This window comes from Brassica napus, chromosome A1 (assembly GCF_020379485.1).
Source record: "Brassica napus cultivar Da-Ae chromosome A1, Da-Ae, whole genome shotgun sequence".
NCBI classification, from domain to species: domain Eukaryota; kingdom Viridiplantae; phylum Streptophyta; class Magnoliopsida; order Brassicales; family Brassicaceae; genus Brassica; species Brassica napus.
The window spans coordinates 9,947,355-10,082,023 of record NC_063434.1 but is presented as its reverse complement, the minus strand read 5'-3'; the positions used below and the strand labels follow the sequence as shown (position 1 = coordinate 10,082,023).

At 35.0% G+C, this 134,669-nt stretch overlaps 30 protein-coding genes, 1 long non-coding RNA gene and 2 other non-coding genes across 40 annotated transcripts in view; 18 read left to right on the top strand and 15 right to left on the bottom strand.

Moving 5' to 3' along the window:
* The window catches only part of LOC106452783 (expansin-B3), a 1,885-nt gene extending 1,777 nt beyond the window's left edge, over positions 1-108 (top strand). Inside the window, exon 4 of the mRNA XM_013894960.3 lies at positions 1-108. This exon is cut by the window's left edge and continues 483 nt beyond it. The gene's annotated coding sequence lies outside the window, so the exon portion shown is untranslated.
* A 6,078-nt stretch (positions 109-6,186) lies between these two features.
* LOC125579449 lies at positions 6,187-6,293 on the top strand. The gene has a single exon (XR_007317489.1). It is a non-coding gene; the product is annotated as a small nucleolar RNA R71 (small nucleolar RNA).
* A 3,259-nt stretch (positions 6,294-9,552) lies between these two features.
* LOC106364193 (zinc finger MYM-type protein 1-like) lies at positions 9,553-10,590 on the bottom strand. The gene has a single exon (XM_048761400.1). It carries the CDS (start codon positions 10,588-10,590, stop codon positions 9,553-9,555), a length of 1,038 nt encoding a protein of 345 aa, XP_048617357.1.
* A 2,701-nt stretch (positions 10,591-13,291) lies between these two features.
* On the top strand, positions 13,292-14,223 carry LOC106452774. The gene has a single exon (XM_013894954.3). The coding sequence runs from the start codon at positions 13,747-13,749 to the stop codon at positions 14,005-14,007; it is 261 nt and encodes an 86-aa protein (XP_013750408.2). The 5' UTR covers positions 13,292-13,746; the 3' UTR covers positions 14,008-14,223.
* Positions 14,224-14,473: 250 nt separating this feature from the next.
* On the top strand, positions 14,474-16,055 carry LOC106452765. Its single transcript, XM_013894942.3, has one exon. The coding sequence runs from the start codon at positions 14,708-14,710 to the stop codon at positions 15,878-15,880; it is 1,173 nt and encodes a 390-aa protein (XP_013750396.2). The 5' UTR covers positions 14,474-14,707; the 3' UTR covers positions 15,881-16,055.
* A 1,182-nt stretch (positions 16,056-17,237) lies between these two features.
* On the bottom strand, positions 17,238-18,643 carry LOC106364173. Its single transcript, XM_013803803.3, has 2 exons — positions 18,213-18,643; positions 17,238-18,038 (listed from the first exon to the last, which is right to left on the bottom strand). Exons 1-2 carry the CDS (start codon positions 18,553-18,555, stop codon positions 17,350-17,352), a joined length of 1,032 nt encoding a protein of 343 aa, XP_013659257.2. The 5' UTR covers positions 18,556-18,643; the 3' UTR covers positions 17,238-17,349.
* Positions 18,644-19,714: 1,071 nt separating this feature from the next.
* Positions 19,715-21,813, bottom strand: LOC106378366 (protein ULTRAPETALA 1-like). The gene is made up of 3 exons (XM_048743117.1): positions 21,002-21,813; positions 20,135-20,459; positions 19,715-20,055 (listed from the first exon to the last, which is right to left on the bottom strand). The coding sequence occupies exons 1-3, from the start codon at positions 21,222-21,224 to the stop codon at positions 19,881-19,883; spliced, it is 723 nt and encodes a 240-aa protein (XP_048599074.1). The 5' UTR covers positions 21,225-21,813; the 3' UTR covers positions 19,715-19,880.
* Positions 21,814-23,246: 1,433 nt separating this feature from the next.
* LOC106378363 (translation initiation factor IF-2) lies at positions 23,247-24,164 on the top strand. The gene has a single exon (XM_013818504.3). It carries the CDS (start codon positions 23,287-23,289, stop codon positions 24,061-24,063), a length of 777 nt encoding a protein of 258 aa, XP_013673958.2. The 5' UTR covers positions 23,247-23,286; the 3' UTR covers positions 24,064-24,164.
* Positions 24,165-24,283: 119 nt separating this feature from the next.
* On the bottom strand, positions 24,284-25,391 carry LOC106378355. Its single transcript, XM_013818500.3, has 2 exons — positions 25,019-25,391; positions 24,284-24,512 (listed from the first exon to the last, which is right to left on the bottom strand). The coding sequence occupies exons 1-2, from the start codon at positions 25,250-25,252 to the stop codon at positions 24,411-24,413; spliced, it is 336 nt and encodes a 111-aa protein (XP_013673954.2). The 5' UTR covers positions 25,253-25,391; the 3' UTR covers positions 24,284-24,410.
* Positions 25,392-25,440: 49 nt separating this feature from the next.
* LOC106378345 (putative cell wall protein) lies at positions 25,441-27,471 on the bottom strand. The gene has a single exon (XM_013818492.3). The coding sequence runs from the start codon at positions 26,365-26,367 to the stop codon at positions 26,008-26,010; it is 360 nt and encodes a 119-aa protein (XP_013673946.2). The 5' UTR covers positions 26,368-27,471; the 3' UTR covers positions 25,441-26,007.
* A 232-nt stretch (positions 27,472-27,703) lies between these two features.
* Positions 27,704-29,034, top strand: LOC106378338 (ethylene-responsive transcription factor ERF054-like). The gene has a single exon (XM_013818487.3). The coding sequence runs from the start codon at positions 27,939-27,941 to the stop codon at positions 28,818-28,820; it is 882 nt and encodes a 293-aa protein (XP_013673941.2). The 5' UTR covers positions 27,704-27,938; the 3' UTR covers positions 28,821-29,034.
* Positions 29,035-31,464: 2,430 nt separating this feature from the next.
* LOC106378332 (transcription factor MYB41) lies at positions 31,465-33,108 on the top strand. The gene is made up of 3 exons (XM_013818480.3): positions 31,465-32,037; positions 32,127-32,256; positions 32,487-33,108. Exons 1-3 carry the CDS (start codon positions 31,905-31,907, stop codon positions 33,091-33,093), a joined length of 870 nt encoding a protein of 289 aa, XP_013673934.2. The 5' UTR covers positions 31,465-31,904; the 3' UTR covers positions 33,094-33,108.
* A 1,493-nt stretch (positions 33,109-34,601) lies between these two features.
* LOC106376153 (uncharacterized GPI-anchored protein At4g28100) lies at positions 34,602-36,264 on the top strand. The gene is made up of 2 exons (XM_013816216.3): positions 34,602-35,390; positions 35,812-36,264. The coding sequence occupies exons 1-2, from the start codon at positions 34,797-34,799 to the stop codon at positions 36,124-36,126; spliced, it is 909 nt and encodes a 302-aa protein (XP_013671670.2). The 5' UTR covers positions 34,602-34,796; the 3' UTR covers positions 36,127-36,264.
* A 1,325-nt stretch (positions 36,265-37,589) lies between these two features.
* LOC106378327 (UPF0057 membrane protein At2g24040-like) lies at positions 37,590-38,208 on the top strand. Its single transcript, XM_013818476.3, has 2 exons — positions 37,590-37,761; positions 37,858-38,208. The coding sequence occupies exons 1-2, from the start codon at positions 37,672-37,674 to the stop codon at positions 37,999-38,001; spliced, it is 234 nt and encodes a 77-aa protein (XP_013673930.1). The 5' UTR covers positions 37,590-37,671; the 3' UTR covers positions 38,002-38,208.
* Positions 38,209-38,458: 250 nt separating this feature from the next.
* LOC106378317 lies at positions 38,459-38,936 on the bottom strand. Its single transcript, XM_013818469.3, has one exon. It carries the CDS (start codon positions 38,879-38,881, stop codon positions 38,639-38,641), a length of 243 nt encoding a protein of 80 aa, XP_013673923.2. The 5' UTR covers positions 38,882-38,936; the 3' UTR covers positions 38,459-38,638.
* Positions 38,937-39,774: 838 nt separating this feature from the next.
* Positions 39,775-40,469, bottom strand: LOC106378311. The gene has a single exon (XM_013818465.3). It carries the CDS (start codon positions 40,131-40,133, stop codon positions 39,882-39,884), a length of 252 nt encoding a protein of 83 aa, XP_013673919.2. The 5' UTR covers positions 40,134-40,469; the 3' UTR covers positions 39,775-39,881.
* Positions 40,470-40,604: 135 nt separating this feature from the next.
* LOC106452756 (AFG1-like ATPase) lies at positions 40,605-43,274 on the bottom strand. Its single transcript, XM_013894930.3, has 13 exons — positions 42,886-43,274; positions 42,712-42,812; positions 42,513-42,638; positions 42,379-42,448; positions 42,212-42,298; positions 42,072-42,137; positions 41,883-41,975; positions 41,747-41,803; positions 41,531-41,659; positions 41,324-41,414; positions 41,150-41,238; positions 40,883-41,076; positions 40,605-40,805 (listed from the first exon to the last, which is right to left on the bottom strand). Exons 1-13 carry the CDS (start codon positions 43,129-43,131, stop codon positions 40,730-40,732), a joined length of 1,425 nt encoding a protein of 474 aa, XP_013750384.2. The 5' UTR covers positions 43,132-43,274; the 3' UTR covers positions 40,605-40,729.
* A 103-nt stretch (positions 43,275-43,377) lies between these two features.
* Positions 43,378-44,524, top strand: LOC106452735 (cytochrome c oxidase subunit 6b-3). The gene is made up of 4 exons (XM_013894908.3): positions 43,378-43,526; positions 43,983-44,071; positions 44,141-44,222; positions 44,299-44,524. The coding sequence occupies exons 1-4, from the start codon at positions 43,515-43,517 to the stop codon at positions 44,350-44,352; spliced, it is 237 nt and encodes a 78-aa protein (XP_013750362.2). The 5' UTR covers positions 43,378-43,514; the 3' UTR covers positions 44,353-44,524.
* A 141-nt stretch (positions 44,525-44,665) lies between these two features.
* Positions 44,666-46,097, top strand: LOC106452724 (tetraspanin-7-like). The gene is made up of 2 exons (XM_013894898.3): positions 44,666-45,296; positions 45,560-46,097. The coding sequence occupies exons 1-2, from the start codon at positions 44,790-44,792 to the stop codon at positions 45,845-45,847; spliced, it is 795 nt and encodes a 264-aa protein (XP_013750352.2). The 5' UTR covers positions 44,666-44,789; the 3' UTR covers positions 45,848-46,097.
* LOC106452746 (WAT1-related protein At4g28040-like) lies at positions 46,068-47,690 on the bottom strand. The gene is made up of 4 exons (XM_048743062.1): positions 47,400-47,690; positions 47,036-47,221; positions 46,430-46,951; positions 46,068-46,354 (listed from the first exon to the last, which is right to left on the bottom strand). The coding sequence occupies exons 1-4, from the start codon at positions 47,576-47,578 to the stop codon at positions 46,156-46,158; spliced, it is 1,086 nt and encodes a 361-aa protein (XP_048599019.1). The 5' UTR covers positions 47,579-47,690; the 3' UTR covers positions 46,068-46,155.
* Positions 47,691-50,793: 3,103 nt separating this feature from the next.
* On the top strand, positions 50,794-52,350 carry LOC106378300. Its single transcript, XM_013818454.3, has 4 exons — positions 50,794-51,001; positions 51,701-51,785; positions 51,904-52,128; positions 52,218-52,350. Exons 1-4 carry the CDS (start codon positions 50,874-50,876, stop codon positions 52,272-52,274), a joined length of 495 nt encoding a protein of 164 aa, XP_013673908.2. The 5' UTR covers positions 50,794-50,873; the 3' UTR covers positions 52,275-52,350.
* Positions 52,351-52,754: 404 nt separating this feature from the next.
* Positions 52,755-64,847, top strand: LOC125579220. The gene is made up of 3 exons (XR_007317217.1): positions 52,755-53,315; positions 53,439-60,148; positions 63,815-64,847. It is a non-coding gene; the product is annotated as an uncharacterized LOC125579220 (long non-coding RNA).
* On the bottom strand, positions 64,791-69,086 carry LOC106378286. Its single transcript, XM_022717766.2, has 14 exons — positions 68,703-69,086; positions 68,497-68,618; positions 68,312-68,400; positions 68,193-68,228; positions 68,005-68,098; positions 67,871-67,913; positions 67,643-67,743; positions 66,981-67,539; positions 66,475-66,559; positions 66,274-66,405; positions 65,628-66,196; positions 65,421-65,556; positions 65,150-65,350; positions 64,791-65,075 (listed from the first exon to the last, which is right to left on the bottom strand). Exons 1-14 carry the CDS (start codon positions 68,915-68,917, stop codon positions 64,962-64,964), a joined length of 2,496 nt encoding a protein of 831 aa, XP_022573487.1. The 5' UTR covers positions 68,918-69,086; the 3' UTR covers positions 64,791-64,961.
* Positions 69,087-73,746: 4,660 nt separating this feature from the next.
* Positions 73,747-76,475, top strand: LOC106452714 (S-type anion channel SLAH2). Of its 4 annotated transcripts, none has more exons than XM_022717774.2 (5): positions 73,747-73,910; positions 74,009-74,409; positions 74,710-75,480; positions 75,584-75,615; positions 75,702-76,475. In XM_022717774.2, exons 2-5 carry the CDS (start codon positions 74,038-74,040, stop codon positions 76,051-76,053), a joined length of 1,527 nt encoding a protein of 508 aa, XP_022573495.1. In that variant the 5' UTR covers positions 73,747-73,910; positions 74,009-74,037; the 3' UTR covers positions 76,054-76,475. The 4 variants fall into 4 exon arrangements, with proteins under 4 accessions (XP_022573495.1, XP_022573494.1, XP_013750341.1 ...); XM_022717773.2 differs by having other exon boundaries at positions 73,988-74,409; XM_013894887.3 differs by having other exon boundaries at positions 73,748-73,910; positions 74,014-74,409.
* Positions 76,476-77,169: 694 nt separating this feature from the next.
* Positions 77,170-78,788, top strand: LOC106452697 (SUMO-conjugating enzyme UBC9). Its single transcript, XM_013894870.3, has 5 exons — positions 77,170-77,410; positions 77,517-77,595; positions 77,957-78,084; positions 78,182-78,286; positions 78,410-78,788. Exons 2-5 carry the CDS (start codon positions 77,526-77,528, stop codon positions 78,551-78,553), a joined length of 447 nt encoding a protein of 148 aa, XP_013750324.1. The 5' UTR covers positions 77,170-77,410; positions 77,517-77,525; the 3' UTR covers positions 78,554-78,788.
* An 8,699-nt stretch (positions 78,789-87,487) lies between these two features.
* LOC111201240 (ethylene-responsive transcription factor CRF4-like) lies at positions 87,488-89,147 on the top strand. Its single transcript, XM_022692854.2, has one exon. It carries the CDS (start codon positions 87,919-87,921, stop codon positions 88,930-88,932), a length of 1,014 nt encoding a protein of 337 aa, XP_022548575.2. The 5' UTR covers positions 87,488-87,918; the 3' UTR covers positions 88,933-89,147.
* Positions 89,148-109,321: 20,174 nt separating this feature from the next.
* Positions 109,322-110,672, top strand: LOC106444610 (transcription factor TRY). The gene is made up of 3 exons (XM_013886067.3): positions 109,322-109,488; positions 109,883-109,970; positions 110,474-110,672. The coding sequence occupies exons 1-3, from the start codon at positions 109,449-109,451 to the stop codon at positions 110,580-110,582; spliced, it is 237 nt and encodes a 78-aa protein (XP_013741521.1). The 5' UTR covers positions 109,322-109,448; the 3' UTR covers positions 110,583-110,672.
* A 302-nt stretch (positions 110,673-110,974) lies between these two features.
* LOC106440821 (mitochondrial carrier protein MTM1-like) lies at positions 110,975-115,126 on the bottom strand. 4 transcript variants are annotated; one of them, XM_013882582.3, is made up of 10 exons: positions 114,338-114,782; positions 114,157-114,246; positions 113,917-114,045; positions 113,770-113,829; positions 113,517-113,687; positions 113,297-113,399; positions 111,819-111,910; positions 111,552-111,701; positions 111,397-111,455; positions 110,975-111,306 (listed from the first exon to the last, which is right to left on the bottom strand). In XM_013882582.3, the coding sequence occupies exons 1-10, from the start codon at positions 114,617-114,619 to the stop codon at positions 111,174-111,176; spliced, it is 1,269 nt and encodes a 422-aa protein (XP_013738036.2). In that variant the 5' UTR covers positions 114,620-114,782; the 3' UTR covers positions 110,975-111,173. The 4 variants fall into 4 exon arrangements, 3 of the variants coding, with proteins under 3 accessions (XP_013738036.2, XP_048598975.1, XP_048598972.1); XR_007317212.1 differs by lacking the exons at positions 110,975-111,306; positions 111,397-111,455; positions 111,552-111,701 and adding an exon at positions 112,706-113,025 and having other exon boundaries at positions 114,338-115,126; XM_048743018.1 differs by lacking the exons at positions 110,975-111,306; positions 111,397-111,455; positions 111,552-111,701 and adding an exon at positions 112,784-113,025 and having other exon boundaries at positions 114,338-115,126.
* Positions 115,127-119,000: 3,874 nt separating this feature from the next.
* LOC106444611 (abscisic acid receptor PYL10) lies at positions 119,001-122,670 on the bottom strand. The gene is made up of 3 exons (XM_013886068.3): positions 120,489-122,670; positions 120,137-120,355; positions 119,001-120,055 (listed from the first exon to the last, which is right to left on the bottom strand). Exons 1-3 carry the CDS (start codon positions 120,726-120,728, stop codon positions 119,846-119,848), a joined length of 669 nt encoding a protein of 222 aa, XP_013741522.2. The 5' UTR covers positions 120,729-122,670; the 3' UTR covers positions 119,001-119,845.
* Positions 122,671-124,203: 1,533 nt separating this feature from the next.
* On the bottom strand, positions 124,204-126,677 carry LOC106444612 (protein BOBBER 2-like). Its single transcript, XM_013886069.3, has 2 exons — positions 126,219-126,677; positions 124,204-126,098 (listed from the first exon to the last, which is right to left on the bottom strand). Exons 1-2 carry the CDS (start codon positions 126,574-126,576, stop codon positions 125,587-125,589), a joined length of 870 nt encoding a protein of 289 aa, XP_013741523.2. The 5' UTR covers positions 126,577-126,677; the 3' UTR covers positions 124,204-125,586.
* Positions 126,678-127,326: 649 nt separating this feature from the next.
* On the bottom strand, positions 127,327-129,050 carry LOC106440824 (E3 ubiquitin-protein ligase SINAT4). Its single transcript, XM_013882584.3, has 3 exons — positions 128,446-129,050; positions 127,929-128,315; positions 127,327-127,845 (listed from the first exon to the last, which is right to left on the bottom strand). Exons 1-3 carry the CDS (start codon positions 128,662-128,664, stop codon positions 127,483-127,485), a joined length of 969 nt encoding a protein of 322 aa, XP_013738038.1. The 5' UTR covers positions 128,665-129,050; the 3' UTR covers positions 127,327-127,482.
* A 153-nt stretch (positions 129,051-129,203) lies between these two features.
* Positions 129,204-129,275, top strand: TRNAQ-CUG. The gene has a single exon. It is a non-coding gene; the product is annotated as a tRNA-Gln (tRNA).
* Positions 129,276-129,318: 43 nt separating this feature from the next.
* On the bottom strand, positions 129,319-133,345 carry LOC106440825 (membrane protein of ER body-like protein). Of its 2 annotated transcripts, XM_013882585.3 has the most exons (10): positions 132,862-133,345; positions 132,534-132,602; positions 131,843-132,340; positions 131,613-131,756; positions 131,252-131,395; positions 131,040-131,102; positions 130,502-130,831; positions 130,186-130,422; positions 130,040-130,101; positions 129,319-129,969 (listed from the first exon to the last, which is right to left on the bottom strand). In XM_013882585.3, the coding sequence occupies exons 1-10, from the start codon at positions 133,196-133,198 to the stop codon at positions 129,481-129,483; spliced, it is 2,373 nt and encodes a 790-aa protein (XP_013738039.2). In that variant the 5' UTR covers positions 133,199-133,345; the 3' UTR covers positions 129,319-129,480. The 2 variants fall into 2 exon arrangements, with proteins under 2 accessions (XP_013738039.2, XP_013738041.2); XM_013882587.3 differs by lacking the exon at positions 132,534-132,602 and having other exon boundaries at positions 132,862-133,344.
* Positions 133,346-134,669: the final 1,324 nt, after the last annotated feature.

The following is a 134,669-nucleotide window of genomic DNA, read 5'->3' as shown; positions in this document are numbered from 1 at the left end:
CCTTCTATTGGGGGACATTGCATGCTATTTCATCATATGAATATTTGTCACTTTCTCTTTTTATTGTGGGGCATTATTACATAATATATCATATGACTATTAAGTATATTTCAAAGAAAAAAATGAAACTCTACCAGAACAGAGTATCTCCTTAATTCCCTTCTCAAAACCCAAGAAAAAATGAAAAATGCTACAAACATTCAGGTTTGTTCCAAGAACTGAATCTTGGGGATTGTATTTATCCTCAACTGCTTTTATCTCCTATTACAAAGTGCACAAACTACTTCACAGGAACCAATCTTTTCCAATTTCAAATCATGCATATAGATGGTCGTTAAGTTAATAAATATTGACAAACTTATAGCGTATATCATTCTACTTTCCAAATGATTTAAATATTAGTTTGGTTAAATGCATTTTTCTAACACAACTCGTTAAGTGTTTTGGTGTAAGTTTTAATTACTGAACTAAACCCCGGTTGATCTTATTACATGTTTTTTTTTTTTTTTTGTAACTATCTTATTACATGTTTGAACCCCATGGCATTGGGCTTTCTCGTCTAATACTATTAAAAGTGCCACGTGGGAAGGAGAACGGTTAATAGGTTCAAGGTCACAAGTTATCTATTGGGCCTGACCTAAGTGAGATCATGGACCCATAGTCGATGAAAATTGAGAAAAAGTCGATGCATGTAATGTAACGTGTTAACAACAGTCATGGACTCATAGTGATTATAGTATTTATCTGACTCAAATTTGAAATATACAGATCCAAATAATATATAGTCAAACTCAAACGCAATAAGGTAGCCCAAAACACGAAGTCGAAGAAGCAGACATGACTTATCTATCTACACATAAGATGAGAGAATGATCCTATATCCTCACGAATACGGGCGGATCTAGAAAATAAATATAATAAGGGCAAAATATAAATTACAATTAAATAATAATATCTTATAAAAAATCCAGCAAATAAAAAACATTTTTTACAAAACAATCCTACGTCCATTCATCATTTGTAATTTTTCAATCACTTTCTTATTTGAAATCGAGTCAAATAACTTTTTTTCAATAAAGTAAACCATACAATCACTTAGAAACTGCTTTCCAATTCGGTTACGTGCATCTATCTTCACTAGTTTCATTGTTGAAAAACATCTTTCAACACTTGCGGTGGCAACTGGCAAAGTTAGAACTAACTTTAAAAGTTTGTAAACCAAGAGATGTGCTAGATGCTTTTGAGTTTTCGCCATCAAACATGAAAAATCTCCAAGATTTTCTACACTCTTAAACCTTTCTGATGTTAGGAGTTTTCAAGGCTCCTAAGACAAATGTTATAGTATAGAAGATTGTCGAACCAGTTCTGAGGGATATCAAAGCACTGAGAATGCAAGTACTCACTTAATCTAAGTGCAACCAATGATTTAGATGAGTTTTAAACTACTACTAAACTAGAAAGCAATAAAAGAATGATACTTTCTTGACTAAGGGAAAAGAGAACTCATGGGCATAGGGATTAGACCTTGGGTGATCAAGTATCGAACTAAGGATGGCAAATGATCAATCAAACTATCAACCTTAAGCCTAGACACAATTCTAAGCAAGCTCTATGTCTAGATGAATGCTCATTTGCTAACATATCTCAAACATCAAATGTCTTTGGTTGAATAATATGAAAGCAATCATTACTAACAAGTCTATTAGCTATCTTAGCATCTTTAACAACAAATGTCTTTGGCAAAGTATACTAAAAGCCTAGGAGAGTTGTCTCAGGCATTTCATCAAACACCTTTTGGGTGGGAAATGTCTATTGATCAACTTTTGAGTGGCCAACTCAGAAGATGCATTATGAATACTCTACTAGCAAGGAACAAGAATGATCTACACTAAAACATCCTAGAACTAACCTAATCACCCTTAATCTCCCTAACCCATGAATTCAAAAGGTGATTACTCACTAATCTCCATGATTCCTCTTAAACCCATATTGGATTTCAGATTAATCATGTAGAGAAATAGATAAGAAATCAACACAAGAACACAACAATCAAAATCCAAGAGATGAACTTCTCAAGAGAGTTTTTGTGTATTTCTCAATAGATCCAAAAGATCAAAGATAATCTGCCTCTGGTGGCTACAAAAGATGTTTAAAACATAGGTTTTAGAAATGTAAAACGTGCATAATGAAATGACCAAAAGGCCCTTGAGAAATCATAAGTTCGAGTGAAATTGAGACGCGCAGCGACCTCGGCTCGTCGCTCCGACAAGTCGCTCCAGGCTTCGGGAGCGACCTCGCTGGGTCGCTGCGAGAGGTCGCTCCGAGAGCGATTTCTTGTCTCCGGGAACCAAGATGGCGAGCGACTTCTCCCTGTCGCTCTGGACAGGTCGCTCCAAGCTTCGGGAGCGACCTCGCTGGGTCGCTGCGAGAGGTCGCTCCGAGAGCGAGTTGTGTGTCTCCGGACGTGAAAACGCGAGCGACTTTGTGCAGTCGCTCCAACGGGTCGCTCTGGATCGGGAGCGACCTTGGTAGGTCGCTCTGAGAGGTCGCTCCAGGGTCATCTAAGACTGTTCGGAGTAATGAGAACGCGAGCGACTTCATGGCGTCGCTTTAGGAAGGTCGCTCTGAGAAGTGGGACACAGCGACTTCGTGATGTCGCTCCGGGAGGTCGCTCCCATGCTCGGTTCGTCCAATGGTCACCTTTTCACCTCTTTTGAGCTCCAAATAACCTCATGTGGTACTCCAGTACCTAATAGAGACTCATGTATGCAAAATGCAACCTAAACATGTCTAAATCCTAATCTATATGATGAAAATGTTTATGAATGAATGGATAAAACAATGTAAATATGCAAGATATCAACTCCCCCAAACTTGTTCTTTTACTTGTCCACAAGTGAACTTTCTAGAACTCATAGGGAGAGAGGTTGAAGGAGGGAGCACATAGCCAAAAGAAACACAACTAGCACACTCTCTTATTACACTCTAGCTTCTCTAGGCCTATCTTAACTCTTTTTGTTCTTACACTCATCATCAAGCATCCACACATTCAAATCAACCAACTCTCACATTCATTAAGCACAAAACATCAGGTGAATTCTTGCAAATGGTCAGTTGGTCCAAGTCATTTGGTTGGGTAAGGGAAGGCTTTTATTCAAGTGATTCAAGAGGTTCAAAACATATGATCTTTAAGGTGGTTTACTCTCAAAACAAGTAGCCTTGACATTGCACATAATATATCTAAGAAAGGGACCAACTCATGCATACAATGCTCAATCTCCATTGTTCTACCCTTTTCCCAAACATACAAATCACACAATCATTTCCCAATGTCAAACCCTACTCACATCTCTCACCAAAAGATCCTAAGAACTTTAACTCCTTCTCTTTGAAATCTACAAGGGATTTTTCACAACCTCAAAACATTTCTTAGCTCCTAACAACTTTGCTAGCCCCCTTTTTCTTTTCTTTTTTTTTTTTTTTTTTTTCTTTTTCTTTTTTTTTTTTTTCGTTTTTCTTTTTTCCTTTTTTTTTTTAGGCTGGGGGCCAAGACTTTTCAAAACTTGAGCTAGAGGCTTTTCTACTTATCCCAATAAAACAATTCACTTAAACACAAAGAGTCATTTCTTTTCCTTTTTCATTGCTCCCAAATCATAATCACAACACTCACCCCCACCTATAGCTAGACAATAGAGTGCCTAATCTAGCAAGAATGAAGATCAAGCATTGTCGTTCCCGATACTTTCAACATTATGCACATGTAAGACTTTCCGAAGAAGGCCTCACTCATCAAACAATGAAAGCTTAAAAGGAGGGAAAGGTTTTGGGAGTGGTCTACCACTAGAGTTTGTCAAAAAAGATTGGTATAAAAGATGTGACAACTCAAGTGTGTATAGCCATGACTCAGTACACAAGGGACCATGAGCAAGAAGCATTAAGTTCGTTCAGTTCAAATAAGGTTGTAGTTGGCTTCAAAGACTGAGTTTCAGCAATCAACAAGTTTCAGGAAGAGTTTTCAAGGCTCGAAACATACAAGTCTTTTTGAGAGGTGCAAAAGCTAGTCAAGTGCAACGTAGTGTTCTTTACAAGGCATTCAAATCATTGCTCCCAATGCAAGTGAATGCAACCTATATGCTCTAGACTCTCCTAAAAATGCAAATGATGCAAACTAAATGATTGATTTTTTTTTTTATCTATGCAAATAGGTATGCCATGCATGACTCAATGAAACAACATCAAAGCAAACATGATCAAATACTTGGTACCTCCCCCAAACTTGAGTGACACAGTCTCTGTGTCGTCAAGTAGAGAGAGAGATACCGAAAAGAAGACTAATATGCAAAAATGAAATGGTATATACAAGGGAGTGTGGTGGGTTACCTTCTATAGGGAATGAGTAGAGGGAGATGCTCCCTCCTCGTCGTCCTCAGGTGGTAACTCTTCAAGGTGCTCATCAGCAGGAGTGCCCATCTCTTCAATGTAGAAGGCTTGCCCGAACACAGTTGGTTTCCTCATTTTCCTCTTGATGTCAAAGTGGAGGATGTTCTCTTTACCCAAATGGAGATCAATCGTGCCCTCCTTCACATTAACAATAGCTCCTGCTGTAGCTAAGAATGGCCTTCCTAGAATCAATGGATCTTGAGCCTCCTCACCCATCTCAAGCACCACAAAATCTGTAGGTATCTCATACCTTCCAATCTTCACAGGGAGGTCCTCTAAGATGCCCACAGGATACTTCACTGAACGATCAGCTAACACCAGAGAGAGTCTACACTTCTTGTACTGAGTGAATCCAAGCTTCTTTGCAACAGACAAAGGCATCAAGCTGACACTAGCTCCCAAATCGCAGAGACTTTTCTCAAATACCATAGGTCCAAGAGCACAAGGTAGTGTGAAGCTTCCTGGATCCTCTAATTTCTCTGGAACATCAAGCCTCTGGATGATGGCATTGCACTCATGGGTAAGAATCATCATGCCTTCCATCTCCTTCTTCTTTGCAGCTACAACATCTTTCAGGAACTTGTTGTATTGAGGAATCAACATGAAAGCATCGATGATGGGCATTGCAACCTGAGCTTCACTCATTTGCTTCTCAAACAGAGCCTTGTACTTCTCTAGCAGCTGCTTCTTGAATCTACCAGGGAATGGAAGTTTGGGTTCATAGGGAGGAGGAACAAAAGAACTTTCACTTGCTGGAGTAACAACTTCACCATCCTTTACTGTCTTCTTCTCTTCCCCAACCTTTCCTTTACCTTTGGCTTCCACTATCTTTCCAAGATCTCGTCATTGATCTTCTCATCAACAATCACCACTTCATCATCTATGTTGATGGCAACCCCCTCACCTAGTTTCTCAGCATCCTTGGTGAGGGTTTTAGGAGGTAACTGCTTACCACTCCTAAGGGTGATAGCTTTGGCCTCCTTGGGGTTTTGGTCAGACTTTCCAGGTAGAGATCCTTGCTGGCGATTTTGGTGAGTGTTCATGGAAGCAAACTGATTCTCTAAATTCCTGACTGTAGAAACAAGGTGTGAGAATTTGTTGTTGAGCTCATTGTAGCTCCCATCAATCTTGGAATGAAGGTTCTTCAACTCATAACCAACTTGCTTCTCACTTCTAGTCTGAGACTCCAAGATTTGTTTCAGTAAGGTATCAGTGCTGCTCTCTTGAGGAGCAGAGGAACCAGACGAGGGGTTTTGCTGAGGCTGATAGCTGCCTTGCTGGTTGTTTCTAGGCGGATAACCACTCTGTTGGTTGTTGGGATAGGATTTCTGTTGGTAGTTGTTGTACTGAAAGTTGGGCTCCTTTTTGTACCAGCTACCATTGTTGTTGATGAAACACAACTCCTCTTGACCTTCCAAACCCTCAACCTCATTGACAGCAAGTGGATCTTCCTGCTTGGAGTTACCAACAAACTTCAGCTGCTCTTGGGTTGCTTTTTCAGCAATGAGTAGGTCGATCTTGTCTTCCAAAGCTTTGATCTCTTTCCTCGTCTGCTTATCATCTGTTCTACTGCCTCTGTCGTGGTCTCCACTGTAGACTGCATCACTCTTTACCATGTTGTCAACCAGCTCTTCTGCATCCTCCTCAGTTCTCCCCAAGAAGAACCCATTGCTAGCTGTATCCAGTCTGGCTCTGTACTTAGGAAGAGCACCACGGTAGAATGTGCTCAGCAAGCTCTCCTTAGAAAAGCCATGGTGTGGGCATTGAGCTTGGTAGCCCTTGAATCTCTCCCAGGCTTCACTGAAGCCTTCCAAGTTCTTCTGTTGAAAGCTGGAAATCTCGTTTCTCAGCTTAGCAGTTCTTGAAGTAGAGAAGAACTTCTCCAAGAATGCTTTCTTGCAGTCATCCCAAGTAGTGATGGAGTCACTGGGTAGAGACTTCTCCCACTGACGTGCCTTATCCCCCAAAGAGAAAGGGAATAGCTTGAGCTTTAAGGCATCTTCGGACACACCATTGGTTTTTGACAACCCACAGTAGCTGTCGAACCTGTCCAAGTGATCAAATGGATCCTCTAGAGCCAAGCCATGATACTTGTTGTTCTCGATCACGTTGAGGAGTCCTGATTTGATCTCAAAGTTGTTGGCTGCCACAGCGGGTGCTCGGATTCCCAATCTATGACCATGAATGTTGGGGCGGTCGTAAGTGCCAATGGGTCGAGCTGCTCGCTGTTGGTTTTGAGGTATGTCTCCCATATCAGTACTCAATCTCTGCAAGTGAGCCTGTTGCTCTTCTTCTCTTCTATTTCTAGCACACTCTCTCTCTAAAGCTCTGATGTCTGCAGCTATTGGAACTAGGTTTGATGGACCCCTGCTCCTCAAGTTCATACACCTGTAGATTAAAGGGAGGTGAAGAAAGAGAATCAGTAACAAAAGAAAATAAAAATGACTTAGTCTCAAGCAAGTGACTAAATCTCAATGTTCAAATCTACTCAGAATTTGGCAACGGCGCCAATTTGATGTTAGGAGTTTTCAAGGCTCCTAAGACAAATGTTGTAGTATAGAAGATTGTCGAACCAGTTCTGAGGGATATCAAAGCACTGAGAATGCAAGTACTCACTTAATCTAAGTGCAACCAATGATTTAGATGGGTTTTAAACTACTACTAAACTAGAAAGCAATAACAGAATGATACTTTCTTGACTAAGGGAAAAGAGAACTCATGGGCATAGGGATTAGACCTTGGGTGATCAAGTATCGAACTAAGGATGGCAAATGATCAATCAAACTATCAACCTTAAGCCTAGACACAATTCTAAGCAAGCTCTATGTCTAGATGAATGCTCATTTGCTAACATATCTCAAACATCAAATGTCTTTGGTTGAATAATATGAAAGCAATCATTACTAACAAGTCTATTAGCTATCTTAGCATCTTTAACAACAAATGTCTTTGGCAAAGTATACTAAAAGCCTAGGAGAGTTGTCTCAGGCATTTCATCAAACACCTTTTGGGTGGGAAATGTCTATTGATCAACTTTTGAGTGGCCAACTCAGAAGATGCATTATGAATACTCTACTAGCAAGGAACAAGAATGATCTACACTAAAACATCCTAGAACTAACCTAATCACCCTTAATCTCCCTAACCCATGAATTCAAAAGGTGATTACTCACTAATCTCCATGATTCCTCTTAAACCCATATTGGATTTCAGATTAATCATGTAGAGAAATAGATGAGAAATCAACACAAGAACACAACAATCAAAATCCAAGAGATGAACTTCTCAAGAGAGTTTTTGTGTATTTCTCAATAGATCAAAAGATCAAAGATAATCTGCCTCTGGTGGCTACAAAAGATGTTTAAAACATAGGTTTTAGAAATGTAAAACGTGCATAATGAAATGACCAAAAGGCCCTTGAAAAATCATAAGTTCGAGTGAAATTGAGACGCGCAGCGACCTCGGCTCGTCGCTCCGACAAGTCGCTCCAGGCTTCGGGAGCGACCTCGCTGGGTCGCTGCGAGAGGTCGCTCCGAGAGCGATTTCTTGTCTCCGGGAACCAAGATGGCGAGCGACTTCTCCCTGTCGCTCTGGACAGGTCGCTCCAAGCTTCGGGAGCGACCTCGCTGGGTCGCTGCGAGAGGTCGCTCCGAGAGCGAGTTGTGTGTCTCCGGACGTGAAAACGCGAGCGACTTTGTGCAGTCGCTCCAACGGGTCGCTCTGGATCGGGAGCGACCTTGGTAGGTCGCTCTGAGAGGTCGCTCCAGGGTCATCTAAGACTGTTCGGAGTAATGAGAACGCGAGCGACTTCATGGCGTCGCTTTAGGAAGGTCGCTCTGAGAAGTGGGACACAGCGACTTCGTGATGTCGCTCCGGGAGGTCGCTCCCATGCTCGGTTCGTCCAATGGTCACCTTTTCACCTCTTTTGAGCTCCAAATAACCTCATGTGGTACTCCAGTACCTAATAGAGACTCATGTATGCAAAATGCAACCTAAACATGTCTAAATCCTAATCTATATGATGAAAATGTTTATGAATGAATGGATAAAACAATGTAAATATGCAAGATATTACTTTCCTCTCTACGTATATTGTCGATGTAGATATCAAGTTGTTGCTCTAGAGATAAAAGCTCACCATAGCTAAAATCATCTGGATATAACTTAGCTAATCGCACCAGCTTCTCTTTGTTAAACCCATGGAATGAATCAATCGGGCTTAAAGCAGCCATACAGATAAGTAGATCAGTGGTTACCTCCGTAAAACGATCCTTGAACTCTTGAATTTGCAAATCTAGAACCGTGCAAAAGCAATTGACCTTATAATGATGCATATTGCTTATGTTGGTTCTCTTCCTTGGATTCCTAAGATCAACAAAATCTTCTTCCATGATAAGCATCTCAACATTATGTTTCTTACAGAAAGAAGCAACTTTAGCCATAAGCGAATCCCAACCATCATCTCTAAGCTTCTGCAACTCTCGTTTAGTGGATTCTACCAGTGACATAGCATTCAAAATATCTTGATCTTTCTGTTGCAAAGTCAATGACAAATTCGCAGTGAGCCCCAAAATGTGTAACATAAGATGCAAATAGAACACACAATCAAATGTGTGAAATTATTTGAGAAGACCACATGCTTGACGTTTCTGTAAGTCTTCCCAACCCTCATCTTGGATATACTCAAGAACTTTAATGGTAGTAGAAAACAACTCTTCCAACCTCAACAATGTTTTGTGATGAGTACCCCAGCGAGTAGTTGCAGGTCTTGATAAAGAACGTTCCTGATTTTGTCATGTCCCAGTCTTAACATCACCACTCTTGATTCTTTTTTCCAATTCTTCACGCTGAATTTCTTGAAACATATCTTGTCGTTTACAAGAAGGCCCAACAACATTCAACAATGTAGAAATCATATAAAAAAAAATCAGCAATGTCAAAGTGCTTTTTTGCAACAGCCACCACAACTAGCTGAAGCTGATGAGCGAAACAGTGAACATAATACGCTGAACTGCTTTCTCTAGCAACCAATGATCTCAACCCATTAAATTCACCCTTCATATTACTAGCTCCATCATAACCTTGCCCTTGCACATTTGTAATGCTCATCTCTTATCTAGCAAACAATTCATCTATAGCATATTTCAGAATTATTGAAGATGTTTCTTTTACATGAACAACTTCAATAAACCGTTCTTTGATTGCTCCACTTTTATCAACAAATCGAAAAACAACACCCATCTGCTCTTTATGAGAAACATCAGCAGACTCATCAACCAGCAAACCAAACACACCATGATCGATTTCTTCTAAAATAGCTTGTCGTACTTCTTCTGCAAAGGAATAGACAATATCTTTTTGAATCTTGGAAGAAATCATCTGGTTATTTCCTGGAGCATTTTTAAGAATAACCTTACTTATAGCCTCATTATGTTTTCCTGTGTATTTCAAAAGCTCCAAAAAATTTCCTTTGTTTGCATCCGCTTCTTTCTCACCATGGCCACGAAAAGGTAATCCTTGTCGTAACAAGAATCTTGAAGCATCAATCGAAGCATTTAAGCGAATATGATACTCATTTTCCGCCTTGTCATCTTGCTTAAACAGAGCATGTAATATAGATTGATGTTGATTCATCAAATCCTCACATTTCTGAGCCGCAATAATGTGGCAACTGCTGGGTGGTTTATCCATATGAGTAAGCAATCTCTCTGGCTTTTTCCAATTGTTAAATCCTTCTTTCATAAATGCATCACTTCCACCTTGCATTCGTACCTCATCTTTAAATAAGTAGCAATATAAGCAAAATGCACTTTCTTTAGATATGCTATACTCTAGCCAACTACCATACTGATCAAACCAAGCTCGATTGAATCTTCTTGTTCCACTTTCTTTTGATATTTGTTTAAAGTTATGACCATAAGGTTGACATGGATCCTTAGTTAGATATCTACGTCTAACCTCGTCTCTTTGATTTGCAGGATAATCCATTATGTCTTTCCTTTCACCAGGGTCAGATGGCAAATCATCGATATCAGTATCAAGTACTGGAGGAGATTTTCTTTTGTCTTTCCTTTCACTGGATTTAGGTGACAAATCATCGACACTAGTTTCAGGTGCTGAAGTAAATACTTTTGTGTAGTATTTTTCCATTGACGTTTTCTGGAAAAAAAAAGATGTATTAAACAACACAATCGAAAGATATGAACTTTAAAAATCCACTTTGTCAATGTTGACCGAGAATTTTATAGTATTTTATCATCATTATTATATCAGACTCAGGGAAATCAAACCAAGTCAGCTACTCTACTTTTAAAATTATTCAAAGGCACAGTTTAAAAAAAAAAATCAGTAGAATTGTAGAAAAGTTTAGATTTAATTATAAGAGGTAGCTTTTCTTTACATGATTAGAATAAATAAACTATCAACTATAAAACATTAATAAAAGAACAAATACAAATTAACAAAGAAAAAAATTACCACTTGTCGTCGTCGAACTTTGAAGGTGACGATGAACAAACACACGAGAAAGATATTTGATTAGGGTTTTTAGTTTGTTAATTATTTACGTAACTTTAATATAATTATGTCAATTTGGTAAAAAATAAATATGTTTCTAAAATGGGCTTTGGATTACTTGATTGAATGGGCTGTGGCCTGTGGGGGCAAAATAAAAAAAACTCACCATAGTTATAACTTTTTTTAACCAAAGAAAATTAATAATTTTTTTTTTGTGGGGGCCGCTGCCCCCTCCTTAGCCTACGTACATTCGCCCTTGGAAGTGATGCATAAACGTGGAAAGATCCCAATAGTGTTGTTTCCTCCACACTACACATCTCTTTAGATGGCAGACAACTTTCTTTACAAATCATTATTTTCCTCCACATTACACATCTCTTTAGAGGTAACATTACATACTCATCTTACTGTGATTGATTTACCTAGTCTGAGCACTATAGAGGATGAGTATGTTTGGGTAGCAAATGGGATCGAGTCAAGAGAGTTCAATTCTGCAAGGACTTGGGATATCATCAGACCGAGAGCCACTAAGAAAGATTGGTCATCTACGGTTTGGTTCAAGGGTTGCGTGCCAAAGCAAGCTTTCAACCTATGGACTGCATAGCTGGATAAATTGCCAACACGAACAAGACTTGCTAGCTGGGGTGTAACACAGCAGACTTCTTGTCTAGTCTGTCTGTTTGGGGAGGAAACAAGGGATCATATACAGGTATACTACGGTTATGCGGCAGAACTGTGGAGATGCGTGATAGCCAGACTGAAACAAATTCACACAGGCTTCACTGAATGGGCTGAGCTCCTTTCTTGGATAAGAAGCGACACCACATCAGCTCCTTCTCTCTTGAGGAAGGTTGCCACTCACTCTACGATCTACAACATTTGGAGGCAACGGAACAACCAGCTACACAATCAGATCCTCATCCCAGCGAGTACCGTCTTCAGGCTGATCGACAGAGACATCCGCAACATTCTCTTAGGAAGAAGATCAAAGAAGAACTTCAGGCCACTCTTGGCAAAATGGCTGATGTAATCTAATTCTCTTAGGAGAATTCTTTTGTAATGTTTCCTTGTTTTATTTTTTTGCCTGGAAAACATTATCGTATGACTTTCAAACTCTTATAGGATCCTTTATTCATTTATATAATATTAACGTTCGTAGTAAAAAAAGAAAAATCTCTTTATATTGCAACCTCAAAGCGTATCATACATACATCTCTTTCTGCGATATTTTTGTTCTATATAACAAAAGAAATACTGATTGGTTAGGTTAAGACTTAATGACGAGAGGCGAGAGCACTTGCAGCAAAATAAAATTCACTAAAGTAAAGGGAAGCAAAGGGACAAGAAGCATCCAAGGGAGGTAATACCACGTGAAGGTGCTCATGTAAACCCAATAACCAGCTTCCACGTCACCAAACCACTTGTGGGCTTCTAATTTTGTTTTGGGCCTCCCATAAAACAAAACATATACAGAGACAAATTAAACAATTTAGATAAATTAAATAATAAAAACAGCAGTCACTTATCATCAGAAAGATACAATGGCTGTGGGCCCCAAAATAAGGAACCCATAATTGAAAGAAGGAAAAAAGTTTCATAGCTACACGAAGTTTACACTAATATGGTGTAAACCATCCAGTGTATGAGAATGTGTCAACAACTACACGAAGTTTATGTTAATACATGTCACATGTACGAAGTAAATAATAATATGGTGGCAACATCACAATCGGGTTTAATTGATTTTAAGCTAAGTTAATGGAGTCAATCTGTAATTTACTAAACTTAATAAACTTAATGATTTATTAATTTTAATAAATTTAATTGATTTTGTTAATAAACTTAATAATTTGTTAAATTTACTTAATAAACTTAATAAATTTATTAAACTTATAAAAATTAATAAATTTGTTAAACTTAATAAAATTAATCATTTATTAATAAACTTAATAAACTTAATCATTTATTAATAAACTTAATAAAATTAATCATTTATTAATAAACTTAATCATTTAATAAACTTAATCATTCAATAAACTTAAGAAACTTAATAAATTTGTTAAATTTATTAAGTTTAATAAATTTATTAAGTTTATTATGTTTAATAAATTTAGGAAGTTTATTAAGTTTATTAAGTTTAAGTTTATTAAGTTTATTAAATTATTAAGTGTATTTAGTTTAATAAATTTATTAAGTATAATTAATTATTAAGTTTATTAAGTTAAAGTTTATTAAATTACAAATTTTATTAATAAAATTAATTAAGTTTATTAAACTTAATAAATCAATAAGTTTATTAAGTTTAGTAAATTACGGATTCACCCTATTAACTTAGCTTAAAATCAATTAAACCTGATTGTGATGTTGCCACCATATTATTATTTACTTCGTACATGTGACATGTATTAACATAAACTTCATGTAGTTGTTGAGACATTTTAATATATTGGATGGTTTCCACCGTATTAGTGTAAACTTCGTGTAGCTAGAAAACTTTTTTTGTTGAAAGAAAGAAGAGATGTGACTCATCGTGAGGATAGGCCGCCACTTGTTTCCTCCTATACCTGGATCCCACTGTTCCATGTGCACGGTATCGCTTTTTTTAGTTCCTTCTGAAGTTACCATTTTACCCTCAAAACCAAGATAGCTTCGCTATATAACAAGACAACTTATCTCTCCTTCATCTTCCGACACGATCTAATAATCTCTCTTCAGTTTTCGAAAAAGCCTTCTTAAATCCTTCTAAAGATTCCTTTATCTAAGAATAAAGAAGAAATTTAACCAAAAGAGATGTGTTATCTGAACAAGGTTTGGATTGCAGCATCGTTCGTGGCTGCTCAAGGAAACCCCGATCACGGCGTCAAGTTGAAAACCGGTCTCAGCTCCGCACACCACCTTCAACGCCGGCTTTCCTCCGATATCCGCCCTCTCTCCGCCACAGCTGACCCCGTAGATGGTCCGCGTGTAGAAGAAAGACGGGTTACCTCTTCTTCCACTCCCGATGAATCTCTCCGTCAGATCATGTACCTCAACTGCTGGAGCCAAGGCTAATTCTAGTTCCATGCAATCCATCCACGGATATTGATGGTGGCTCGCTCGTGGACCTGCTGGGTCGGATAAAGCCAGATGGATCTTCTAATGATAATTGTATATATGTGAATATTAGAAATGTTCAAAAAATATAAAAAGCAAGCGTTCGTTTATGAGAAACATCGTCTCTTTTCCAAATTATCATCAACGTTTAATGAAATCTTTGATTACCACTAATTCAACTTTATCCATAGTGAATTCGATTCTCAATTAAAATTAAAATAATAATCCAAAACCATCATTATCCAATGGGACCAGACAAGTCAATCACTCCATAAAGTTATTAATTTTCTTATGGTTGTCATTATTGAGTTTTGTCTAGTTACCATTACCAATGAATAATTTAAGAATTTTCGGTTTAGGAAAAAACAAAATCATGCATTTTCTTTTTGGACTAAACCGATATTTATATATTCATAGGCCCATATTTTGCCACATTGTGTAAGATTGGGCCGAAGCCCATATTATGTAGCGTAACTTCGCTTTGAATGAAATCGGAGCGTAGCTGCTCAATCCAACGGTCCAAATCTCAGAACGCTCCATCAATGGAGTAACGTCTCCTCTCCCAACGGTCAAATAATCCTCAAGAAATACTCACTCCCTCATCAATCACCATTCTCAATCCCTAGTTTCTCGCACAAAGAGATCGATTACTCTTACAATGACTTCAACCGAGCATACAGAGACGCTCAACGCTCCAGAACTTCAGATCTGGAACAACGCTGCTTTCGACGACGGCGATTCCAATCTCACTTCCGCCATCGAAGCTTCCTGGTCTAACCTCAACGCATCGTTCGATTCCGATTGCAGCAAGGAGAATCAGATTCCTGTTTCGGTTTCCTCTTCGCTCAAATCCTCAGTCTCGTTCTCCACCGATGATCCGATTCGCTGCGGTAAAGTTAAAGAAAAGCCACACAAGACATGGAAGGCGAGACACGGCGATATTGATGCAGAGATCGAGGAAGTAGAGAAGGAGATGAACCGGTTATCGATCAGATTGGAATCGCTCCGGTTAGAGAAGGCGGAGCAGATCGCAAGAAGCATCGCGATAAGAGGAAGAATCGTCCCGGCGAAGTTCATGGAGTCTCAGAAACCGACGGTGAAGTTCGACACCGGAGCGAAACCAAGAACCACCCCGCGTAGAGGCGTTAGCTTGGGTCCAGGGGAGATATACTCATCTGCGAAGAAGTCGGAGACGACGGTGACTCCTCTTCAATCAGCTCAGAATCGACGCAAGTCTTGTTTCTTCAAGCTTCCTGGGATCGAGGAAGGGAAGAAGGCAGTGACGAAAGGTAGAGGACGAAGTCTGAGTCCTAGATCTCGCAAAGCTAAGATGACGGCGGCTGAGAAGCAAGCAGCGACGACTGGTGGGTCAAAGAGAGGGGTGAAGAAAGAGGAAAGCGTTTTATCGTCGATCCAGCCTAAGAAGCTATTCAAAGAAGAGGAAAAGAGGAAGCCTTTGAAGCCAGGAAGAGTGGTGGCTAGCAGGTACAGTCTGATGAGCAAGACGGCGGAGAAAGATGCGAGGAAACGTTCGTTGCCTGAGAACGAGGAGAAGGAGAATCACAGGTCGGAGAAGAGAAGAGCTTCTGATGAGAATAGGAAGAGTGAAGGGAGAGTGAAGAAGAGATGGGAGATTCCAAGTGAAGTTGAGGTGTATTGCAGTGGTGTGAGTGATGAGACTCCTTTAGGTAAAGAGCTGCCTAAGATCAGAACGCTTCGTGGTCGTGTTGGGGAGAGTCCTCGTGACTCAGGTGCGGCTAAAAGAGTTTCCGAGTTGGAAAGCAAGAACCGAGATTTCACGTTTTGCCAGCTTCTGAGGTTTGAAGAATGAATGATCGATTTAGTCATTTTGAGTTGAAAAAGTCCACAACTCTGGTTGTGGTGATATGATTGTGAATTTGGTTTGTTGCTTAATGTCTAAATACACATATTAAAGATTGTGAGTTTTGTTGTCTCTCTTCTGTAATATCAGTTCCATGAATAAAAAATGATACCAATCACAAGGACTACACAGCTTTGATTCTTGGTTTTCCCTTGAAACAATGCTCAATCCTATTGAAGCATTGGGCTAACAAAGCTAAGACTCTACTGGGCAGCAACCTAAATAATCACAAACAAAGAGACCATTAAGGCTCAATTCTTCAGCAAAGCACCCTGATGATATTTCACCTCATATCATCAAATTGGTTTATTGATTTGACGCAAGTGTTTAAGTCTCCAGATATGCAAGTCAATTGTCCATCTGCTGATTAAACTCTCCAAATAGTTAACTGGCAATTATACATTCTTGGTAGAGAACAATATATTGAGAATTTCATGAGACTGAGCTGGATAAATGAACCCAACAGTGCATTCCCTCGTTAACTTCCAGATTAGAGTTTGAAAAAGGATTTTTTAGTTATTGTGGCAAAACAAATTTGGTTTGTCTAAGTTCAAAATTCAGCAGTCCACATATAGGTATACGCTCAAAAAGGTCGCAACTGTTAAATCCAACTATTATCTCGACCAATTTCATCTCGGGCAAGGCATCTAATTCCACCAGATAAAAGAACAGGACATAACAAATTATGATTCACGTGTTCCATGTAATTCTGAACACAATTCACCACTCAATTCAAATACGATCGGGACCAATTGAAGCTGAAAGGTAGATTAGCATACAAGAGATTTAGCGGATAATTTTAGAGGCGAAACTATATGATTTAGTGTGCCTCCACGTTTATACACCGCGATTTAATCTATGCCTCGATGACTAGCATTATTTTCGTTGAGTATTCTTGAAAACAAGCTAAAGGTGAGTGAGGCATTCAAACAAAAAGGATTCGTTTCCTCCCAAATAAACACAGAAACGACAAAATGAAAAAACGCATCCAGAATCAACGACGGTAATTAAAAGATACAAAAATGTAAAATAGAAGCTGACGATGAGAGAAGAGTTTGTCGAAGAAGGTGACTTCCTTATATAAGGTTTCTGTCAAAACCCTAATAAAAATGCAGTTGAACCTAAATGGACCTCTGTTTTTATTAATCGGACCTTAATTAAGAGCCCATAAGTGTAGCAACTAGTATAATCAGAAATTCTTTTTAAACTTTAGATTACAGCACAAAGTAGTTTTGTTGGTCTCTGATTGAATGGGTTTTTAGATCTTCTATCATCTTTTTGGTTTCTTTTGAGACCTAAGTTGGTGTTAAGTTATAAGTTTTTGTATTTGTATTACGTTTATTATTATCAATATAATTATTTAAGGAAAAATGTAGTTTAGTTGGTTTCTTTGTTTCACAAAACTTGAATCGGAAAAATCAAACTATCATCCAAGTCAAGTGCCTGTAACCAGCCCATTTTGCAGCAAGCCGGACGCCAATGGCCAAGGCCGCGGCCAATAACGGCACTGGTGGCTCCTTCCCTAAGCTCTGTCTCTCTTCTTCAGATGAGGTCTTTGTTGAATGGTAATACATGGCTAGAGCTAAATACCCTGTGATTGCCACAACTCTCACCCAAGGCTCCCCAACTCCTGCCAGAACAGCTGCACAAGGTAGCGCCGAGGTCACATGGTCTCTCTTCTTTAACAACCGCGAATATCCATAAAAACCCACCAACAAAGTCCAGAAGAATGGCTCTGAGATATAGCCATGCACAGCTGCATACCCCAATAGACCAGCAAGAGTAATCACATACGGCTGCTTGCTGATAGAGTTTGGAGCAACTGTTTCTCCTATTGCAAGCACAGAGGACGCAAGAAGGATCACCGTGGTTAACTCTCTCACAGGTGTGTATGCAACAATCCCGGAGTAAAACTCCCGGACGCTGTAGATTGCAGTCTCAACAAGAGAGATGAGAGAAGTGATGGGATCGCCTGTAAAGTGGAAGACGAGGGCCAATGCAAACTTGGAAAGGTCTTCAAGTAATCCACCGATGGCGAAAACAGCTTTTCTCCAGTTGGATAGTTCAAACAAGACTGCTCTCCACGCATACACCAGAAACGCTAACGCTGCAACAGAAGACAACATCATGTAACCAAAGATCGTACACGTTCTTCCCCTAATCCAACTACGCAACAAACCTGAAACCACTAAACTAACAAGTTCAAATGCTAACAGACACATTATCAATCAGTTATGTAAGAACAAAATTAGTGAACCAGAAGTCTAAAACGGTGTCGTACCGACAAACCAAGGCCATCTAATAAGACTGTCTTGAGCTTCTTTGGTCAAGTATCCGAATCTATCAGGCATCGTGCTCTCACGCCTCGCGAATCGCTCCGCCTCATCCTCTACCTCACCCTTCTGTGCATCTTCTTTCTCGCACCTCGTCGGAACCCTAAGTCTCACACTCGGGAACTGACCACGGAGGCTCCCGCCGGCATTACAAAACTGTGGTGGAGCAACTGTAAGCTTAGTAACACCATTAAGGTGATAATTACGAGACAGATGAGAGAAGCTGATAGCAGGAATGCGAGTATTGTGGCAGAAAGAAGATGAAGAGAGAGCGTAGAACGTCATCGTCATCGTCTTCCTCGAGCGTTTCCAAAAGCAACCGAGATAGCTTTAGCTAGTGTTAACATTGGGCCATTTACTAACTGGGCTTTACGGCCCATTAAAACGAAACTTTAACGTTGCTAGTCTCATCTGATGATGAGGATGCTGGTGACTAGTGGTGAGAGAGTTGTTCTCCAGGCCATTTAGCATTTATAGTGGAGCCATTGTGGCTCTTCCATCTACTTTTGACTTGAGGAAGCGTTTTTTCTTTTTTTGAGATTCTAGAGGCAACAGATTTGGCGCATTCATGGGAAATCCATGATATGATTCTTAGTGACCTGAAGCGTGATTTTCCCAACGACCCTGAATACTGGAATTGGCTTGCAACTTGCAAGGAATGAAATGAGTGGTGGTATTACCAAAGAGACCGTCGTAGAGTCTGAAAATTTTCAAATGCAAAATGCTATTCAGGTAAACCAGCACCTTCACATATGTGTATGCTTATAACTAAGGGCAGCATATTCATTAACTGCTCAAGTTTGTAACGAAACTGGCAGCCATAGTTGTCTTCTCTGCATGTCCTTAAAATGAGTAACTTACTCTAGCTCTAGCACATTCTGTTCAGGCTTACTAATAGAAATTTCAATGGGGTCTATTGGCGCGCAAGAAAGACTCTGAGTGAAGCAGCGGATTTCGTAGTTAGATCTCATTTAGTGTAGCTTAATATGTGTGGATTTTAGTTTTGAGTTATTTGATCCACAGGAACGAATTAAGGTTTTGCGATCCCAGCTTGCCTTCATACTGGTCCCATATGTTCAATGTTTTCAATTAAAAACTAGGTTCTCACATCTTATTTATCTTGTGACGACTTGGGCCTTGTGTAAAAAACATGTAACCCAACTTTTTCTTAGTTGATGATTATAAAAGCATGCAGATTTAAATTCAACAGTGTTCCAGATAAACAGCTCAGGGCTTTTTGGGCAAAATGAAGTAGGAAACGTCTCTATTCCCATGTCCCATCTCCAAAAATCACAGACGGTAGTAGCTGGTGCCATTTTGACATCTTCGTCTCTCAAAGCTGTCAACAGCTAATTAAAATTAACAATTACTTTATTTTTTTTTCTTTCACCACTAGCCAAAAAATCAAAAGACATGCACTCACTCAGGCATGCTCGTCTGCATGTTCTTCTAGGAAAATCAACTTTTATTTTTGTTTTAACTTTTCCAACTGCTCCATTCAACGACCCATAAGATAACCAGTAGATATAACAGTTCAGAATTATAGAATAATAAAATATTAAATGCAACCAAGTCTCTCTCTAAGACATTTTTCATTGGTAAACGTTTGGTTTTCTTCAAGCCTTGACGTTGCTGGTGAAGTCGACGCAGGTCTGGCAAGAACAATCAGAGAAACGGCATAACTCGCAGCCAAAGCAGACGCAAGAGGTGCAGCCTTTGCAAGTTGGTGAACGTGTGCAGCCTTTATACACTTTCCTGCTTCCTCTCTCTTCCTCTGCCTCACATGTTATCCTGCAAACCAAACCATAATATTATTTCATTTCTTTGCATATTACATTGCACACGATGCCACAAAATAAAGAAACGTTACTTGTCGTATGGAAAGTCTGAGCATTTCCAGTTTGGATCAGCCATTGCGTTGTGGTGCAAGCGGCATTCGTCTCTGCTCCTCAACCTGAACCTCCTCTCTTTACCGCATTCGATGCACCCAACAAACTCATCTCTGTGGAACACTTTTGTGCCTTGTGATTTGTTTGATCTATTCAACTTCTTTGATGCTTCGTTGTAGTATTTGAGCAATACTGTCTTTGACAATGGAACTTTTTCTCCTCCAACGATAACCCACACGTTGTTCTTCCATTTCCTAGCCGTTTCTCTGCCAGAATGCTTCTCAAACGCAGCTGGTGTTAACTTGTCTACAGTCAAAAAAGCGTTCATGTCAGATCAAAAGTGCACATTTAGGAAGATACAAGAGATCGTTCGTAATGGTACAAGCTACCTCAAGAACTAATGGCAATGAGGTTGCATCAAACTTTGGCATTAATAGTCAATTAAGTGAGGAATATCATATGTCAATAAAGCCTACCACTTTGGCCACCCATCATCATTACAGATACAAACAGCCAAAACATGACAATGAAGCAAACCAAAGTCATGTTATTTATGGATCTAGCATAGACTTAGTGAGTCATTGACTTGTTCAACTATATTTATATAACTAACTAGTTTCTTTGGTAAGAAAGAAAGAAGCATACTTGTTGATTCAGATGTAATCACGCTAAAGACTTAAGCTTTACTAGTCCAAAGTCTTAGACCAACCAGTAACGTTAAAAAAGAAGAGAACACAACCTAAAGACACAACAAACAAATAATGAAGAAACCCTCAACGTTAAATCTCACACACAATCACATGTAACATGCACATAAATCAAAACCCATTTAGAAAAAAAGGAGAGACCTTGGTCACATCCAGGCGTGCATTCGCAGGTGATTTCGAGATCTCCGTTGGGGAAAACCCTAAGCCTAGCAACGGCATCGCCGTAGCGGTGGCTAGTACAACCACACATGACCTCAACGTAACCGCCACAAACGTTGACCCCACTCATCTCTTGTAGCTCCTCTTGCTCGAACAACGTAGACCCGCATTGTATCTCCTCCTCCATCACCACACTCGACGACATCTGGGATCCTCTCTCCGGTCGGTTATAGCGTATGAGAGAAAGGGGAGAGAGAGAGATGAGAGAAGGAGAGGCCTCGTTTTGGGGTATAAAAGGAAAGCCCTAAAGGAGCACGCATCTCAAAAGCGTGAGAGTAGAGAGAGAGAGAGATCTGATATCAAAGCAAAAGCTTGTTAAGGGGCTTTTCGGGAGAAGAGAGAGATAAATAAGTAAGAAAGATAGTCTCTTTGGCCTTTTGGATTTTGGGGTTACAAAGAAAAGATGTGAGCTTTTATTTTTGGCGGATGCGAGATATTAGCTGGCCAACAAAACAAGACTCGTGGGGGCATGGGTCCTGTTTATATACTCTTATAATACTAATATTTACCCGAATCATAATAATATATATATAACCTACATAACAGTGTAGTAAGGCTATGAGAATGTCTATGGCCGATAAGAGCAGCGTAGAGGCGGTGCGTGAGAGAGCTTTTTGATAAGGAGGGAGGAGGAGAAGAATAAGAGGTTGAGGAATAAGGTGTTGTGTCAAGTGTTTCAGGTCCTCTTTTTATTTTATAAATGTCGTCATAGCTTTTTCTTTTTTTTTGCTTTGTGTACTTCTTTCTTCACACTTTCTCTGCCTTCTTTTGGAGGTTCTGCAAATTCTTGGGCTCTTCCCTTTCCTCAGGATTCATCGGTTACCGAGTCATTTCTCCCCCAATGGCCATTTGTTTTCTTTACTAGATTTATAAAGTTTGGGTCTTTAGTTGAAAAACGAGTTTAATCAAACTACTTGTCATAGTTGTAACATTTATGTTTTTTGTAATCGCAAACCATTTCTCAAAAAAAAAAAAAATCAAGACTGTCTATAAAACAACAAGTAATTAACCAAGTACATGACGACGACGTCATTGACATCTATGTCTGTTAGGTATTCTGCAATGCGCTCAAACCCCAATGTCATATCTACTACTATATGTATATTTTTTGTGTTCGAGGAACTCATTATTTAATTACAAGACTAGACTAGTGATGTCTATACACCATATGAAAACTATACATATGTTATTGTTTTTTTTTTTTTTTTTTTTGTAACACTACATATGTTATTGTTATTTCAAGTATATTATAAAAAAGGGAAGAAAACGAAATAGTATATTGTCAACTTCTTAAAAAAGAGTCGGATATTTAATTATTTAGGCTACGGATTTATATTAGTTTAGTTGATATATCACTATCCTGGTTGAAAAAACATGATATGATGCGTCTTAGAAACAGAAAAAAATAGATGCATTTGGACGAAAATGTAATTGATGTCAACATCTTTACTCTCTTTCCTCCTAGTTGATCCCATAAAAGTTAGCAGATGGGAGGTGAACTTTATTGTTACTGATGGCTTCACTAACAATTTGTGTTATTTTTCTTCTTGGGTTTTGGTATATACAAAGTAATGGGCTTAGATTTAGTTTATCCAATTAATAAGCATGGGCTTTAGTTTAAGAAGATTATGAGCCCATTAAGTTTTATTTTCACATGGAACCATGTAGCACGTTTGCTAGTTGCTACCTATGAAATGATTTTGCTGTAGCACAAGAGAGTTTTGGATTATTCAGCATGTTACTTGGATTAGTTACGTCACATATACATATACATATACATATACATATACATATACATATACATATAAATATACATATACATATACATAGACATAGACATTTCTTTTTCTTTTTCTTTTTCATCTAAGGCATTTTGGCAAGTCCCTGTAACTTGTTGTGTGTTGAAATCGTCTGAGAAATGACGGGTCATTATCAAGCGAGATATTGTCCATTAGCATGAAATTTTGAATTTTTTTGAAGCATACTTTTACAACGAACGAAAAAAGAGCACTGTCGTTTTGTCTTGAAATTATCAATAAGACAAATTTCGGATTCGTCAGAGCAGATTAAAATAATAAAGGAAAGCATATATGGAGCCCGGAGTAGGTATGGGCCCTTATTGAGAAAATAGGCCCATTAAGAATACACGTATATCACGGAAGAGAAGGGAGAGAGTGTGAAAGCATCAGAAAAGCAGAGAGAAAGAAATGGGATGCTGCTTGAGCGCCGGGAAAGTCAAAGCTCCGCCTGTCGCCGCCGCCGCCGCCGCCAAGACACCTCCACCCATTGAAGAAGAAACCGTGAAGGAAGTCGTGGTCCAGTCAGTCTCTGTCTCCGTCCCCGTCCCCGTCCCGGTCCCTGAACCGGACCCCATTCCCGTCGCCGACATCGTCCCCACCGCACCAGAACCTCGCAACCCTCCTCCTTCACTTCCAACACCAGAGATCTCTCACAACAAGTCCGACACATGTAGCGTCTCTCATAGTTTCTCCACGGCCACTACAGCCACTGCTGCCTCCATCCTCGAAGACGACGCTGTAAGCAAACCCCACCACCGACATCCTCCCCCTTCTTCCACCTCTCGCCGCAACATGTCTGAAAGAATCTCCAGATCTCCGGGAGGACGCCACTCGCCTCAGGGGAAGCTCCGTCCCAGGTTGGTCCGAGAGAGACAACCTCTTCAACAAAACCCTACCCACAACCGGCGAAAGGCGGATTCTTCGGGTCCTCTCCCAAGAACCGGGTTACAAGAAGGTCCGAGGCGTCGCTCTCGTTCTCCGGCGACTCGTGCCCCAAGTTCCTCAAGAAGAAGCCCCATGAAGAAGCGAGAAGCAGCTCCGGAGAAAGACGGAGGAGCAGAGGAGGCGAAGGTGAAGAAGGAAGAGGAGAAAGTAGCTGTTGAGGAGGTGAAGAAGAAGGAAGAGGAAGATGTAGTAGCTGTGAAGGACCCTGAAGTGTCTATGGAATGTTTCATCTTCCTCTGATATTCTGATATCTCAATTAGTTTCCTCTTTTGTGATTTGTAAATTGCAGAAATGTAACGACCTAACCAAATCTTTTGAGGATATTCATTTATCTTTGTTTATTGACTTTTTTTTAAAGTAAAACCAAAGACTACGCACAACGCTTCACAAAATTCCATAGCTTTATTCATGGAGATTGCTGCTCTTTTGCTCTGATCTAAGCAGACAGAAGACACTGTTCTGTTATAAAAACACTCTACTACATAAACTCTTGTCTTTTTCCAGTTCTTATTTTAAAAACAAAAAAAAAGGTTCTAATAATAAGAGAGTGAATAACGGTAAAAATTGAAAATTCAAGAAGATTTTTTTCAGAATGATCTTGAGTAGGAAGGAGGACATGGCTGAGCAATGAAGGTTGGAACCTCTTCTCCAGGCATCAATACTGATATTTCTCTCTCACACACACCAATCTACAATACAATACAAACACACTAGGTTAATTATGTGTGACATCATCCCATAAAAGACAACCAGTGTGTAGACAAATAAGTAGTGAAAAAGCCTCTTATAACATAACACTATTATTTTCATTCTACTCGGTGAATATTCAAACCTCGTTGCATGAAACAAGGGGTTTTGTATCCCCATAAAAATATTACTATACGTTTAATCTAAACCTGTTTTGGGACTTTGCAACATTTCAAAGATACGACAAAAATAAAGCTTCCTCCAGCATAAACTCGATCTACATTATAGACAAATCAAGCAAAGTCTTGACTATATAGACGTCATCAAATTGATATGAATCGTCAGGATTAAAAGAAAACAAAAGGTTTTAACTTCATCTAAAACTCATGAGGATGTAAACTTTGTATAAACCAGCTTCAAGTGTTTCTTGACTAAGTTAAAAATTGAACACAAGCAAAAATGTAGACAAAAGTGTAAAAGCAAAGAAGAGAGAAGATGTGTAGTAAACCTTGGGGGAAGCGAAAGGAGGAAGCTTTGGGTGGAAAGGTGGTGGTGTAGTCTGTCGAATGAACATGAACCTCTCAAAGAGAGCTAGTAACAAGAAGATGGAGATTAAAACTGCAGTTGCCACCAAACAAAACGGCACCGCATTCACCGAGCTCTGAACACGTCCTTCTCCTTCATCCTCCGCTGCTAAAGGAGCCGTAGTTCCCCACCTTAGATGGTTGTCGCTGCCACTCATTTGGAACTGGAAAGAGACTAGTGACAAAGGAACAAGAAGGAGAAGGTAGTTTAATCGCCAAATAAGCTGTTAGTTGATTAGTCAACACTACATATGGATGGTTGAGCTCTATATTGGGCCCTATTAATATGGGCTTATTTAATGGGCCTGCCAAGCTTAGTTTTTGACTTTTTTTTTTTTTTTGTATCGCGCAGCAAAGTCGCGAGCGGAGAAGAAGAAGAAGAAGAAGATCGATCAATCTCGGAGACAATGGCGAGGATTGAGCTCATCGAGGAGGAGGAAGAGGATAAGATGAAGATGAAGATGAAAAAGCGAAGCCATGGATCGATGAAGCTATTCGTGTTCGTTGACTATCTTTTCATCTTTATATTTTTCTGCTTCCTTTGTTACATCATCTTCAAGGTATTGGGCGCGTGAACCTTACATCGGTTTGCTTTGGTTATGATGATGACGCTTTGGACACGAAAGACCTTGTCTGTTTTCATAATCGCCATTGTTTTATGAGCTTCTGGGATTTTGTCTTGATCTGACCAAACTCTAATTGTTATTGTCTGTACTACATTTTTGGTTTGCAGTTATTGTCTATTTGTAACAGCATAAAAGCAAATGCTCGTGATATATCCAATACATTGAATTTTTTTTCTTGCGAGTAGAGAGAGAGAGAGATGACATAGATATGACTGGTGAAAAGACTAGTAGACTTGTTACAGACTCTTTTGCATCTAGCAAACGCTTATTTGTTGACTGTTTTCAAGTCATGGTTGTGGCACTGGTGGAGCTTGATCTTCTCTGGATCTTGGACCAGAAGCTTCGTATCCAGAGTTTGGTGCAAAGCTACTAGGGATTCCATAAGAAGAAGTGGTGGGAGCAGCAGCAATTGGGGTTTTGTAAAAATGATATGGCTTCTTAGGATTTGGTGGCAGCAAGAACCACCCTATACCTGGAATGAGACCAGATGGTTGGGGCACGAGGTTTACAAGAAAGTCCGAATGTTTGATCTCAGTGTCATTGGAGGAGTTGGGAATGTGACGCATTCCGGTCACTTTCTCTGCACATCCAAGAAGCAGGCTTAGCAGAATCATTGTAGAAGTCAGTGTTTGCAGAGGAGAAGCCATTGTTGTTTTAGTGGAGGATAGAAGTTGGGAGACTGGATTTTTTTGGTTTGTGGAGGGAAGGAGGAACAGAATAATGTATAGATTGAAATGGGCCAATCTAATTATGGGTACATTAAACGAACGTTAAACAAGTGCTTTATTTTCCAAAAGAGAGCCTAGAAAGTCTGGTGGCATCTTTGTATTACAGACTGCATGATCAGCCACCCTATCCGCCACAAATGCTGATTAGTAAATTAACTAATTAGTTGTTTTTGTTTTTGATGTAGTAGAGAAATGAAGAACTAAAACAAGGTATACATGTGGATTGAAACACAATGCAAGTGGCCCATTTGTCTATCGAGGCTTTACTGATACACTGAGAAGAGGGTTATATTTTGACAAAATCAATCTTTTGTTAACCAATTAACTATCACTTTGGGACACGACGAATTATGGCAGAGTGAATAAAAGCATAAACTTTCGAATGATCTGTTTATTGAAATTTAATGGATTTAAAACGTGTCACTATTTTGTAACTATAAAAAAGTTTTATGAGTCTAATCTAAGAACAAAAAACAAGTTTATGCCAAATGTCCTGACCCTCTACCACTAAACCACCACGGTAACACCATTCAAGTTTTTTTTGCCAAATGTCTCTTAATTTTTTACAATTTTTTTAGCAACGTCTATAATTGTTTACATAATAGCTATGTTTTTAAGAATCGTTTAGATTTCTACATAAATTCCTAAATGTTAAAACCATATGTAATCATCTACGAGAAGATTCGAAGGATAACATCATGCATAAATGGACGTGAGATAATACGTTGACATTTAGTTATGAAGAAAAATGATTGTCTAAATAATAAGTTAGATAGTTGGTCGGTTTTTAAAACCAAAGAAACGAGAAAACACAACTTGGTCGGTTTTGCGGGGTGTCTTTTCATTAGTGGAGGAAGAAAAAAAAACATTATTAAAAAAGTGAAAGCTGAATATGACCAATCACCGACCCGAAAGATAGGTTACTATAATCAAAGATTATATGTACACAATAAATATAGATCATAGCCCTAACTAGTACTAGGTTGTCATCAAAACGGTAATTCTTGCGGGATGTTATCCTTTAGCCGCGACTAGCCGACCATTACCAATTTACCATCATCAATTATTCCATTCAATTTGTATTAGCCTCCCCAAACTTGATATTTGTTTTTAACAGTCTAATCTTATCTCCTGAACTTGTGACTTGTCGCATTTAGAAAGAATGAATGGAATGTCTTCACCGTCCAAAAGAACAGAGAATGCCACGTAGCTGTACGGACGTGAATGTTTGTATCTCCGCGTTGTGTTTTTATCTTGTCAACTTTCCAAATGGACGGGGAATGAAAGAATTAGAGTGGAAGCAAATGAATGATTACAGTAACCCCAAAAAGATAGTATTTGAAATAATAATAGTCAACCGAAAGCTGAAGATATTTTTATAACTAAATACAAAAAGCAGTTGCCCCACATCTAATGTGCTCTCGTATTTAAAGTCCATGGAGTCATCTTTCTCTTACAAATAGAAGAAAACAACAACAACAAAGTGTAAGATGGACTTTGACGAGGAGCTCAATCTTTGTACCAAAGGTAAAAGTATTGTTCCTTCTTCTGGAGAAGCTTCTTCAACGACGTCCCCAAGATCTATCAAGAAGATGAGAAACCCTGATCATAGATCCAAACCCTATTTCCCATTTTCCTCTCCTTATTCTAACTCCTTGCCGGCTTTCCCTTTTTCTTTTGACCCAACGACTCAAAATCAACAACAACAGCAACTAGGATACGTTCCTATTAATCAACAGAACAACCCTACAATACAAGGGCAAAACCAAATGATCTCGTTTAGTCCTCAACAGCCTCAGCAACAGCAGCAGTATATGTTCAAGTACTGGAGTGACACATTGAACCTGAGCCCTAGAGGAAGAATGATGATGATGAACCAAGAAAGTGTCCTGCCTTACAGCTCAACCAAGCTGTATAGAGGAGTCAGACAACGTCAATGGGGAAAATGGGTCGCAGAGATACGTAAGCCACGGAGCAGAGCACGTCTCTGGCTTGGTACCTTTGACACAGCTGAAGAAGCTGCCATGGCTTATGACCTTCAAGCTTTTAAATTGAGGGGTCATAATGCAACACTTAATTTTCCCGAGCGTTTTGTGAATAAAGAAATTGAGCCTAATGATTCAACTGATGCATCAAGCTCTCTGCACCCGAAACAATCCGAAACGCCACAGCCAAACGAGCCAAACGAGGGTAACTTGAAGAGCAAGGAAGTAGCGGTGAGTGATGGTGGAGTAGAGGAAGGGATGGCTGAGGCGTGGTTCAATGCGGTTGCAGCGGGATGGGGTCCTGAAAGTCCTCTTTGGGATGATTTAGACAATTCTCAGTTTTCACAAAACTCGACTTCTTCTTGTCCCATGAAGCCTTTTATTTGAAAAAGGTCTCACATTTTAGGTTGTAGTTTAGGGTTTAGCTCATTAGCATTTGGATGGAGACAGTTTTTTGTGATCTCCCACTCCATACATAGTCTATATCTATATATATATATATATATATGTGTGTACGCGTTCATCATTTATGTGTGTGTGTGCCGCTGATTATGCTACATATATAGATGTACTATTAGTTCATCGAGTTTGTTTTCTGGCATTGTATCTGCACTTCAATAAGTTAGGACCCTTCCATATTATCCAGAGGTTATCTTGACAACTGATTCTTATTCAATTTGTACATCTGTCACTAATTGTTGAACACTATTTTTTATTTCACGAGTTTTATATATTGGTTGAAATAAAGTTTAAAGCATAGATATGGCATAAGGACGAAGAATGTGACATAAATGATTGCACCAAACTTTATAAACTCCTCTCCACCATTAGCCATTGAGATAATTCACCTTCATTTTCATCATCATTAAACCGGGCTGTGGAAAAAGACTTATCCATGCTTTTGGACTTGCAATTTTGGGTTGTAAGGATGATTACTTTTCTATAACAGAATATCTATAACAAAATTACAAATCTATTCAAACTTTCTATTTGATCAAAAAGAGCATTTTGTATTGAGAATATAGTTTTATCAAAACCAGTGATCTACTCCTTCAGTTTCATAAAGTTAAGAAAAAAATTGTTTTAAAAAAAATTGTTTTTAAAAAATTATTTATATTTTATTAACTAATTGCACTTTTATTAGATTTTTATTAGCTTAAAATTATAGAAAAAAATAATCACAAGTGTTTTATTAAAATGTGCGAAAAGTTTATAATAAAAAAAAACTTTAAGAACCGCAGACTGAAAAAAAGAACCGCTGACTCAGGCACTGGCGGACAATTATTGCCAAACGTTAATGATGGGTTCAGTTTTCAAGTGATTAAGCCCATTACACTATGAGGATTAGGCCGATCAGTAGCCCATTAAGTAACTCTCAGGCCCTTTTCGAGAAGCTCCCAAAATGTGATGACTTGACAGAATCTTTGACTTGACATCATCATCTGACGCTGGCTAATCCAGAAAACCTAACCTAATAGAGAGTTGATGGAATGATGAACAAAAAATGAAATGAAACGACACCCCAGACTACATTTCTTCCCACGTGTCATAGTCTGCGTGAATCCACACATTGTGAGTGTACATATTTTAAGTATATAGGCAATAGCTTCGGTGTGAACTTCCGCGAATCTGTGGTTCTTGAGCTAAGGGGATATGTAATTCAAAGTTTGTTGCACAGCTTTCCACCAACATTTTAACAAACAAAAAACCTCGATTATTTATCATAACAATACTTGGGTTCACCCCTATGGTGAATGGTTAAATTCACCTCACCTTTTATAACCAACCAAATTGCCATGTAGGATTAGTTAAAAAGGTAATAAAATTAAAAAAAAGTTGCTGAAAACAAAACACCGACATTAACGCCGTCTACAAAACCCGAAATTCTAAAAATCTAATATCTAAACCCTAAACCTCAAATCCTAAACTCTAAATCTTAAATTCTAAACCCTAATTTCTAAACCTAAAACCCAAAACTCTAAACCATAAACCCTAAATCCTAAACTCTAAATCTTAAATTCTAAATTCTAAACCCAAAACCCAAAACCATAAACCCTAAACCATCAACCTTAAACTCTAAACCTTAAATTCTAAACCCTAAACCCAAAACTCTAAACCATAAACCCGAACCCTGATCAAGTAATGAGTTTAGGGATTAATTTAGGGTTGTGTTTAGGGTTTAGGGTTTAGGATTTAGGATTTAGGACTAGAGTTTTGGGGTTTAGGGTTTAGGATTTAGAGTTTAGGGTTTAGGATTTTTGGTTTAGAGTTTAGGATTTAGGATATTGGGTTTAGGGTTTAGAATTTGAGGTTTAGGGTTTATGATTTGGGGTTTAAAGTTTAGGGTTTATATTTTTGATTTTTAGAGTTTTGGGTTTTAATATCGGTGTTGTTTTTTTGAATCATTTATTTTTTAATTTTATTACCTTTTTTAATTAATCATACATGGCATTTTGGTTAACCATTCACCATAGAGGTGAACCTAAGTATTGTTCTCTTTAATAATGTTGACGTGGATGACTATGTTCGGAGAGACCCTTTCACAAGCAACCTCTACTATTGAACTTGGGGGTTGCCTTAAGTAAAAAGTTAATTTGTAATTCGCCTTATCATCTTCAATTTTGATAGCACAAGGCACATGACATTAACACGTTATTTGAAAAAGATTTGTGCGTATCTGATGAGAGTATCCAACTACTTTACCGTCCTCACTCTCTTACCCATTGAAACTCTAGAGATTTGTGCGTAGCTTTCAATATTCAACGCAACATACATTCTCATACCTTTTTGGTTTTCTAAACAAAAAATGCATGTAAAGTCAACTGACTTATATATACCATGCAAAGTCAACAATGTGCTTTACTCTGACTCTCAGCAACCATCAGGCCTTACGGTAAACAAAATTACTCACACAACCAAATAGTTACCCCCAGGCTGGTTACCCCCCAGGACCCCCACAAAGTATTTTTTAATCTCTTAGTTGAATTACTTTTCTATAAACAGGAGTACATTACATCCACTCCAAAATCATACGCATATATAAAATATATTATTGTACTAACAGAATCCAAGTTACATGAACTATATATATTGTATTCATGTAGTGCATAGACAACACTATCACGTCGATTGCTTCTAGAATATATTGTTTAAAAAACGTTAAGCTAATAGTATATGCTGTCTACGCCAAGCTAATATTTGCTTTTGTATATAATAGTGGCTCAAAGGACACGTGGCATATTAAGCCCTTGCCAAATGCGATTGACATTTGGCTCCACGTTAATTAAGTTCTTCGCATTCACATCCTTATATAAACAAATGAAACGGAGAAGGTAAGAGTGCACCCACGGATTGACATTTATAAAACTTAAGAAACTCCTTTTGGCTCGTCGACCCTTTTATAAGAGAACAAAACTATTATTCTCTAACGTCCATCGGTGTATACATCCTTTTTTGAGTTACCAACTAAAGATGGGAAGATTACCTTGTTGTGACAAGAATGGAGTGAAGAAAGGACCATGGACGCCTGAGGAGGATCAGAAACTCATCGATTATATTCGAGTTCATGGTCCGGGCAACTGGCGTATTCTCCCTAAAAATGCTGGTAAGTATATAGACACATCTCCTGATAGATAATATATTGTCTCTATAAATTGAGCTACACATTTATAAGTCGTATTGTACAAACTAAAGGACTCCAAAGGTGTGGAAAAAGCTGCCGTCTTCGATGGACCAATTATCTAAGACCAGACATCAAGAGAGGAAGATTCTCCTTCGAGGAAGAAGAAACTATCATTCAGCTACACAGTGTTATGGGAAACAAGTAAGTCTCATTCACATCATATTCGATTCATTAGTTACAATTTTTTTGTAGGTTTAAATTTTATGAAAAAAGCTAGAGTATACGTATGCATGCGGACCGTATATTTCAACATTTAGGCCATCAACTTCACTAAACTATTATTATTCATACGTATTGACCTATATATTTTAATATAAGGTGAGTTATATATTATTTATTGACCACTAATTGAATTGAATGATGGAATATAGGTGGTCCGCAATAGCAGCTCGTCTACCTGGAAGAACTGACAACGAAATTAAAAACCATTGGAACACTCACATCCGCAAGCGACTTGTAAGGAGTGGCATCGACCCTGTAACTCACTCTCCGCGCCTTGATCTTCTTGACTTGTCCTCACTTCTAGCCGCGATTTTCAATCAACCAAAATTTTCATCAGTTGCAACAAATGCATCGTCTCTGCTTAATCCTGATGTATTGAGGTTGGCTTCTCTTCTCTTGCCCCCTCAACAACCACTTCAAAACCCTAATACACTTTACGCATCGAACCTCGACCAAAATCTTCAAACTCCAAACACATCAGTATCGTCTCAAGACTCTCAACCACAAGCCGAGTGTACAGCTCCAACAAAGGATGAAACTTCATATTTTGAGCCTATCATGAACGCAAGACTCGAGGTTGGTCCTTCAGATGTATTACCCCCGTTGTCAGAGAGTTTTGACTTAGACTCACTCATGTCAACGCCATATTATTCTCCACAACAAAATAACATTGAAGCAGAAGCCAACTCCAGCAGTTTATTCGACTTTAGGTTTCCGGATAATTTTACCTTTGATGACTTTATGGGGTTGCTTTAGTTGTCTTTTGTCAACATATGCATATCTCTACACATATCTCCACCTATGATTCATGATTTGTTGCATTTTTATGGTTTAATGTATAAACTTATTGTTTTGCGTCAAAGATAGACATATTATTCTATACAATTTTTCATGAATGAGTAACGAATTAAGGCGAGCTATCTTCAATTTTCTTCATACGTCAAATACGCAGAGGACTACAGTAAGTAACTACACATATAAATATAAGCATCAGTCAAACTATCGTAAGAGGTAGTTGAAGTCGTATATCTTCGAGAACGAATGAAACGGGAACACATTCCATGTTGTTTTTAATAGGCACGGCTCTCTGTATTCCGTACCTACCGTACGTAGCATAACATTGTCATTTTCCCAAGTAATGTTGATGAGATAAAGGTCATGTTGGTATGGTGGGTAAGAAGTCGTTAATTAGGTACGTTGGTAAAAAGGGATAGCGTCTTACGTAAATTGGGCCCAATCGAAGATCCGATTTGAAGCCCTTCAAGTCATTAATAGCCCAATCTAAGGCCTATTTTCAGGAAGCCTTGACTATTATACAAGTCAACTGCATATGGTCATTCTAAAATTAATGGGGTACTCTCTTTTTTCAAAAGAACAATTGATATCAAAATATGAGTGGATTAGTTTAGGTATCACATATATAAAATAATGTTTCTCTTTTTCAATTTGAAGCAATAGATGAGTGTGGAGCAGCTGAGACTAACTTAATGGAATTTGAATTTGAGGGATTTAGGTATTTGGTATGGGAAATAAATTAGTGAACAAAGAATGTGTGAAAATGCTTAAAGATGAAGACGATTAGGTGTTGAAAATTTTAAAGGAGGAAGAAGATTAGGAAAAATAAAATGAGTAAAATACTCCTTTTTCTCGCCTCTTTTGGTTTCACTTTTTCTGACGGCACGGTTCCCAAGGCGAGCTCCGGGTTCTCTTCTGCCCGTTTAAAAAAACGTTACAAAATTTATATACTTTTGATTTGTCAAATGCTCGAAAAAGCGAATCAATGATATAGTCTATGATTGTTGGAGTTTTTGTTTGTGTGTTTGGTGATTGTCCTTTGCAAATTGGCCCTTTTCTTCCTGTGACTATACCATATTCGCATCTCATCTCACATTGTTTTAGAGTCCAATCTCTTCTCCACCATTCATATTATTATTATTTTTCATTTTCTTGCTCATAAGTTTATGTTTTATTCTAACATAGTTTTGGAAGCATTTTACAAAATTAAAAGCTCAACCTTTATACCTAAGCCTACGGGGACATACAAATGCAAAACACATGATAATGTATAAATACAATAAATAGGAATCATACAGTATTTGTATCCTATTGTAATTACTTAGTTAAGGATCTTAGTTACTACTTACTAGTTTGGTCCAAACCAAAAGACAGAAGCCTTATAATTTCCGGAACTAACACAGTTTACAAAGGGTTTACAAGACTCTAAAAACAAACCAGAAACTGCCAAAGTCAGGAATCTCTTGTTTTTTTTCAATCACATCTCTCACACTCTCTCTCTCCACAATAATCCTATAGAAAGAACAAAAGAGAGAGAAGATAGTGAATAATGGAAGGCTGATTTTCTTCGTGAATCTAAAAGACAGTCACAGAGAGATTTGAGAGCGTCATAATTTCATAAATCCATTTCTCTATCTCTTCCTCTCTCTCTGTAGCCTCTAACAATGAAGAGAAGCTTCACTTCACTCCTCATCATCCTCTGTTCTCTCCTCTCTCACACCGTCTCAGCCAATCTACTCCTCGAACCGGTCACACCCAACACCGTACCTGCCTTCCCGGTCGAAACCCAAGCTCAAACCTGCCGTCTTGACCTCTCCGACGAGCTCTTCGGCGGAGTCAACGAAGCATGCGGGAGAAACCTCGACCGGAGCCGCTGCTGCCCCGTCCTCGCCGCTTGGCTATTCGCAGCTCACGCTCGCTCTGCTCTCCAGTTACCAGCTCCTGCTCCGACGCCGGCGTCCTCCGACCCCGACGAGCCCATGAGACCGGACGACTCTCAGAAGTGCGTCAACACATTGCAGAGTGCGCTTCTGACCAAACACATCAAGATCCCGCAGCCTAGTCCTAACTGCGACGCGATTCTGTGCTTCTGTGGGATTCGTCTCCACCAGATAAGCTCACTCTCTTGCCCCGCCGCTTTCAATGTCTCCTCCGGTTTCCGAAACGCGACTCCGACCGCCGCCGTGAAGAATCTTGAGAAGGAATGTCGGAACTCATCTTACTCTGGCTGTACCAGATGCCTCGGCGCTCTTCAAAAGGTTCGATTTTTTCATTAATACTATTAAAGTTTCATCCTTTATGAGTTCGCTGCATTTAATGAAATTTTTATTATCCTTAAAAGCATAATAAATGATACATTCTCATATTCGTGACTAGAGTTAAAAAGAATGTTCATTAACTGTCGCTCTCTTTCCATGGCCACTCGGAATAACATGTTTTATTAGTGTTAATCAGGGTTTCTATTAGTTCATGTTGGGTGATAAGTTACATTGTTTTTTTTTTGGGTATCCTTTTAAGTTGCTAACAATTGGTGACATACTTTTTCAGTAACTTTCCTGTTTTGTATTAACCCAAAGCACTGCGTCCTTCTGAAACACTGCCCATTCACACGCAACCTTTTCTTGTTTTTATTTTTTCAATTTTTTTTTTTAAAGATCTTGTTTTTCTTATGGGATACAGCTCAAGGTAAAAGGAGGAAGCAAGAAGACAACAACGGAGAGAGCAAGTAAGATGATGAGCAAAGATTGTCAGCTTATGGGACTCACATGGCTACTTGCTCGTAACAAAACGGCATACATTCCCACCGTTTCAGCTGTGTTAAGAGCCATTATGTATAGTCCACACCCTCCTCACCTCAACAAGTGTAGTCCTGACCAAGAGAACATGCCATTAGCCGTTGACTCTCTTCAGTTCCAGAGGAGCCTTGCTGCTTCGTCATATTTTTCTGTGTTTCCGTTTTTACCCCTACTCCTCTGCATTTTTCTCTTCTTGTAGTTTTAAATTTATTTTGTTTTTGGTCGGAGGGAAAGAGAGTCACGTGAAGCTACAAGACAGATTATGTGTGCATGTAAATGGCTCTTTTTGGTTTTGTATCTCTGACCCTAAAAAAAAATTTAACTGTGTTTTGGCTAATTAAACACATTGTCCTAGGTCTTAAAATTTAAAATCATCTTGAGACTAGAAAGTTGTCATATTGGACTATATTATATAAGATCCATATCATGTGCACTTAATAATTTACAAGAAATAAAAAAGCTTGAAGTAGTCGAATCCCAAGGACTACTAATAAAGCATGTTGGTCGTCTCTACTAATGCGAATGTATTCTCCCAAAGTCAAATCCAAAAGGCCCTCGCCCTTTCCTCCAGTAATAATAACTTTTGAATGTGCATTTGTTTAGTTGTTCAAAAAAAAAAAAGAATATGCATTTGTTTTCTCATTCTCAAAACAGTAAGATATACTAACAAGCTTTGTATAGGGAACCAAACATGACTGATGAAAAGAAAAATGCCTTATACTTAATCCTGCGCACATGCTGTTGAGAAGCTTGTATAGTTGTATAATATTTAGACTATCTCCAATTATTCACCATATTTTTGACTCTAAAATAAAATAATTCTATAATAAAGTTGTGATATTTTCAATAATACTCTATTTTAGAGTGGAGTATAGAGTGATGAACAAAAAAACAATTTACTCTATATATAGAGTAAACCTATTTTTTACTCTATATAGAATAAAAAATACAATACCATTGGAGTACTTTTATCCTACTTGAACTCTATTTTATAGTGGAAAATAGAATGAAATTGGAAATGTCCTTACTTACTGTGAGAGTTCAAATGAACACATTGATTGGACTTTTTTAAACAACAAGCAAAATATAAAAAATGATACTCTATATGTTTCATATTATAGTAGTTATAGATAAAAGCATTAGTATTAAGAAAATTGTTAAATTTTTAAAAGTAGCATTTAATCAATTTTTTTTGTCAGCTGTACCATTCAATCAAAAATAAATTTAACTAATTATAAAAAAATTGCTTAACTAAATTATAAAAAAAAAATTATTTAATTGATCACATAATAACTAATAAATGAAAAAGGTGCATTGAAATATGAAAACTACTTATATTGTGAAACAATTTTATTTTGCTAAAGCTACCTATAATATAAAACAGATGGAGTATATTTTAGTGTCAAAGCTTAACTAACCTTTTTGGTTAAAAAGCTTTACTAACCCTTTTTCGTTGAAAAGATTGCTGCTACTTAAATTGTTTATATCGAAATGATTTTACTTCAGATCAGTCTGAGTTTCAATCCGATTTAGGTTCAATGTTTTTGTTATTTCCTGTCTAAATATAGAACATCATAACCGAACGAGAGTTATGTTTTTAGTTGATGATATAAATAACCGGCTATGTTTTGATAAGTTGCATGCTATGTGCTCTATTATCTCGGCTAAAGAGCTCTTTTCTTACAGTTCTCTCCCCTCTAAAAAGTAGCTTATAATCCAACAAAAGCGATCAAGACACTTAGAAATGGCGAACGGGTGCGAGATTTGCTGTGAAATAATGATTGCCATACTCCTCCCTCCACTCGGGGTTTGTCTAAGGCATGGATGTTGCACTGTATGTCTTATCTCACTCACTCTCGATTTCGCTTCTTTCTTGTTTTAGAGCTTACTTGTTATATATATTTGTAAAATGTCAATATGAAATGTGTAGACAGAGTTTATGATATGTCTGATCCTGACGCTTCTGGGATACATACCGGGGATAATCTACGCACTCTATGCAATCGTCTACGTTGATCGTGATCAGTTCTTCGACGAGTACCGTCGTCCACTCTTCTACGCCCATTCACCTTGATTTAATTTATGCATTTTCTATTGTCTTTTTTATAATGTTTTGATTTCTTTTTTTGTTTAATCTATTCCATCGATTAAATTTTCATCATTCCTTCAATAATTTCCAAGATCTTTTATTCTTAAACACTTGTTTTGTGTCATGCTCAGTTTTGTCTGTGAGTTTGTTTATTTGATCAGAATCAAAAAAAAAAAAAAAAAAAACCAAAACTGTAGAATCGGTCAAGGTCCGGTGGTGGTATGTGACGAGAATTTCATGCGACAAACTCTCAACAAATAGTAAACAAAAATAGTAATGTAATCAAAAAGTAATCTCTAGTCACCTTTTTAATATTTTCCCACATTATCCTAATCTATACTACTAAAGGATCATATATTGTCTACATTTGTTATTTACTGATTTATTTAGCAGTAAATAAGGTATATTTGACATTGTAGGAACGTGATGGATTCAAACAAAATACATAAAAGATAGGCAAATGACGATGCACATTTATTTTTTATTTTAGACAATTAAAACTATAATGAAACAGATATCAATAACAGAGTTTGAGACTGTTTGATACATTTACATAAATCAATACAATAGACAAAAGCATATTAACTCTGAATATGTAAATCACGATCACTACAAACGGAACTTATAAAAGGAGAGCGAAGAGGAAAGAAGAAGCAGCACCAATATGAAAGGAGCTTGGCAACATCATAGTTGAAGCTGCGGATGTTGAGTTGCGAGGCCCTCTGTTTCTTATCCGTTTTCTCATGACCACTGCAAGATTCCTTGAGCCATGCTCGTTAGCTGAACACAACAGAAGAGTCTCGGAGAAGAAGAAGAGGAATATGATAGAAATGAGGAGTATGCGTCTGGCTTTGATCTCGCTCATCTTTGGCTATTGTCTTTCGCTTAGTTCTGATGGATGTGTTGATTATGTGAATCATGTGATTATATAAGATAATGCAGAGGAGTAGTTGTTATTAAAATGAATCAATGACGAGTGGAAAAAGTCTTATTCGGAGGGATAAATATATAAAATTAACATACGCGCTAAAGGCTAGTGGCCTGATTGGGGCAACGAGCTAGTGTTGCAATATTTTATGCTTATCATTGTTGCAATATTGACCAACGTTGCATAATCAACATGTATGTACTGTATGTTGAAGAACGGAGAAAAAAACAGTTTGATTAACCAATGCAATCAAAACTAATTTCATTTTAGTTCAAACAGTAACAAACTTTTAACCGAAATAAACCGAAACCAATTGCAAATCTGGTACAAATCAATCAAATAAATCGAGATAATAATTCGTTTGAAAATAAATCGAGATTTGCCCATTTAAAACCTCTTTCCTTCTTAAACACTTGTTTTTATTATTCAATCATGCATTCGTAATTTGTTCATTTCATCACGAAAAGCAATACTAATTCGGCAACCAAATACTATGGAATCGGTCGACACTAAAAGAAAGAAATTATAGAATCAGTCCAAGAGTCAAAAGTCGATAGTTCGTGTAGAGGAGACAAGGTGACGTGTTGAAAAGACAACTTCGTTCGATCTTTTCTCTCATACTAGCTAGAGTCATCTCGGTCCGTCGTTTGGTCTCAACAAGATCAGAAGTCACCACTGTAGTGACCAGGTAGGCTCTTAAAGAGGTGCTTAGAGAATCATGCAATGAACACATATGCATATATAGGGACAACTGAGAAGACAAGTGACGATATACTTTTGTTTTTATCATTGACAAGGAAGAATACGTAATGGAACACATGAGTTAAAGACATAATTTGAGACCATTTGATATATTTACACAATCAATTCAACAGACAAGAAAACATAAAATTCAATCACTTTTTATCTTTAAATCACAATCATATACAAACATAAGCTATAAAAGGAGAGCGAGGACGAAAGAGGAAGCAGCGCCCATATGGAAGGAGCTTAGGAACGTCATAGTTGAAGCTGAGGATGTTGAGTTGCGTGAGCGAGACCCTCTATATTTCACCCGTTTTCTCATGACCACTGCAAGACTCCTTGAGCCATGCTCGTTAGCTGAACACAAAAGAAGAGTCTGGGAGAAGAAGAAGATGAGGAACATGATAGAGAGGAGGATAACGCGTCTAGCTTTGATCTCACCCATCTCTAGCTTCTGCCTTTTAACTTGCTTAATCTCTGATAAATGTAATTTATAAAGATAAGGCAGAGGGAATGTTTCTACTCAGGTGGGTTTCAGATATTAGACTAAAATATGCACTACCTGGTAGTGGCCTGTGTGGGGGCAGCCTGAGCCAGCAAATGTTGCAAATATTGACCCACAACATAGTCAAACAAAAACTCATTCCACGCACGACTGAATCATGGAACGTTAGAAGAAATAGCCCAACTTAGTTTAACGGTCCCGTTTACCATTTCCTTTTGTATGGTTGGTATCATCGGTAAGAGTCCAGCGCTTCATACTCGATTTTTAGGCTTTTGTTTTGTCTAAAAGAACATCAGAAGTATATTGCTTTGCCCAGGCCCATATCTACTATCACAATCTTAGGAGGCTTCATTGCTCATTATTTCTTTTACTGATCAAAACATTGACCAACTTCCAAGAAAAAGATGGGTCTGAGCTACAACACAGTTTATTATGAGATGATTAATGTCAAAAAGGATAAGCTGAGATCCTATGGTTCGGTAAACAATAATAATACAACAGGCTCGTGATGGCATTTCCGATCACGCTATATAAAACTACAAAGAAGGCTGTTTCTCCTGCAACATTGTTGAGTGTTGTTCCAAGTATTCTTTGCTGTTCATCTCTGTCAATCTGTGGAACGTATCAGAGCACATTAGTCAAACTCAAAACTATAAAACAGAGTAAAGGCAAGAATTGCTAGATCATACCTGCTAATGGTCCGGTCTTTAGCAAAACCAAGCTCGTTGTCCACGCATAGGTCGATATCATCACTCTTCCTTGACCTTGAGGAGGTTCTAGGTGCTATTTGCTGCGCATCAGCTATTGTCACTATACTCTCCAGCAGTTCTAGAGGGCTACCCTCTGCTGTGCACAGGAGCCTGGCTTTCGTCTCATACATCACCTGTAAGCAATTTTTGTCAGAAAAAAGTTTCCTGGAAACTCAATGTAGAAAGGAGAGGTGAAGTGAGATATACATCAACCAGCGTCACAAAACGGTAAGCTGCAGTCCTGTTGTGGAGGCCGAACATGGGTACACCTTCCAGAGCCAATGTATGAAATTTCTCTGCAGTTAAATTTGCATCTCAAGACTAAGCAGCATTGAAAGAGCTCTAGTGCACTGACATAATATGTTAATGGTGTACACTTACTGAATAATCCGAGATAATCTGCTGCGCCTAGGGGTCTATCACAGAGTTCTTCAAAAAGAAAGTAGGCACACCCATCGGCAGCCAATGGAACCTGAGATCCATCAAAACAAAATTAGAAGAAAATAAAATGATCAACGAACATGAGATAAGCTGTTTATTGGAATGGTATCTGGAGATGCATCTGTGAATGAAGAAGCAAAAAAAGACCTGCAGTTTCCTTCCCATTACTACTTCAACCACTTGAGGACCGGCCGGTTCATCGCCAACCAACTGCTGAAACTTCTGTTTAAGAAGGCCAGAGATATCCCTTCCAATGAAGTAGAATCCCTCTTCAGCCTGCAACCAAGAGTGTAGAGCTATAAGAGTGTGACCACAATGCCACCAAACCTAGACAGAGTTGATGAGAATAAGGGAATTACGCACAGAGGTCAGTTTCCGATAGTCCACAGATGAACCAATTTCACGAACCACACATCTTTCCTACAAGAATTGCTCTTTAGTATCAGTCACACAGCATGAAACGAGCTCAGGGGATTGATAGTAACAGGAGTTTGCATACCTTTAGTGCGGCGATAAACGGAAGGAATAGATCCCTCTGTAACCCCCTTTCATAGAGATTATCTGGAGCACGGTTTGATGTAGCAACAAGAACCTACACTTACCTCCAGTTACCGACATAATAAACTTTTAAATAACTATAGGTGTAGGTTCAACAGGTTTGAAGAAGAAGGCTGTAGAGATAACTTACAATGCCATTGTTAAACAAGTGTCTAAAGAGACGGTTTAGTATCAGAGCATCAGCAACATCATTGACCTTTTACAAAGAAAAAAAATCAATAAAGAAAGGTAGAGCAAATTTATCACACAGTGAAGATGAGCGTCACATACCATGAACTCATCTAAGCAAAGTAATATAGCCTCGTCAGCTATTTCCAGGCCAACGACTTCAAGTGGATCTTCAAGACCCTTGTGCATCTACAGAACGATATTCAAAATTACAAAGAACTGCAAGCCTTAGCTTTAAAAAAAAAGCAAACTTGGAACTAGAATCTTACTTGAAGGCGGCTATGAACACTGAGCATGAAGTTGTGAAAGTGAATCCTTTGTGCTCTCCAACTACTTGGCCTATCCAAACAAGGATCCATCAAAACATGGAGAAACTATATGAGAATGTGATCTCCTAACTTACAACTGATGAAAAAACAGATCCATGAGCATAGTCTTCCCAGTTCCAACACCTCCATAAAGGTATAAGCCTTTGACAGGAGAGACAGAAGAGTGAGGAGACACAAACTTGTTCCAGAACCAATTACTCCTGAGAGAGATAAAAAAACACAATCAACAACATCTAACTCAATACAAAAAAATGAAGGAAACATATACAAAACCTGGTGGGTTTTGCGGACGCAGAGTAACGATCCAGTCGACAAGCATCAGCGGATTGAACAAGCTCGTCGTAGAGTCTCTGAAGCTCTCTTAAAGTACCAAGCTTGCCAACAACAAAGGAACAAGATTTAGTATTGATTTTCAATAGAGGATGAAGAAAGGGAGATGAATAATACCTGACATAAGTCTCCATCTAATAACTCTCCAGCTACGATTCTGCGTTCATACTCCACCAGAGGCCCGGCAACCTTGGCGTCGTCTCCATTGGGATGTGAAGAAGAGGAAGAGTGGCGGAGAAGGTAAGGAAAGGAAGAGGTGGGATTGATCGGGATCAAATGGTTACGAATGGGAGAGAAAGCGTAAGGTTGATGATGCCTTGAGAGAAGAGTTACGCGGCGGAGGGAGAAGAGAAGCGAGCGCATGGTGGTGTTTGATGACTATGGAGCATCAGAAACCTTGGGGATGGCGGATTCAACGAGTCTCGCAGACGCAGAGATGCACCTCCCTCAGTACGACTGACTCTCACTGCTCAACTCCTCCTGAACCAGAGAGAGAGAGATCCAACAACCCAAAATTGAAATCAGCTAAACTAAACCGGCTTTAACCGAAACTTGAACCAGAAAAAGAATGAAGCCTATAATATTAGGCCCATTTAGTAATTGTATGGGCCCAACAATGAAAGCGTTTGCCGAGTCGTAAAATCGGAGAGAGAGAATGTTGGCGATCTTCATTTTTCAATAGACGACTGCGTCTCCTCTCCTCTTTCTCCTTCACAGCAAAATCTTCTCATCGAATCAGATCAGCCATGGAGGATGAGGTAATCATTCCTATTATTTTATATATTTAACGTACATACGATTAGCTCTGGTTTCCCCCGGGAGATTGTAAATGAGGATTTTTTATTTTTTTTTTTTGAAGTTTGAACCTTGATTAAAGATCTGATTGATCACCACTTAATGCTTTACATCAGATTATTCGTGCGGAATTCGATTGTGATTGAAAGTTAGCTACTTTGTAATCTGTTAGATCCTTTTTCTCAAACACCTAGTTTTGTTGCTTGTGTGGGGTGTTTAGTATTGTAAGAGGTAGGCTAGCAATTTAAAGGCCAAGAGAGATGAAGCTTTGGGTTATGAAAAAATGTCTGTTTGTTTCACTCTAGTAGATCAGATTAAGAATTGAAAGGGAATATAAAGGATGAAGCTTTTGAATTAAAAAAGGCAATTGTTTATTTTGTTAGTTGATTTCATCTTTGTTTGTGTTTCTTTTGAATCAGATTGAGCTGAAAACTGCCCCTGCTGATTTCCGGTTCCCTACAACGAACCAGACAAGGCACTGTTTCACCCGTTACATCGAGTTCCACAGGTACTCTTGTTTGATTGAGTTAGGTCTTCAGTTCAATCTTAACTTGATACAACAAAACCATATCTTCAGGTGCACAACTGCAAAGGGTGAGGACTCCAATGACTGCGAGAGGTTCGCCAAGTACTACCGCGCTCTCTGCCCTGGAGAATGGGTATGTCTTTGCTCTGCTACTTGTTTATCATCTTTCTCCACCCACGTATCTTGACTATGCGCTAATCTCACCGCAGGTTGACAAGTGGAATGAGCAGAGGGAGACTGGAACTTTCCCTGGTCCTCTCTGATTCAAGCAAGAAGTCTCTCTTTTTATCATTTTATGCTTAAGGCCAGAAGAAGGTCGTGTGGATTGATTATTGACACCCAACTCTATCTTCCGTTTTGAACTTTTTCTCTGGATGATCAATACAAATAAATTGAAAAGACATTCTTTTTGATTAATAAATAAATGCTTTAACTTGGACCTGGATCAACAATTTCAATTCTTAAGCCAATTTCGTCACTCTCAACAAGTTGAGGGTGTAATTTGCAAAAAGTTTATCATTAAGACAAAACTTTTCCAGCTGTCGTTGACTAGGACATCTTCCACAACAGATTTCGTAACTGACAGAACTCTTTTCATTTGCCTAAAGATTCACAGATTCACTTATCAGTTTCCACCGGAAACAAAAAAAATAAAAAAATAAAAATCTCTCCGCCGAAAAGACCAAACAAAGAAACAAACATGGTGCAGTGCAGCAACAACCTTCTCGGAATCCTAAACTTCTTCACCTTCCTCCTCTCAGTCCCAATCCTCTCCGCCGGGATCTGGCTCGGCAAAAATGCAGCCACCGAGTGCGAGCGTTTCCTCGACAAACCGATCGTCGTCATCGGAATCTTCCTCATGTTCGTCTCCATCGCCGGTCTCGTCGGCGCTTGCTGCCGCGTCTCGTGCCTCCTCTGGCTCTACCTTTGCGCCATGTTCCTCCTCATACTCCTCGGCTTCTGCTTCACCATCTTCGCCTTCGCCGTCACCAACCGCGGCGCCGGCGAGGTTTTGTCCGATAGAGGGTATAAGGAGTACCGCGTCGGTGATTACTCGAACTGGCTGCAGAAACGAGTCAGCAATGCTAAGAATTGGGATCGGATCAAGAGCTGCTTGATCTACTCCAACGTGTGCTCCAGTTTCAGCACTCGCTACGCTAGCGTCAACGTTGAAGAGTTCTACAAGACTAATCTCAATGCCCTTCAGGTCACATTCGATTTCAATCTTGTTTATCTCCAATTTTGAGATCCGAGTTTCAAAAAGTGAATCTAGCTTTTTTTTGTTTAAAGTACTTTAGCTTTAAGAACACACAAAGCCTTTCTAAAAGTTGTCTTTTGATCAATTGCTTCTTTTTTTTAAATGCTGCTTTTACACTGTAGATTCTTGTAGGCTGCATCTTGTTATGTAACATGAAACTTAGTTTGGATTTCACAAGCTTTTTTTTTTTTTTTTTTGCTTCACTTGTGTAGTCTGGTTGCTGTAAGCCGTCCAATGATTGTAACTTCACGTACGTGGGCCCCACTAATTGGACAAAGACCACTGGTCCTTACACAAACGAGGACTGTAACGTTTGGGACAACAGGCCTGGAACTTTATGCTACAACTGCCAAGCGTGCAAGGCCGGTCTGCTAGATAACCTCAAGAACTCGTGGAAAAAAGTGGCTAAGGTGAACATTGTCTTCCTCGTATTCCTCATTATCGTCTACTCCGTTGGTTGTTGCGCCTTCAGGAACAACAGGAAACGCAGCTATTATTAGATCACAAGACCAAAAAGATTATCTTGAGTCCGTAAAAATGCAGCCTTTAAGACAAACTTGTTTGATCGCTTGTCTTGTGTGTGAGGTTGCAATTCAATGTATTTTTCTCTTTTAAAATATGCAACACAATGAGTTATTACAAAAACACTTGCTTTGTGCATTCCATTTCGAGTCTTTTTTTGTCTGTGTATCAGCTTCTGAATATGTTGGGACGAGTAAAGATTTGTGAAACAAGTTCCATTTCATTTTACTTTACTTTGTCCAAAAAACTTATCATTACACCATCTAGAACCGACTCTTAAAAGAGTTTACATGAGAAGAGGTTCTAAGAGCTCCGAACTACTAAAAGCCCTATCGCCAATCAGAATGGGAACAAAGTCAGATTGGGAGGTAGTGGTGTGCTCATTTTGCAGTTTCAGGTCAGTTGCTTCTTCTTGTAGATAGTCTTCGGTTTTGCCCCATAGAACAATGTAGAGACCCAGGATGATAGCCAAAGCCCCCAGCAAGCTGAATAATAAACGAACAAAGCAGATAAAGTTGTGAAATTACAAGTCATTAAGAAAAGAAACCAACAAGGCGTACCTGCCAAGGTAAGTCTGCTCTTTTAGATACAGAGCGCCGAAGAAAGTGACAATGACAGTAGAAAGAGGGTTGAAGAGTGCAGAGAAAAGAGGCCCTTTCCGCGACACGCACCAAGCTTGTAGAAAGAAAGACACCGCCAATTGGAGTCCAGAGTATATGCAGCAGGAGAGCTTCAACGAGGAATCAAGCTTCCAGGACGTTAAGTCAGTGTTGCCTAAGGCGAGAGCCATGAAGAAAGAGGCTATGGTAGCCATGAAACAAGTCCAGGAGGAAGTGTACAAGTGATCATGACAATGATTAGCGATGGGAACTTGAAGGATCAACCAGGAGGACCAAGCAAATGTGCTAACGAGAAGACATAAGCAACCTAGTAGCCAAGTGTTGTTGTTGTCTTGGTTCAAAATGGCGTTGAGCAGTTTAGGTCCTCTTAGAAAAGTCATTGCCATGGCTCCTCCTACACATACACCTGTTCCTATTACCTTTGCTACACTTTTCAAACTTCTCCTCTTTATCCTCTCGAATCTGAAACCAATAATATCAAAGCCATGTAACCATCAATATAGAATCACTAACATATTGGTAACAAAAAAAATTATAAATACCAACCCAACAATGATGGAGATGATGAAGGTGACAGCAGGAATAAGATTGGTCATGGCACAAGCCATGGATGAAGAAGATAAGTCAATCCCTTTAAAATAAGCGTTCTGATTCACAGTAACACCAAAAAAAGCTGTGAGAGCCACCCACCAAAAGCCTCTGATTCCAAGAGAAGGTTTGTTTGCTTTGCTCCTATTTTACCGTCCACAGATTAAAACACATGGAGATAAGTTTTCATTTCAAGTTCTTGATGATAAGTAAACCGGAATAGCGTAGGTTTAGGTGTATGTGAATATTATTTGGTACACATGTATGTTGATTTCGATGCAACCAATATGTTACATATCGTTAGAGAAAAGATTGAACTTACCAAGCGGAGAAGAAAGAGATGGGACAGATGAAGAGAGTAGCGATGGCTTGACGGTAAACGACGAAGACGGTGGGATTGAGTCCTTCCATGAAAGCAGCTTTCGTGAAGAGTGCAACTCCTGCTGATGTAAACTGAAGCAGCACTAACGCTATGACCGGCTTGTACTTCTCCATCTCCATATCTCTCTTGCACCTCTCTCTCTCTATCTCTTTCTACTTTTACCTTTTAATATCTAATATATCACTACGAATGAATCTCTCGTTATACATCCTGCCTGTTTATATATATCAAATGTACAAGTACAAATAAATCCACCATGTGTCAAGCGAGTCTGCGTGTGTGTGAATGATGTGATAGGGAGTAATAACAAGCTTGACCGCCGCGTAATGAGGTAATGATCAATTCTATTATTCTATATAGTAAGAAATTAAGTATTATATTTATTAGTGAAATCTCGAAAAAACTAGAAAAAAACAAAGAGGGAAATGAAATATCTGGATATGAGGTCTTATAGATTCGCTTTATTTTATTTGATTACTCATGTTTATTCGAAAATTTTGTTGTTTGTTACTTGTTTATATTGTAAAAACTATCTCAGACCAGCGGAAATTGGATCCACATATATAAAGCATGGAATGAACAACAGAAGATATATATATCTTATGATTGGTTTCGGTTTCGAAGTTCCGCATCACAAAGTAAGCAAGCAGTAGTAATTAATTATTCTGATTTTGTAAAATACAATTTTTTTTTTGAACTTTTGTAAAATACATATATATATATATATATCTTGTTAATCGTTAACTATATATGCGGGATCACGAGTAATGTAATAATACGTTCCACGATTATGCAAACTATGAAAAAGTACATGGCCAGTAGTTATGACTCCCATGTGATACGTTTCATGTATAACATTTTGTAAGTATATTATTACATAATTTTGTTTCAAAAAAAATATTATTATATAATTTAGAATACAGGTGTATATTATAGGACACAGAGAACATAATTGTCTGAGATAGGTAAAATATCATATGCGTGAACATGTCAAAGTTAATGAGCCAGTTTGTCTTCTTATATCTATCAACCAATACGTAACGTAGGTTTTCTTTTCTATTATTGGTGAAGTGATTTGTGTGTGTTCCCTTTGTATTTGTGGACCAATCAGAGTCGATGCATGAGCAGACATACAATCATAGGATAATGACAAAGGCTCTCTGATTCAAACACATCATCTTCGCATCACCATCCTCATCCTTCCATACTTTGCAACTATTACTTTATTTGCGACTATGGATTCGAGTAGTTAACCACATCATCATGCATGAACTAACACTAATCTCCCCTCTTAACTACGTGTATACATATTACAACTTGTTCATTTCCATAAAATATTATAAGTAATAATAGATAAATTAATATTAGGTACGTTTTGTTGACAAAAAAAAAAAGATTAGGTAAGTTCAAATGATATCAAAAGTGTTGTTTGCGATGATAACAATGTTTTTTTTCAAGAATATATAAGATGACACATAACAAACAAAAAGAACAAACGGTGATTTTACGTTTTGTTTTTGTTTGTTTGTTTGTCAATGACATTAATTGGTTTGATATTGTGTGGCTCTTATTTCTTTCGGATAATTTTCCTAGATAATCTATGGGCCTCATATTGAGCCCAAATAGTAGAGCTCCATATTGGGCCCAACCACTGGAGCTTGACGCCAAGCAAGAAGCTGAGGACGTGGTTGCTCCGGCGAGTAAAATGGCGTTTCTCTCTTCCAAGTTCATGCTCTATCTTCATACATATGTGCTCCAGTTATCGACAAGTCGACGATTGTAATATCCGAAACGGCGTCGGAGGACGAGCTTTGGGCTGAAGCTTGCCTCCGAGTGGGGACATTCAACGAACTGAATCATTCTTCTTACAATATCCAAGTCAGTGCTTCTCTCTGTTTGTATCATTCATGAATTGATAGTTAGTTCTGTCAACACAAGAGTCAAAACATTCATGAAAAGCTGAAACAAGAATGAAGAGAAAATTGTTATCTTCATCCTCATTTTATAAAATCTCAAAGCTTTTCTTATCACTGTTTTCAAGTTCATCGCTGGAAAGCTCAAAGCATTTTTTTTTTTATAAATAAAAAAAAATGTTGTTGGAGCTGTGGGTTTAGTAAAAAGATCTCTTTGGGTATCCTTAGTCTAAGAAGATCTATAATGCGGTAGAAATCAATCATTATTGTTGTGTGATTGGTTTGAAGTGTTTCTCTTTGATGGTTTTATCGTTATGGAGACTCTTTATGTTTTTATGGGGTCCTTTTTATACTGATGTTACATTTTGGCTGCTGTTCAAGTTTCACTAAGATCACAGAAGATACTTGGCCGAGCGTGAGTTCGAGGCCCTTAAGGATCGAGTTTCAGGAAAGAGGGAAGGTTTTACGCGGGTATCCTGTGTTAACGCTACCCTTCCATTTTCGCAACTACAACCTCTTCCGAGGATTTATGCTCTGCATGTAAGGTCTGTCTATTCAATTTGTCATCTTGTATTACATGTGCACATCTGTTAGAGTTAGTATAATAGACTTTTCATGAGACTTGCACAAACGCTTGTGCTCGTGCTCGTGCTCGTGCTATGCTTCATCTGTTTCTGTGTTGTTAAATATTTTCAGTTCTCTGATGGGGTACAAGACAGAGTTGTGGTGGGGAGCCTTGATCTCAACCAATGCCGTTGGCTTTCTGATGAAATCGCTGGAACAAAACCATAGGTATTTGTATGTTACCACCAATGCTAAACTCAAATCTGATAGTAGACAGAAGTCACAGAACTGAGAAGCTTATAGTCCATTTTTGTTTTAATGTGGATTTTGGTAGGGCGTACTTGAGCAACGCCTGTGTTGCCAGAGAGCTGCATTGTAACGGAGTTGGTTACATACTCAATGAAAAGTCTAAAGGAGTTGCTAGAGAATGGGGTAAGAAATGCTTTGGTCAAACCCATCACACACTCAAAATTGGACTTAAAAAAGAAGAGTTGTGATCCTGAGTCAGGGATAACGGATATGTACGTGCATGTAACGGTGGACTATACATGAAAAGTGGGTTCGAGCAAGAGAGCGCTGAGCCAGCGTGGCAAGCTCGATACCTCAACAGGCCACAACGGCTCCTCCTCTGGCTCTCCCTCCCTATTACCTCCTGAACCATGTCCAGATGTAAATCTTTTCATTTGTCCAATTTGGGTACATATTCTTGGCAATCAATTTGTGTCTCGTCAATTTGCATAGACAAGAAGTGTTTTGGTGTTAGTCTACTCACTGTCGTGTATAAAATTGGAACTTTCATTGGATAATGGATAAGATTTTAGATATTTCATGTATTCTTTTTCCGTGTTGGTGGGCAGAAACGGCAGCGTTTTAAACTGGCCATTGGCTTCATTTTCCGTTACCAATATAAAAACAGAGTCAAGCGCTTGGGAAAAATATGAAAGGCTTAGAAATGGTGGTGACGTCTTTCTCTTCAACGCCTCCTATCTTCTTCTCTTCCTCCCCGCTTTCTTCTTCGAATCTCCGTGGACGCTTCACGATCCCTTCCTCTCCCTCTTCTCTCTTGTAAGTCTCTCTTTGAAATCTCTCTCTCTCTCTCTCTTTTCTTTTTCTCATTCACGTGTTTACTTTCATCTCTCCGTTCTCTTATTCTGGTTTTGAACTTTTGGAATGAACAGCGTTATGTAGTGTTCTGCCTGGTAATTTTAGTGTTCAGGGTTATGATTTTCTGCTGTTATGCGCCACTAAATTGTCTTTTTCTTTTCATTTGAATTTGTATAACCAACTATTAAGTTTGGGTAACTGCCACTAGTGAGCTTTCTCCAACTGTGATTTTGATTTCTTTTTCCTGTGTAAATGAATGTTAGAACAGTGTTTTTTTACTGGTTGGGTTAAGAATTAAGATGTTGTTTATGTGTATTGCCTGGTAACGGTTTAGTTCCATTTGGATCTGTTTCATGTTACATATCATACTTGTAATGTGAATGTATGCTCTTGCGTTGGGACAAGTTTACTTATTGTTGTTACCCATCTCTTCACACTCTTTTGGTGTATTTGTTTAATTAAAACCATTGATTATTATTTTATTCACGGGAATAAGCATTCCCCTTTTTCTGCATCTTGCTTTTCTTTTTCATGCTTACATGTCCGTCTATGACATTTGCCAGCTTCATTTCTTCTCCTTTGTTACCTCATCTCTTGAATTATTTTATGAAAATGCTACCTAAGCTAGTAATAAGATCACACCGTGGTATGTTTTGTCAGAAACGGACTAAGAAGACACCAAGATGCAAAGTTGGTGGGTACAAGGGCCAGAGGTGGAGCAGTTCGAGTCCTAGCAAATCCAAATGTGTGATGACCTTAACCCCCCTTTTTGCCGTGATAGATTATCTTTTCCATACGCAAATATATGGTTGCTGAGTGTCCATTGAGTTTACAAGTTTCTGCTATGCCGAGTGTTCTTGTAGGCATCATCTCCTCCTCCAGGGAAAGTAAAGGCCAAAAAAGAAGTAATCATGGTAGACCCTGTTGAGGCCAAGCGGCTTGCTAGTAAGCAAATGGAAGAGATTAAAGGCAGAGAGAGGCAACAGCGAAGGCGTGAAGTAGAAGCTATAAACGGAGCCTGGGCAATCATAGGACTCTTGATAGGGCTTGTGATCGAAGCCCAAACAGGAAAGGGTATTCTTGCTCAGGTATCTTTTTGTTCTTTTACTTCTCTCAGTCTTGCTCAGACAAGAAATGCTTTTAACTAAGAGACTTGGTTTGGTTATTATAAATGCAGTTGGATGGCTATTGGTCTGCGGTTCTTCATCTATTCACTTCATCAGCACAAATATAACATATCTAAAATCATATGTTTAATTAAATTAATATAATATTATTAATATAAATTATGCATAAAAATTAAAAATTAATTGAAAATTGAAAATTAAAATTAAATAATAATCAATTATCATAGTATATTTACTTATAAATATTTATAGGGCAATTGTCAATAATAGCACCTTTTGAAGTTTATGTCTCAAAAATAGCACTAGAAGGAGAAAGTCACAAAAATGACATTCATTAAAGAGTAAAATATCACTAATACCCTTGGTTTAAAATTAAATAAACAAACAAAAATAAATAAAAATAAATAAAATAAAAATAAAAAAAAAGAAAAAAAGATTTTTTTTTTTTTTATAGTTTCAGATTATATGTTTTCAGATTCGAAATTTTTATAATTTTTTTTTTCAAATTTTTTTTTTAATTTTTTTTTTTTCAAATTTTTTTTTTATAATTTAAAAATACTTTTTGAAACTGTTTTTAAAATTTTTATTTTTTATTTTAGTATTTTTTTTTATAAAATTTTAAACCCTAATTCCAAAACCCCACCCCTTAACTCTAAACCCTAAGGTTTGAATTAATTAACCCAAGGGGTATAAGTATATATTTACCTCTTTAATGAAACCTATTTTTGTGACTTTGAGCCTTGAGTGCTACTTTGGGAACATAAACTTGGTTTAGTGCTATTCTAGTCTTTTTCTCATATTTATATCCGTGTATGAGCATGAGAAAATCACCTAGTAATAAATAAACACATTGTAAATTGCAACACTATACAAGAGATTAAAAAAAAACAACTCACCCCATGAAGAAAACTTCAAAACCAAACATGCATGAATGAAGCTCTCTGACTCCAAATGATATGAAACTCCCGAACTAAGACAAAACGAAAACATGATTTTACTAGCACTTTTCTTCGCAGACGCAATGCAACGTTGTTGTGTATTTCCTCCTCTTTTCTCCGCACACCAACCTCTCCTGTTACAGTCGCATCACATCAAGATTGATTACCAAATCCATAGCCAAGAAGAGAACTACGAAAAAAATTCTCAAAGTACAGTAAACCCACTTACTTTCAAACAATTACACAGTTGTAAGCAGTGCAAAGCTGGATCAATGCATCTTGATTTGCTTTTTCGAGATTATAACGAATAACCAAAGGGTATCTATCTACCAGGATGAGAAGCAGAAAGCATGGCCAGAGAAGTCACGAAGAACTGCTTTGGATCTCTAATGTCTTCGAGAGGATCCACTTCTCTTCTCCGAACATTGTGAAGATTCACAACGGCAGATTCACAAAGGCAGCTGATATTTCTGGCATCTCAGGTTCATCAATGGCACTTTCCTGCTCAGGCCTTGAAACAAGAGTCACTATACTATTCACCATATCACCCCATATCTTAGAAGCTGCTGGATTGAGAAGGGCTGGAGTCTCACATATGAGTCTTGTCGCGGCAACTGTGGTTAACTTTACCTCCATAGTTCGCATGATCAGCTTAAGGTTTGGAATCCAGAAACGCTCCACGATCGTAGTGAAAATGTTCTGTTGAACAGTATTCATAGTGTCGACTAGATTAGCCGGTCCGTGCTTCCGTGAACAAATCAATGCCAACAATACTTTATATGGGTTTGCATTTTTATGTTCAAATAAAACATAAAAATCATCATAAATAAAATTAGAAAGATTAAGTTAATTGACATATTGTCCAACTAACAAAATCAATCACAAATTCAAACCAATACATCCAAAGTGATCAATTTGCTAAATGTTTTATACTTAAATCAAATTTAAAACTTTACAAGCTTTGCAAATAACTCACTTTGGACATCTATTTCTCATTCAACACAACTCCGATTTTGACAAGTAAATACACTAATTCATAGTGTTCACGGTGACGATTACATCGTGCCCAAATTCCTGTTTTTCCGACAGACGTCTCCGTCAAAAACTCATCGGAAAAATGGTCAACACCACTTTGTCAAAACCGAATTCCAACAAAAAGGAGTAAAGAAAACAGCAGGACACAATATAGTTCAATCTAATGGAACACCGCATAGGTTCATAGCTCATGACAAACACACATTTTGACTCCGAGAGATATACGCAATGTTACATCTGGTTGGTACTTGGATGGATATCATGGTAGTTTGTTCTTGATCATATACTACCATGATATCTTAATCTTTTTTATTTGGTACTTTTTTTAGTCAACTGTTTTATTTGGTATTTAGGATATAATTGACCCACTCTTATTTCTTGTAATGGAAGTTATCAATAGAAAATGCCTTGGTATGAAAAAACTTCAAACAAAATTCGATTTATTCAAATCCAGCATGTAATCAAAAACTGTTTCCTCACTGTGATATCTTTTGATTATCACTCTCTTTAATTGAAAAAGAATATCGACTAAGAGGAACAACCATAAAAGAGTGTGCAATCCATCAATAAGGAGGGATTAGGGTTCTTTTTTTCTTTGTTTACTTCTTAAAGGTTTTAAGATGAAAAAAAACGTGAGCTAGTGAAAACAAGGGGGAGATGAATTTTTGGTTTTGGTATATCTATTTTGTTTGTTTAGAGGTTAGTTCTTATTAATTGGATTATGATGATACAAAGCTCCCTGAATTTTATTTTGATGATAAGGTATACAATTTATTTTATATTGTCATTTAATTTATGTTATAAGTTTCTAAATTTCCTCATATTACTGTGTTTCTATTAAAACAATAAATCATTTTAAGATATCAGTTATGCATTCGAATGAGATAAGCATTACATACTTGAGGTAGGTACAAATAGCATAATCCGAGTCATCGATCATGAGAAACTTACCGAACATATGGTAACTTCTTATGTAGAGTCAATAAAAATGTATAATCTCTTTTCACATGTACAAATATTATCTTCCTAAGTCTAAATTAATAAAGATAAAACTTTATACTATAATAGGTTCAATCATCTACTAATTGCTAATAGAGAAATTTAACATATTTTAGTTTTAGTTTCTATCTATATTTTTCATGATTTAAATTGTTACAATTGTTTGTGTGTTTTCAGTTTAGATAAACTTTAAATGTAACTGAGCAATGAAATAAAAGAATTTGGAGGGAAATGGAATGCACAAGACTTGCTCATAGATGTCCTTCAAATTGTTTAACATGCTTTACAAGATGCAAATGTCTTTAATGATGATATTTTTTCTTTTATTCAATTTCAAAAGTTATTGTTAAGTGTTTTATATCTTCTTAATTACTACTCCTACTCTGCATATTTGAAACTATAAAGAAAAACATATATTTTCTAAGTTCAGCATAAAACAACTTCTAAGCAAGACTTTCGGTATATCATGATCACCTGTGAAGATCATCAAGTCGCTATGGTAGGCTGCGGCTATATCTGACATCATTCTCAGTTTATATGGACTGACTGCCAACTGTCGTATCAAAGAACTAGCGGGTAGTTTAACAAGAACAGGTTCCAACAAGTCTTGTGGCAGAGACATTTTTTCAATACATTTATCTGGCATTTTTTCAGACATCAACCTGAAAAGAATAAGAAAAAATAAGCAAAACTTTCAGTATATTTATAAACCTTAAACCCCAAATCCACCTAAAAATTAAATCCTAATCAAAGATTGTGAAAAAGAAAGAGATGAAACTTGTTAGTTGATTCGATGGAACAGAGTACTTTGTTGTCACAAGAGCTTGCTCTGCGAATCTCTCCAAAAGAAAAGGAAATAAAAACGCAAAATTTTCAGAACATCTGTAAACCTTAATCCCCAACTCAACCTCGAAATTAAACCCTAAAAGAAGAAGAAGAAGAAGGTCTTTGGTTTCAACGGTCTAAATCTTTTTTCAACGTTATTATTTTACTATCATTTCATTTCTTTGCCTAATTTTTCATTTAATTATATAGCTGCCATTTTTAAAAGAAGAAGAAAAAAATGTGAAGTGTTAAAAATTTGTAAAATATTAATTACCGTTTTGATTCCAAAAACCGACCCCGCGCGTGTTATTGATGATGATTGTCTCTTCCTAATCCTATATATTTTCATTTTAGACCCTTATCTTTCCGATAATCATTGTTTTCGTCTGAAAAAAAGTCAAGAATCATTCTTATGTCTTTTTTTTACTATCATTTATTTTCTTATGTCTTTTTTTTTAGCAAATAAATCATTCTTATGTCTTATCAGATTCTTTGCTCTGTTTCGGAATTGTGGTCAACTTTTGTTTAATTATATTATCATCTGCACAAATTTCCTGCAAACGTGGAATTCATTGTTTATGAATATATATAGGATTAGGAAAAGATAGTCATCATTCCAATTCCACGTTTAATTAGTTTCGGTTAAGAGACCGGAATTAATGATGCCCTTACAAGACAGAAAGTTGTCCAACATGTAACAAACAACCCATCTTTGAGATTGCATGTAACGTGCTGAACATTATAGAAAACATCATCGTAGTTCAAGACGCCTTGTCCAAAGTACTTCAAAACCAGAGGCTTACGGATCCTTTTGTCCCCCTCTCATAACCACCAGACGAGTCCACATGGTTTCTCACACAAATATCTTCACGTAACTCATCCTAAGTAAACTATTGGTGGATTTTGTTTTTTGATATTAGGATCTCAAAAGGAGGTATGCATGTATACGTGCAAACGCAGAGGACGATCTAACTGTCAGCATAACATAAGCTGACCTCATCATCACCGCTTAAGCCGTGACTGCCCTGAACGGACCCGCCTTCGCAATTGCAAACCTTATTGGACTTAGCCGAAACCATGTAAAATGACAATAGTGCCTTGAACATATATAATTATATATAACACAACAAAAAAGATGTTTAACGCCTTGAACATATATAATTATATATAACACAACAAAAAAGATGTTTAACCCCAATTACAAGCAAATTGAGAAGGGTAAATGTTTGTGGTAGAAAAAGGAAAACTAGCACGTCCACGTTATTTTGTTCGAGTGTATGATTACGCTATCTTTTTCTTATAACAAATTAAAAAGGAGTTGTTGTTTTTAATAAAGCAATTCCTTTTCAATTGCATGTACTATTATTTATAGTAAAAAGAAAATAATTATGTTTGAAGAGGTTACACTTTCCAGTTGAAAGATACAAACAAGAGGATGTAGAAATAATCCTCCTATATATTAACTGAGAAGTCACTTTAGTGATTTATGCTGACATGTCGCTTATAAAAGAACTTTCTAATTAATTGTTATAATTTGATTAGTTTATGATTTTTATTTTTTATTTATTTAATTAAAGTTTTTAAACGAAAACTATTCATAGAATTATCTAATCTAATCTATGTTTCTAAACATACAATTAAACATCTTAAATATAGATGAATTAATATAAGTTGCTTATAGAAATAATTAAATATCTAGATTACATTATATAAATTGATAAGATACATATAAATACATATGATACTATCAAAACAATTGTAAAACGGTTTTTATTATGTTTATGTTAGTAGTGAATAAAATAAATCATATATTTTAGAAAACTAATTAATCTAAACTTAATAACATTAATCAAATTCACTCATCCACTATATATATAGTATAAAATGTGCCAAATGAATGCAAAACAGTCAAATATATAATTCTAAAAATTTTAAATCATTTTCCAATGACAATATGATATCATATACGCATTGTCACTTTTAGAAATGATTAAAATGTCTTATATTTTAAAACATAAAAATTATTTTGTAAGTTATTTAAATGTATATTAATCAAGAAATTTTTTATTTAATTCATCTATTAATATAAACATGAGTTAACGTTATTATATGGTAAGTCATTTAAAATTATATTATTTGGTAATTCATTTATATATGGTAAGTCATTTAATTATATTAACCAAAGTATTTTTCACAGGATTTTTCTAGAGTTCATACTCTATTAATATAATTCATATAGCTTGGATAATAATAAAATTAGCATGCTTACTTTTAATAAGAAAGAAAAAATCAGACATAAATAAAAGAACAAGAGGGAAGAATAATAAAACATGTTTGTTGTGTTCTGGTATTTTTATATTTTTATATATTTAATTTTTATTTGTTTGTCGAGGTACATGTATTTTTTTGTGTTACTATAAATGTGAACTATTAGTTTTATGTGTTTTTAAAATGTTATGATAAATTTTGTAAGGAAGTTCAATAAAAATGACCAGCTCTACAATTGTTAAAGTCAAAGATGGAAAATATAATATAAATTGAAAGTAAAAAAAATTATTTAAAACTTAATGCGATGTATTTTACGCTATAATAAACTTTTAAAATGTATGATAATAAAATTTTAACAAAATTTATACAAATAAAAACAATTTATTTCAAATAATATTGGATTTTACATTAATATTAAGTATATATGCCAAAATAACAACATTTGATTATTTAAAAGTTGAAATATTATTTTTTCTTATTAGTTAATCAAATTTAATTAATATAGGTATGTTTTAATTTAAATTAAAATAAATTAAAACAATAATTTTTAAAAGATATGTAAACTATGATTAGTTTTAATTAAAAACATTTGGTTGAATGAGTTAGTGTTTGATAAAATAGTGTGATGACCAGAGATAATTTAAGGAAAAATTTATTTGCTTAACCTATTTGAGTTTTGTGTTAAACACTAAATTAAAAAAATGAGTGAGAAAGTGTGATTTGGAACAAATTATGAGAAAAATTGGTTAAACTACTATTTTCCTAATACATGTTTTTATGTTTACCTTAAACAAATTTATCTTTAGTTTTAAATTAAGAGATAAATCGTACTATATATTAATTCAGAAGCCATACTTTTGATTTTGTTTCTTTAATAGGTTAAGTTTTTAAAAATAGTTATAATTTGATTGGTTGTCTCCGGGAGGCGGAGGCTCCATCAGCTCTGTCGACGCCGGTTCAGGTCCCCGCGAGGTGGAGGCTACGTTTAGCTCTGCCGTCGTCGGTCTAGATTATGGGGGGTGAAGGTGCTCCTTGCTTTGCCTCGCCGTCGGTTAGTTCCCTCGTTTAATTTTTTAGGGTTTAGTTGGTTTTCTTTCCTACTAGTGTTGTTGACGTTGGTTGGTGTGGATGGGTGGTGACGACGTCGGAGGACGATCGAAGCTCGACCAAGGTTAAAGGTGACGGTTCCCGCAAAAGTCTTCCTCTCGGTGATTGCGACGAATGGCGACGGATGAGATCTCGATTCGTCGAGTGATACTCTCCGAATTTGGGCTCACTTCTGTCGAAGACGGTTGGCGGTGGTGATGGTGTGGAGTCAGTGAACTCTGGTGATCCGGGTGAACCGACGGTTGGTTCCCGGTGTTGATTCGAAGTGAGAGCGTCATCGATGCCGTAGCGTGTGTCCGCGCGGCGACGAAGCCTAGTGGGTGTTAGGGTTTCTAGTTGGTGGGCTTTAGGCCCAGAAGTTTAATGTTTTTGGCCCAGGTTTTATGGGCTTATGTATGTCTTTAATTAGGACTTTTAGACCCATTAATCTAAAATCTATTGACGGAAAAAAAAATGGTTTACGCCAAAAAATAATAATAATAATAAAGAAAAGGAGCTGTTTGTAACTTTGTATCGTCTTGTACGGTTGTACCTTATAAAAAACATACCAATTCTTGTTTCCATTCTAATGAAAACATACCCCTCTCCCTCTTCCTACATCCCAAACCATTAGAAACAGCGGATCCACAGCATCAACAAGAGCAGCCTTCTTCCTCGTCGTCTCCGGATCAGAAGAAATGGGAGACTCACGTGATGGCAGCTCTGGTGGCTCATCCCGATAACCAGCAACCCTCTCGAGCCCGTCATCGGAATGTTCCATACTTGGAGCCGAAAGGCTGAAATGCTCGCTCGCAACATCTGGCATAATCGTAAATCGAAGGATCTGAGTTTTAAGTGACCATAAAATATTTTTAGGTTAGGTTTAATATAAAAAGTTCAATAATTATAATATGCTTACCCTGTCTAAAAATACTTAAAGTTGTAGGGAGCACAACTATCAGAAAACTAGTTTTTTTAAAAATTATTTAAACAGTAAAAAAAATATAAACTAAAAATTATTTTGCCAATTACAAAATAATAGACTACAAAATATTTTTAATTACATATAAATTACGAAATATGGAAACCATTATCTTCTTTTTTTTTTCTTGAAGAATCTCTATAATATTATTTGAGAAGTCAGTTTTCTATGTGTCGCTCTCATATTAACTCTCACGATGGTTGATTACGCAGATACCCTTAATGAATTAAAAATATTAAATACTATTTTTTTTTAGTTTTCTTTTAAAAATTTTCCAAAAACATATACATATAATAAAAAAGGAAATTTTTTATAAAGTTAAAAAAAAATTGAAAACGAAAATATATGTATATATAATATCATTTCAAAAAAAAAGGAAAGTTCACAAAATAGTAATATTACATTTAAAAAATATTTTTAAATAACAAAAAATATAGTTTTGAAGTAATAAAACACTTTATCTATATCTATATTTTCTTAGATGAAAAACATAAATTTGTATATAATGTGCTTTTATTTAAAAAAATTACACAGATAATCTTGATATTAGAAAAAAAAAACATTTCTTTCAAAAAATAATTTTAAACAGTACAAAAAAAATTCAAACAAATAGAAGTATTTTCAAATAAAATATTATTTTATCAAATATTATTTTCAAACATAATTTTACTTATATAATATTATTTTCAAATAAAATCACAATTTTGTGTACTGCTTATTTTTAAGAGATATTAAAAAAAACAAAAATCAAATAGTTGCAAAATAGATATATTATATTTTATTATTATTAAAGTTATTTTTTTTCTTAATATTAAATTTTCTTTTAAATTTTATGTTTGTGGAACTTAATATAACCATAATCAAAATACCAAAGCAAATCTGAATTCTCATTTTTAATATTATTTTAAATAAATTTTAGTTTCCATTCAATAAATCAAAGGCATAAAGTTATTTAGAATTTATAGAATATTTTAATTATTTTAAATATTAATATGTGTTCATGAGCTTCCAGAAATGTATCACCTACTTATGTATGTAACTTCCTATTGAGCATTACTTCATTTTATAATATATTTTTAAAAACATCAATATATAATTTGATAAATATTATGAAAATACATGCACGTTTAAACGATAAATAAAATTGATTTGATTTGACTTGATTATAATAAAAAATAAAAATATATCATTTGAATTTGAAAGAATAATAGTAACTCAATATACTCACAATATGAGTGATTCGACTAATCTAACTTATATCTAAAATCATAGATTTAACTATAATAAGAATATATAATTTTATAAGAATAATAATTTATTTTATAAATATAAATCATAGAACAACTCAAAACATATTAAAATGAAAATAAAGTAGTAAACAACTGTTACAACTTAGTTCTTTTCTAAAATTTATATATATATATATAAAGTCAGTTTTCTATGTGTTGCTCTCATATTAACTCTCACGATGGTTGATTACGCAGATACCCTTAATGAATTAAAAATATTAAATACTATTTTTTTTTTAGTTTTCTTTTAAAATTTTTCCAAAAACATATACATATAATAAAAAGGAAATTTTTTATAAAGTTAAAAAAAAATTGAAAACGAAAATATATGTATATATAATATCATTTCAAAAAAAAAAGGAAAGTTCAAAAAATAGTAATATTACATTTAAAAAATATTTTTAAATAACAAAAAATATAGTTTTGAAGTAATAAAACACTTTATCTATATCTATATTTTCTTAGATGAAAAACATAAATTTGTATATAATGTGCTTTTATTAAAAAAAATTACACAGATAATCTTGATATTAGAAAAAGAAAAAACATTTCTTTCAAAAAATAATTTTAAACAGTACAAAAAAAATTCAAACAAATAGAAGTATTTTCAAATAAAATATAATTTTATCAAATATTATTTTCAAACATAATTTTACTTATATAATATTATTTTCAAATAAAATCACAATTTTGTGTACTGCTTATTTTTAAGAGATATTAAAAAAAAAAAAAAATCAAATAGTTGCAAAATAGATATATTATATTTTATTATTATTAAAGTTATTTTTTTTCTTAATATTAAATTTTATGTTTGTGGAACTTAATATAACCATAATCAAAATACCAAAGCAAATCTGAATTCTCATTTTTAATATTATTTTAAATAAATTTTAGTTTCCATTCAATAAATCAAAGGCATAAATTTATTTAGAATTTATAGAATATTTTAATTATTTTAAATATTAATATGTGTTCATGAGCTTCCAGAAATGTATCACCTACTTATGTATGTAACTTCCTATTGAGCATTACTTCATTTTATAATATATTTTTAAAAACATCAATATATAATTTGATAAATATTATGAAAATACATGCACGTTTAAACGATAAATAAAATTGATTTGATTTGACTTGATTATAATAAAAAATAAAAATATATCATTTGAATTTGAAAGAATAATAGTAACTCAATATACTCACAATATGAGTGATTCGACTAATCTAACTTATATCTAAAATCATAGATTTAACTATAATAAGAATATATAATTTTATAAGAATAATAATTTATTTTATAAATATAAATCATAGAACAACTCAAAACATATTAAAATGAAAATAAAGTAGTAAACAACTGTTACAACTTAGTTCTTTTCTAAAATTTATATATATATATATATATGCATGAGATTTCAGAATATTATCATTATATTAATTTATGTAAATTGGAATCAGACACTTTAGTTTATTTTAATTTTTTTAGTCTAAGCACAAAATATTTGAAGTTATACATAATCTTCATAAAATATATTTATATATTTAAGACAATAACCACCTAAATGCAAATAAGAAATTAATCAAAATTATAATATATTTAGAATAAAAAATATTATAGTTGAATTCAAAGATGCAATCCAAATTACGCAAATGATAACTAAATTGATTGTAAAAACAACAAAACCGATTAAATATAACATATATAAAATCATATGTATTATTAAAGTAATATAATATTATAAATATAAATGATACATACAAATTATAAATTAATTTAAAATTAAAAGTAAATAGCAATCAATTATTATAATATATTTACTTTAAAAACATTTATACCTGTGGATGAGCACGGAAAAATCACATAGTGTTAAATTTATTTAAGAAAAAAAAACTTTTTTTACAACATGTGTAACATGTGATTTAGTATTTTGAAATATAAAGCTTGCTTAAAAGAAAAACAGAGGACTGCAGAGCTTTTTCCCCGCTTTTTTCAGCTTCTTGACCCAAACCAGGTCACCATGGCCTTATCAAAACAATTATAATATTTTGAATAAATTTTTAAAAAATTGGATGGCAAATGTTTCATCAGAGAGAGAGAGTGTAATGAGAAGCGGCTTTGGTCTCTTTCTACCTAACTTTTGGGCTTTGGTTTCCAAGCAACTTTGACCGATCTTGATGAGTTTTGATGGTTCTTGTTTCCAAGCAACTTTTTTTGTATCTCACAGAAAAGTCGCGGAGAAGAAGAAGATCAGTCAATCTCGGAGACAATGGCGAGGATCGAGCTCATTGACGACGAGGAGGAGGAAAAGAGGAAGATGAAGATGAAAAAGAGAAACCATGGATCCACGAAGCTTTTCCTGTTGGTTGACTATCTTTTCATCTTTATATTCTTCTGCTTCCTTTGTTTCATCATCTTCAAGGTACTGGGCCCCAGAAACTTACATCGGTTTGGTTTGGACACGGAAGGCATTTCCTTTTGTCTTAATCGCATTGTTTTATGAGCTTCGGGATGTTGTCTTTTTTTTTGCAGCTAATTGATCAGACCAAACGCTAACTGTTCTTGTCTGTAATACATTTTTGGTTGCTGTTATATCTTTTTAATAGCATATACTCAAATGCTCGTGATCTATCCAATACATTATATCTTTTTATAGAGAGGGATAACAAAGATATGACTGGTAGACTTGTTACAGACTCTTTTGCATCTAGCAAATGCTTATTTGGTGACAGTTTTGAAGTCATGGTTGTGGCACTGGTGGAACTTGATCTTCTCTTGAGCTCGGACCGGAAGCTTCGTATCCAGAGTTTGGGGAAAAACTACTAGGGATTCCATAAGAAGAAGTGGTGGGAGCAGCAGCAGCAGCAACTGGAGTTTTGTAAAAATGGAATGGCTTCTTATGATTTGGTGGCAGCAAGAACCACCCTAAACCAGGAATGAGACTTGATGGTTGGGGTGCGCGAGCTTTACAAGAAAGTTTGAATTTTTGATATCAGTGTCATTGGAGGAGTTGGGAATGTAACGCATTGCGGTTACTTTCTCTGGACATCCAAGAATCAGGCTTTGCAGAATTATTGTCTGCGGTTCTGCATCTATTCACTTCATCAACACAGAATCTCCCACAGTAAACAAAAAATCTTAGACTATGTTTTGTTGAGTTTCATAAATGTTGTTTCATGTAATCTTTGGCGAGAGCATTCAGCAAGACATAAACAGTTAAACTTTATATTAATAAGATAAGAAGGGATAAATTAACTGTACATGTGTTTTATTTACAAAGTTATGTTTAATAAGATAATACTAATTAATGAAATATCAGACACATAGAGATGAAAACTTTGTTGAAGATGTAGAGAGGAGTGGGGTTAGAGCTATTAAAGGAAGTAAGAGAGCTGTTCCTTCTTCCTGGAGCCTCCTTCTCCATACAAATCATTCCACTGCTTCAGTTCATTCATCCCTGCTCCTTCTGCTGCAAAGCTAGCAGCAACCTGCAAAATGCAAATCAATTAGCTTTCTTTTTCTGCACAAGGTCACCAAACACAACTAAGTGTCTTAAACTTACTTGGCTTTTAGCTACTCTCATGTCTTCCATGCTCAAAGCTCTCAGCGTTATGACTCTCTCCTCAGATGCTTCTTCTTTTGCATCAGAACCCTCTTCACTACTCTTCTCTGGTTCCTCTCTCTTCTTCCTCTCCTGGTCTTTCAAGCACTCCTGCTTTATCAACTCCCTTACAGGTCTATATGCAGCTGTTGTGCAGAAGTTCTGTTTGCATAACAATCACAATAATGAGTCCATAAAGAGAAGATTCAGGTGTATGTAAAGCGAGACAAACCTTGAGATCACTTCCACTATAGCCATCTGTCATCTGCGCAAGCTCATGGAAATCAAGATTCTCTGTTTTCTCTTTTGACAATAAGGTTCTCAAGATCTTCTCCCTGCTCTCCACCGATGGAAGACCAACCATGATTCTGCCTCCCAAACAAAACAAAAGTTAGTAAAACTCCAGCTAAGCGTTTAAATGAGTATGATGCCCCCTTACCTTCTCTCAAACCTCCTAATGATTGCTTCATCTAGATCAAACGGTCTGTTAGTTGCAGCAAGGACAAGAATCCTATCACCTGAATTAGACAGAAGCCCATCCCAATGTGTCATGAACTCATTTTTAATCTTCCTCATAGCCTCATGCTCTCCAGCTCTAGTCCTTTGCCCCAGCATGCTATCCACTTCATCCACAAATATTATAGTTGGAGACACTTTAGCTGCAAGTGTGAACAAAGCTCTCACATTCTTCTCATCTTCTCCAAACCATTTTGAAGTGATTGTGGACATGGAGACGTTTATGAAACTAGCTCCAGCTTCGTTGGCAATGGCCTTTGCCATCATAGTTTTACCAGTACCAGGTGGTCCAAAGAGGAGGATACCCCTGCAGGGTTTGAGGAGACCACCTTTGAACAGGTCAGGCCTACGTAGAGGAAGCATGACAAGCTCTTGGAGTGATTCTTTTGTTTCATCTAGTGAACCTATATCAGCAAAGGTCACACCAATCTCATTTGCTGGGATAACCTCTGGTCTTATCCGCTTCTCAAATTCATTATCAGGAGCCACCTCCTACATAATCAAAGCCTGTAAGGTAAGGCAAATACATTTGAGATATGAATGTTGAATTAGTATGTTTTTAGTTTTACATTTACAGGTGCTTTTGGTGGTAGGGGACATTCATTCTTTGCTGCAGGGATAGAGCTTTCCAAATCATCTTTGTTTGCAGGAACTGTCTCAGATTTGGACTCACTCTTTACTATCTCTTCACTTTCTTCTCCCTGCACCAGAGTCAGTAACATTTCAGTAACTTTGAGATTTCAAAAGCATATGGTCAGAACTGTGAATACCTTGGAGTCAGTGTTTCTGTCCAGCTTCAAGGAATTCTCAGGGTATTTGCTACCTTCCTGGAATATACTCAGTCCATGGGACAAGCTGGTGCAGAACCGTGTAATTAGAAGGTGTAAAAATTGTTGTGTGATTAGGCCTGTGGATTTTGTCCGAACTGAACAGCCAAACTGAACCGAAACTTTCGGTTTCGGTTTGGAGTTCAGTTTGGTTCGGTAGGATTTTGAAAAGTGATTTGGTTTTTGATTTTTTTAAAATAAAAATAATCAAACCGAAGTAACCGAATTTAACAAAAAATTTCGTATTTTTTTTAGAAAATCATATCCAATTCTAACCGAAACCAAAAAAGTCGGTTATTTTTGGCAATAAAATAAATACCAAATTAACTGAAAACCAAACGAACCGATTTTTTCGGTGGGACTGTGGCCGGACCGAATAAACCGAAACCGAAAATAACCGAATAAACTGAAACCGCAAGCCCAGAAGAGATCATTATTATTCTTAGTACCTGTTGGAAGATATTACAAGCCTCCCGTTTTTGTATTCAGGTTCTTTATTGTTCATCAGATGGTAAGAGATTGCAGAAACAACAATCTCCTCAATGTGGCTGCTTAGGAACATTGTATCCGCATGGCATATGGAACCTAAGTCATCACATTCGAGATCATTAGCCGCAAGAACCTCAGCTATGTGGTTCTTGTTGTCCTGAAACTGAATCAGTTTCATGTCGTCTTCGAATCTAGTTTTCCAGCTCATGAGTTGAGATTCATCCTCTGGGGGTCTGATCTCGATGTTGTAAGGAAACAAAGCAGAAATGCCTTCTCCTACTTCTTGGCAGTCATCTTCAGGTTCTAATAGTCTTGAGCCGAGAAGTAAAACAGGACCAGAAAGCTTAGTCAAGAGCCTCTGGAACAACTTGTAGAACCTTTCTGATTGAATAAGCTTCTCAACGTCCCTTAGGTATATTATTATGGGATTGGTTTCAGAAACCGAAACCAAGACCTTGTAAAGTGACTGAAGGAAAAGTTTCTCATCAAAGCACAAGTTTGTACTGCGTTTGCTTGAAGCTAGAAAGGTGTTAAAAGCCAAAAAAGAACGAGAGGTATAAGATTTTAAGAGTAGTTAGGACTAGTTTAACGTAAGAAAGGAAAGAAGAAAATGGTTCCACACCTGAAACAGAACTTGCAGAACGGGAAGATATGCTACTGATATCAGAAGCAGCAGAAGCATTTCGCTTCAGGCGATTAGGATGACTTGAGCCTTCAAAGCCCCTGGTACTTCAAAGGAACTAGTGAGCTTACATAAAACATATAAAGCTATCTCTTCCAGCTTTTATTAAAAGCGTCCAAGAGATTTTCAAGCTACATCAAGAAGGAAAAAAGAAGAAGGAAAATGTACCTTGAGGTAAGATCGTTACCACTAGTGAGCCTACGCAATGTCCCTACCATTTACAACAAGTCAATAGTGCTTACACTTGAGGTTTATTAGGGGGAAAAGCAATTTTAAGGCCAAGGATTTTTAATGTAATGTACCTCTTGTTTCTTCCCTTTGGGTGAGCATGGAGAAAGACTCCATCAAATTAGACATTTTGTCCAATGTCATCTCAGAAATAGACCTCTTGTGACACTAGCAAACAATAGGAATGAAAAAAAAAACACAATCACCGTCTGTACAAAAGACAAAGTTAAGCTACAAAGCATATGATCACAAAGTAACGTACAGGTTCCTTCTTGATGCATCCGTACTTGCTTTGCATCTGTATCAACGAGCAAGAAAGATAAAAGCTAAGAAACTACTCTTTTGTTGGAAATAACTAAAACTATATGCAACAGTTATCACCTTAATAGAGAAGTCGGTTACATCTAGTAGCAATAGTTTTGATTCAAAATAATGAGCCAATGCTTTTGCAAGCATTTGCTGATAGAATTCTGCAGGAAAAGAGAGACAAGACCAAAGTTACACTAGATCTGGATAATATCATGGAGACAAAAGGTTGGAACACAAAAAGTACGAGAGATGTTTACCAGCAGGTCCAGATAGAAGAATAGCCTTACTCGCAGGTGCAAGATTACGTGTGTGCTTGGAGATATCGAACTGCTTTAGGTGAACATAAGCTGCACTTGTCAATAAAAGCCGAGTTTTCTCGCTGCAACATCAAATATAAAACATCATCAGTAGAATAATATTGGCTCCAACATTTTTAAACAAATTACAAACAATGTTAATGTACCTTAGGAAATAAGGAAACTCATCGAAAGTGACACTACTTTCTCTTCCATCAACAATCTGCCTCGCCAACTCTTGCTCGATCTTTTCTCCCGTAAGCCCATCCTCTGCAGCAACCGAGCCGTTTGCCCATTTACCTAAACCTTGACCTGACGCTAGCCCGAGACCTAGCCCAACACCAACGCCTAACGCTGAAAACAACACGCTCTTCTGCTCCATTTATTCCAAACAAATCCTCTTTTCAAACTCAAAAGCATTCCCTAATAAAACATGTGGTCTTTGTCTTTTTTTTTTTCCTTTCTCAAATAGCCAAGTTTTGCTCTCAAGTTTTTGTAGTAGATGATTTGTTTTTTGTGGTAAATAAGAACGTGGTGGATGATGGAGAATACAAATAGGCTTGATGGGTGTGGGACGATCGTCCTCTATCTATAGAAATGCTTGCAGTAACTCTTATGGTCGTTAACCCTTTTGCCGGTAAAATCAACCATTTGGAAAGTTTTTAATAAAAATAGACTAGGAGGATATATTGAATTGTTAAGAAAATAGTATTTGAAAGGCACATTAGTGTTCCATGATTAATTAGTACTAAGATAAGATATGCGTCTTGCGCATGGTGAGTTTATTTGTATATATTATCGATAATTTTTTTATATATTTGATCATTTTATCTATACATATACAATATTTTTTGTTGTTATTTTCTTTCCGATGGACCGGATCAATTTTTATTAAAAATTGTGGAACTAAACTATAATTAATATATCATGGATTGATCGGATTGGACATTAAGCAAATTATGACATAAAAACCTTTTTTTTTCACCGAACACATTCTTGAAAAAATGAACAATAATGTTTCCACAGTTGAATTATTTTGACTTTTATCTTCCATATGGTTTTGAAAGGTTTCAGATCAACCATCGATTTGATACATGTCATTTTAATGCTTTTAGTCGTATGCTTAAGGAAAACTTATATTTTTGTAATATAAAGTCGTTTAAAAAAAATTCAAAATATAACATATAAGAAAAATATATAACATATAAGGTTTCTTCATTTTTGTAATTTAAAGTCGTTTTAAATTTTTTATAACATATAAGGTTTCCTCATTTTTGTAATTTAAAATCATTTAAAAAAAATCAGAATATAAAATATAAGAAAAAATTTAATTTTTTATTATATGGTTAATGTGATTGTTTAATAATATAAAATTAAAAAAATGAAGAAAGATGCAAAAATTGTTATCAAATCTTTATTATTCATAGTCATTAATTGTCATATATATGTTAATCATATTAGGTAATTCTGTAGCTTTTATTTAAGGAAATAATATATGTTTCTTATATTTTGGGTTAATATAATGTTCTCTAGTAATTGAATTTGGACCAACATTTTTTAATTGATTCTTAAGCTGCCACATAAGCTAAATTGACATCTTAATTGAGTGACACCTAAGCAGTGTATCTTTTTAATTAAAACAAAAATTAAGGTTACAACTTTTTAAATGATCATCAATTAATATATAGATGATTTGTAAGCCCAACATTATTGTAACACATAACCGATTAATGTACTCCGAACAAGGCAAGAAAATCCTAAGCACAAACTATATCTATAGCAAAATCCCTATTAGGATTATGCCTTAATTTTCCATATAATTACAATGTCATGCCACTGAATTTTTAAAAAATAAAATAAATAAATAAAAAGGGAAATTGCTATGGCCAAATAATTTAATTCGAGATACACATTATTGCTATATTCGATTTGTTAAGATGCTATATACATTAACTAACTAAATCTTTTTATTTTTCTATAGATATCATCTCATTGTTATTAGACAAGCCAAAACATTAGAGGTGGATGTTCGGGTATCCATTCAAATTTAATCCGGATCTATTTGGGTATTGGGTTTTACGGGGTTAAAGATTTCAATTTTATTATGATATTTATAAATTTTGGGTCAGGTTCAGTCTTGATGTTTGCGTATTCAAATAACTCATTTAAATTATTTTTAAAAATTAAAAATTCATATATACTTTAAATTTTTCAAAATATAAAAATAAAATAATATATTACATATAAGTTTAAGATCACTATTGGAAGTAATGGTCAACAAGAACATAATGCAGCATATGTTGTTGATTTAGTGATTGACGATGCAGAAATAATTCAACACTTCGATCCACATGTAACAATCATAATAGTGATAACTCAAAATTAATTGTGACGCTCCCAATGTTCTAACGAAATTTTTTTTTGCAGCCGCATTTTGTGATTTTTAATGATTATGAGTCGAAGGAGGACTGATGCTAATCTTTTCTTAAGGAACTAAGTTGAAGTACAATATGTCCGTCAAAGTGCAAGAGTTTAAGAATTAATTTTTTTTTCTGTTCATCAAATTTCATAATGTTTTCCGTTGTCTCTCTTTTGGGTTTTATAGTTATGAGAATTAATTATGAGGTGTTATTTTGGTTCGTTATATATAACAACTCCTTTAATCTATTTATTTTTCCACATTACAGCAAAATTATTGTTTAAAACTTTAAATGTGCGGAACTTATCACTAGAAGATAGTATAAAACTATATATCTAAATTGCAAAAATAAGGTTGTTATATATATATTAAAGTTCCAAAAAAATATAATTATATATCTAAATTGCAAACATAAGGTTGTTATATATATGTTAAACAAAAAACCAAAAAAAAAAAAAAACTGAACTACAATTAAACAAAAAAAACACTAAATATAACTAAACCAAAATACTCCTGCGCTTTTAAAGCGCGAGTCAAAATCTAGTTATACTTTATTACTATTACTGAGATTATTAAATTTTTTTAAGATAAAAAATATTAGTTATGTTTAATCTGGATATATGTTTGGTTTTACATTTTTTCCAGTTTTTAGTCTCTTAAAATATAACTACCATTCTAAGTTCATATTTATTTTGTTTTTTTCGGTTAAGTTTTTAATTTTTTGTGATAAAACCAAAATTATTATTATTTGTTTGGTTTCATGATACATGCATTTGAGACTGTTTTGATGTTGAACCAATGGTTTCATTTTACAATCTTTTCAACGAATGCAAATCAAATCAAATCTAAATAATAGTTGAAGAAAAATGAGATCTAATATTATTTGTGTTGTTTGTATAAACAATGTTGGTGACATTTTAAAATTATGTATTTTATATAAGATAATCTAATATTATTTGTGTTGTTTGAACTTTCATATATGCTAAACATAATATAAAAAGTTGTATATTTATACTCATAGAAATTTATTTTTAGTAAGTTTAATAATATAAATTTTATTAATAGTAGTTTTTATATAATTTATATTTAATATTTATATTTATTTTATTTTATTTTTATTCCCTAAATCTAATATAATTTATACAGTAAAACAATTTAATTTTTTAATGGATATTGAGATTTGTATCTTTTTATTTCTATGTTATCGTTTACAAAAAGATATTAAGAAAATACATAAACTAATTTTATACAAATGGGTTGTTGTAGGTTTCAAATCCAGCATACATTAATTAAAAAATGGGCAGTGTATTAGTGAATCATTGAGTGAAAAGTTGATGAGAATTTTGGAACAGCCTTGTGAAAGAAATGAATCAAACTGATTCATCAGATCCTTTTTGACAGAAGCGTTAATCTTAACACACTGCAAAATATATAAAAAAAAATTGAAACTTAGACTCTAAAAGTAAGCATACAAAATTTTGTAAAAGTCATAAATGTAAGTACGTTTTGCATTTTTTTTTAAAGTATGTTTTGCATGTGAGAGTTGAGGAATGGAGAGTTAAGCGACGAGACACTGAAGAATGGATGAGATATCGTCAACTACCTCCAGAGCTTCAAGAACATGTTTGTAGATTCATTCAATACAAATGGCTTGCATCCAGAGGCGTCGACGAAGAATCCGTCTTTACCTACAGATTTACGCCGAGAGATCCAACACCATCTCTGTCTTTACCTACAGATTTTTGCCGAGAGATCCAACGCCATCTCTGTCTCGCTCTTGTCCGATGGGAACATACATCAACTATCTTCTCACAAGATTTGATTGTTTTTCATTTCATAAAATCACAATGTTTTCCTAAGTACATGTCCCGTTCTTCTCTCAAATAGATGACCAACTTCTTGACTCTATATGCGGATGCCTTCTCATTTTTAAGCACGGCATGGACCTACATATTTTGTGAAGGTGATCTGGTGGATGAGATGCTCAAGTTTCTCTGATTCGCTTTTCACCTTCAAGATGAAAAGTTTCTACATTTTACTATTTTTTAAACTTTTTTAGATGATCAAGTTTTTCTGCTCAAGTTTCAAAATGAAAAGTTTTTTTTGCTTTACTCTTAAGTTATTGGCATGAGCTAAATCACAAAAACGTGTATGTGATTAATTGAATCAAAATAGAAAAAATTTTGTCGCCATTTTGTTAAGAGCTATATCAAAACCGATATATCGTCAGCGTCGTGATTTTCAAATGACTAGAAATGCCACGTGACCAAGGTAATACGAACGCATTAAAATTAATGCTTCTCTTTTAATATAGGAAAGATATTTATGAATAAAAACATAGAATATTCGACTTCATTTTGAATGTACGGATAATAGTGGAAAACACAGACGCGGCTAACCGAGAGGGCAAAGAGCCACTTCGTTCGTTGACGATTTGACTTTGGAGTCCAAGCACACATTCCAAGGAACATTTATCACTGGATTTGTTAACCTAAATTGTTTGTATATTTTATGCGAAGGTTCTTGTATACTCTTTACCGTCGTTATATTGTTGCACTAATAGGTTGTTTTGGTGATAGCATGGGACAAATCTCAGACCAAAAACCCACCGCTTAATGAAAGATCCTTTTAGCTGGGCACAGAACAAATAAGACAATAAAAGTGACTGTAGACAACGCACTACTAGTCAAAACACAACTGCTTGAATACAAACAAAAGTGCAAAGACATCAAACTTTATCTTTCTTTCTTTCGACAGCTATAAAACTTTATCTGAACAGCACTTTATCTTTACGTAACTATCCCGTTCTACCGCACATATACAGTATATTATGGTCTCTCGGTGGACTTAATTGACTTATATATGGGGGGCAGCCACTGTCCCCTGCCTATATCTAATCACTACTCTGTTCTTCACGCTGATCAGATCAACATCTTCTGTTTCCATCACTTTCTCTGTAAGTATATATGGTTTTTATGTTAAATACAGGTAACCTAGTAGATAGTATAGTAGTATGTATCTTTTAATGTAAAGTATTTGGATGATCTTTATGAGTGCAGTTTATGTACTAAATCAAAGAAAGGATGAATAATACGCGATCGGCTAGTTCTACAGTTTCTCCAGCAACTCCAGATCTATTAGACAACCATCGTCAATCGAGTTGTGGAGAATTCTCACGATTAGAGAAAAGAATGGGACCGAGGAACATGACGTTTCACTCCAAGTCTATGCCTAGAGGATCCATGTTTCTTGACCAAGAAGCTTTTAGGAGCTCACACGACAAGAGGTATGACCTATTCAGGACCATGTCAGGGAAGCTCGAACGTCAGATATCGAATTTACGTGGGAAACCCATTGACAGCTCGTTGCAGGAGGAGGATAAAGAGATCACTGAATCTCTAACCGCTGATAGATTCTTTGAAGCTCTTCAAGGTCCTGAACTTGAAACTCTCAAGGTATATTATTCTTGTCCTTGTTCTTGATTTTCTTGTTACTTCATGTTAACAAACACGAATTAACTTTGAAAAAATCAAACAGATATTGAGTCAAATATCCGTTTAGAATTTATTTATATATTATGTGAAGAAATAGTTATAATCCTTACACTCGTACTTTAAAGCTGATATATTTTTAAGAAACCATTTTTATTAACTAAAGTTACTTTTCTTAATTCTAAATTATTATTTTTTACGGATGCACCGAGATTTAAAGTTACTTCAAGAAGTTTATGATATTTTGTATTGGTGAAAGAACAGGAGAAGGAGAAGATAGTTTTGCCTGAGGACAAAACGTGGCCGTTTCTTCTACGCTTTCCAATCACATCGTACGGGATGTGTCTTGGTGTAAGCAGTCAAGCGATCATGTGGAAGACCTTAGCAACCACAAACGCTGAGAGATTCTTGCACTTGACGCAAGTGGTCAACCACGTGCTTTGGTGGATTTCTCTCGTCCTCCTCCTCGCCGTCTCCATTACTTACCTCTTCAAAACCATCTTCTTCTTCCAGGCGGTTCGCAGAGAGTTCAAGCATCCAATCAGAGTCAACTTCTTCTTCGCTCCTCTCATATCAGTCCTCTTCATAGCACTTGGAATCCCACATTCTATCACCTCGAATCTTCCCTCTATGCTTTGGTACTTCTTGATGGCTCCGGTCTTATTTCTTGAAATGAAGATTTACGGACAGTGGATGTCTGGTGGACAAAGACGCCTCTCCAAAGTTGCTAATCCTACGAATCACCTTGCCATTATTGGAAACTTTGCCGGAGCACTTCTTGGAGCATCAATGGGGTTGGAAGAAGGACCAATGTTCTTCTTTGCCGTTGGTTTGGCTTATTATTTGGTCTTGTTTGTGACTCTCTATCAGAGACTTCCCACCAACGAAACATTACCTAAAGAGCTCCACCCTGTCTTTTTCCTCTTTGTTGCTGCACCGGCTGTCGCTTCCATGGCTTGGACACAGCTTTGTGGCTCTTTCGATCTTGGTTCCCGCTTTTACTACTTCATTTCCTTGTTCTTGTACTTCTCTCTGGTAATTTTCTTCTTCAAATAACAAAGTTGTAGTGAAAACAAAGCAAAGTTGCTTGCTACACAAGAAATGTTAATCACTTCACTTGTTGTGGTTCTTCTTTCAGGTTGTGCGGATCAACTTTTTCCGTGGATTCAAGTAAGTTATTTATAACTAATTAAGTCTAGAAACCAAATAAATTAGATGTAATCTAATCTGATTTTTTTTTTATTGTGAAATGGCAGATTCTCGCTAGCTTGGTGGGCTTACACGTTTCCTATGACGGCTGTGGCCACTGCGACGATAAAATACTCAGGCGAAGTCACCGGTTTAGCAACTCAGGTCTTGTCGATTGTGATGTCTGGAGCAGCAACTCTGATGGTGATAGGTGTCCTTGTATTGACGGTGGTGCACGCTTTTGTGAAATGTGATCTCTTCCCTAATGACGTTGCCATTGCAATAAGTGCTGAGCAACCGAAGCAGAAGAAATGGTTCAAGCAGCTCAAAAATGGAAGTTTTGGACTTAAGGTTTCGGACAAAGAAGATAATCAAATAGATGTGGAAGCCCCTCCTTTATTAAATGCACACACGGTTTAGTTAACCATATCATCTAGCTTAGCGGTAGAAAACAAAATATAATAAAGCAGAAGGCAGCAACTAAGAAAAACTCTCTAGGGAGGGAGGATACTGGATTACTGGTTGCAACTCCTCAAATTTAGGCACGAGTGTTTTACAACTACTATTTTTGTCACGTCTTTGACATGAGTATAAGAAAACACCACTACAGCCGCTAGATCTATTTCCTCAAACTCAATCCCTTGCTTAAAAACTAATGTTATCATCAGAGGTAGACGAATCCATGTTCTTATTCTTCTCGTTTGTATTTTTATTTACATATCATTAGTTTGTGGTATCTTTGTAACTAATAGAGACATCCAATCACTGGAGCTTCTCAAGTATTTTGCTTCATGCAAATCTTGCAGAAACTATAATAAAGTACCAAGACACGAATATGATCACCAAGTGTATCTTCAACCTTTCTTTTAACACAATCTCTTTTTTCTTTTTATGTTTGTATCAATTTTATTTTTCTGATGCATAAAACATTTGTTGACTCAACTATTTTTTTGTGCATTTGTTGAGTCGAGTATTGCTTACAATATTTTGTAGACTGGTAAATGTGTTTCCTTGTCTTGACCTTCTAGTTAAATTGATACATATGTGAATTTTGCAAATTTTGGGCCGGGAAGGATCAGACTAGTGGTCTTGACATGGGTCATCACCATCATCTAATTCTAATTAACAATTAAATATTTTGTTGTTCAAATCTAATTTGCAAAGCTTATTCATTCAAACCAAACCAAATTTCCTTAACTAATGAGACGCAAAGAAAACCCCAAATTTATAAGAAAATGCGTAGAATACAAACAAGTCTCTTGTACGTCTCTTGTGAGGGGGGTTGAAAGAAAAGCTCATTGTCACATCAACCATTGACTCCTTCACAACGCCATGGTGGGGGAATCTTTGAATTGAAATCAAGGAAATGGACGCCAGATGATTCGTTTTACAAAAGGTGATACTACAACTCTCAACCGTCGGATGATACGACTTATTAACACTCAAAACGACGTCGCGCACGATGTGAATGGAGCAATCGGCGGCCACATGATAGGAAGGAACCAAGCGCGTTACTTTTGATACCGTAAGTGCAACGCGAAGTTAGGCCCACCCAAAAAACAAACATTTTAATTATTAGTATCTCTGGAATAAAGAAGAGTCCCTCCCACTCAGAAATAAAATCAACGAAGCAGAATATTTTCCTCAACCCTATTTATTGTGGTCGCGACCATAGAGAGAGAGAGAGAGGACAACAACATTACATTTTCCTTTCTCTTCCTTCCCCCTTTATTAATTCTTCTCCTAAATTTCGAAGAATCTAAGCTGAACGCGAAAGGTATAGATTTTGTTGAATCTTCCCGTCGTAACGTATTATTATTAGCTCTCTCTGTGTTTATTGCATATATCTCTGACCTTTTTTTTTTGTTTTTTGGATCGTAAAGGTCTTTGAGATGGCATCGAAACGGATTTTGAAGGAACTGAAGGATCTGCAGAAGGATCCTCCCACTTCATGCAGCGCAGGTTACCTTCCAACTTTACGATTCGATTATGTGTTTGTGTTTGCTCTACCTGATGATGATGTTGATGGATCCGCTCTGGTTCCGGTATTGATCTCTCGTTAGCTTAGATCTAATCATTTGTTCGTCTTCAGTTTTTTTTTTGTTTTAATTAATGTCCCAAAGTTTCAACTTTTGTTACTTCTTAGATCTGTGTTCGATTTTGATTTTCTGGGATGAGATTTATAAATTAAAAAAAAAATCAAAACTTTGATCTTCTTTTTTTTTTTTTAATAATTTGTCAGCTGCTTCCTTCTTACATTCTTTTTGTTGCTTTAATGGTTTGATGATATTCACCACTTTTGGTTGGTTGCATATTTTGACAGGACCTGTCGCGGAAGACATGTTCCATTGGCAAGCCACGATAATGGGTCCATCCGACAGCCCTTACTCTGGTGGCGTTTTCCTTGTTACCATTCATTTCCCTCCTGATTATCCTTTTAAACCTCCTAAGGTGGTACTTTCAAACCCTTCTGGAACATTGCATGTTGTTTCTCTGTTAGTTGCTTCCTTTGATTGCTCATGTTTATTGTGTGACAAAACAAATGTAGGTGGCTTTTAGGACTAAGGTGTTCCACCCGAACATTAACAGCAATGGGAGCATCTGCCTCGACATCTTGAAGGAGCAGTGGAGTCCTGCCCTCACCATTTCCAAGGTTTTTTTATTTTCTTCTGCCTCAATTTTTATCTACCATATGAGAACGATAAAAGGCTATAGATGTGCAAGTAGTAGTCCATTACAAGTCTTTTTAATTCATATGCGTGTGTGATGCAAATAGGTGCTGCTGTCGATCTGTTCGTTGTTGACGGATCCAAACCCGGATGATCCTTTGGTTCCGGAGATAGCTCACATGTACAAGACAGACAAGAACAAGTACGAGTCCACTGCCCGTACCTGGACTCAAAAGTACGGAATGGGCTGACACTCCGCAAAGGACGAGCCCCCCCCTTAATAACTAAAAACTCTTCTCATTTCTATGTAATCATATTTATAAAACTTTTCCGTCTTATTTAAAAAAATTGTGAAGACGAGAGATCATTAAGAAATCACATGATCTCCATTCTCATTTCAATCCTGTGGAACTTATAAAACTTAAATCAACCTGTTCCCATTTGTTGTTTATTCTCTATATTAAAATTATGAGCTTTTTCAGTTGACTGAAACTCCATTGTTATTGCATTCTTTCTAAACTATAATCGTAAGCCTGCTTGTTAGTTTCTTTTAGTGGTTTATATGGGCTTACGAGCTGCATGAATGAGCAAAAGACGTTAATCGCCACAGCTGAACCAATGAGCATGAATACCGAGAAGAAACAAAATCTACAGCACCTCCATAATACCTACAAGTTTGAAGAAGGAAGGAACTAACTCGAACAACAAGTCACAACACCATAGAAAGAAACCTAGGATCGCAACAAAAGAGAGCAAAGAGTTATGACTACCCCAGCTCAACCTCTCTAAAGAACCAGAGCATTCGAGAAGTTTTAGGTTGAGGGCAAAGAAACCTTGATCTCGGATTTGGAAAACGCCAAAAGCCTAACAAATATTACATGCAACATTCGCAGCCCATTTTTAATTTGCCGTCGACAGATAAAAGATAGGCCACATTTTCGCAAAAGTAGATAGAGAACAAGATCGCTGATTCACCTTGAAGACGGCCTTGCTAATAGTTGTCTTACCTTTGAAATTTTTTCCCCATTTTCTACCCCTTTTCTTTTATTGTTTTGATTCGGGTGTCTTCCTCTTCAGTAGTAAACTTTTGATTCTTATTGTTTTGTATTTTTTTTTTCTTAATATATATCTTTAATATTTGACCATTCATCTCGTTATACTAAGATAGAACCCGACTTGCTCATTTGCAAATTTTGGGATTACATCATGTCTTATGCAATTCAATGTCCTGAGATCTTAACTCTACGAGCGAGAAACTGATTTAATTTTTTTTGCAATTCTGAGGAAGGAACATACGCCTATATTTATGAAATTTAAACCGTGATAAGCCATTTAATCTTCAGGTTTCGTGTTTGTAAACAATGTATCACTCGTAGTAGTGGTGCAAGTTATGGCTGAAAAGCATTGCTGATTCTGAAAACTCCATTGCCAAAGCTTTTACGTGAGTATAACGGATTATCCCAAAAATATTCCACAAGTTTAAGAATAATTATTTTTTTATATCTAAATCCACTAAGACTTTTATCAAATTATGTTAGCCAACTAATCGCAATGGAAAATATTATAAGAAGTCAAATATCAGTTTTCAAGAAAAGTGGCAAGCCTAATAACTCCCGATGCAACACAAATAAACATTATTGACCATTTTATAAAGGACTGTACTTATAAGAACCATCATAACCTTTTTTCAAATCTAGCCGACGGCCCAAGGCTTTAATTATTGTTATATAGCCGACATGCAAAAGCCTGAAAAATTATGTGAAGTATATAACAATTCCTATTACGTGTCAGTGATTCGATCAATCTATAAAAGTATGTTCGAAGTCTCCGCAACTTAGCAAAAGAATGATTTTAATTTCGGGTGGGAGAGGTCGTGCCCAGGAGAGCATGGTGAACGCCAGGCTCATTATTAAATCGGACTAATAAAAATACTTGAGGCTCAATAAAGACCTTAATTACAACATGAGTTTGGAGATTAACAATCTCCCGTTGTCTTAGATGAATCTGAGAATCGTAACCTTGCTGGCCTCCACTTAATATGTTTCACTTTCATTTGTTGCTGGAAGTTGAAACCGTATAATTCAAAAGACGTTCCTGTTTTAAAATATATAGTAATGAAAACGACTTCTTTTCCAAGTACTATAATCAAATAACCTTAAAAGTTTATAGTGATATCACTGTACATGTAGCTTTTAACGACTGTCAAAAATCAAAATTATGATAAAATATGCTAACTAATGTTTACTTTATTATCAGTATACGCGCTTTGTCAACTAAGTAGTGCTTAGAAAGGAGTATTATCTAAATAATCATGTTTATAATAGTCGTATACATCAAAAAACTATTTTGAATTATTGGCTTTGCTGCATGCTTCATGGCAACCGTACGAAGGTGACTCTCCACTTGTTATCCCAAGTTTTGCGGATTTTTCAGCATAAACAAATACACATTACCCTTACTACATCTTTCTGCATTCTCTATTTGTTTTTATAATACATTTCTTTGGATATCATTATGCATAATACAATCACTAAAACATATATACCAGATGTTGACTACTAAATTTGGTGGTGTACGTTTGTCAATATGAAAATTGTTTTTTTAAGTTACGGAAATATTTAACCTAAATATTAAATTTTACACACAAGACCAACATTTCTTGCTTGTAAACTAACTGTCGATGAGAATGACTTGAATAGTACTCACGAGTTGCGACCACGTAGCTTCTGCTCCAAGACACACTAACTTGGGAAAACTCAAAACTCCCATGTTACCGTTAACTTGTTTAATAACTACTCAAGTGGTGACCTTCTCTAGTCTTTAATTGTCCATTAAAGTTCGAGCTCATAAACTCTTAGTTTAAAGCTATGCACGAAGACCAATGTACATCAAATATATAAGTATAACCCACTAATGGTGATATATTAAGCTTTCAATGTTTTGCCATTTTGAAGGGAGGCTCTTCTTTTTAAGATGGATCTTTGCCCTAAATTTTATTTGAACCAAGTCTCTTTCATTTCTATTTGGATTCTTCGTTCAGAACCGTAGATAGACCCGTCCACATGCACATATTTATATTAGCTCTGAACGTAGTCGGTAGTGTAACCTTTTTACTAGCTAGTCCCTGTCACCGATTAATGGTGAAAATCATGTTCTTATTGTTAACTGAAGTAGCAAGAAAAACTAACTCATGAGTTGCATATATATTGTCAGTGGTTATCGCTCGAAATATAGAAGTATTGATCACCTTCTGGTACAGAATTTAGGACTGTATACTCCATTGTGATTGGCAACAAATTCTGAAATCAAAAGATTGTTGCAGTTGATGTTCCATCATCACTATTGGCATATATCCTCCCACCTCAATCGTGTTAAAAAAAAAAAAACCTCCCACCTAAACAAGTGAAACTAGTGAAGAGAGATCATCATTCAAAGTTCTGATGACAAAAATGTAACATTGGATTTGTGTACATCCCAGTGAAACATCCAAATTATTATGGAAAATAAAATTATTGAAGTCCTTACTAAATGTTTATACCCCAATATTCGGTTTATCTATATTTTAATCTCAGTTATAATCCTAAGTAACACACACATAACCTATAACCAATTATTATATACGAATCTTATGGTAACAGTGTATATACATAAATAGAGTAGACGGATATAATATATATACTTAAATTGGTCCGTACTTGGCTCAATGGAGAACAGTGGCCAAGAACACTGCACTAAACCTGGGGGTTTGTCTTTGTCAATCCAAAGGATTCTCCGTGTCTCTCTTCCTAGTTTGGATCTTTCATAATCTCCTCCACTTCTCTCACGTGCCCCTTTTATGATGCTTTCTACCAAACTAATGCCAAATTACAAAGGCCACAACACGTAATATGAATAACGCATTTACTCACATTTGTTAATCCATGGACTATATATATATATATAACTGCGTTTAGCTGTTGTACCAAAAACTAACGATTGAAAAAGATTACAAAGAACTGGGATTGTCTTTCTGGAGCAAATACTATTGAAAACGTCAAAATATACTCTCTCCGTTTGATATTATTAAGAAAATGATTGAAATATATTAAACTTTTTATTAATTATACATATTCAACAAACAGTATTTGAGATAAAAATAATAATTTATAAAATTAATATATTTGTAATTAATATTAAACTAAAAGTTATATTGAAATTATATAATTATAAATTATATAATTAATTATATTTTTTGTGTAACAAAAAATGTTTAAAATACATTTTTGTAAGAAACCGAGCGAGTAAATTGAAAGAAATCTTTGTTTAAATATTTGATTAAAAAAACATGCTGTAAAAGTTATTGCTTAACAATTTAAGATGACATTTTTTATTTATCGGATTGTATTATTTATAAGTTATAAATGTATCACAAATAAATGTTAGTAAATGAAAAAATGCGTTAAAATAGCCGAGGATAACAAACTCAAATAAGAAAATTGATTATTTGGCGGGAGCAAATGTAACTAAAATACTAATAGTCTTTTTGAAAAAATGGGAGGAATGGAACTATAAATGGCGCCAAGTCCTAGGTTGCCTCCACCCACGTTACTCTTCAGTCTTCACTGTAAATGACAAGATTTTATTAAATAATTTGTTACTATTTCTCTTAAAATACATTGCCAAGATGAGGAAACAAAATCATATAAGAAGAGAAACAAATATATTTATACAGAAGGTCAGAAGATTGGTTTCCTTTTCCCCGTGGACGAAGTTAAACATCTTAAACATATACTTTAGAAAAGAGATAGAAAAATACTAACATTTACTCAAATAGAATCTTTACTGTTGAATAAGCACTTTAGGAAAACACAGCACGTGACAGGTTGTTCATATGAAATGAATGCATGGACGAAACCGCTAAAGAAAGTCACTGCAAAATGTCGGTCAAAGGGGATGCTAGTGTAGGCATTATAATTCAGAAGTATATCTTTTAAATCTTAGTAACATACACACTCCTTTTTATTTCAATACAGCTGTATAGTTTTACCATTTTTCACACAATTAAAATACTATTTTTTGTCTAAAATTAAAATACTATTACATATCTGAAAAAATACATGTCATTTTATTTGAAAAATATTAAACTATATCTTTGTGACAAAAAATAAATTAAAATAATTTGAAACATAGATTTTCTTATAACTTGATATGCTATGGATATACTAATAAAAATATTTAAATAATGAATATTTGTTTGGGGTTTTTGCCAAAACTAACCCACAACTTGATTTTAATCCCAAACCTATACCCAAACTTGAATCAAATGCAAAACTAACCTAAAAGCCTAGTGAAATTACAGCTCAGCCCCTTGTGACCAAACAAAAAAACAGAAGCCATTTTTACGAATATAGCCCCAGTAAATCGTCTGAGTCGTCTGAATTGTTGGAAGTCGTCTAGACGACTGAAGTTTCAGTCGTCTGGTACCAGCTTATTTTAAAAATAATTTATAAATCTTGTAAAAAATATTTTGATGCGTGAAAAATAAAAATCAAGTAATTATAAACAGTTTTAAGTGATATAAATTAAGATATAATAAAATTGATTTGTTTTGAAGATAGATGAGTGGAAGTAGTGAATCATGAAATACTTTGGTTTAGGAGTTTGGCAAACATATGTTGTAGTATTGTATGTATTGTTAGGGTTAGATTTTGGAAAACTAAAATGTTTTTTTCAAAAATTAGTTTTCACTTATATGTGTTTATTTCTGTGTATAGTAAATATTTTTCAAGTTTGATTTGGTTTTATGAAGTGTTTAATTAGAAAATTAAGTTTAGGGGTTATGTTTAGGGTGTGGACGACTTATATTTCAGTCGTCTGTTGAATAATTTACCCGGACGACGTATATTTCAGTCGTCCAGACGACTTACTTGTAAATCGTCTGGAAAGTCTTCTATTTTAGTTTCCCGCTAAAAATATTTAATTTCCCGCTAAAAATATTAAACTCTTCTGGACGACTTACATGTAAGTCGTCTGTTTTAATTTCTTCACCAGACGACTGAAATGTAAGTCGTCCAGGAAGTCGTCTGAGTCAAAAATATTTAATCTAATTGGATTTTTTGTCTCCCTATATAAAGAAAAATTTACACATTCTCTCTCCTCCTCTCAAATGGCTGCAACAAAAATGTAATGTTCATCATTCTAAAACTCTCCAACCTCTCTCTAATCTCTTTGACTTGAAAACACCTAACTTTATATGAATTTTTCAGTTTTGTCTCATGTATTTCTTACTAATCTATCTCTTTTGCAGGTTTTTAATCAAGTGGTACTCATCTTCCACTAATTTAGAGGTAGATCTATTAATTTTAGATATGTATTTTTGTGTGTTCTATAAATGTAGATTTATCTAATCTTCCACTCATTTTCTCTATTTTTAAGTCATTTGAACGTTTTTGGATATGCAGGTTTTTCAGATCTGGATTTGATGTGCAGGTTTTTCAGATCTGGAAGACTTCTGGGACGACTTACCTGTTAGTCGTCTGGAAGTCGTCTGGAAGTCGTCTGGACTTCTTGGAAGTCTTCTGACAAAGTCGTCTGGACTTCCAGGAAGTCGTCTGGACTTCCAGGAAGTCGTCTGGACTTCCAGGAAGTCGTCTGGACTTCCAGGAAGTCGTCTGGACTTCTAGGAAGTCGTCTGGATTTTTCTGAGCGTTTTGGTAAGTTCTTATGTCTGATTTTTCTTCATTTGGTAACTTCTTGTTGTATAAAGTTCTTATTTTTTTCCCAAACTAAAACTCTCCAAACCCACTCTTATCTCTTTGACTTGAAAACACCAAACTTTATATGAATTTTTCAATTTTGTCTCATGTCTTTGTTACTAATCTATTTTTTTTTTGCAGGTTTTTAATTAGATGGTACTCATCTTCCACTAATTTAAAGGTAGATCTATTATTTTTAGATATGTATTTTTGTGTGTTCTGTAAAGGTAGATTTATCTTATCTTCCATTCATTTTTCTGTTTTTAAGCCATTTGAACGTTTTTGAATATGCAGGTTTTTCAGATCTGGATTTAATATGCAGGTTTTTCAGATCTGGAAGACTTCTGGGACGACTTACTTGTTAGTCGTCTGGAAGTCGTCTGGAAGTCGTCTGGACTTCCTGTAAAGTCGTCTGGAAGTCGTCTGAACTTCCTAAAAGTCTTCTGGCAAAGTCGTCTGAACTTCCTGGAAGTCGTCTGGACTTCTTAGAAGTCGTCTGGACTTCTTAAAAGTTGTCTGGTCTTGTCTACTCAAGTGGAATCCAAGCTTGTCTTTGTAGATGAATGTCTTTGTAGATGAATGATCTATAATAGTTTTGTTTGTGGTCTGTTTTGTGAATTGCATGTATACTCTTTTAGTTGTGAATTTTTTGCAAAATCAGTAATAATGTTTTCCAAGATGTATTAAATGTGCTAACAATGTGTTTACACATTTACAAATCAATGAAATAATAGACTTCAGTAGCCTTTTTCTTATCTTTGGATCTCTCATATGCAATAATAAACTCCAATGGCCATTTTTTCATCATAATAAACAAGAATGTTGGTAAGAGATGGAAACAAACAATAGTAACTAGTCAAAGCATATCATATTTTTTATAAGTTTGCATTGAAAAACTTAGTCAAATTTAGTAAAACTAAGGGAGAGAACATATTTTGTAAATATGAGTTTTACATATCTTGAAGTTACTTATCACTCTTAAAAATATAAGTTATTCAAAAACTAACGTAGAAGACTTAAAAACTAGTGGAGAAGACGCGGACGACTTCAATCTAAGTTGTCTAGACGACTAAACTATATGTCGTCTGGTCAACGCAGAGGTTATTTTTGCAATTGACTTTGAAATCTGTTATTTCGGGCGACTGAAAGTTAAGTCGTCTACTATTGTTTGGTTAAAAAAAAAACTCCAAAAAAGCTAGACGACTTACATTTCAGTCGTCAGAGGTTAGTTTTGCATTTGACTTGATTATTTCAGAAGTTTGACTTTTTGGACGACTTACATTTCAGTCGTCTAGTGAAAATTAAAATAATAATATTTTTTTAAAAGTAGACGACTTAAAGTTAAGTCGTCATAGGTTAGTTTTGCAGTTGAAAAAAAAACTTCAAGATTTAATTATATACAGACGACTTATAATTCAGTCGTCCACGAGACGACTAAAATGTAAGTCGTCCAGGATTTACGAGGTTTGACCAGAATCTCGGAAAAAAGTCCTGGACGACTTACAATTAAGTCGTCTGGTGGACGACTGAATTATAAGTCGTCTGTGTATAATTAAATCTTGAAGTTTTTTTTTTCAATTGCAAAACTAACCTATGACGACTTAACTTTAAGTCGTCCACTTTTAAAAAAATATTATTATTTTAATTTTCGCCGGACGACTGAAATGTAAGTCGTCTGGGGAAGTCAAACTTCTAAAATTATCCAGTCAAATGCAAAACTAACCTATGACGACTGAAATGTAAGTCGTCTAGGTTCTTTGGAATTTTTTTTGAAACCAAACAATAGTAGACGACTTAACTTTCAGTCGTCTCAGGTTACAGATTTCAAAGTCAATTGCAAAAATAACCTCTGCGTTGACCAGACGACTTCCAGGTAAGTCGTCTACAGCCAGACGACTGAAAGGTAAGTCGTCTACAGCCAGACGACTTCCCAAGTAAGTCGTCTGACGAACATATCTGGAAAAAAACTCGATGTCATACCTTAAATTGGTGAGATAAGTTCCTTAGCATACATAAGGCTTCTCCAAGCACACAGAATCACAAACGAAAGTCACCCACCCATAATCGTTAGCTTCTATGACTCTATGAACCATAAAAATTTTAGAATCAAAATCTTGGGTTTTTTAGCTCATTGTGGAGAGAAAGTGAGAGAAATGTTGTGTTTAGTTCACAAGAATGGAAAAAGAAGAAGAGTAAATCGATTTTGTGAGCATTAAGAGCTTCAAATTGGTTGTTCATGGTGGTTGTGGTATTGATGACAATGGCAATCTTGTAATTACTTGAAGATGATGAGGGTGAGAGAGTAAAAATGTCATTTTCGAAAAAAAAAAAAAAAAAAATTGATGGCATTTTCGTAAATTATATGAACTTGTGGGGTGAATAAGGCAAAACCAATTTTCAGAAAAAAAAAGTTAGTTTTGTGTTTGACTTTAAGTTGTAGGTCAATTTTGCAAAAATCCCTATTTGTTTTGGGTATCTTGGGAATACAGCCTCTAGCTCAGCACAAATGTAAAGTCATTTTGGAGTTCTGAGGAAAATATCTCAAATACACGTGTCATTATACTATTTGCTAACATGGATGCGGCTTCTAGTACAAGAAACGAAAATGAAAACATAGAAAAGGAAATGAATGAGTAGAAAAGCTAATAATTTTTTTGAAAATATTTTATTTCTATATTATACCCCGAAAAGATCCTATAAAACAGGTTATAATGTGTGAATTCTGAATGTTTTATTTCTCTGCATTCTCGATCTCTCTCTCTCTATACATCTTTTTCATTCGCTAAATTCTTCAAACTTTTCATAACTAAACCCAGAATCTCTGTTTTTTCTTCTTCAAACAGAACCTTTATAAGCCAGAAATATTAATAAGGTGAAAAGTGATGATGATGGATGAGTATATGGATTACAGACCAGTGAAGTACACGGAGCACAAGACAGTGATCAAGAAGTACACTAAAAAGTTGTCAGTGGAGAACAACAAGAAGAAGAAGATCAGTTCTGGTCGTGACTCGGCGAAGCTGGTTCGGGTGTGCGTGACGGATCATGACGCTACTGATTCATCAAGCGACGAGGAGGAGTTTTTGTTCCCAAGAAGACGGGTCAAGAGATTGATCAACGAGATCAGAGTCGAACCGAGCCCCTCCGACGAACCCTCGACGGCTGCGAATAAGAACGGTAAAAGCCTGGCCGTTGAACCTCCGCTTAAAAAGGTCTCTGTCTCCGGTGACGATCAAAACGAAAGGAAGTTCCGCGGCGTGAGACGGCGGCCGTGGGGAAAGTACGCGGCGGAGATTCGTGATCCGGAGCAACGCCGGAGGATTTGGCTCGGTACATTCTCAACGGCGGAGGAGGCTGCCCTCGTCTACGACAACGCAGCGATCAGGCTTCGTGGCCCTGATGCTCTCACCAACTTCGCCGTACCACCAGAGCCCAAACCGGAGCAGGAACCAGAATCCAAGAGCAGCGTATCGGTTTCTTCAGCATCAGAGTCAATGGACTACTCTAATCATCATTTGTCATCTCCAACGTCGGTTCTCAACTACGGAATCTCAGAACCAATCGATGAACCTGTCAAACCGGTTAAACAAGAGTTTATTAAACCGGAGCCAGTAACCTGGCCTTTCGAAGAAGGTCATGGTAATGATATTGATGGTTCATTTCCATTGGATATTCCATTTCTCGACAACTATTTCAACGAATCATCGCCGGACATCTCCATTTTCGATCAATCAATGTCTCATATTCAATCGCCAGAGAATGGTTTCTTCGATGATCTTATGCTGTTCGATCACAACAATATGGGAGGAGAAAATTATTGTTCCGACATCGAAGAGATTGGTTCAATGTTCAACAGTGTTGATGACTTTTTTATATCTGATTTTTTAGTTGTATGATAATTTCATACAAAAAGAGAGACACACATTGGTTTCAAATATAGCTGCTGATGGGAGTCAAATTTTGTCTTGAATTTTTGAGTTTTGATAAGTTTTCATTTTAATAATTTTGTTTAGAAGTAATTGAAGTGTGCGGTGTCCTGGTTTGTAAAACATTTTTGTGAGAAATATTGGGAATGATAACTAATTATTAAATTAGTTTGTTGTTTTGTCAATGTCTATGAATTCTTAGAACGTTTTTAATTTTTTTTGTTACTTGCTTTCATGTATGAATAAATTTAATCACTGTACAAGAAACAAAACTGAAGTTCTCTTTTTGGCGATAAATGCCAACACTAAGAGGCGCAAATCACGGCCATGACCGGTGGTGTGGCTTTGGGTCCGGTTTCACTTTCAGTCGGTGCTCTTTTTGCCTTCTCATTAGTAAAAGTGTTATTTGTGTTCCGGCCGGCCGTAAAGGAAACAAATCAATATGAAAATAATATTCGATAACATACTTATCAAATATGAAATTTCTAGTAATAAACTTTGATAAATATATGTTAACTAAATAAGGATTAAAAAAAGAGAGTCAGCATTGACTGATCCAGTCAGTTGGACTTTGAATAAATCTATCACTTTCTCGTTTCAAAATATACCTTGTGTAACTGCTAAAAGGTTTTCATCCATTTGATTAGTTTCGATATTTCAAAACCCATATAATGCGTTCTAAATCATAAGGTAATCAGCCTGTACACTTCTATTTTTTATTTTCTTAAAAAATTATCTCATGATTTAAAGTTTTTTTTATACCCAGTCGTATATTGTACGCGTTTTGTCCCCAAAATCAAAAATATTGGTGGCAAATTAGTTCGATTGTTTTAAGAAGATTTATACATATACAAATAATTCAGTTGTTTTTTTTAATTACCTCATGAATTATTCATGTCCTCTGGATATTAAATTCAGTTTTTTTTTTAATCTTTTGACGTACAATTCTTAAAGAATTATAATAAATGCAGAACATAAGATGGGAGAAGCAAAATGGGACAAATAAGTATGTCCCAAACCATATAATATAATTATATTTACAATGTAACGATATGAATGAGTATGAAACGTCGCACTAGTGTAAGAAATAATATCCAAGCGCCTATCCACATGCTGATTTGCAGGTTTACATACCATTATCATTATTATGTTTGAACTCATGCTGTATATATACATTTGTAAAATTCATCATATGATGACTGCAAATTATAACATATACCTAAATGTGAAAAAAATGAAGGGAACCGAATTAGACTGTTTTGAATATAATACAAGAACTAGATTTTGACCCGCGCAGGCGCGCGGGTGTATATTTTGAAAAATATGTTGATATTTGTTTTTCATGTAATTATTAGGATTTGGAAAAATGAATCCGAGGAACATAACCGATACCGATCCAAAGATATAGTACCAAACCCAAACATAAATTGATTAAATATTCTAATTATTCAAAATTTTGTTATTTAGAGAACCGAATCTGATCCGAACTGAAGTATTTGGGTATCCGAATTTATCTAAAAATAGATTTATATACTTATATATATTAATTATTTTTAGATTTAACGTATATAAAACATCAAAAATGATACTTTTAAATTGGTTTAAATACTTGAAAATATATATAGATAGTCAAAAGTAAATATCTGAAATAGTTAAAGTATACTCAAATCACCAAAAATACTTAAAATAATTATTGATTTCGTATCCAAAATTTTAAATCAAGCCAATTGATATGTTAAGCTTAAGTATTATGACATATGTTATTCAAATTTATACGTAATATATTATTTTATTTATACATTTTGAGAAATTTAAAATATATAATGATTTAAGACTTTAAAAATAATTTAAATTAGTTATCCAAACCCAAACCAAACCCGCAAAGATCCAAATCGAACTCAAACCAAAATTTAGAAACATTCTAATAAGGCTGAAATCTTTGACCCCGAAAACCCAAAATACAAACCGATCAGAACTAAACCCGTATGGGTATCCAAAAGCCCATCCCTAGTCATTATTATATATCGTATTTTATCATCATATAATTAATCGTATTTTATATGTACCATCATATAAGTAATCATATAATTAATAGTATTTTATACATACCATCATATAAATAATTACATATATTATATTTTTAAAACTTAATATGAAATATGAAAACCATAATTTGAGTTGGTATTTCAAATTTGGCTTTGTATTATATTTTTCTTATATATATTGACAATATTTTTTATAATGGTTATTGAAAAATAGTTTAGTAAAAATCTATTTTTGAATATATGTATATTTTTGAATCAATTTTTGATATAAATCAAATTTGAATTATTATTTTGATTTGAAATATGTATATAAAGTTTAAATTTTGTTTTATGGTTAGTTTAGAAAAAAAAATTTTAGGGAATTAGATTGACCCATTTTGGTATATTTTAAAAGTGGCCTAGATAACTTTCAATTTTAAAAAAAAACATAAGCCCATTACTTTTTTTCTTAATACTACTATCGTTGTTTTCAAACAAAAATATTTTTTTTTTTAAAAGACTGCAATCCATGTTTCCAAACACTCCAAATTTTTAAAAGTCCTATTCAAGTCTCCAAACACTCCAATTTTGTACTTGAGTTTTAATAAGATAGATTAATTTCCACAAAGGAGGATGTGTTTCAAAGTAGGAAACATAATTTTAGCTCTGTTGGGCACGGAGGAGCCTTATGGGCCGAGAAGGAGATTGAAGTAAGAACTTTATAGTGTGCTTGAACCACACCGGCTCAGAGGAAAGTCTATTTCAGAGCTTGGTCTCACTGACGCAACCCTATTGTAAACCGCTATACAAATCTCGACACAGAAATATAAAGTGGTGACCATGTTGGGAGATTGAAGTTAGTACCGCTTGACCAGTAAAAATGCAAACTCAAACGCAAATATTCGCGCCTGAACAACCACATGACATGAATAATTACTATTTTGATTGAAAACATATAGAAGCAAGTCAAACTCAACACCAGTCCTTTTATTTTGGAGATTATGTGATTATTCTGCGTACGGTATGATCAATGACTCAAAACCACTTTGAAAAATAACAATTCACAAACATGCAGGTCGACTAAAGCCAAGCTGTAGCGACTTGAAATTTTATCTCACTTCATAGAAGAGCCAACATTGTTTTTTTTTTTCTGTTACGGCAATGAACAACCAAAAAATCTGAAGTAAAAAATACCATCGATAGATCTTTTAAAAAATTGTTTGGACAGTTTGTAAGCGACTGTTTCACTATCACCACTTTTAATTCACTTCCGTCGTGTTCTATTTTTTTTGGTGGCTAGTTGCAGACGTCACGGCTGAACAAGGCCTACGCCACTTTTTGGTTCGTTCGGGTTAACTAAGTTAAATTTTTTTTTTTTACCAAATAACTAAGTTAAATTTATCCAAACTTTTTTAAAGGAGACAAGTAGACAACATACGTGAAGAGGTGTTTACAATGCGAATGCCGTGAAATAACAAATATTTAGTCGAGGAGTTGAAAGAGTTGACTAGGTGTTCCTCTTCTATTTAGTCTTTGCTTATTTTTATTTAAGTAAAAAAATTCTAGTCAACACAAATAATTGCCGTAAATCTAAAGAAAAAGTCGGGAAGCCCCGTTAATCTGGTGGTTTGACTAAGATTTTATTAATTCTTTTACATCAAAAGGTAAAAACACAAATTTTACAAATTATAGAAAAAAATGGTTACAAAAGGTTTTCAGCATGGTACATGACGTATCATCGAACATGAATCTCATAGGGCGGCTCGGAGTCAAGCAGTCAGACATGCATTCTCATATGGTGGTAGAATTGTTGGCTGTAGAATCTTCTATGTAATATTTCTCAGCGTTCAATAACATAATTAATCAGACGTTAAAAAAAAATCTACAAAAAATCAAATTCGGAAACGTGTTCACTATGGTAGTTTGTATTTACGGCTGAAAATATTTACCGTACCGTCGGTGGTCTGAAATCATTTTATTTAGCTATTCAAATTCAGAACGTCATTAATCAACTTAATGACTCCAATTGGTAAACATTGCTTAATCACTGAATTGCAAAAAAAAAAAAAATTAAACTGCAAAAAAATAAATTAACCAGTAGAAAATTTTAAAATTTGCGAATGGCAGAATATATATTAGATTGATTAAAATATTTTATATGGTATCTACCTTATTATAAGACAAAATAAATTTAAATAATAAACTAATTACTACAAAATGTAAAAGTAATTAAATGTATTAAATATACTTTACTTCTTATTATAAATATTTAGCTAAATTTAGTACATTTTAATAATTGATTGACATCTTAAAATATTATAAAAAACAAATTCCAGTATAATTTTATCTTTAAATTTTTTTTTGTTATTTATTTAAAATTTTGAAATGGTGTAATCATATAATTTAATAATATGAAAGCTTTTGTAAATAATCCTCTAAACTAAATTTTCCACTTAATAAAAATTTCCTTTGTTTTTCTCCCAGAAAAAAAAAATTCAAGTTTGCGTTTTTGCATTTTTTTTATTTTGCAACTTTTGTTGATTGACAAAATACTTGCGTAATCGCATTTAAAACGCAATTCCACCATTCTGAAAGGTTACCAATCAAAGCCAATGGCTCCAATTGGTAACCATAGCTTAATCGCGGTATCGCGGTAAAAATAGTTAAGCTGCAGAAAAATTTAATTAATCAACAAAAAAATTTAAAATTTGCGGAATGATAGAATACATATTAAACTGATCAAGCTATTTTATATCTTATTCAATTTGTTATAATAAAAAAATATCAATAATTAAACTAGTTATTACAAAATGTGAAATAGCTAAAATTTATTTATAAATTGAAAACTAATAATATACAAATTATATTATAACTTTATTTATAACATAACTATTTATTTTTTTATTGTTTTGTATTTTAAATTTTAAGATACTATTAGCATATAATTTAATAATGTTAAAGCATTGATTTTGTAATTTTTTCTGCCATAATCTATTAAAATTCACTTTTCTACTTAATAAAATATTTTTTTATATATTTTTATCATCAAAAACGCAAACTTACGTTTTTACATTTTTTTTTCATTCCATAATATTTTGTTGATCGGTAAAATATTTATGGAATCGCGTTTCATATGTCATTCTGCCATTCCGTAAAGTTAACAATGCCAATATGATACTGGCTGACATGCGTTAGTATTTTTCTTTCTTTCTTCTAAACAGTCAGTTCCAACCTTTTTATGCAATCAAAAAAGCTAGTTGAAGTCGTCTATTTGTTTTTCATTTTTTTGCCAACGCTTATTTTTTTCTTCTTAGTGTTCGAATGGAAGGCGTAAATTAAGTGGTTCTCCCACCTGAGTGGATCCTCCACCACGTTCCTCTCCATTCATGATAAATAATAAGCACAAGCAGTTCAACAATTAAAATAATAATAGACGGCTAGCAGTTCATATTCACAAAGAGAATTGAAATACCACTAGTGGAGAGTGGTATACTTGAGCTCCGAATAGAGAAAGCGGATCAAAGCGTTGTGGATCTAGCGGATCAAGCGGAACAAGAGTGGATCAAGCGGATCGAGCGGTTCAAGTGTGGATCTAGCGGTTCAAAATATATCATTGAATGGTGAAAGTGGATAAAAAGTGGTCCAAAATACTGTACTAATTTAAATTAATCTATATAAAATTTTATAATATTTATTTTCATAATTAAAAAGTAATATTTTAAAAATACTTTATAAATGAAACATATAATTTTTTTTCAAAATATACTAAAAATTATTTTTAAAGATACAATTTTATATTACTAATTATTTTTCATAATTCAAATTAGTTATTGTAATAATTTTTTTATAAATTGAATTAGTAAAATATTATTCAAAATATAATTAAAAATAGTTTAAAAATATATATAACTATTTTCAGTTTTAAATTTATTTTGGATGATTTTAAAATAATTATAACTGTAGTAAAATAGTATTCTATTACCATTGTAAAACTACTTAATGGTTTTTATAATAATATCAACATAAATATTATAAACTATTAATATTTAATAGATAACACATATTCTACTTCAAATAGAATTTGACTTTTATAAAAAAATTAAAAATGATAAAAGTTGAAAATGTATAATTTGAAAACTATAAATAAACTGTAATATTATTATATTAAATTAAATTGTACATGATAAATATGATGTAAATATTAAAACTAAATGGTGTATTTAATGTAGTACAAATTAGAAGATAAAGAACTATAATATTATGTTTGTATATGATATAAAAAGTTTTATCATAAAAATATTGAGATAGACACTACAAGAAAACGTAGCAGTAACAACGGCATTTTACGAGGAAATTATTTCCTCGTAAATTTACATAAGCTTTACAACGCAATTACGACGCGACATGACTTCGTCGTAAACTCGATGGTAATTTATGACGAAATGTATTCGTCGTAAAGTTAATGTAAGTTTACGACGAAAGTACGTGGAATGCAAAATAGTTGTAAACGTTACATCGACATTACAACGAATCGTGTTACCGTTACATAAAGGTGAAAACGTGTATTGAAAGTGCTTTAACTTACCTAAGTTCGTTGTAAACGCGTTGTAAATTTTCCATGTAAAATCCATGTAAAACTTACCATATTTCTCTATATATATGTCATTTCCCACAACTCTCTTCCTCACAACACACAACTCTCTTCCTCATAACACACAACTCTCTTCTTCTCGAACCACCAATTACTATTTCGAAGATAACAATAACGAACATGAGTCATTCGTCTGTCTGCCAATTCAGTAGAGCGATAAGGAGAAAATGGAGGGAAGTGAAGTTGGTTTATACTTGAGTGAAACCTCCGACCATCGTCAAAGGTTCCTCTCATGTACAAACCAGCTGCACTTCCGTCCACTTTCTCCTTGTCGTTCCACTGAATTGGCAGACAGACGAACGACACAGGTTCCTTATCGTTGTTTTAGAAATAGTAATTGGTGGGGTAACAACGCAATTACGACGAAACCAACGAAACCAAATTTCGTCGTAAACGCCATGTAATATTACGACGTAAGTACGTCGAAAATTAAATTTTACATCGATATTACAACGAATTATGTTACCGTTATATTTAGGTGAAAAACTTATCGAGTTTCGTTGTAAAGTCGTTGTAAAAAAACTATGTAAAATCCATGTAAACTTTCCCTTGTAAAATCGTTGTTATATTTCAACTACCCAACTCGAAAATTTCTCTATATATATGTCATTTCCCACAACTCTCTTCCTCACAACACACAACTCTCTTCCTCACAAGACACAAACGGAAAAAAAAAAATTTTTAAAAAAATAGTAGAAAAAATGGTCGGTGGCGGTAGTATTTACGAGTTACGAAGTTGGATGTATTTGCACAAAGATTCCGACGGGAGAGTGACGAATGCATTTCTGAACGGGCTAGAGACATTCATGCACCAGGCGGGCTGTACACCGATCACGCAGGAAAGCGGTAAGATGTTCTGCCCCTGTTCAAAATGCAAAAATTCGAAATTTGCACGTAGTGAAACTGTATGGAATCATTTAGTAAACAGAAGATTTACACCACAGTATTACATTTGGTATCAACATGGAGAGAACGCGGGCCTGGTAATTTCGTCGTAACTCGGAAAACACGGACCTCGTAATTTCGTCGTAAAAAAAAAAACACGGGCCTGGTAAATTCGTCGTAAACGGAAAAACACGGGCCTGGTAAATTCGTCGTAAATGGAAAAACGCGGGCCTGGTAAATTCGTCGTAAATTTACGTCGATTTTACGACGAAACCTAATCTATATAAGGGGACGCCGAGAGCGAGGCTGCCTCGCTCATTCCTCCCAAATTTCTTTGCTCTCTCTAAGGTAAACTCTCTCTTCTCTCTTTTTTTTTTTAAATTAGTTTAGGTGATTAGTTAGGTAACGGAATTAGTTTAGGTGATTAGTTAGGTAATTAGTTTAGGTGATTAGTTAGGTAACGGAATAATATTTTTATTATGTCGTAACTGATAAAATTTATTTTAATTTTTTTTAGATGGCTCCTAGAAGAAAATCCAGAGCACCTAGTTATAGAGATTTGTTTGGCGACGATGGTTCCGGTACATCTTCTTCCGGTCCATCGTCTTCTGGTCCATCATCCTCCACCGCAGTTCCAGACTCTCAGCCTTCTCAGAGAGTTGCTTGGAGTCCTCCTCCACCGCAGATGCCTCCACCGCAAATGCCTCCACCGCATATGCCTCCACCTCCTCCTCCAGCGGCTGCACCTGAGCCTGTCCCAGAAGGTGCAGTTCATCCGGATTTGCGTGTGCCTTCATATGCTCCATTCGCGAGATATACGGTAGAGGATTTGCTTGCCCAGCCCGGACGAGAGGGTTTGGATGTTCTAGACCCCGATAGACCCCGAGGAACTTATTGGTAAGTTATTAATTTTTATTACATAAAAATTTAAAATATTTTTATTTTCTAACGGTTAAATTGTTTTCCTTTCAGGTTTGGGGCTAATAACCGTGTTGGCCGGAGCGTTTCGAAAACGATTAAGGGTTACTACGACGGGGCATATCCGAACTGGAGCAAGACTCCAAATCACGTTAAGATCACGTGGTTTAAAATGTTTGCGGTAAGATTTTTAAATTTAATTAAATTTTAACTTTTAAATATGTATATATTTTTTAAATATTATTATTAATTGTAATTTTTTCAAATTTTTTGTGTTTCAGCAAAAGTGGCATTGGTCTTTGGGAATCACCGAGATGGTGAAGGCGGAATTCGTTGCAAAAGCAAAGATCCGCCTCTGCAACACAGTCTCCGATTGGAAGGACAAGTGGGAGCTCGACGGGTATGAGGGAAAGCCCACTGAGCTCACGACGGATGTGTGGGATGGCCTCATCGCCTATTGGAAGCACCCGTCTTCGATCAAAAAGGCCAATTCGTGCTCGGCTTCTCGAAGAACGAAGGATAAAGATGGTAATTTGCCCATGCTTCACAGAACCGGCCAAAAACCACATGCAGGCATCCGTCTAGACGTTGTAAGTTTTGTTTTTAAATATTTATTTTAAAATATTCAATTAATATAACTTTTAATATTTTTTTTTTTGTAGTTGGAGAAGACGGGAGTCTTACCATCTCTGTCTGACCTATTCAAGATGACTCACGCCACATCCGACGGAGTTTTTGTGGATCCTGCATCAGAGAAACTCGCTCAAGCAGTGGCTACTCGGATTGAAGAACGGGAGACGCAACTAACTCAGGAGTCTCCCGATGGATTACCCGTCACATTGTCCACCGAAGAAGCCGACCGAATCTTCGAAGAGGTAGTACAACTAAAATTTTTTTTTTTCATTATTTTTAATAACTATATTAATATATGTTTTAATTTTATAGCTGGCTCCTAGAAAGAAGGGCCGAATAGTCGGTATAGGCTCCGTTAACCAAGTTGCAAGGGCAACTTCGTCATACACTTCGAGACGGGATGAAGAGACTTCTCAGATGAAAGCTCGAATGGATAGCCAGCAGGTTCGTTTAGACTCTCTTGAGGATTTGCTAGACGTGATGGCCGTGGGAAACCCGGTTATGCAGAGAATGTTGAGTCAGAGACGAGCCGCTCTTGGGTTGCCAGTACGAGATCCCCAAGAGTCCGATCCAACCCGTCAACAGCCGAGCAACCCCACCGACTACTTCGATGATATGTAGTTTTTTTAATATTTTCGGTTTGTATTATGAATTTAAATATTATGACTTTTAAATGCTTTTTTATATATGTTTTTTATTTTCATATTTCGTTTTAAAATTAAAATTATTTAAAATTAAAATTATTTAAAATTCTGAATTTTAAATAAATTCAAATTATATATATATTTGAGGTTAAAAACAATATTCAAAATATATTATAAAACGAAACGTCGATGTAGGCTCGACGTAAACATTTACAACTAATTACCGTCGAAATGATTTACGAGTCTTTTACATCGAATATTTTATGTGGTCTTTACATCGAAATTTTACGTGGAGTTTACATCGAAACATTTACGAGGGTGTTACAACGAAACAATTTACGTGTGCTTTACATCGAATCCATTACGTGGAGTTTACCACGAAATTTTACGTGTCATTTACGACGATTATCTGCCCTGCGCTTTACGAGGAATATATTTCGTCGTAAACGTAACAAGTCATTTACGACGAATCGTTGGTTACGACGGGGGTTTTACGACGAAACGTGTTTCGAGGTTCATTCGTCGTAACACTCCGTTTACGATGAAGTTACAACGTATATTGCCCTCGTAAAAAATATGTTTTCTTGTAGTGAGAATAATAACAAACAAACAAGTTTTAAAATATATTCTATTTCATATCAAGTGGTTCCTCCACTTTTTTTCACAAAAAGAAAAATATATTTGTACTGCTTGTGGTTCCTCCATCTTTTCTAATTATAAGGCTCCGAATGGAGAAAGCGGATCAAGCGTTGCGGATCAAGCGGATCGAGCGGAACAAGAGTGGATTAAGTGGATCGAGCGGTACAAGTGTGGATCAAGCGGATCTAACGGTTCAAAACATATGTTTGAATGATGAAAGTATATAAAAAGTGGTCCAAAGTAATGTACAAATTAAAACTAATCTACATAAAATTGTATAATATTATTTATTTTCATAATTAAAAAATATATTTTAAAAATACTTTATAAATGAAACTTTAAATTTCATTCAAAATATAATAAAAAATATTTTAAATATATATATTATTATTTTGAGTTTTAAAATTAAGTATGTATTATTTATCTTTATTATATTTTCTTAATAATCAGAAATTTTTTAAAAAGTGAGTTGATCCTTTTTAAATTATCAAAAATAATCATAATTATTAAACTAATTAGAATATCTATAAATTTTGGTTTGGATTCGTCAGAGCTGTGCAGGTAAAAGTTTTTGATCAATCTGGTTCACATAAATTCTAAAACTAAATTTTTGAGTTTGAATAATATTTCAGATTATATGAATTCTTTTTTTATTCAATACTATTTTTTTTTGTCGACATATACAATACTATTTTAAAATAGGATGAGTTACATATGTTTTAAATAAAAAAGAAACATTTAGAAAAAAGGAAAAAAAACCGCTTGAAACACTTCAAAATTGCTAAATGATTACTGTAGTTAGTGGTTCATCAATTTTGTTAACAAAACTGAACCACATGCGGTTCGTTCTGAAATAAAGTGGATCGATCTATAACTGATTAAAAAAATGTTGAAAGGCAAACTAACCTGTGGTAGGAACACCTATGCGGCTCCTCCATCTTTTTTATGCCTTCCATTCGAACACTTTAATATGTAAAATTTTGTGAATGGAAAATTATAAGATGGAGGCTACACATTAGTATATGATTTATCTTTGCTCCACTCCCCATTCTCAACCTTGGTAATTGGAGTGGTTCAATAGCAGTTCTTTTTTTTTGCAACGTTATTTCATTTTAAATTTAATAATTTATTAAACAAATTTTTACAAGTTATTTTTTATACAGTTATTGTTTTCTATTAATATTTAAACGATTTTACAAAGTATTATACTTTTTTAATATTATAAATTTTTTTAGACAATAGACTAAAAATAAAAAATAGGTCAATAATTAATTCAAAAACAGTCATCAAAGTGTATTATACTTTATTAATACTATATAAAACCGAAGTGTCCATCCCTACAAATTACATATATGCTTAATTTAAAATTAAAAAGATTATATATATATATATATATTATTTTATTATATTTTAAATAAAATAAATATTTACTGTATTTATAAATTATTTAAATAACTATTTTCATTTATGAAAATAAATAGTAATATAAAATTTTATATAAATTATTTTAAATTTGTACAGTACTTTGAACCGTCTTTTATCCACTTTCACTATTCAACCCATATGTTTGGACCGCTAAATCCGTTTGATCCACTTTTGAAAAATAGGTCAATAATACTTTATTAATACTATATAAAACTGAAGTGTCCATCCCTACAAATTACGTATATGCTTAATTTAAAATTAAAAATATTATCTATATATATATTATTTTATTATATTTTAAATAAAATATATATTTACTGTATTTATAAATTATTTAAATAACTATTTTCATTTATGAAAATAAATAGTAGTATAAAATTTTATATAAATTATTTTAAATTTGTACAGTATTTTGAACCGTCTTTTATCCACTTTCACCATTCAACTCATATGTTTGGACCGCTAAATCCGCTTGATCCACTTTTGAACCGCTAGATCCGCTAGAACCACTCTTGTTCCACTCAATCTACTTGTTCCGCTAGATCCGCAACACTTGATCCGCTTTTCCCATTCGAAGCCTTAATGTTTGCCGGCAGCTAAATGCTAATTGATATCAGGGGTATCCTCTAGATTTTGGAAGTTTTATGAAGTTAAACTGTGGCTACTTTTTTTTTGGAACACCATTTAACTGTGGCTACTTTAAAATAATTTTTTTAAATCAGATGCCTTATCTTTAAGAACAAATTTTGTATAATACTATATAGTTTTGTTTTTGGAATCTACATTTTATAAACTAAACATCTTATAGTTATAGAATATCTAATCAAAAAAAAAAAATCTAATCAAAATACATAACTGGAAGTGCTATTTCGTGTTAAATTAATGGTGGTTTTGAAATATTTAAATATTATTCCTTTTTATTTGAGTTTTCTATAAATGTTGATAGACATGTGGGCAACTTCTATGAAAGACGGAATATAAATGGCTTTTATAATAAAACATGTAAAACTGATTAAAAACCATACAAAGAAGCATAAATAGGCATCGAGCTTCTCATATGCATGTTGAAAGTGAAAGTTAACCCTTCGAACCAATGTGGCTTCTCAAATTGTTTCCTTTTTTGCTAAATTTTGGAGTTCTTCTCAAATTGTTATATATATAATGGCATTAATTTGTTATGCTTTAATAAAGAGAAATGCCTGATTATTACAACAAATTTTATTAATCGGGAATAAAAGTAAAGCATAAATGTCGAAAAAAAGCGACGACATGACTTTTTTTTGGAGCAAACACGCATTCATTCCATATCAAAGTTTACACTCCATTAGAAGAAGTTAAGTTAAGCAATAAGAGGGCTGATTTCGCCACGGATTTCGCCACGGAATCAGCCATCACATTACTCGAACGTAGTACATACGAAAAGGAAATAACATCAAATAAAGAGCTAAAATGATAGATGTCGAATAGAATACCGAACAACGAAGACTTTTAATTCACCACTAGTTGTGGAGAACTTTGAATGGAGTTTTAACTTCGCTGCAATGAGAAAATCCAAATAACACCTTTATTAACTATGTTTTTCGTTTAAAATGCAGGGGATGGTAAAAATAGGAAATAAGAACAATAATAATAGAATTGATACTCACAGAACAGCATTAAAAGATCATAAGAATTGCACTTTTTCAATAGTCATTTTTGAGATCAAGTCAGGATAAGGTAGGGAATAATTCATAGTTTTCAACTTTTCATCGATCCAGTCTTTTGTTTTCTTTGTCCGGTACACTTTACGTCTTTTATCATGTTGATGAATTTTTAATAACTTTTTGGACCCCCTAAAGGCATTAACATTGGTATGTATTTCAAAGAATTTTTTTCATAAAGAAAATAATAGAAAAAATGAGACTAGATAATTTTTCGAGAAATTGATTCTATACTTGTCATCTTTTATTGATCAGCGGGCCTATATATTAAAATATGTTGTGAAAACTCAATAGATTCTATTATCAATGTCAATGGCTTAACAAGCTGCAATTCAAAAAAAAAACAAAAAGTTTACAAGCAAGTTGACTTTCCTTTCTATATATTTTACGGTGTAGACCGAGACATGTATGTCCGTCCCCCTTCAGGGCGTCGCTTAGAATATAGACATGTTGTCTGTTGATGCTTAGTACAACTTTTAGTGATTTCTTAACTTGATATACTGAAAGTAGGGGTCAACACGGATTGGATAGTACCATATTTTTCTCGTACTTTACGGATATTTGATTTTTCGATTTGTTTTGTTTCGGAAAAATATGAATATTCAGTTTTCCGGATATCCGAAAAATTTATATATATTTACGAATATTCACGGATATTTACAAATACATTATTTACTTTATACAATACAAGTAAATCTACAAAACATTATATAAATTTGTTTTTCTCTTACATAACCTTTACATAATATAAAAGATAAACTAAAAACTAATAAAACAATGTGTTTTATGAATATGTAATATTAATAAAATCTTCTTATAACACAAATATTTGTAGTTTTTGCTAAAGATCTTATTTTTTCTTAATTATATATTTTATAAGTAATTTTATATATAAAATTAGATGTTAAAACAATAATTGTATAAGATTATACATTTAAAATTCTATATTTAGTAATAGATATACATTTATCTGTATATAAGCCGGAGCGAATCGGATATTCGCCTCTTATTTTTTTAGTATTAGTGATTTGCTTTGCTTTTAATGAATATTGATTTTTAATATTTGTTTTGTTTTAGAAACTTACGGACATCCAGATTTTTCGGATCGAATCGAAATAAATAACAAATTAAATCAAATTTAAAGGATAAAATACCCAACACTAACCGAAAGTTTGATTAGACAAAGGCATAGAGCCGTGGAGGTCCGTTTCCATTTATTTTGTCCCAAAAAACAAAATGAATCAAAACCAGATCGGTTGGGTTATCTTGTTTGATTTAACATATACTGCTAAGATTCAAGGTAGGTTGGATATACAATTATACATAGATTGTAGACTTTTACGTACGATTTTACATAATAGTTTATGTAGTCATACGTAAAGCTCGAAAGTATAAGTAATGTCGTATACGGTATTGAAAGATGGCGTGCATGTAGAGAGTCGGGCGGACCTACGTTAGAGGAAGGGGTGTCATCTGACACAAGTTAAAGGTTATAATTTTGTGTATGTAACACGTACAATGAAAACTTCTGTAGCTCATTTGGTCAATTTCCATAATATCTGACACACCTTTCCCTAGTTCGACCCAGCCTTCGTACATATTTTTTGTTTGTTTTATTTTCTATAAGAATTATGTTGGGCTTTGACACCCCTTAAAATCAAATCTGGGTCCGCCACCATTACCTCTAGTCATGTTAACGAACATTTTTGGTATTGAACATGTGAACAATAGAAAACTTAAATTAGGCATGGGCATTTTACCCGGATCCGAGGACCCGACCTTAAAATACAGGTTCGGGTCCAGAATCAGAACCGATAATTTTACTCTATTGGGTCTAAAGATGGAGGACCCTCGAGTAGCAGGTTCGGGTCCAGAACCGACCCGGAACCCAATCGGGTTTTTTAAGAACTGAAAGTTAGTAGATTTTATTAGTCTTTATATGTGTTTCGGATCTACTGCAGGTTTTCAGATTGTATTTTCTTATGGTTATTGCTCGTTTTCAAAATTTCAAGTTTGGCGGTCGGGTAAAATTAAAGATTCATGGGTACAAGTAGACCCGAAACACATATTTTAGACCAAAAATATATAGAACTGATCCGAAAAAATCAGGAACCGACCCGAAAATGTACCATCTACCCGAACATGGATCCGAAACACTTGGACCCGACCCGAAACATTAAAGAACCGAAAACAATTTGGGTACTAATGGGTACGAGAAAAATGGACCCGAACCGGCCCGGACCCGACAAGATCCGACCCGGAACCGACCCGGATTTTTTAAAGTACCTATGTGGGTCCAAAACTCACGGATCCGAAAAGACCCAACCCGAACCCGACCCGAGGATCCGGATGCCCAGGCCTAACTTAAATACTGAAACCGTGAAACCGTTTACAGAAAAGTTGTAACATATAAACAAATACTAGATTTTGATCCGCGCAGGCGCGCAGATGTATATTTTGAAAAATATGTTGATATTAATTTTTTATGTAATTATTAGGATTTGAAAAAATGAATCCGAGGAACATAACCGATACCGATCCAAAAATATAGTACCAAACCCGAACATAAATTGATTAAATATTCTAATTATTCAAAATTTTGTTATTTAGAGAACCAAATCTGATCCGAACCGAAGTATTTGGGTATCCGAATTTATCTAAAAATAGATTTATATACTTATATATATTAATTATTTTTAGATTTAACGTATATAAAACATCAAAATGATACTTTTAAATTGGTTTAAATACTTAAATATATATATATATATATATATATATAGTCAAAAATAAATATCTGAAATAGTTAAAGTATACTCAAATCACCAAAAATACTTAAAATAATTATTGATTTCGTATCCAAAATTTTAAATCAAGCCAATTGATATGTTAAGCTTAAGTATTATAACATATGTTATTCAAATTTATACGTAATATATTATTTTATTTATACATTTTGAGAAATTTAAAATATATAATGATTTAAAACTTTAAAAATAATTTAAATTAGTTATCCAAACCCAAACCAAACCCGCAAAGATCCAAATCGAACTCAAACCAAAATTTAAAAACATTCTAATAAGGCTGAAATCTTTGACCCCGAAAACCCAAAATACAAACCGATCAGAACCAAACCCGTATGGGTACCCAAAAGCCCATCCCTAGTCATTATTATATATCGTATTTTATCATCATATAATTAATCGTATTTTATATGTACCATCATATAAGTAATCATATAATTAATAGTATTTTATACATACCATCATATAAATAATTACATATATTATATTTTTAAAACTTAATATGAAATATAACAACCATAATTTGAGTTGGTATTTCAAATTGGGCTTTGTATTATATTTTTCTTATATATATTGACAATATTTTTTTATAATGGTTATTGAAAAATAGTTTAGTAAAAATCCATTTTTGAATATATGTATATTTTTGAATCAATTTTTGATATAAATCAAATTTAAATTATTATTTTGATTTGAAATATGTATATAAAGTTTAAATTTTGTTTTATGGTTAGTTTTGAAAAAAAAACAAATTAGGCAATTAGATTGATCCATTTTGGTTTATTTTAAAAGTGGCCTAGATAACTTTCAATTTTTTAAAAAAACATAAGCTCATTACTTTTTTTCTTAATACTACTATCCTTGTTTTCAAACAAAAATATATTTTTTTTAAAAGACTGCAATCCATGTTTCCAAACACTCTAAATTTTTTAATAGTCTTATTTAAGTCTCCGAACATTCCAATTTTGTACTTGAGTTTTAATAAGATACTAGGTTTTGACCCGCGCAGGCGCGCGGGTGTATATTTTGAAAAATATGTTGATATTTGTTTTTCATGTAATTATTAGGGTTTTACAAAATGAATCCAAGGAACAGAATCGATACCGATCGGAAAATATAGTACCAAACCCGAACATAAATTGATTAAATATTCGAATTATTCAAAATTTTGTTATTTAGAGAACCAAATTTGATCCGAACCGAAGTATTCGGGTACCCAAATTTATCTAAAAATAGATTTATATACTTATATATATATTAATTATTTTTAGATTTAACGTATATAAAACATTAAGAATGATACTTTTAAATTGGTTTAAATGTTTGAAAATATATATATATAGATAGTCAAAAGTAAATATCTGCAATAGTTAAAGTATACTCAAATCACCAAAAATACTTAAAATAATTATTGATTCCGTATCCAAAATTTTAAATCAAGTCAATTGATATGTTAAGCTTAGGTATTCTGACATATGTTATTCAAATTTATAGGTAATATATTATTTTATTTATAGATTTTGAGAAATTTAAAATAGAAAATGATTTAAAACTTTAAAAATAATTTAAATGGGTTATCCAAACGCGAACCAAACCCGCAAAGATCCGAATCAAACTCAAACCAAAATTTAGAAACATCCTAACATGGCTTAAATCTTTGACCCCGAAAATCCAAAACACAAACCGATCAGAACCAAACCCGTATGGGTGCCCGAAATCCCATCCCTATTCATTATTATATATCGTATACTGTCATCATATAATAATCATATTTTATATGTACCATCATATAAGTAATCATATAATTAATAGTATTTTATATGTACCATTATATAAATAATTACATATATTATATTTTTAAAACTTAATATGAAATATAAAAACCATAATTTGAGTTGGTATTTCAAATTGGGCTTTGTATTGTATTTTTATTATATATATTGACAACATTTTTTTATAATGGTTATTGAAAAATAGTTTAGTAAAAATCCATTTTTGAATATATGTATTATTTTTTAATCAATTTTTGATATAAATCAACTTTAAATTATTATTTTGATTTGAAATATGTGTATAAAATTTAAATTTTGTTTTATGGTTAGTTTAGAAAACAAAAAGTTTTAGGCAATTAGATTGACCCGTTTTCGTATATTTTAAATCTGGTCCAGATAGATAGTTTCTTATAATATGATGGACTTTTAATTTTTCTTAAAAACATAAGCCCATTATTTTTTTTTTCTTAATACTACTATCCTTGTTTCCAAACAAAATTAATTTTTTTTTAAAGACTACAATTCATATTTCCAAACACTCCAAATTTTTTTAATAGTCCTATTCAAGTTTCCAAACACTCTAATTTTGTACTTGAGTTTTAATAAAATAGATTTGAAACAATTCGTACGTAGAGAAATCAAATCAGTGTACGGTCGAGGATATAAATTCGTACTGACTCCATCTCCTCTCTCTTTATTGAGGTAGATGTTAGCACAACCAAATTAAGGATATTTATTAATTTACCGCAAGTAATTTAAATTTTAGCCACCCTGTGAGTCCTGTCTTCTCAAGCTACTCTGTTCTCTTTTAATTACACTTACTTTACTCTCTGTTGAAACGTTTGGAGACTAATTGAACTCCTCTTTCAACATAGTCAAGTCATTTGCCCAAAAACATAGTTCAAACTAGGAGCTACTGTCTATTTTCTCTGTACTTACACATTGTTTCTCCCCATAGATTTGGTATAAAAGCTAAATGATCACAAAATAATTTACTTTCGTAGAAAACGTGTATCAACAAAACATGAAATAATATTAAATTATAATTTTTATGTGTTTAACATTTTGTCACTTATTTTTTTCATTCACAGCTCTCAGAATGCTAGCATAGCTTTTCTAGTTTGTAAACAAATGATTTTTTATTAAACAGAAAATGAACCCATCTTAGACCATCTCCAACAATAGATATGGTTTTAGAGTTCTAAATCATTTTTAATTGAAAATAATCAAATTAAAATTTTTAGATACTTGTTTAGTTTTAACCCCTCCAATGATAGAATCAATTAAAGGTTCTAAGTTTTAAAAATTTGAAAACTTGTAATAATAGATTACTTGCATGACACTATAATTAAAAAAAACTTATAATTATTGAATTACATAAAATTTAAATTAATTTGACATAAATTACATAAAATTTAAATTAACTTGACATAAAAACATATAACATAGATTGAGAAATCATAAACAAAATTACAATTCTAAAGACAACTGAACACAAAGATAAAGTAACATGAATACAATTCCCATGTCAATTACATCCTCTCTCCATTAGCTTAACTAGATTCTTATTGAGTATACACCATCAGTTGTTCATCATCCCCTGTTTTCAACACATAGTCAAACATCAAAGTAGGGTAAGGCCACTTTGAATAAGACTGCCACCAAGCTTTTGGTTGACTTTTTTTTTTATCACAAGGTTTTTGCTTGGCTATTAATCTAATTTTACTGAGTTTCCCATATTTGTTTTACCATTCAGAAAGTTCGTGAGTGTTCGCACTACAGAGAACCAACTCGAGTAGGATTTGTTTATTTGCGCCATATATTCAACGTTTGCTGCAATATTTGATTCACATTAACCTGATTGAACACACTCTCAAGTCATTGTCCAAAAAGGAAAAAAAATGAATACACTCTCAAGTCTCAACTATAACGTCGACCTTATGCCAACCGTGAACCATACTGCCGTAGCCTTATGGTCCGCATCAAATACTCCAATTGCGTAAGTAACTTTAAATTTTCGAAAAGTTTCACGAGACATGTACAAATAACACCATTAATAACCTGGTTTTGAGGTCCCCAAGCTTCTTTACCATTAAGACAAAAGCAAGTTGGACCGCACGTATAACCAACAAGAAATAAATTCAAGAAACATCATGGTTCTTCAAAATTTAATAAAAAGAATACTACTATTTTAAAGCTACGGTCTGATTTTAACAACTTTTTGTGGGGGTGGGGCTAACATTAAATAGTATGTCGTCCTAGATTAGAAACCTCTCCAACAAAGCCCACTCTCTCTTTCTCTCTAGATACATGATATAATAAAAGAGTTTGCCACCTCTCTTTCTCTGCTCTCTCTTCAGTTTCTCATACTTTCCTCTTCCACCTCCATTGATGGATTCAACGTATCGACGTCAGCGTCACAACTCTGAAGGTCCATCTCATATAATGTGTTTGATTAGCTTATTATATATGCATGCTCTTTCTTCGTAACCATATTTTATTTTCTTTGGACATAGTCATCGTGTTTAGCTGAAGTTCATGTTATCATATATTATATTGCCCTAATAAACCAGACTCTTCGTAGCCTTAATTATCACATATATGTAGTTACGCGATTGTGAATAAACACACCAATAACAGACTTCGTAGCCTTTTATTATATATATAGCCCTAATTGTATTTACGTGAATGTGAAATAAGTATTTACGAGCAGAGATGAGATCAAGAAGGACATGAGATTATTACATACGTAGCGATTAGCAAAAGAGAATGTAAAAATATTGGAGCAAAAAGTAAAAGTTTTGTGTTGTTTTTGATAAATGCAGAAGTGTGTAGCGTAAAGTGGGATTTCATCAAAATGAGCCAACAGGAGGAAGATCTCATCTTAAGAATGTACAGACTCGTAGGCGATAGGTACATATCTTCTTTTAATTTCTTTCTCTCCCAAAATTAGATGTAACGACTTTACCACAAAACATGTGACATAGGAATGTACTTATATTCTTACGCTTACCATCGCCTGATGATCTGTTGAACAAAAAAATATATATATATAACCATCGCCTGATGATGAAGAAAATCGTTTTTGTCGTTTCAGAGTGACCTTTTTAATCACCATCGCCTTCTGGTCTATGTGTCCTTGCTCTCTCTTAGGCCTACTTGATCTTTCAATTGCTGCTTCATGTTCTTGTTCTAATTAGTTATAGTTTGTACGTAGTTTCATTAATTAGGAACTACTAGACTAGACCTAAGTTTTAGTGTCTAGGTGTTTTTTTTTTTAACTTTTTGCGACGCTTAGGGACTTCTTAGCTTAATAAGCAGAATGGGATCCAAGCTAATCACTTGTATCAAACATTTTGTTATTTACTTAGTATTTCCATTCTTAGAGAAAAAAATGTTTTCTTGCAAAATACCAGGTGGGAAATAATAGCAGGAAGAGTACCGGGAAGAAAAGCTGTGGAGATAGAGAGATACTGGATCATGAGAAACAGCACACATTTCTTGCCTCCATCTTCCAAATTTTAACCTCCTTCTTGTGCTGTGCCTCCCATGTTTGTTTTAAGTATTATATTTTCATTTCCAAAACTAAAAACTAGATGAGGAAATTATGTGTGAGTCAATGCGTGTTGGTGGCTTTGGCCTTTACCTAATCTCATCAAACCGGATTAAATGCTCGGAATTTAATAACAGAACAAATCTATGTATCTGTAGAAGTTTCTGTTGACTTAAGTTGAACTTACACAACTTTCTTTGAGCCGGGGCTAACACTGATGATACTCAGTGTTGCTTTGAGAGTATTTTTGTCTTAGGTCAACACAACTAGTTTGATTGTTGTGCAAGGTTTACTGTTATTTCTTCAAAAATTAAATCTAGATTATGAAATACTCTCACTATTTAAATTTAAACCGAATTCGAAGAAAGATCGAACCAAGAAAACCGGATTAAACCAGTATTTTAGCTAAACAAAATTCCGGCTCAAAATGTGAGAAAACAAGGGTTGGTCATTGTTGGAGGACTGACCCTGTTTTAAATTATTAATATGTTGTTACAAAAGTTGCTATAACCTAAAGCCGTATCCACATTCACGTGTAAGATTGTCTAGTGACTGTGTTGGGGTCATGATGAAGCGTATTGGCGATGCAGAACATACTTGACCACTTCGTAGAAGGAAACCACTATCCCTACCGATGGTCCTGCACGAGCCACCCTTGGTCCCATTCCCGTGAACAGTCCTCTCATCCCTCCATCCCTGTGTGTAGTATTATATATTGTTATGTCTCATTTCGATGCAAACGTAGAGCTATTAGCACATTAAAAATGCAATCTTTCTCATACATACCTCCAAACCTCTATTAGTGTCTGTCGTGTAGTCATTCTCATTGCCCTACTAGGGTCCTTCTGAATTTATGAAAAAGGCGAAGATATAAGTAAATGGTAATCAAAACCAAATAGACAAAGCTATATGGAGGAAGAGGTTGCGAATCAAGACCAAACCTCTATCTGTCTTCTTGTTTTTGCAACGTCAAAAGGACAAGTAGTAGCAGCAGCGATACTTCCAGCTACAAAACCAGCGGAGAAGTTTGCACCGAGAATACCAAGAGCGTTTGTATCGTTGCCCACAATCCCAAGAAGCCTCCTTCTCATCTGCAACAAGAGAGTAGCTCAAACTTTCAGTTTCCCGTTTGAAGTATTCTGGCACAAATTGCGTTGCAATCATCTCTCTAATTGTAAAATGTTTTAAGACAATGTCAAAAGAGTTACCGGCTCGAGAGTTGCCCAGCAGATTGCTGAGAATGGAACATCACGGGCAAGCTGTGCACCCAAGCCTCTCCAGAGAACACGATAATTGTGCACTGTCAAAGGGAACACACGTATAACAAAGACTCAATTAAAAAAAATAAAAAGATCATCGCTTTTGGTGTCAATCAATCTTATTAGTGTTGTGATTGTCAATGAAGGAAGTGAACTTGGTATATGGGCTAAAACTTATCTGGAGAATGCTTGTTGGAGATTCTTTGTGGGGAAAATGGGTCAGAACCAATCTGATAAAAAAGAAGCAATTCTGGGTGATGAGTGGGAAAACGCAAGTGGGATCGTGGATATGGAAAAAGATGCTAAAACTGAGGGAGATTGCTAAGAGATTTCACTGTAAAGCAGTAGGAAATGGTCGACACACCTCTTTCTGGTATGACCGGTGGTCTGACCTTGGGGTGATGTTTGATTTGCTTGGAGATAGGGGCTTTATAGAGATGGGCATTCGAAAGGAAGCTACCTTGGAGGAAGTACTAAATAATACAAGGAGAAGGAAGAAACATAGACGACTCCTACTGAATGATATAGAAGCTGAGTTGGAAATTGTAAAAAGGAAGCAGAGGACTGAAGTGGAGGATGTGGATCTGTGGAGGGGGAAAGCGGGTCACAAACCGAGATTCTCTACCACAGAAACATGGATGCAGATACGAGAAACAGGGGTTAAATATACTTGGGGAGGAAGTATCTGGTTCTCTCAAGCCACCCCAAAGTTTGCATTTATAACTTGGATTGCTGCTAGAGGTAGATTGGCAACAATGGATCGGATATCTCGCTGGAACCCAGGAGTTGACTCTACATGTGTTCTCTGCAAAGTGTTTCAGGAGACTACAAATCACCTCTTCTTTGAGTGTGTTTACTCTTCTGGAATTTGGGAGAAGCTGGTTAAAGGAATTCTTGGTAATGCTTATGCTTACAAGTGGGATGAAGTTACTGAGCTGATCTCTGTCTCGTCAAGGGGGAAAATGAAGCGCTTCTGTCTGAGGTATGCTTTTCAAATTACGGTCTATATGCTGTGGAGAGAAAGAAACAAGAGACGTCATGGGGAAAGTCCTATGCCTCAGCATGTTCTGGTTAAGATGATTGATAAGGCGATCCGCAATAAACTGAGTCTGGTCCAAATGAAGGGAATCAAAGGCATGAACTTCAGTCTCCAGTACTGGTTTGAAACAAGAGAGTAAAAATTTTGCAGAGGTTTAGGAGATTAGAAAGAGTTAAGATTCTTATGTAAAGAGTTAGGATCTTATTTCTTTTCACAAAGGACCCACTTGATGTAAATAGGTTTTTTTGATGAATAAATTTAGCATTCATTCAAAAAAAAAAAAAAAGAACTGATCATATAATGAGTTAAAAACTGAAAAACATGAGTCCAAGGATGCCAAATTATTAGCCAAATTCTAAAGCTTGAGAAGAAGAAAGAAGCAACTTACAACTATTTTGAAGGTTATTTGCTGTCCTGTCTTCAGAGACTACACCAACCAGTGTTTTAACAACTCCCGGAGGCTTTAAACCAGCTTTAGCTTCTTTGAATGCCTAATTAAAAAAAAACAGAGTAAACAGAAAATGAATAGCAAGTCACAAAGAGGTACTCCCAAAAGATCTCACTGCAAAGTACAGCACACATTCAGAGCTACAGAGACAAAACAATACCTGCATACGTGTTCTAGCAAGTTCAACTGGATAGCAGACTGTACAAGCTAGGGACCGTGCCAAAGACCCTGCCACAAGAGGCACAAATATTGTCGTAGCAGGCGCATTCTCCCGAGATAACTCTTCCAAACGGTTGCGGAACAAATCGTAGAAAGGGAGATAAATTCCAACCTGTCACGAAACTTGAGAGTTCACTGATCCGTGTAGTCTACCAAAATAAACAAACCCTCCAAATGTAAATAGGAGAGCATACCATGGGCACAGCTAGAGCAAGACCAGCATTAGTCCCTCTCCACAGGCGTGCCATGCCCTCCTGTATCACCCTCGCATTAGTGAATAGAGAAATAGGACTAACTCTAGCAGAACAAAAAAAAATAAAAATTTCTTGTTGCAAACACACCTGTCGTATGATCTTGGTGAAGACATCAAACGTTCCTTTGTACTGGAAACAATCAGGCGGGCAAATAGAGACGGTACCATGAACACCAGCGCGTGAACATGAAGGAGAACATCTCAAGTCTGTAAACATCTGAACCACCCATAAAGAAACCATTATTACATGGTGGTGAATGAAGACAAAAGTATTCTCCTCTAAACAACTGTCCCACAAATTAAAAAAACAGAGGATTCAGACACATACCATGTTTGGTCCAAAGAACGCCATGCGGCCAATGGCGTCACTGAGTGGGTGCGAGTAAGAAACTCCAGCAGCTTGAGCTTGCAACCGAGTCTGATAACCAATATCACAACAGAGACATAAGTCCCCTTAAAGCAAATAACTTTCCGGCGGTTTAGGAAATAACATCAAACAAAGAACCAACCTTGACGACATCCAGAGGATTTAGAATAACGGCGGACAAAAACGCAGCTCCGGCGGCGGAGAAAACTCTTTCCGTCAACCCTAGCTTTTCCACCGTCGAGCCCTTCTCCAACTGAGACCGGGAAACTACTTGCAGCCCTACGTTTCCAAATCCTCTGACATCTACTGCTCCGGTTGTGGAATCTACGATCGGAAAATCACGTCTTTCAGTTTCCGCCGGAGACGACGACGACGGCATTCTGGAAGCGATCCAGAGATTCTCCGGGCGCTCTGCCTCAACCATTTAGCTTCTTCTCAATCTACCGGGGAAATCCAAAAAATTCTCGATCAATCAAAACCTCGATCGAATCTCTGGTTTTGAATAAGAAATATTTATTTTTTTTCCAGAGAAAAAAAGAAGCGAGAAAAAAGGTTTGGTTTTTTCCAGATTACTTGGAGAGGAGGAGAGAGGAACACTGAAGACTTCAGTGGGTAGCCAGACAGACAACTAATGCTTAACGCGCGCGTTTTGGAAGGTTCTACAGATTACTTAACCGTGCAATCGAACCGGACATACTGATCCGTCTAGCTCCAATCCAATTGGTTAACCTACTGATTTATTATATTAAGAACCGAAGAATGAGATCGACCTCAAATCAATCGAAACTGTCCTTTTTATGTGTTACGGGAAAAACTTGTGCGGTATAAAATGTTGTGTGTTTTGGAGATGTTGCAAGCTAGGAATAAGGGTTTAGTGGAGGATGTAGGCGAAACCGAATCGGTCTTAGGCTCTTACGCTGAGTCAAACGAAGGTAGGCCACTGAATTAGAGAACTGACTTGGGCTCCACAACATATAACACTTTTGCTATGACTGGCTATTAGTTGGAAGTTTTAAATATTTGTGGTGAAGAGGCATGAAGAGTGGCGTCTCACGTGTCAAATAGTCCACCAAATACGCTCGCATTTGGTTTGCCGACTCAAGCCATGTATTATCTCTTTTCCCACCTATTTTCTTTGTTTTTTATTTAATATTTTTACAAATAAACATATTCATAGTCAGGGGCGGTCCTTGAATAAAAAGGGCCTGAAACAAAACCAAAATAGGGGCCCCACATTTATATTGCAAAGGTATAAAATATAAGCAAAAAATGATAAATTAGAAGAAATAGAAAAACTTTTGAATCTACGGAGAGATAAAGAATAAAATAAAAAATAAAAATTTATAGAAAGTTAAGATTTATTTATGTCAAACGCAGATCTTCCGATAATTTTGAGTTTTTATTAGTGTATTTTTCTTTTTTTTCAATATAATGTACAAGTAAATGCTAATTATATAAAAAAAAAAATTTAAATGAAGACTTTGAAAGTGGGGGCCCTAGGTCCATGTTTCACCATGCTGTCCTCGAGGACGCCCCTGTTCATAGTTTCACGTACTTACATATATATAACTCATGTCAAAGTGTATAATATTGTTCTCGGGCTGGACAAATTATTTGTTAAATTTAATACGATCATTATTCATTTCGATTTGATCCAAAAATTTTGAATATCCGTAAAAAATTGAATCAAAGAAAATAGTAAAATGTGATATCTATAAAAAATGAAACAAATCATAAATATTATTGTAAAAAATCTGGATATCCCGATTCAAACCGTATATTACTAGTTATTGCAAACTATTATATGTATACATATTTTATGATAAAATTTGGTTAATTTTTTGTTTTAATTTGTTTTTTTTTCAAAATTTTGTTTTGGGTTATTGCATATCCAATTTAATTTTTATACTAAGTCAAATGTAACATATGAGTTTTCTTATTAAGCTTGTTAATATAGATTTTGCTTTATAATTTATGTTAAAATTTGTGTTAGTTTATTAGTATGATATTATTATTTAAATTTAAATTGATATTTTAAAATATTTTATTTAATTTTAATGTTATATTTTTTTCATTTTTAATATAATTGGCGGAACGAATAGAATAATCCGCGAATATTTAAAAAATCTGGATCAAATCAAATCAGAAATATAGATATTTGTATGGGATAAAACGGATCACGGATGCTACAAATTTTTCGGATATCTGCTTCGTGCCCATGTGATCCATCCAACTAAAAACTCTAAACTATTTTGAAAATAACCGAACAAGCAACTAGAGATTCCATTTCTCATCTCAGATTGATTCTTGATTAATGATCACTATTAGAATATATAGAGAACAATAGGCTATAGACTACATAATCCCAGTAACCACATTTACTGTTATAAAGTTTGACTGGTTGGAGCTGTGGCTCTATATTTCTTGTTTTAAAATTTATGCTTTAGATTTTTAGTGGTGGTTTTGAATTTGTATTTCTGTAGATTTTTCTAAAACACTGAATAAAAACTCTAGAAAAATTGAATCCTAAAAATATTTTTTTTTATAATGTTTTGGTTTTAGATTCAATTTTAAGCTAAAGCATGATAATTTCAAAAGAAGGTTGTAGAAATAAAATTAAATGTCTACATTTTTTACAGACTCTTCCAGTTTACCTCCATAGGCATCTCATGTCTCCACTAATCACATTTTGTAAAACTTCTGATAAGAGGGCGATTTGCAGATATCATTTCATGAGTAGTGCTATTGTGCTAAACGTGTAAGTATTAACAAAAGCGAAAAATGAAAATATTTGAAGTAGTGATGCACTGATATCATTATCATTTCATTTAATCACATTACTAACTATTATTAATTAGTAAGAAAAAGTTGGTCAGAAAACTGAACAAGGTCACTATTTCAATTACTATATATTGTATCTAGAAACCATATTGAGTGAAATATGAAGAATTTTTCTTTCTAAGAATAATTTCCTAGTTTCTTGTTTAGCTATTTTCTTATGAAAATGAACGTTGAAATAACGATCAAATTGAATGAAATAACGCTAACAATAAAAACAAGAGGAAAAAAACAAAGGTTATACTTCAGAGGTGGTTTAATAGGGAAGGCAGTCAGTGTATGAGCCTGCTCTAACTCTAGTAATCATTGTTCTAAAATACGCTATTCGGTCTTTATGTGGTGACGTAGTGCCTAACACCAAACTGTATACGCGGACGTCTAAACAGACCTATGCAGATATATACTTTAATGTATAATATTATATTTAGTTATATAATATTACTATTTATGTATATAAATATACTTATAAGTTATAACTAGTATTATAATCAAATATTATGTATACTAAAATAATATAAGAGTTTTGAATAATATATATGCTAGAAATGCAAGCACAAAATTAATAATATTTTAGAATTTTAGAATAAAAATAGTTCTTTTATAGAATCAATATAGTTAAAATAGTTATAATGTGAATAAATATAAATAAAATAAAACAATTTCTAATTTTAAAAATTTAAAGAAATAAAGCAAATCAAAGTGAGAGCAAAAGACTAGGTTTTTTTGTGGCTAGAGAACCAGAAAAAACTATGAACTGACCGTGAATTATGAGTTAGGGTTTTCTATTTTATTTTAAAACTTAAGTTACAGTTTTAGTGTATATGATAAATTTCATAACTTTAATAAGTAAACCATGAATTATGAGTTAGGGTTTTCTATTTTATTTTAAAATTTTAGTTACAGTTTTAGTGTATATGATAAATTTCATAACTTTAATAAGTAAACATAAGCGCATACAGTTCCAAAAAAACACAGAGGCGCATATACAGTGACAATATGCGGAGTACGCGGACTATGCGGCCGAATATACACCCGAACTTTAACAAACAGCATAACATGCCGCATGTTTTCGGTACGTTAAGTAGCCGCATATTGTATACGCACCGTATAGGCATCCTCACATTGGCGTATTTTGGAACATTGCTAGTAATATTAGAGATCTTGATTCCAAAGATTTGCATATTTGATCAAGATTTGGATAGAATAAAAACACACATTTCTACTTCTCTAGTTAAAATATACAAACATAAATGTGTGCAGGTTTTAATGTTTTAGTCAAAAAGTTCTTAGATACAATACTAATTAATTATAGGGTCCTAAGATATTTTTTTTGTCCAAAGGCCCTTAATAATATTGAGCCCACTAACAATATTAAACTGATCTTGGGCATACTTCAACCAGTCAAAACTCTCTACCAATGTTCTAAAATATGCCCGTATACACTTACGCGGCTACTTAACGTACCGAAAACATCATGTGCGGCATGTTATGCTGTTTGTTAAAGTCTGGGTGTATATTCGGCCGCATAGTCCGCGTACTCCGCATATTGTCACTGTATATGTGCCTCTGTTATTTTGGAACTGTATGCGCTTATGTTTACTTATTAAAGTTATGAAGTTTATCATATACACTAAAACTGTAACGAAAGTTTTAAAATAAAACAGAAAGTCCTAACTCATAATTCACAGCCAGTTCATAGTTTTCTCTGGTTCTGTAGCCATAAAAAAAAACCTAGTCTTTTGCTCTCATTTTGATTTGCTTTATTTCTTTAAATTTTTAAAATTAGAAATTGTTTTATTTTATTTATATTTATTCACATTATAACTATTATAACTATTTTAACTATATTGATTCTATAAAAGAACTATTTTTATTCTAAAATTCTAAAATATTATTAATTTTGTGTTTGCATTTCTAGCATATATATTTATTCAAAACTCTTATATTATTTTAGTGTACATAATATTTGATTACGATACTAGTTATAACTTATAAGTATATTTATATAGATAAATAGTAATATTATATAACTAAATATAATATTATATATTAAAGTATATATCTGCATAGGTCCGTTCAGGCGTCCGAGTATACAGTTAAGCAGTTAGGCGTTAGGCACTACGTCACCGCAAAGAGAGCGAATAGCGTATTTTAGAACAATGCTGTCTACAAATTTAAACAACAAAATGGTAACCCCACAAAGCTCCATTACCATAAATCCATAATTGACTTCCAACAAAATGTCCATTGGTTTTTTTTTGGTCAAAAATGTCCATTGGTTTATAGAAATTACAACAGCAACAAATGAAGAGGGAAACGACAAAATATACTTTTGAAATGTCCATTGTCCATTGCCTCCTCCTGTCAGTTGATCTTCTTTACTCAAAATAGCTAATATACTTTTGACTATGGTCGACAAAACGATCTAAGTTGAAGATTTTATTTTGTCACTATGTAAATTGTTTAAATTTACAAGAAAACACTAAAAAGTACCAAATGAATTTTTTTTAAAAATATCTTCATGAAGTATCTAATTTTTATTGTATTTGTCATGAAACATAAAACATTATGTATCTACATTTTATTATGAAAAGATGATCAAATGGCATTTTGCAGAATTCCAGAAATAATTAATTATTCCAAATTATAAAATTAACGGAAATTCAGAAAACAGAGAAAAGCATAGACTAAATGACATCACTATACGTAAAAGAACGAATTGATCATCTTCTTGAATATGAAAATGACTCCTTCCCATTTGGGAAGCTTCTCCATACTATTTGCCTTTGAAAGATTATTCTTAGAGTCGTCATCATACCATTTGGGCTATAGATTCTGCTTCAAGACTCTCAGAAACATATGCTAAAGATTTGAGATTGCATTGAATCAGAGCCTCCACGAAGAAGCAAGTTTCTTCCTTTGTGTTACCCTCAGGCACGTCCACCACAAACGACTCTATGACCAATGTCCCTGCTTTTGCTTCTATGGTCTCCGGATGTAACGAAATGACTGAAGAATAGTTCTGGTTTTAGATAAGACCAAACAAAAACAACAGATTAGGTTTATAAAAGAAAAATATCGTCACGTTTTCAAGACTTTTTACCTTGAGTCTGTGATCGCCACCGACGATTCTGATGCTGAGGACATGTTGGTTGTCGTCGAGAAACTCTAATATCTCGGTGCTTTTAGTAGCGGGTAGTCCAGATCTCACATCTACTTCTCTTACTGAACCAATCTCCAGCTTCTTGTCTTTGACCACACACCCACTAATAAACGGTTTGTATTTTTGTGGTTGATCGAATCTTCTCACAAGTGACCACACCTTTTCACCGAAAAACAAACAACCAAACCATTGACACCTCAGTTCGTATTGCTAATAGATGGGAACATCTGGATCTGGTCATAACCGGAGAGAGAGAGAGAGAGAAATCAAGAAGAAAACAAAACAAGCTTACGAGATGAAGAGGAGCTTTGATGTGCTTAACGAGCGTCGAGCTACACTGACTCTCCAAAAGCTCACCGTGCATGTGGTGCATCTTGATGTAGTCGCTCTCCACGTTCTTTGTCTCGTCAGCGTTCATCATTTCCAGAGCAGCAGACAAGAGAAACCACACACAGAGAAAGTGACGATCACGGCAAAGAAAAGAAGGAAGGGCGCAACCAACTATCACTTCCCTCAAAATATTCTTTAACATAATCAGACTTAGCTCTCACAGATTCTTCTTATACAAGGAAGGACGCATCTAAATGTAATCTGATTGGACAAAGGTACTTGATCTAAGCTAATCTACACATGTCGGCCTATAGGATGTTCTGTTTATTGACGCATATACCCTCAGTTGCTGTTGGTGAAATTATTTTTTAATCATTTATACATTTGTGTTATTCGTAGTTCAGAGAATATTCAAGGAATATGATTTTTGCTTTTGAGTTTTTAATGGTTATCTGTTGGAAGGTGAAAAGTAATTGGTGTTAAATGGAGAGAGGATAGTTTTGTCTTTTTCTACACTTGCCATTATTAGTAAGATAATATACAAATTGGATATATTCAATTGTTTAGTAAGACTAAGAGCCACAGTTGTATGATTGTATCTTAATCCATAAATGAAGAATATGCTAAATTGAACAAATTTACTTAATAACTCAGCTAACCAATAAAATTTAGCCAAACAATTCATCATAATAAAAATAAATTTATCAAATAAGATCAATGATGAAATTTGTTTTAAATTCCTGAAAAAAAACAGAATCTAAAAAATCTTGACTGGAAGCTTTTCTCAGTTATTGTATAGTAATAAATGGATAAGATTCCAAGTTACTAAAAACTATAAATGTTTTTTTGGATATTGGCCATATTTATAAAAATATTTTAGGGATGAGATTCAAAATTTGATAAGATTCTTCTATCAGATCTAATTGTATAGTAATAAATGGATAAGATTTCAAGTTACTAAAACTATAAAATGTTTTTTTTGGAGATTTTCCTTATTTATAGAAATATTTTAGGGATGAGATTCAAAGTTTGAAAAATATTGATTGGAATCTTTTTTTCAAGTTAAAAGCTTCTCTAGTAGAATCTAAGTACACCAGATGGATAAGATTCAAGTTACTATAAAACTATTTGCCAAAAAAAGTTACTATAAACTATAATTGTAGTACAATTAAAATGCAATTATTAAAATAAACTATTTTAGATCAAATTTACTAGTATTCAGTGTTCTAAAATATGGTTTATACACCCGTCTAGGCGGCGTTTATGCGCTATACGGTAGCCAACTGTATTATTTTTATGTTATACAGTGTTTTATGCGGAGTTATATCATTCGGGTGAATAACAGTGTTTAGGCAAACATTATGCGGTCTATGCGGATGCCTAAACGGATTTTAAGCATTAATATTCAAAAAAACTATTAATATTATTATTATATTTTATTATATTTTATTAATGTTATTATTTATATTATTTTTACTTATTTTATGTATTTATATGATTGTAGATATTAGTATAATTGTTGCAAAATCATTTTAAATTTATCATCTTTATATTTTTAAAATGGCTTTAATAATCTAGGGTTGAGATTCAGAATTTGATAAGATTCTTCTATCAGATCTAATTGTATAGTAATAAATGGATAAGATTCCAAGTTACTAGAACTATAAAATGTTTTTTTGGAGATTTTCCTTATTTATAGAAATATTTTAGCGATGAGATTCAAAGTTTGAAAAATATTGATTGGAATCTTTTTCTCAAGTTAAAAGCTTCTCCAGTAGAATCTAAGTACACCAGATGGATAAGATTCAAGTTACTATAAACTATTTGCCAAAAAAAGTTACTATAAACTATAATTGTAGTATAATTAAAATGCAATTATTAAAATAAACTATTTTAAATCAAATTTACTAGTACTCGGTGTTCTAAAATACGGTCTATACGCCCGCTTAGGCGGCGTTTATGCACTATACGGTAGCCAACTGTACTGTTTTTATGTTATACAGTGTTTTATGCGTAGTTATATAATTCGGGCGAATAACAGTGTTTAGGCGGACATTATGCGGTTTATGCGGACGCCTAAACGGATTTTAAGCATTAATATTCAAAAAATAAACTATTAATATTATTATTATATTTTATTAATGTTATTATTTATATTATTTTTACTTATTTTATGTATTTATATGGTTGTAGATATTAGTATAATTGTTGCAAAATCATTTTACATTTATCATCTTTATATATTTAAAATGACTTTAATTTATAATTTAAAACTATTTATATATGTAAAACTATATACTTATACATAAAATTGGATTTAAAATATATTTATGCTCATTTTTTTTTCAAAAATAATGTATATATATTAATCTTATACATATATTCATGTAAAAGTATATATCCGTATATACCCGTTTAGACGTACGCCTATACGGCTAGGCGCTATACAATCATCCAACGCGTAATGAATGCGCTTAGGACACTGCTACTGCTTCAATATGAAAAAAGGGATTCTACTTTGCACATCTATACTATTAAAAGAGAAACATTTTAAAAAAATCTACTTAAATAAGGTTGTTGTACTCTTTCATTTTTTAGTCCAACCTATTATATATAACTAAATTTTATAAGCAACCTATTTTATAGCAACCAAATAAAAATCTCCTACATTTAAATAAAACATATTACTGTTTATTGACTTTAAATATTATAATCTAAACTGTCGACCTATAGCCTTTTAAATATGTGCGTAGGTTTTGTATGAACCATTGTTTCTATTAGTAATGTTTATATAATATGTTTGTATCGAATGATGGTATGAAATTATTATAAACCAACATTATACCTCATATAACAAGACTTTAATGAACCATATATTAGATATCTATTATTTAAATGAGTCCGTGTTTTCATCACAAAAATATAACAAATTAGTATTTTCATCAAAGCATTTTAACAACTTACAGGTTTGGTAAAATGCTCATACCTAAGAGAGAGTTATATAAGAGTATACATATATTTGAACAAAAAAAATACATACAAAATCTTAAATAAACTAATTCATGAATTATATAGTTTAAATAAATTATCTTTTTGATATCATATGATTTTGTAACATAATAATTTACAATATTTTCAAAATATCAATTCACAAATTTTGTATATAATCCAAAGAAAAACTCGCGCTTTTAAAGCGCAGATCAAAATCTAGTATCCATATTATGTGTCTAATAATCAATTCTCTATAGTATTTGTTTTGATAAACTGTTCTTTGTAGTCTCCCACAGCTACATTGGTGGTCTTGGCGATGAGGACAATCCTGCTTTCCTCATCTCCTAGGCTCATAATCCTTGCATAGCAATTTGGCGTACACCACGCATCTCGTTTTCTATGTTTTCAAAATCTTATCCCTTTGTAGTTTGTACATTCATAATCATTCTTCAAATGACAAAAGCTAAATACGTCAACTATTATTAGATATATGCTCAAGCTATAGAACGAATATCAAACCGCTTATATTATATATATATATATATACAGTTAGACTTTTTAGAGACAGAGCATCACAAGATCTAATATATAATCAGCATATCACTTGAGTAACCTACACTACAAGTTGTTTCTCTTCCTAACCCTTACTCCTTATGCTTATTCAGACAAACCCACCCGTATAGTTCTGAAGACATTGCATTACCAAACTATTCTTCTTGCTCATCTTTAGGATCTAAACTAATAGTCCTCATTTCTGACCTCTGTTTTTTGTAAACCTTCCTGTGATCCTTGGTTGATTGTCTGCAAGAGCCTTCCTGCAAAAGCATACTGCAACCATACACCAAAAAAAACCTATAAATCAGTTTCCAACAAAACGGTACACTGGGATACATATGGTTGCAACGAACCGAGATCGCTGAATGAGTTCAACTATTTCTAGAGAGAGAGGATCAACGGCTAGCATTGGCTCTTCAACAGTCAGCTCAGGGGCTTTGAAAAGGTCACTCTCTTCTCCAAAATCATAAGAAAGAAAGATCAACACAACATGAGCTAAAACAGACCAAAAGAGTACAAAGATCACAACTCCAAACTTTGTTTCCTTCAAGTTATACTCTCTGAGTATAAAGTTTAGTTTTTTCTTTTTCTTTTTTTGCTAACAAGCATCAGCAGAACAAGACTCAACCTTTTCATCTGCCTAGAAAGACTCAATTTTGAGAAGCCAGAAACAGAGACAAACCGTTTCATCAGAGAGCTTGTAGGAACAATCTTGCATGAACCGAAACTCTAGCCCAGTTTCTGCATTCATTTTTTGATTGAGGTTTTTTTCCTGCAAGTAGAAATTGAGCAGAGAGAGTGTACAGATGAAAAGTAGAGGCCAAATGTGAATTTTGGAGCATACCTTATGAAAAAGTTCTGTACCTTTGGCTCCCCTTATTGCCTTTGTAATGTAGACAGGCCGAGCGTCATTTGTTTTTTTTTGTGTGTAAAGAATAAACATTAGTGTTAAAAAAAAAGAGAATACACATTAATGTTCAGATTAAGTAGACAATAATCAAGATGATTACTACTTTTGTAGATTAAGTAGTAGTAGTAGTTGGAGTAGGAGTAGGTGGTTGTAGTAGACACTAGAATAGACATGCAACATTCAACATTTGTCACATGAAGTTTTTTCGCTTAGTGATATGGCCATTGTCTACAACATCAGTGTTGAATGCAGCAGTCTCCGTGCACGTTATATCCTTTGTGTAATTCATTTTATTTCTATTTTATAGGCATTGATTGACAACTGATCATGGTAGATATAGAACCACCAATATGCGAGGTGTGAGCTTTCTTGTCTCAGTACTTGTTAACAGTACCAGACTCTTTACTTGGCCTAGAAGACTTTTTAAGCAAACCAATTTTGAACACATAATTAAGCAATAACCAAATAAAAGTTTTCCAGAATGGTTTATTAACCGAATCACAACTGTCTTCAACAAAACCAAAAGGCTAGATTAAATCTTAAAGCCATAACAAGATGATAGTTCAAATAAAAAAAATTAAAAAGAGAGAACAAGGAATTAAGATCAGTTAAACTTTGCATTAGAGAAGTTCATCTCGGGATGCTGAGACATAAACTTCTTCATCATATCCTGCTTCTCTATCTCATCACTCGTCGGGAGTCCCATCTGCTTCTGCCTCTGATCAAACATCATCTTCTCCACGCTGCTCCGAGTTTCCGGGTCCAAATCAGACAGTTTGCTGCTCTCTGGCTCAACCTTCTGAGTGTCAATCTCGGGTTCACCTTTCACACAGTACTTCCACCACTGCATCTGGTCCTGCTTTGTCAAGAGCACCGATACGACCTTTTGATCCTCGATGTTCCAGAAGCAGTCGTCTGGCTTGACAGCATTGAAGAACTCTCCATCGACGATGGGATCTTGTCCTTTGAGACCAACTTTCAGACGGTTCTTCTTGATCTCACAGGTGACGGAGCGTGACTTGGTGCCGCTGGGGATTGGAATGGTGACTGTGACCTCCTGGAGATTCTGTGTCCATGAGTACTTCTCAAAATCAAGACCGTTGCCTTTGTTAGGAACTGCACCAAAGGGAACATGAAGTTAGTTTACCGTATCAAAACAAGAAGTAGTTCATATGAACTTAAAGATTTAAACAAATAAAATCTACAAGACTCATCAATCAAGATCAAAGGCCTTACCAATGGGTTTCGGTTTCGCTTCCTCCTTAGGTTCCGTGGGCTTCAAGCTTTCCTTCTTTGGCTTCTCCACCTCCATGGGATCCATCGGAGGCAAGCTCTCCTTCGTCGACTTCTTCTCAATGGGCTTCACGGTCTCCTTCTCCGCCTTCTTCTTCTCTGCTTCACTCAACCTCTTCTTGGCGGCCGTCACAGCGGTGGCGATATCCTTTTCTGCCGACTCTTTCAACAAAAAGTCGCTCTCTTTCCCGATAAAGTCAAAAGCTTTCTCCAAAAACCCTAGAGGGTTTGAAGGATCAAGACTTGCTTCGAACGGCACCGAGGGTCTCTTCTCCTCTTGCATCTCAGAGATAATCGCCATTGGTTTTGGTTAAGCTCTTAGGTTTTGTTTTCTGATGTAGTCTAGTCTAGAGGATTGTAAATCAGAATGAAATTTGTAATTGTTAATGAAACAGAGACTAAGGTATTTATAGGGGAAGCTATAAACGCAAAAAGGAAGGTTCCAGAAAAAAAAACAAATCATACCTTGATTTTCCAAAATTCGTATACTTTCCTTTATTAAAAGTATTTTCCTATTTATCATTGAGTTTAATAATATGTAAATCTGCTCTAAAAATAAATTATAAAATTTATAACATTTTAATTGATTTTAGAAGATTAGGATTTGTTTCTAGGAAAAGGAATAGGATTCTATATTTTCCTACTTTTATTTAAAATGATATTTTAATATTTGTGTGAAAACCTGTTGACACTTGACGGAAAACGAGATTTGTTGAAATCTGTTAGACATAAGAAAAAAGATTTGTTGAAAGCTTACATAGTAACAAATTTTAAGCAATTTACTGGAATTGAATACCATCATATATTTACCTTACACTTGATCATTGTTTAAGTCGGTAGATTTTCAACCTAAACAAACAAAATTTATCAAACAGGGTGTTTGATCCCCGCACCTCCATTTCTTACAACACAGATTTACTTGCGTCTGAAGTAACTATAAAGGTCAGTGAAAGGCTGATCACAAGTTTAATCATTCCTCGTAATCACATTATCTTTTACCACTTCGATCATCTCCAAATATGAATGAATCTTAAGATTTGAGAATTAGAACTAGTTCCAACAAACGAGATTTATTAACGTGTGATAAGATCAAACACATTCATTCAAGATATGTTTAAGATACAGATAAAGAAGAAGTGTGTAAACGTATTCATCATACAACTTTCGTTCTCAAAGATAGAGAAAAAAAAGGAGAACGCATGAACGATCAGGAAGATAGGTTTGGCATGAAAAGCCCAGAATCTGGACTGTGTTGCTCTTTCCAGATTTTACCGGTGACTCTAAGTTTAAGCTCTTTCCTGTCGCCTCCGGAGAAGAAGAGAGCCATGTTCCTCTGGATGATGAGACCGTCGTTGCTGTCTCTTACTTTCCTGTGGCTATCTCTGATGCTTCTTGGTGTTCCTTCCCACGTTAGTTTCCTCCCACTGCCTCCCACCTCTAAGCTATAGCTGTAGCTCCGTGCTTCTTCCTCGTCCCCCATGAATCTCAGGAACGCCATGTATACCGGACCCATCCCGAGCTGGAACGCTTCAAAATGGAGGCAAAAGTATTGCCCGAAGCAATGAAACACCTGAAACCCAAACAAGGAACACAAAGATGAGATGTCCAACACATTGAAGATAATCAAGTTCACTAGACAAGAGATATGCTCACGGTTAGCATCCAAGTAGCGTTCTCCACTTCACGCGGATTAGACTTGACATAACGGTGGTTGAAAGTGGAACCAGCGTGCATGTCAACTTTATGATCATCCCTGAGATGGGAAACAAGGAAAGGGATGTCTCCTACGACACCACACTCGGAGCCAGCATAAGGACAACCGTAAGGTCTGAAGTTACAAAGAGACTCGTGCTTCAGTTTACTGTAATAAGGAAAAATCTCAGGGCATCCGAGGTTGTAAAACTTGCAAGGCAGCTCAAGGGACTCGGCCACTTTCTCAAGAGCTAAACATCTTATATCACCAAGCTCTTGTCTACACGTGGGACAACGGTTATGCACTCTCACTTTACAAGTAGAACATAACGTGTGTCCATTGTGACACTGCAACAAACAACCACATTATACACAATCTAGCATAGTAATTGCTAAGAGTCAATTTGTTGTAACACTATGATATGAACACATCTAACATCGTGAATCAAATTAACAGATGAGAAGATGGGAGAATCACCTGATGGATAGGAGGATACATAGAACAGGTACAGACAGGGCACTCGAGAAGCTCGTAGACGCTAGTCGCCGTGGGACCGACTATATTGGTAACGACGGCGGGAGAAGCGGCGCCTCCGCCGCCGTGGCTCTTGGTGGAAGAGAAGTGGAAAGTTCCGTTGTGATGGATCTCATCGTTCTGGACGCTTCTCGTCGACGATTCCATACTATCCATATCCATTTCCACAAAATTGAAAAAAAACAAAAACAAAATCCCCTAAATTCAAAAAAAAAAAATTAGGTCAAAAAAAAAAATCCCCTTCCCTATTTTTTTTAGAATCTCTCTTCTCAGAAATGAAAGTTCCTTTCTTTCAACCCCGATTAACAGATACAGTAATCTTTGAGAATGGATTCGATTAGACAAATCTGGAGAAGAGAGAAAAGGGAAAGAAAATTGAGAGATGAAAAACTGATTTTTTTTTTGTTACAGGGAAACCAAATCGGGCCCTGACTCTGACTCTGTCTCTTCCCCCTTCCTCTCTCTTTCTCTCGTCGCCGTTTCTGGGAAAGGCGGATGCTTTTCTTCGTGAAAATGAGGGAGAAAAGAAAGAGAGATCGAATCTGAGCCGTTCAGATACTGTGGCTCTCTTTAATTCGAATTTGAATCCGACGGTTATCTTACCTACCCAACCAATTGGATACAGCCATGAGCACTGTCAAAACGCGCCGTTGGAACTAACAACCCTTTTATTACAGACAGTATCTGTCGTTTTAACAAATGGTTCTATGGTCTAGCGGTTAGGACATTGGACTCTGAATCCAGTAACCCGAGTTCAATTCTCGGTAGAACCTTCTTTTTACACCTTTTTTGGTTAACTGCAAAAAACAAACTGAATTGAAAAAAGGGCAAACAATTTATTTGTGCGCTTCGTACACTTGGAAACGACTTTCTACACTCACAAGTCAAAAACAAAGGTTTGGTTTTAAAAAGCAAACAAAGTCTAACGACAGCTCTCTCAAAGCACAGAGTGAAAGCGAAAAGTAGAATATGAGAGTTTCAGTAAGATGATGAGTATCCGAAGCTACCAGCCTTTCTCCCCAACAGTGAAAGCATCATCTCTGCCGCTGGAGTCTCGGATCCGTCTGACCATCCGTACTTCTCAAGCAATTGATCCACAAAGTTACCAACCACGTAAGATATCCCCGACACCGACACAGCAATCATCGCGTATTTCAGAACGCTCTTCAGGTGGCTCCCTCTCGGGCTCCTCACGTGCGCTTTGGCTAGAGCCAGCAAGACGATGCATAGCAGAGACGCCCCGAAGACTGATGCGACTTTGTAGTCTCTGTTGTGTGTTTTGCTGAATGAGAAGTAGTAGACTATAGGAGGGAGTAGTCCCGTGATTATGAAGGATATGATTGCGACTGTTACGTGGAGCGTGAAGTTTTCTCTTCTTCCAAGGAGTCGCTTGTACCGACCTTCTTCTTGAACGTTTGTCTGGTTATCCTCTGTTGTTATGGGTTCCTCCTCTCTAAGTTCTTGGAGCTGTAAATGAAGTTTTGTTTATTACCAAGTTTATGAATCAAGATGAGGAAAGATTTAAGTGATCACTCACGTTATGGATAATGAGAATAAGCCCACCAAACAAGTTTGCAAGTCCCAATACCAAAATGTTCACTGCAACCACAATGATACATACGAGTGTTTGTGTTGTGTTTCATAAGGGAAATGGAATGGTAAGGCTGAGGGGTGTGTACTTACATGTTGAAGCACCAGAACCAGCGGCAGATGAGATAACACCGAGGCTTGTGATGGCTTCTATCAGACCTCCATATACAATGCTTTTCAAGATCTCCAGCTTACGTCCTTCAACCACTGGCCCTGCAACAGCTGGTCTCACTAACGGTTCCGTTAGAGTCCCTTCTTCCAGCGAACTCAGTGGCAGTGGTGGAATATCAATTCCACGAATTGGTGCTCCGTCACCTGAGTCCACCACACCTAAGCGGAAGCGGAAAGGTATGAATGAGAATGACTACAAAGTACGTTAACTAATAAAATCTTCAAACAAAGAAGACACCTGTTACTTTGGCCAGACCAAAATCTGGCTTTCTAGGGTCTGTTCCTTCAAACAGATGAGAGACACCTTCTGTGTGAAATATAGTTTCTACTCTTACTCCATCGGGTCCACTAGTAACTATGTTCGATATGTTCATGTCACGAGATGGTTGAATCGGGGAGAGACGTCCTTTGTCTGGCGAGTGATTCTCCTCTGCTGCGCTAGTAGCATCATCCCTATCGATCTTTTGCTGTGTTTGCTCCTCATCCGCTGAAGGAACCAGAAACTGTTTCCCGTTTTCAACAGTAGCTCCACTGTTGACACCTTTGCTTGTGTCATTAGAGTTTGCAACTGCCATTGTATCAAGAAAAAGAGTGGTTGGAGTTTTTAACAAGTCCAATGGAGAGAAAAGCAAAAGCTAAATAAGAGAAGAATGATTGGGTAGGGCTATCCTATCTATCACGTTTTGTTTTTATTAGAGTTGCTTCTCAAAAAATCCAACTACAAGACACGAAACATGGGGTTCCACTTTTTAAGAGTTACTCAATTATATATGTACCTTGAATCAAAAGGGTGTCATCAACAGGCTTATTGTCTTGAGAGACACTGATCTCTGACACATCTGCACCACAATGTATTGAAATTATTGCTTAGGAACCAAGGGTAAAGTTGGATTATATTTTATTAGAGATTTCAGTATTCCACCTTCCTTCCTCCTTTATTCCAGGATCTATTTGTTTTATAAATACTGAATAAGAGAATGTCCCCTACCTTGAACCGAAGGTACTGCACCATCCTGAACAAGGGCTGGTGCTTTTGATGGGATATTTGCAGTAGAACCTGCCGTCTCTTCTCCTAAAACGCTTGGGTTATCACGTGGCAGACTAGCTTCCGGGATACTAGGCATTGCTCCACCTGACAACACAAAATAAATAAAATTTAATCCTAATGCTAGTCTAGTACAACCCCTTCTGCATTATTGTGTATAATAAAAGAGAGCCATTGCATTATTGCAATACTAGTTCTAATGGTTAGCAGTCTGGAATCACCGTTTTGTAGTACTAAAAGAATAGATTGTCTTGGTCTTGCATATGAACCGAGAGATGAGACTGGCAACGGGACCAAACAATACCTTGCTGAACAGGTGGTTCTTTTTTCTTCGATCCAAACATTGAACCAAACCAGTTGGAATGGGCTGTAGCTTCCTCTTGAGGCTTTGGCTGAGTGTTTAACCTCTCAACACTTTCGCTGGGAGCAACCGGCTTTGAATCCACCCCTGCAATTTGTTTTTCCAAAAATAAAAAAAGCATGATTTATATACAAATAGGGATTAGATCTCTAATATGAAAGAATCTTATGTACCTTTGGGAATGAATATGCTGAAGCAGGACAAGCACTTGTAGAAAAAAGATTCGGGTGTAGAGCTGTCATCACCACCTGGTGGAGATGGTTCATTGTCCTCGGAACGAAGAATAGGATCAATCGGGTGTGGCCCTCTCACGCGCTTTGGATCTTCCGGCACAGCATGACTAATCTTACGTTTTCTTTTCTTGAGGACAACCCTTTTGGTGATGCAAGAATGGCAGTTCGGACAGAAGAGATCATGCGTCTCTTGGTTGTCCAGCACTTTCTCCACATTATAATCTTCAACATCATCAATGTCCACCTCCTCCTCTATCACATCACCAGGGCGTTGAACAACTACCTCTTCAGGTAAATCAATGTCTTGTACTTCTTCGATTTCACGCGATGGTCCTTTGTTATCCTCAGAAGTCGAACCGTTTTCAGATACACGCTCCTTTTTCTCCGCGCTTAAGTTGTCAGCAGTGTTTGACTCATGTGCATCAGCTGACTCAGAGCCTAACAGAAAAAAAAAAAGAATCAAACAGAAACTCAATTATATATGATGCCAACTTGAACCAAGTGAAACATTTTACCAACTATTCACTAAAAGTCAAATCAATGTCAGAGGAAAGCGCTAATCTTTAAAGAGAATTGCAACTAAGAAAAGGTTGTTTGGTCTAAGAAGAAGCCCCTAACGAAAAGGACTGACCTTTGGTCTCAAAACATAACAAAGATTCTTCTCTGTAAGTCCAATCGCAGTGGCGACATTTCCAAATTCCTTCAGCCACAAACAACAAATCATGACAAGGACTTCTCATTCTCACACACCAGCAGAAACGCGACATAGAATCTAACCCTTGACATTGCTTAAGCTAATAACTATAGCCTATTTGATTTGAATCATTTTTTGTTTTATGAATGTTAATTTAATTTGAATCATTTCAGCACAAAAGAAGCCAACTTTGTAAGCATATCACATAAAAGAAGAGCTTAAAAAGTCAAAACATGAAGTCAACGGGAGGTTTAAGTCAACAAACCTTCTTCTCCGTCGAAGAAGACGTTCCCGTCGTGGTGCTCCTCGTGGAATCCGACTACCGGCGACTCCGGGACCTCCAAGTTCTCTATCCCGATGTGCTCCCCTTCGCCGTTCCGGAGATCAGGGATCCCTTCGGAAAAGCTAGAAGAGGAGCTATTGTTGGTGGTGATGGTACTACCGTCTGCACTGTCGGGTCTCTTCCCGTGAGGAAGAAACGGCGACGTTTTCCTTTCAAGCTCGACAACTTGCTCCTCCTCCTCTTCTTCCAATTTTACTGGCTGGTGGAGCTTCTCTGTCCCGGCTGTGGTGGGCTCATTGACTTCGGCGGCGGATCCCATCAAAAGAGGCCAAAGTGGAAGACACGGAGGGCCAAAGGTAAGGGAAAAGAGAGATTCCGATCTAGAGAAGGTGATCGATGGGGTCCTCTCTGTCTCTTCTTTGCTTACTTCAACGTTATCGTTGCGATGTTGATTTCTTCTGTGTTATTTATTTAAATAAATAATTATTATTTATGATTATCGATCATCATGATGATGAAGTGTCTTGACTTCTTTTTGCCGTTTATCACCACGGTTTCTACATGATTATTATACTTTTGTTAACTTATCTTCTCATTAACACTTTCCAATTCTAAGTGGAGTGTAATAAACTCTATACTATTATATACGGACTAATTGGGAAAATTAGGAAATCCTGCTATGTTAATTAACACTAGCCACAAATTTTATAGGATTTTACAGAAATACAAGCAAAACGTTACTTGTTAGTTGTTACCCATGGTTTATTACTATGTGTGAATTCACATTTTTAACAGTTCAACTGAAGCAAAACATTACTTTATTAGAAAAGCATTTTGTCAGTTTATCTCGTCAATATTGTACAATAATGTAAGAAATATCAGCTTAAATTACCATTCAAACTATAGCTCCGAATAGTAACTGCAGTTTAAGCGGGACGGGACAAGCGATTCAACTGCGCTGCGGTTTTAACAGTTATAAAAATGTATAGATGTATGGTATATGCAGAAATTTTTGTTGCTGTTAACTGCAGTGCGGAACGGGGCGGTTTCAAACATTCGAAGTCTATATGATATTCTATATATATTATGTTGTATTAGTGGACTTTATATTATACTGTTTATACCACGCGGTAAACCTCCAAACAATTATGAACTTTTGAGTAAATAGTGAAAAATTAGTTGAAGATTTTGTCAGCTTCTTTTAAGGGATTGATTGTGTCACGTGGATGACAGAAGATAGAGAGAGACTGCATTCATCGCTCATTTCACGATGTCCGCACCTCCCCACCTAACACCGATGCCAATCTCTTTGATTTTTATTACAGCGAAAAGACATTTATCATATCAAACACATAGCTGGTAACAATAATAAATAGATAACCAAACACATAGGCTTCGAATGGGTGACGCAGATCAAAAAATACAGATCAAACAAAAATGCAGATCAAGCAGAACAAATGCAGATCATGCAGAACAAATGCAGATTAAACCGAACAACAAGATAATTTAATAATTATTATAATTTAATACATGTTGATTTTTAATGAAAATTAAATATCCAAATTAAATATAACTATTATAAATAAGTAATAAATATAATGTTAAAAATAACAATAACTATAGTAAAATTGTCCATTATATGAAAATTCATCACAATTACAAAAATTATAGTGAGTATTCTTATTTTATTTTTATTTTTTGTATCTTTACTCGATTTTCGGTTATTTTTTACCTTTTGAACCATAGAATTAATTAGGCATGAGCATAAAAACCAAGAACCGAAAACCAAA

What these genes read in the sequence shown, in the direction of transcription:
- LOC106364193 (XM_048761400.1), bottom strand. Translation starts at nt 10,590, where the DNA reads ATGGAAAAATACTACACAAAAGTATTTACTTCAGCACCTGAAACTAGT.
- LOC106452774 (XM_013894954.3), top strand. Translation starts at nt 13,747, where the DNA reads ATGTGTTATCTGAACAAGGTTTGGATTGCAGCATCGTTCGTGGCTGCT.
- LOC106452765 (XM_013894942.3), top strand. Translation starts at nt 14,708, where the DNA reads ATGACTTCAACCGAGCATACAGAGACGCTCAACGCTCCAGAACTTCAG.
- LOC106364173 (XM_013803803.3), bottom strand. Translation starts at nt 18,555, where the DNA reads ATGACGATGACGTTCTACGCTCTCTCTTCATCTTCTTTCTGCCACAAT. An exon ending in TAGATGGCCTTGGTTTGTCG is followed by an intron (nt 18,039 to 18,212) that starts GTACGACACCGT and finishes CTTCTGTTGCAG; the next exon opens with CGTTAGCGTTTCTGGTGTAT.
- LOC106378366 (XM_048743117.1), bottom strand. Translation starts at nt 21,224, where the DNA reads ATGTCGTCGAGTGTGGTGATGGAGGAGGAGATACAATGCGGGTCTACG. An exon ending in CACGCCTGGATGTGACCAAG is followed by an intron (nt 20,460 to 21,001) that starts GTCTCTCCTTTT and finishes TTTTGACTGTAG; the next exon opens with ACAAGTTAACACCAGCTGCG. An exon ending in TCAGACTTTCCATACGACAA is followed by an intron (nt 20,056 to 20,134) that starts GTAACGTTTCTT and finishes TTTGGTTTGCAG; the next exon opens with GATAACATGTGAGGCAGAGG.
- LOC106378363 (XM_013818504.3), top strand. Translation starts at nt 23,287, where the DNA reads ATGGGATGCTGCTTGAGCGCCGGGAAAGTCAAAGCTCCGCCTGTCGCC.
- LOC106378355 (XM_013818500.3), bottom strand. Translation starts at nt 25,252, where the DNA reads ATGAGTGGCAGCGACAACCATCTAAGGTGGGGAACTACGGCTCCTTTA. An exon ending in CTCCTTTCGCTTCCCCCAAG is followed by an intron (nt 24,513 to 25,018) that starts GTTTACTACACA and finishes ATTGTATTGTAG; the next exon opens with ATTGGTGTGTGTGAGAGAGA.
- LOC106378345 (XM_013818492.3), bottom strand. Translation starts at nt 26,367, where the DNA reads ATGGCTTCTCCTCTGCAAACACTGACTTCTACAATGATTCTGCTAAGC.
- LOC106378338 (XM_013818487.3), top strand. Translation starts at nt 27,939, where the DNA reads ATGGACTTTGACGAGGAGCTCAATCTTTGTACCAAAGGTAAAAGTATT.
- LOC106378332 (XM_013818480.3), top strand. Translation starts at nt 31,905, where the DNA reads ATGGGAAGATTACCTTGTTGTGACAAGAATGGAGTGAAGAAAGGACCA. An exon ending in TATTCTCCCTAAAAATGCTG is followed by an intron (nt 32,038 to 32,126) that starts GTAAGTATATAG and finishes TACAAACTAAAG; the next exon opens with GACTCCAAAGGTGTGGAAAA. An exon ending in CACAGTGTTATGGGAAACAA is followed by an intron (nt 32,257 to 32,486) that starts GTAAGTCTCATT and finishes GATGGAATATAG; the next exon opens with GTGGTCCGCAATAGCAGCTC.
- LOC106376153 (XM_013816216.3), top strand. Translation starts at nt 34,797, where the DNA reads ATGAAGAGAAGCTTCACTTCACTCCTCATCATCCTCTGTTCTCTCCTC. An exon ending in GCCTCGGCGCTCTTCAAAAG is followed by an intron (nt 35,391 to 35,811) that starts GTTCGATTTTTT and finishes TATGGGATACAG; the next exon opens with CTCAAGGTAAAAGGAGGAAG.
- LOC106378327 (XM_013818476.3), top strand. Translation starts at nt 37,672, where the DNA reads ATGGCGAACGGGTGCGAGATTTGCTGTGAAATAATGATTGCCATACTC. An exon ending in TAAGGCATGGATGTTGCACT is followed by an intron (nt 37,762 to 37,857) that starts GTATGTCTTATC and finishes TGAAATGTGTAG; the next exon opens with ACAGAGTTTATGATATGTCT.
- LOC106378317 (XM_013818469.3), bottom strand. Translation starts at nt 38,881, where the DNA reads ATGAGCGAGATCAAAGCCAGACGCATACTCCTCATTTCTATCATATTC.
- LOC106378311 (XM_013818465.3), bottom strand. Translation starts at nt 40,133, where the DNA reads ATGGGTGAGATCAAAGCTAGACGCGTTATCCTCCTCTCTATCATGTTC.
- LOC106452756 (XM_013894930.3), bottom strand. Translation starts at nt 43,131, where the DNA reads ATGCGCTCGCTTCTCTTCTCCCTCCGCCGCGTAACTCTTCTCTCAAGG. An exon ending in TAGATGGAGACTTATGTCAG is followed by an intron (nt 42,813 to 42,885) that starts GTATTATTCATC and finishes GTTGTTGGCAAG; the next exon opens with CTTGGTACTTTAAGAGAGCT. An exon ending in CGTTTATCGCCGCACTAAAG is followed by an intron (nt 41,804 to 41,882) that starts GTATGCAAACTC and finishes CAATTCTTGTAG; the next exon opens with GAAAGATGTGTGGTTCGTGA.
- LOC106452735 (XM_013894908.3), top strand. An exon ending in CGTTACATCGAGTTCCACAG is followed by an intron (nt 44,072 to 44,140) that starts GTACTCTTGTTT and finishes CCATATCTTCAG; the next exon opens with GTGCACAACTGCAAAGGGTG. An exon ending in CTCTCTGCCCTGGAGAATGG is followed by an intron (nt 44,223 to 44,298) that starts GTATGTCTTTGC and finishes ATCTCACCGCAG; the next exon opens with GTTGACAAGTGGAATGAGCA.
- LOC106452724 (XM_013894898.3), top strand. Translation starts at nt 44,790, where the DNA reads ATGGTGCAGTGCAGCAACAACCTTCTCGGAATCCTAAACTTCTTCACC. An exon ending in CTAATCTCAATGCCCTTCAG is followed by an intron (nt 45,297 to 45,559) that starts GTCACATTCGAT and finishes TCACTTGTGTAG; the next exon opens with TCTGGTTGCTGTAAGCCGTC.
- LOC106452746 (XM_048743062.1), bottom strand. Translation starts at nt 47,578, where the DNA reads ATGGAGATGGAGAAGTACAAGCCGGTCATAGCGTTAGTGCTGCTTCAG. An exon ending in ATCTCTTTCTTCTCCGCTTG is followed by an intron (nt 47,222 to 47,399) that starts GTAAGTTCAATC and finishes ACGGTAAAATAG; the next exon opens with GAGCAAAGCAAACAAACCTT. An exon ending in GAGCAGACTTACCTTGGCAG is followed by an intron (nt 46,355 to 46,429) that starts GTACGCCTTGTT and finishes TTTATTATTCAG; the next exon opens with CTTGCTGGGGGCTTTGGCTA.
- LOC106378300 (XM_013818454.3), top strand. Translation starts at nt 50,874, where the DNA reads ATGAAAGGCTTAGAAATGGTGGTGACGTCTTTCTCTTCAACGCCTCCT. An exon ending in TCCTCTCCCTCTTCTCTCTT is followed by an intron (nt 51,002 to 51,700) that starts GTAAGTCTCTCT and finishes ATGTTTTGTCAG; the next exon opens with AAACGGACTAAGAAGACACC. An exon ending in GAAAGGGTATTCTTGCTCAG is followed by an intron (nt 52,129 to 52,217) that starts GTATCTTTTTGT and finishes TTATAAATGCAG; the next exon opens with TTGGATGGCTATTGGTCTGC.
- LOC106378286 (XM_022717766.2), bottom strand. Translation starts at nt 68,917, where the DNA reads ATGGAGCAGAAGAGCGTGTTGTTTTCAGCGTTAGGCGTTGGTGTTGGG. An exon ending in TCTTCTATCTGGACCTGCTG is followed by an intron (nt 68,401 to 68,496) that starts GTAAACATCTCT and finishes CTTTTCCTGCAG; the next exon opens with AATTCTATCAGCAAATGCTT. An exon ending in TAACCGACTTCTCTATTAAG is followed by an intron (nt 68,229 to 68,311) that starts GTGATAACTGTT and finishes TCGTTGATACAG; the next exon opens with ATGCAAAGCAAGTACGGATG.
- LOC106452714 (XM_022717774.2), top strand. Translation starts at nt 74,038, where the DNA reads ATGAATAATACGCGATCGGCTAGTTCTACAGTTTCTCCAGCAACTCCA. An exon ending in CTGAACTTGAAACTCTCAAG is followed by an intron (nt 74,410 to 74,709) that starts GTATATTATTCT and finishes GTGAAAGAACAG; the next exon opens with GAGAAGGAGAAGATAGTTTT. An exon ending in AACTTTTTCCGTGGATTCAA is followed by an intron (nt 75,616 to 75,701) that starts GTAAGTTATTTA and finishes GTGAAATGGCAG; the next exon opens with ATTCTCGCTAGCTTGGTGGG.
- LOC106452697 (XM_013894870.3), top strand. Translation starts at nt 77,526, where the DNA reads ATGGCATCGAAACGGATTTTGAAGGAACTGAAGGATCTGCAGAAGGAT. An exon ending in ATCCTTTTAAACCTCCTAAG is followed by an intron (nt 78,085 to 78,181) that starts GTGGTACTTTCA and finishes AAACAAATGTAG; the next exon opens with GTGGCTTTTAGGACTAAGGT. An exon ending in CTGCCCTCACCATTTCCAAG is followed by an intron (nt 78,287 to 78,409) that starts GTTTTTTTATTT and finishes TGATGCAAATAG; the next exon opens with GTGCTGCTGTCGATCTGTTC.
- LOC111201240 (XM_022692854.2), top strand. Translation starts at nt 87,919, where the DNA reads ATGATGATGGATGAGTATATGGATTACAGACCAGTGAAGTACACGGAG.
- LOC106444610 (XM_013886067.3), top strand. Translation starts at nt 109,449, where the DNA reads ATGGATTCAACGTATCGACGTCAGCGTCACAACTCTGAAG. An exon ending in TCAGCGTCACAACTCTGAAG is followed by an intron (nt 109,489 to 109,882) that starts GTCCATCTCATA and finishes TGATAAATGCAG; the next exon opens with AAGTGTGTAGCGTAAAGTGG. An exon ending in TACAGACTCGTAGGCGATAG is followed by an intron (nt 109,971 to 110,473) that starts GTACATATCTTC and finishes GCAAAATACCAG; the next exon opens with GTGGGAAATAATAGCAGGAA.
- LOC106440821 (XM_013882582.3), bottom strand. Translation starts at nt 114,619, where the DNA reads ATGGTTGAGGCAGAGCGCCCGGAGAATCTCTGGATCGCTTCCAGAATG. An exon ending in ATCCTCTGGATGTCGTCAAG is followed by an intron (nt 114,247 to 114,337) that starts GTTGGTTCTTTG and finishes ATTGGTTATCAG; the next exon opens with ACTCGGTTGCAAGCTCAAGC. An exon ending in GCTGGGCAACTCTCGAGCCG is followed by an intron (nt 111,702 to 111,818) that starts GTAACTCTTTTG and finishes CTCTTGTTGCAG; the next exon opens with ATGAGAAGGAGGCTTCTTGG.
- LOC106444611 (XM_013886068.3), bottom strand. Translation starts at nt 120,728, where the DNA reads ATGTTAAAGAATATTTTGAGGGAAGTGATAGTTGGTTGCGCCCTTCCT. An exon ending in TCAAAGCTCCTCTTCATCTC is followed by an intron (nt 120,356 to 120,488) that starts GTAAGCTTGTTT and finishes TTCGGTGAAAAG; the next exon opens with GTGTGGTCACTTGTGAGAAG. An exon ending in GTGGCGATCACAGACTCAAG is followed by an intron (nt 120,056 to 120,136) that starts GTAAAAAGTCTT and finishes ATCTAAAACCAG; the next exon opens with AACTATTCTTCAGTCATTTC.
- LOC106444612 (XM_013886069.3), bottom strand. Translation starts at nt 126,576, where the DNA reads ATGGCGATTATCTCTGAGATGCAAGAGGAGAAGAGACCCTCGGTGCCG. An exon ending in AGCGAAACCGAAACCCATTG is followed by an intron (nt 126,099 to 126,218) that starts GTAAGGCCTTTG and finishes CCTTTGGTGCAG; the next exon opens with TTCCTAACAAAGGCAACGGT.
- LOC106440824 (XM_013882584.3), bottom strand. Translation starts at nt 128,664, where the DNA reads ATGGATATGGATAGTATGGAATCGTCGACGAGAAGCGTCCAGAACGAT. An exon ending in TGTATCCTCCTATCCATCAG is followed by an intron (nt 128,316 to 128,445) that starts GTGATTCTCCCA and finishes TGTTTGTTGCAG; the next exon opens with TGTCACAATGGACACACGTT. An exon ending in ACGCTACTTGGATGCTAACC is followed by an intron (nt 127,846 to 127,928) that starts GTGAGCATATCT and finishes TTTGGGTTTCAG; the next exon opens with GTGTTTCATTGCTTCGGGCA.
- LOC106440825 (XM_013882585.3), bottom strand. Translation starts at nt 133,198, where the DNA reads ATGGGATCCGCCGCCGAAGTCAATGAGCCCACCACAGCCGGGACAGAG. An exon ending in CTTCTTCGACGGAGAAGAAG is followed by an intron (nt 132,603 to 132,861) that starts GTTTGTTGACTT and finishes TTGTGGCTGAAG; the next exon opens with GAATTTGGAAATGTCGCCAC. An exon ending in TGACACCCTTTTGATTCAAG is followed by an intron (nt 130,832 to 131,039) that starts GTACATATATAA and finishes ATACAATGGCAG; the next exon opens with TTGCAAACTCTAATGACACA.